The sequence below is a fragment of the Bubalus bubalis genome, chromosome 14, assembly GCF_019923935.1.
Source record: "Bubalus bubalis isolate 160015118507 breed Murrah chromosome 14, NDDB_SH_1, whole genome shotgun sequence".
NCBI classification, from domain to species: Eukaryota; Metazoa; Chordata; class Mammalia; order Artiodactyla; family Bovidae; genus Bubalus; species Bubalus bubalis.
This window is the reverse complement of record NC_059170.1, coordinates 31,602,558-31,709,339: the sequence shown is the minus strand read 5'-3', so window position 1 is coordinate 31,709,339 and position 106,782 is coordinate 31,602,558. Positions and strand designations below refer to the sequence as shown.

The window sequence follows — 106,782 nt, the reverse complement described above, 5'->3', positions numbered from 1 at the left end:
AGATATGTGAATACAAAAAATTGTATGAAGAAGTTTGTGTATGTGTGATCTTTAATCAGGATCCTTGGTTGCAAGTGACAGAAATCCTCTTAGGCAACAACAAGACAGAACAGAGACATATTGATTGCTTTACCTAACTGATGATCCAACATATAAAGAAATAGTTTCTTCGTTGTTCTGAACAGAAATGAAAGGGATTGCATTATTCATTCATTAAATAGATTGTTAGGATTAAAATGTGAATTTTTATTTCTTTAGCTAGGATTATGATGGAATAATCTCTTTGGAACTGCACTTCCCTCATTGTGGAGGAAACTAAAATGAAAAAGGACAATTCTTGCCTTCAAAGGAGATTGTCAGATCCTATGAATTCTACCTCTGAAATAGTTCCTTTTATTTATTTTTTTAGTATTTGAATGGTTGCCTGCATGCTTTTTTTTTTTTAACATGTATTTTTATTTGGCTGCACCAGGTCTTAGTTTCAGTTGTGGGATATGGGATCTTTAGTTGCAGGAAGTGGGCACTAGTTCCCTGACCAGGGACTGAACCCTGGCCCCTTGCATTGGAAGTGCCCAGTCTTACCCACTGAGGAAGTCCCTCTGGTATTGTTTACTATTTTGAAAATAGACATTGGTTCAATCCCTAGTCTGGGAACTGAAAATCCCATGAGCTGTGAGCCAAACCAGAAAAAAAAAATCCTAAAACAGAAAGTATACATACACACACACACACACACACACAACTGAGTCAATGTGCTGTGCAGCAGATTGATTAAGAAAAAAAACTAGGGCCTCCATTTAGTGAGGCCAGGGCGGGGCCGAGATGTGGGCGGGGTCTAGATAGGAAATAGGAGGGGCCAGATGGGCGTTGGGCGGAGCCTGGGAGAGCCCGGGTGTCTGGGTGAACGCGCAGGTTCCACCTGGAAGTCAACGTCATGGTGTCCCCCGTGGTGTACTTGGTGGTGGCGGCTCTGCTTGTCGGGCTTATTCTGTTCCTGACTCGCAGCCGGGGCCGGGCGGCAGCAGGTAGGAGATGCCGCCGCGCCAGGGCCGGTGCGGCCACGCGTCCTCTTATCTCAGTTTCTGTAGGCCGTGGAGCCGCGGCTCACGCGCATGCGCGGCTTGCCAGGAGCAGCAGATCTCCGCGCCTTCCACCTCCCGCAGGCCGCACGCTTGAGCATGCGCGCAAAGCGGCGACAAGCAGGGCGCTGCAGTGCAGCTGCCAGCTCGCGGACCGAGTGGCAGGGTCCCTACATCTTTTTCCTGGCCCCCAAAGAGAGCGTGCCCTCATCTCCTCGCCCCTTGGCCCTCCCTGAGGGCCAGGCCCTGGCAGACACTACCATCCTTCAGCCCCCCTGCTGCGTCCGTTGAGCGATCCACAGGGGTTTCCCATCCCTGCCAGGCCGGCTCCAGAGCAGCTGATGAGAAGGGGGCCACTAAGTGTTTTCTACCTACCTGTGAACAGAAAAGAGTATGAGGTGGCTCCAGGAAGCTCTCTCCTTACCCCTCAAGAACACCATGTGTGCATGCATCCTCCTCCCTGTTTTGCACCCCTCCCGGAAGGCCGTGTCAGCTGCCAGGGCACGTAACAGATACACCTGTCATCCTCCACCCTGGCCCCCTCCCCATCATTTCTTTATCGGCATATGAGTTTGGGTATATGTCTCTCCCCTTCCTTGGGCCCACAAGCTATTCGGAGCATCTTTCAGGGGCAGGGGACAGAGAAGCTGAGGTAAGGCAAATAGCCAACAAGTCTTCCTGAGAGGAGAGACTTCGCCTTCAGGTCCGCTCTCTGATTGGAGTTCCAGATAAAACCGTGGCAGGTGGTGTTAGGCAAAAGATTAATACAGTCCTGCTGTGGGCATTCATTCAGATGAGGCCTGGAAAGGTCAAGGTGGGCTTCTGGAAGAGGTAGAACAGCTCCATTTTGCAGGGTGGTAGTCTCCTGACAAGTCAGCTGGAAAGATGGGGCCTTAAGAGGAAAGAAGGGTATCAACAGAGGTGGGAGGAAAGGAGTGCTCTTGCTGCATTGGACCAAGGTCAGGGTTTGGGTTATGAAAGACTCCATAGTCAGGCTGAGAAATTAGGACTTTGTTGTGGGCAGCAGGAGCTTGGAGGAAATTGAGCAGAGGAGAGTGAGGCTTCCAGGATGCTGTTCCCCCTGCCAAGAGGTGAGTTGGGCTGCCAGAGAGAATCATGGTGCTTCTCTTCCCTACAGCTGCCCAAGAGCCTTTGCACAATGAAGAGGTACCCGCAGTAGCAGGCCGAGTGGCTCGGCCTCAGCCCTTAGAGCCCGAGGAGCAGAGAGCTGCAGGCAGGCCCCGGCGCCGGAGAGACCTAGGCAGCCGCTTGCAGGCCCAGCGTCGAGCCCAGAGAGTGGCCTGGGCCGATGAGAATGAGGAGGAGGCCATCATCCAAGGTGAGAGGGGCCCAGCCTGGTGGAGAAGGGGCCTGGGTTAGAGGGTGAGGTGACCCCAAGGCTGGGCAAAAGAATGCGGTGTGAAGCCATAGTGTGGGAGGAATGTCTGGGAATCACTGGATGTGGTTAGGAGACACTTTGTTGTTGTTTAGTAGCTAAGTCGTGTCTGACTCTTTTGTGACTCCATGGAGTCCTCTGTCCTGGGATTTCCCTGGCAAGAATACTGGAGTGGGTTTCCATTTCCTCCTCCAGGGGATCTTCCCGACCCAGAGATCGAACCCATGTCTCTGCATTGGCAGGTGGATTCTTTACCACTGAGCTACCAGGGAAGCCCCTAGGGGAGACTTAGGACCCATCCTTTGTTCCCTGGGGACTAGCAGCTCTGGACCCTGATCCCTATTCCATTGGGCCAACCCCTTCTTCCTTCATTTAGGCTCTCAGTGTCCAAACAGGAGGGCAGGAGTCTTTAGAGTGACCTAGAGAATTCTTCAGTCCACTCCTTCTATCCCAGCACTCTTCCTTGTGGGTGCACACTCATTCTCTGAGGGCTTCACCCAAGGACTCAAGTGCCCTCTTTATGGCTATGTAGCGTCTAATGTCGGAGAAGGCAATGGCACCCCACTCTAGTACTCTTGCCTGGAAAATCCCATGGACGGAGGAGCCTGGTAGGCTGCAGTCCATGGGGTCGCTAGGAGTCGGATATGACTGAGCGACTTCACTTTATTTTTTCACTTTCATGCATTGGAGAAGGAAATGGCAGCCCACTCCAGTGTTCTTGCCTGGAGAATCCCAGGGACGGTGGAGCCCGGTGGGCTGCCGTCTATGGGGTCGCACAGAGTCAGACACGACTGAAGCGACTAAGCAGCAGCAGCATCTAATGTTATCATCTATTTTCTTGCCCCATGGTTCCCTCACCTCTCTCCCAAACCTAACACACACATCCCAGACAAATTTCTGCATGGCAGAGGCTTTAAGAGGAGAGCTGGGCTAGTGGTATTTGCAAGTGAGTGGAAGGAAATCCCCCTCAAGGAGAGCAACAAAAGATAAGGTGAATATCATCCGTCTTCTGTGGCCAGGACCTGACGTGTCTTTCTCTGACCATACTCAGCCCAAGAGGAAGAAGACATAGAGAAGCCAGTGGAAACTCACTTGTCAGGGAAAATTGGAGCCAAGAAACTACGGAAGCTGGAGGAGAAACAAGCACGAAAAGCCCAACGTGAGGCAAGCAGGAGGGATGGGGTGCAGCTCTGAGAGGTGGGAAAGGGCCCTGCCTTCATGTCTCCTATGTAGCAGACCCTCCCCTCATGCTGGGTGGGTGTTTGATGCTTGCCTAACTCCATCTCCTGTAACCATGGTCTTTGGCCTGACCTGGCCTGTTTGGGAGGTGGGCAGGCTCTGGCTGGAAGTGGAGATGTGCCAACTATGAAAGCCTTTCTCCAGGCAGAGGAGGCTGAGCGTGAGGAACGGAAACGCCTTGAGTCACAGCGTGAAGCAGAGTGGAAGAAGGAGGAGGAACGGCTTCGCCTGGAGGAGGAACAGAAGGTGAGCCAGGCCCCAGAAGCTGACTTCTGTCTGCTGCCCAGGCAGCCTTACTTCGTGTGTGTATGTGTGTGCGTGCGTGTGCATGCTCACGCACGCTCAGTGGTGTCCAAGTCTTTGTAACCCCATGTAGGCCATCAGGCTCCTCTGTCCTTGGAATTCTCCGGGAAAGACTGCTGGAGCAGATTGCCGTTTCCTACTCCAAGGAATCTTCCCGATCCAGGGATCAAACCCACGTCTCTTGCATTTCTTGCATTAGCAGGTGAATTCTTTAGCGCTAGCGCCACCTGGGAAGCCCTCTTGCTTCCCATGCCGCTTCCCTACACCTGCAGCCTAGAAGAGGGGCCGTGAGCCAGGTGCAGGCCCTGATTTATTTGGTTTCTGTGTTCTGGACACAGCTTCTATAAAGCTGCTGCTGAAAAATGAACCTGAAACCGAAATTTTGTGCATGTAATTTATTGAACACACCTGAAGCATTTGAAGAACGTTGAGACAGAGTGGCTAGAGCAGGGTAAGGAAGAAGGAAAGGGGTCAGAGAGGTGAGGTGGGGCGGGGGGACTCTGAATCCTGAGGCCCTTTGGGCCACTAAAGAACATTGTAAGAGATGGTGGATCATATCTATAGCAGGTTCTGTTCAGGGCCTGGCATAGAGAAGATGCTTGGAGAATGGAGACCACTGCAGTAAGTGTGGTGAATCAGCCTTTGTTTGCCAGGTGCTTCCTTCCTTTTGAGAATCAGGTGTCCAGGAAGGGCACCACCATAAAGTTGTGGGGTGTATAGAGTAAGAGCCTGGGCTCCCCAGCTGGGAAGACCCCATAGCCTGGTACCTTTGGCCTCTGACTGGCCTTGTTATTCAGGGACACTGGATGTCCGGAAAGCCTGGTTCTGGATGCTGTGACAAATGGGCTGGAACACAGCAGAAGATTTCAGTCACTAAGTCGTGTCCAACTCTTTGCGATCCTGTGGAGTGCAGCATGCCAGGCTCCTCTGTCCTCCACTGTCCACAGTTTGCTCAAATTCATGTCCACTAAGTCAGTGATGCTATCTAACCATCTCATCCTCTGCCGCCACCTTCTCCTTTTGTCTTCCATCTTTCCCAGCCTCAGAGTTCACTTTTCTGAATATTGATTATAATAATGCACCTAAAGTATTCTGGGGCTCTTCTCCCCTACACCCCATTTCCCTTACTATTAACATCATACCTTACGCCTTACTGTGGTATATTTCTTACAACTAATAATAATTTATTATTAAGTGAATTTGACACATTATTGGGATTTCATTAGTTTTGCCCAAATATCCTTTTTCTTTTCCAGGGTCCCATCCAGGATACCATGTTACACTTAGTTGTCATGTCTCCTTAGGTTCCTCTGAGTTGTGATAGTTTCTCAGACTTTCCTTGCTTTTGATGACCTTGACAGTCATCAAACTGTCTGGGAACTGTCTGAGAACTGTTGGGAAAGTGTTTTATAAAATGTCCCTCTATTTGCATTCGGCTTATGTTACTGTCAAGGTTAGAATGGGGGTTATGGATTTCTGGGAGGAAGACCAGAGGTGGAGTGCCATCCTCCACACAACATATCAAGGTTTCATGTTATCGACTTGGCTTATCACTTGTATGTTTACCTTGATCACCTGGCCAAGATTATGTTTGCCAGATTTCTCCACTTCCCATGGTTTCTTGGAAACAAGCTACTGCACAGCCCACACTTAAGAAGTAGGGAGTTATGCTCCATCTACTTAAGAGGAGGGTATTTACATGAAGTATTTGAAATTCATTTGTACAGATTTATCTTTTCTTTATTTATTGAATTGTTTATTTGTATCTACATGGACTTATGAATATCTATTTTGCACTTTGTATTATAATCCAAGTGCTATCTTTTTTTTTGGCCGTGCCACATGGCTTGTGGAATCTTAGTTGCTCAACCAGGGACTGTAGCCAGGCCTTCGGCAGTGAAAATGCAGAGTCCTAACCACCTGACTACCAGTGAAGTCCCATCCAATGCTATCTTATTTACTTTTTTGCTTAGATTGTTCTAGCTTTGGCTACTGAGAGCGCTTTTAGTTGGCCCCTGTTTACCTTTGACATACCCTTACTGTTTTTGTTCTTTGAGTACTTTCTTACTTTTGACACTGAAAAATGCTCCAGGCTCATCCTGTATATTTCATGTCACAGCTTTATCTTCATGTTTAAGATAGATCTTTCTGAGAATTCTGGAAAATGGGTTGGTTTGGGGCAAGACTGTTGCATTAGGTGGTGGTGGATGGATCAAGCAGTTTTCCAGAAGTTAAAGAAAGAAGTGGTAGATGGAGCCTCATTTCTGACCAGGGCAGCTGGCCAGATAGCTGTGAGATTTGCTAAGCCAAGGATTCAGAAGGAGTCCAGATGTGTGGGGGGTAGATCACAGGGTCTTTCTGGGACATCATCAATTTGAGGTGCCTGTGAGACAGCCCAGTGGGTGTGCCACGTGGGCAGTCGTGTGTTTGGGAAGAGAGGTTTGTGGAGGGATACAACAGCAGCGGTCACTGGCACTCAGATACCCTTACCATTAACATCATACCTTACTGTGGTATATTTTTTATAGCTAGTAATAATACGTTATTATTTAGTGAATTTAACACATTGTTGGGATTTCATTCGTTTTTCATTAGGGCATAATTGATGCTGTGGGCATAGTGAGGTGGCCTAGAGAGTGGAGGAGAGAGAAGGGACTGGGCTGAGTGATGGAGGAGGTGGAAAGAATGACCCAAAGAACAGGAGGAGATCCAGGAGAGGGTAGGGTCTGAAAGCCGAGGGATGGAAGAGGGGATGGTAGGCTCTCCCCAAGGCCACTGAGAGGACTGGGGTATGAGGCCTGATGGTTGTCCCTTGGGTTTGGTGGATAGAGGACATGGGTGAGGCCATAGCAGGACTTATTTTGGTGGAGCTGAGTGTGCAGAAGCCAGATGGGAGTGGGCTAGAGGGATAGTTGACTGATGGGAAATGGAACCTGGGTTTTGTTCACAAAGCTTGGACATAACAGGGCAGGATGTGGGAGGGGGTGGCTGGAGGATGTTATAGGGCGTTCATGGTAGGATTTTCAGGGAGAGGGATGCTGAGCAGCATCTGGGAAATGATAGAACTGATTGAGAAGAGGGATCGTGCAGTTTAGCTTAGGGGCCAGAGGGATCAAGGTCTTAAAGGAGCTCTGTCCCTGAGCTCTGTCTCTGGGCTCTGGGAGCAGCAAAGACTAAAACAGAGTAGGGTGGCCACTCTATCTGACTCTTGCCTCCTCTGTGTCCACAGGAAGAGGAGGAGAGGAAGGCCCAGGAAGAGCAGGCCCAGCGGGAGCATGAAGAGTATCTGAAACTGAAGGAGACCTTCGTGGTGGAGGAGGAGGGTGTGGGCGAGACCATGACTGAGGAGCAGGTGGGTCCACCAGCCCTAGGAAATGTTCCCTGAGCCCAGAAAGGCAGCACAGCCCCATCTCAGACACCCTGCGGCTCCTCGCCTGCTTCCCTGGCCATCCAGTGAGAGGCGGGTGGGCATCAGGATGAGCAGGCTCTAGTGGCCGAGACTTTGTCTTTGGGAGAGGTGGTGCCTTGATCCCCTCCCCACAGGAGGCTGTGCTGCTCACCCAGGTCGTTGGACAGGCACTCGGCTGGGTAGGTGGGTAGGCATAGATCCTTGTGGCCCCTGCCAGGGGGACTCTCATCTTGATTTCTCTGCTTCTTTAGTCCCATAGCTTCCTGGCCGAATTCATCAACTACATTAAGGTAAGAAATGCAGAGCAGAACCTGGGTGTCAGCTGCTTGCTTCTTGTATGTGTCTTGGGTTCATCTTCAGGGCCTGGAGGGGGTAGGCCCAAGCGGGATCTGTACACATGTCACTCAAGCTTGTGCAGGAGTGGGCAGGTGGGCCTGCTAGGGTCCTGGCCAGGAAAGCCCCTTCTCCTCTGACCCCAAAGGTGGGGAAGGACCTGATCTGTGTGGGAGGTACAATAGCTTCCTCATGCTTAGGGTTTGACAGTTTCCCTGCTCTTCAGACCCCACGCTTAGTGAGTCATTGTGTTTTCAAGTTTCTTCACACGTGTTTTCTACCAGTTCTGTCATACTGAGGAGAAGCCACATCCCCTGCCACGTGTTCCTGACCAGGAACTTGGGTCTTCCGCGGGATACTGGAGGATGTTCCCTTTGGAATCTAGGGCAGGGTAGCAGGTGTGCCCCCTTCTGTCTGCAGCTGCAGCGCGGGCCTCCTGAATACTGCTCCGGTTGCATAAGCATGTCCTGCTCTGCTTTGCTGCTAAGCAACTTCTCTCCCACAAAGGATGCGATGAGGGGAGAGGTTTTCAAGTGCAGCTTAGGGGTGCAGAGGCGGCTGAGGGAAGGAGTACAGAGGGAGCGGAGGCGGTGGTGGGGGTGGTACTAGGGGTGCCAAGGAGCCAGGGCTTGCATAATCCCCCCCGCCTCTCCCAGAAGAGAGCAGGGTTTAGACACCTAGCTGCAAGGGGCTAGGCTCACAGCCTAGGGGCTGGGGGTTCCTGAGAGGGAGAAGGCTCCCTCAGACTGTGACCATTCCTTTCTCATAGAGTCCATTTTCCACCCTGGCACACTTGATTGAGGGCTGCAACCCTGGGCAGGATATGTCACACTCTCCTGCTATTTGGAGCTCACTGTCCCCACCCACTCAGCGGGCAGCAGCATAGCCCTGAGTCTCTCCTCCAGGAAGCCCTCCTGCATCAGCTTCAGTCCCTGCCCCCACAAGGCAGAGACCTGAGAACCCCCAGGGAAGTTCCTATCCTTGCTCTCAGCAGCTCTCTGGAGGGGCCATTTTCTGGTGTTTTCCAAGCTCTTTTGGAGTTTAGTAGAAGTTTCTCCAGCTTATTTTAGCTGATTGTCCCAGAGCTCCTATTGTAGGGAAAAGGAGAACTTCCAAAACTCAGCCTACCCACCTTCCTCTTGGCTTAAGGGGATGGGCCCTTTCATCCTAGGGTTTCAGAACTAGAGGGACATTTCTGTGCGTAGCAGTTACATGAGGCTTGGCTGTAGTTTGATATTGTTGGTTCACTCTCCCTTCTGATTGGGTTGGGTTGGTTGATTGATTGGTTTTTTCAGACATACTTTTAGTGCCAACAACCCCTCAGACCAGGTTTTCAGGGACCACCTGGGGTGACTCCATAATCCCACTCTGAGCTGTTGCTGGGAGCCCAGCACCCACTCCCTGCTTTGTAGGTAGAGGCCGGCTGGCCAGGTCACCTCATACTTGCCCATGCCCTGGCCCAACTGCCATTCACTTGCCTCCCTGCTTACATATTCAGTCTGGCATTTCGAACAGTCTCACGCCATATGCAGCTGGGGAGGTGTCACCGTGTCAGTCCTCCCCCAGCTCATTTGCTGTGGAAGATTCACAGAAATGCAGACGATCGCCTTCTCACAAGTCATGTGCTCTTTGTTTTGAGGGAGACGGGGCAGATGCAGGTAGAGCCAACCAGTGGACCCTCAGCTGCACCCCCTGGGAACTAAAGTTTCTTCTGAGGGTGTGAGGGAAGCTTGTGGGCACATGGCTGTGTGTGAAAAGTGCTGGCTGGTGTTACTGACAGATATCTTGAGGGCTCATACAGTGTGAAGAGGATGGTGACAGGAAGTATGGGCATGTCAGCGTTGTTGTGATCTTCGGGCTAGGGAGCAGTGAGCAAAGGTGAGGCAAGACTGAGCTGCCTAGGTCCTGGCTTACTGGGGCTGTTTATCTGCTCTGTTCTCCCCATTCTCACCTTCTCCTTGGCGGGGCTGTGGGCCGTGTCCTGTTCAACATTGCTTCTCCCACACCTTCTCAGTGCCTGGTCCTGGCAAGTTCTCAGCAAACGCAAGTCCCAGAAAAGGTTTTTTAAAATAGCTTTTGGTGATTGTCATTCCTCCCCTTCATCTCTGTGGCGTTTCCCCTTCCAGCCTGTCCAATATATTAGAAAGACACCTCTGGTTGCAGAGGAGAAGCCAGCAGCTGTGCTTGGTTCTGCAGGTGTGTTTCTGTCTCAGGGTGGTCCTCAGTCCAAGGGCCTGGCGGGCAGATCGCTACCCACAAGCAGGGGAACAGGAGAGTTTATGAACGTGTATGTCCTCTGTATGGGTGATTGGGAGAGTGTGTGAGTAGTGTGTGAGGGGAACAAGGCTGTCCCGTAGGATCTACACTGTGTGTGTCTAGCCACCCAGAGCAGATCAGATCAGAACACCAACTTCAGAGGGTTCCAGTACGGAAAAGGATTTGCCCAAGCTCAGCCTTGCACCTTCTCCTCCCTTTGTAGCAGTCCAAGGTCGTGCTCTTGGAAGACCTGGCTTCCCAGGTGGGCCTACGTACTCAGGTAAGCCCTGCAAGGTGGCCTGTATGTAGAGTGCAGCCATGGAATGTGTGTGGCTGTCAGAACGGGCCTGCCCTAAAGATGGAGAGTCTCAATGCCCCTTCCCCCCTACCCCCAACCAAGAGTGAGTATACTGTAGGAATCTCTAGTCACCCCAGGCATCCTTCCTTTATAACTAGTTGGAAAGCAGTCAGGAAGAAAAAAAAGAAAAAGGTCTGAACCCCATCACTCCAGCAGCCCAAATCCAATTACCTAGACAGCTGTCCTGCAACAGGCCACATCAGCCTCCTCAGCCAAATGTCACCACTTCTCTTTTGGTTGGAAGGGAGTCTCTCTTGGGGTGGGGGTGGGGGGTCCTGCCAGACCCCAGGACCAGAGCCCCTTCCCTCTAGGACCCTCCAAAGGAGACACGTGGAGTCACATTTCAGGGTGGCCATGAGAAGGAGAGGAGAGGTTTGGTTGTGGTGGGAGGAAGGTTGTAGGCGCTTCTTCTGGGGGCGGCAGTGCCTGTCCCTACTCTGAGAACTGTTCTCCTCACAGGACACCATAAACCGCATCCAGGACCTGCTGGCTGAGGGGACTCTTACAGGTGAGAGGAGGACAGTGTCACTGCGGGCCCTGGTCTTGGGGAGCGTCTAGCTGTGTAGGGCTGCATGGCCAGGATGAGCACCCTGGGTAGGGGAGCAGGGTACAAAGAGGGGCCCTGAGAAGGGGGATGCAGTTCAATGAGGAGGATGCCAAGGCCTGGTGATGGCTTTGGGTGACAGGACAGGCAAGGAAGCCTGATGTGACTCACCAAAGTTGGATACGGCTGGGAAAGGCCAAGCAGGCAGGCAGGAGGAGTGGGTGGGTCGCTGGGCATGTGGGGAGGGCTCAGCACCACAACCTGCATGTCCCCACAGGTGTGATTGACGACCGGGGCAAGTTCATCTACATAACCCCGGAGGAACTGGCTGCGGTGGCTAACTTCATCCGACAGCGGGGCCGGGTATCCATCACTGAGCTTGCCCAGGCCAGCAACTCCCTCATCGCCTGGGGCCGAGAGACCCCTGCTCAGGCCCCAGCCTGACCTAGGCCTTCCCTCTTGGACTGAGAGCTGGCATGGCCTACCTGGCCATACATCTTTGTTCCTTTTCACCATCTTGGGGCAGATGGAGTGTGGCCAGGCAGTTACAGATTAAAGGCCCAATCAGTACTCGTGAGCTTGGTGTGGCTTGGTGTGGCAGAAGGCCTGGCCTGGGGTGCCAGATGAGCTGGTGAAAATCGCATTTTGGAATTTATCTTGGGGATTGGGGTGGGGTCCTTTGGAAACAGATGCAAGTTCCATTGTTATGAATGCATGCATTCAAAAAACACTGATCATTTACTCTGTTCCTTTGTGCCCTGCAAGCCCAGTCCCCAAAGCCTGGATGAGGTCTTACTCCCACCCCTCCCACCTTACCAGAGCCATAGAGGGAATCCTCTTGGGCCACATCTCCCCGAATTGAGGAAGGAGTTCTCACCATAAGAGCTCTTATGAAGAAAAGTTAATGAGAGGTGCCACAGATAAAGAGTCCTAGAAAACATCAGCCTTAAGAGGGAGGGGAGGGAGGGAAGGGAGGTCAGGGAGGAGAAAGGCTGAGCCAGCTGCTTGTGGGACAGGGAGAAAGAAGGGGAAGACCTGCTTGAGCTGGATGGAATTTTGCGGAGGAGGGACCTTGCTTCATATAGGACTTCACATGAATTCAGTTTTACATCCTTGACAAAAGTTTAAATGGTGTGGGCGATTCCACCCACTGGGGGATGTAAGGACCATATGTTCAGGAGTAGGTGTGAGATGGGAGATGTGTGTCTCTCATAGGGTCAGTCAGTGGTTCCTGTGGGCTGTTCAAGGCATGAGCTTCCTGCTGTGCTGAAGGTGAGGCATGTGTTTAAATGTGTATTTTTTATGCAACATGGCCCCTAAACACAACCACCTACTTAACTCTGGTGCCTGGTGGAGGAAGAGGCAGCTTTCTATTCCAGTTCAGGAGGAAACTACCTACGTAGATGGTGATGGGGAGATAGGGCATCAGGCTCCCAAAACAGACCCTTCCTGAGGGATTATCAAGGGTGATTTTGACTCCTTTGATTCTGTAAGCAAAAACTATAGAACCTATATTCCAAGTACGGCGGGACTCTGGTACTTCAGTCAGCAATGGGCTGAAAAGTGCTACCTGCGTTGTTTGGAAGGCCAGTGGGAGCTCAGTCTAGGAAGAAGGAAGAACTAGACATAGATAACCACAGTGTGAGGGAGATAAAATCCAAAGGGAAAAGAGGAGCTGGCTTACAGTTAGAGCAGTGGTTCTCAGCCCTGGTTGCTCATTAAAATCACCTGGGGAGCATACCCCACTCTCATGCCAGGCTGTACCCTGGACCAGTTCAATCAGAATCCCTCAGGGTGGGTCCAGGGAGAATCAGTAAGAGATTCCAATGAGTAACCAAGGTTGAGAGCTGGTGCTGGAGGTGGAGGTGGGGTGGAAAGGCAGGCCGAAAAGTTGCAAGTAATTAAAATCCATAGTGGAGAGGGCTTCCATGCTTTCCCTCAGCCACTGCCATCCACATAATAAGACAGCTAGGGCAGCCCCAGCCACTACATTCTATCCTCAGGACACTGCCCACAGGGTAGAAGTGTGAAAAAGGCATAACCCTCCCTCCTATCCCAGAAGCGTTCTAAGATTCTTTATGTTCCAACAACTTAGTGTGGAGAAGAACCTGTAATCCTTTGTGCATTATTTAGTAATCAGTCTACTAGTCTAACAAATTTATTAAATGAATATTCTTCCAGACAGTAAGTGATTAGTGTTTCAACAACTAATATATGAAAACTTTCAGGTTTAACCACTTAGACAAATTTTCATGCAAATGTTAATTATTACTTAAATACTTCTAGGAATTTAAACTCCCTAAGTGAGTACAGTTGACCAGCAACAGGGCGTTGGGTGTACTGGCCCTCAACACAGGCAAATATCTTCCTGTGTAACTTAGGGCCAGTCCTCTATCCAGAGTTCCTCCATATCTGTGGTTCTGCATCTGCAGGTTCAATCAACCACAGATTGTGCTGTACCATAGTATTTATGCTGAAAAAAGTCACCTCATAAGTGGATTCAAACAGTTCAAACCCATTTTGTTCAAGGGCCAGCTGTATATGAAATTATTTTTAAATACTTTTATACCTTAAAAAGTTGACCAGACACACATGGTTACATTACTGATCGGTATCTACATTGCTAAAACTGATTATAAACATTTCAGTTCAGTGGATTTACATTTGCTTATTCACTAGCTCTGTTTGTACTTAACATTTTTTCCTGAGGGTACAGTTTTCACTTATCCTGAAGCACAAAGGTGATTATTTCAACTGGCGGAGGGTATAAATAACTGGCGGAGGATGGTGATTCAGAACCAGAGACCCATCTGAGTCTTCAACATGTTTTGTGGCTCCTCTTTCATAGATTTTTCCTCTTCTGTCAGGAACTCTAGACTGATGGCTTCAATCAAACCGATGTTTTGGGTTTTGTAACCCCTAAATTACACAGTGCTTGTTGTGCTTATAGGTGCCTCATCTTCACAGTCCAGCCCAACAGGTCTATTTTGAAAGCACTTTGCTCCCAGTAGTTTGGTTCTTTCACAGCTTTTCTTTCTGGGGCCTCAGCATGCAGTAGATAGGTTCTTAGATCCCTGACCAGGGATGGACCCTGCATCCCCTGCAGTGAAAGTGCAGATTCTTAACCACTGGACCAGCAGGGAAGTTCCATAACATTTCTTTTTTAATGCACCTTCAAGGTGTATTGAAAAGCAGTGGTTGGACAACCATGTAGTAAACTCATCTTTTCAAAGGAGTTGTTTACAAAATTGATCAAAAGTTAAAAAACTATTAAATACTGAGTATGAATGAGGTAGGTTCCCCAGCTGCTGTTGCTGCTGCTAAGTCGCTTCAGTCGTGTCCGACTCTGCGACCCCATAGACGGCAGCTCACTAGGCTCCTCTATCCCTGGGATTCTCCAGGCAAGAATACTGGAGTGGGTTGCCATTTCCTTCTCCAATGCATGAAAGTGAAAAGTGAAAGTGAAGTCGCTCAGTTGTGTCCGACTCTAGTGACCCCATGGACTGTAGCCCACCAGGCTCCTCCGTCCATGGGATTTTCTAGGCAAGAGTACTGGAGTGGGGTGCCATTGCCTTCTCCAAGGTTCCCCATCGAACCACAGTAAATAAAACATGGCCTCATCCACAGGTGGGGGCAGGGCAGTGCTATTAATATAACAGGGAGACGGTCAGTTATCCAGCCAACAGGTGCGTGGGCTATACTCACAAGGGGAGGCCTGGGCTGAGGGGAAGCCAGGTGTACAGAATGTAAAGATTTATGGTTCACTGAGGGACATGGAGCGTTGGGTGGAAAAAAGGGAATGTTGGGGGCAAAGATGAGAGAAGGTGCAAAGGGAGCTTGGGTCCCAGTAGGGAAGAGCTGAGCCCAGAGATTTGGGCTATATTTTAATTAGTGTTTTAAATCACTAACTCATTTCTTAAGCCTTCTTTGCAATCTGTGTATCCCACAAATCTTTATTACTCTGTCACCTCCTCCCTCCATACCCCCATTGTACTGCTGGGGGTACTGCAGCAAGCCTTCACGAGTGTGTGCTCCAGGCACCTCCAGTCCTAAGTCCTGGCCCCAAGATTGGAGATGACTATTCTACCACAGCTGTGTTTTTCAAACTTTTTTGACAGTATCTCTTACTAAGAAAACCATTTTACATTCAGGACTTGGTACATGTGTGTGTGCATATGTACAGATGATGAGCAAGCTGAAGTTTCACAGTAATCCTTTGCTTATCATGGTTTGATGTATGTTGATATTTGTTTCTCTGTTCTCTTTTTTTTTTTGGCCACCCCGCACCTGTTCTGGCCCATAGCAGAGAAATCCCGGAATCCCAACCCCTAGACCACCAGGGAACTCCCTATTTCTCTGTTCTATTTCACTGCTGATGGTGACTACATTGATTGTATAGTTCATTCACAGATCTCGACCTACAGTTTGAAAAACAGGGTTCTAATGAGCCTGTTCCTTATGTATTGACAGGGCCAAGGAGCGGTATCTGAGTGAAGAGTAGTACATCATATAACTTAAAGTAGTCACAGAGTTGTAACAAAAACAGTGTAAACTACAGTGGGGACATTGAAAAAAAATTATTTTCCTTGGTTTAGCCTGACATAATTTGTGATTAGTCATACATAATTAGTCATACATAATTTTTGACTGGTTAATGCAGTATTTTACTACTCATTAAAGGTGAATGTGAAAGGGAACCTCATAATAGAACCTACCAAATACTGATACCATAACGCTAAGCTTGTTTAAATATAACCCTTTGCATATAACCTACTAGATTTACTTTGACCGAGTAGTCATTTGAACTTTCTTGTATGATTTTACAATTTGACTTAAATTTCTAAAATGATAAAAAAACAAATCCATCATCATCATCATACCAAAACTAAAACCAGTAGTGTTCCAACTGTATCATAATTGAGTAACTGAGATAAATACTTCTGTTGTTCTATTTTTCTTTATTTCTCATCAGTGAAGTAAATCAAGTCACTTTTTGCTGCGCTAAACCCTATAGTAGGTGTGTGGATACACACTTGATATCTAGCTTGACAATTGTCTTGATACCTTTTTAGTTTGTGCATATTGGATATATGAGAAATGTGGACCCCGAAGGCAGGTAATAAAAATTTTTTTTAACCACCCCTGTACCTATCTGCAATGTTAATGTACAGAGTTTACAGAGAAGACTTTCTGCTGGACAAATTTACCCCAGATTTTACAAAAATTTATTCTGGTAACATTTTTGGAGTTTGCAGGTTTCCATAAAAACTGATTAGAAGTTTGGACATGACCATAATTTCCATGATGCAATAATCATTTAAAATACTATTTTGCTTGGGGCTTTAAGAAGGACCAACATGCTTCACAAATAGATGTGAGTACATAAAACTCACTTGAGATAGTGGGTGGGGTGGTGACTTGTATTCCTTTTTACCTATTTCTAAATAACTTGCAACGAGGTTTATATCATATAGGTACAGATAAGTCTCTGTCAGTATAAACAAAACATCAATTATGTAAAAACAGAAAAGAAAAATACTACCAAAAAAAATTCCTGGAGAACATAAAAGCACAAGCCATCTTCTATCTTTGGTAAAATGTGCAATTAGTAAAGAATAGTAGTAAAAAGGAGAATACAGTCTAATAATGTTTTTTTATTTTTCCTTTCGCTTTCCATTTTCACAGGCCCAGAGTGTGTGTGTGTGTGTGTAAACATCATCAGGTTGTAAAAAAAGCCATCATACTTGGGTCATCAACATTTCAGTTATAGTTTTATATTGGTCTAGATAACCCCCAAGACTTTTACTGGTCATTCCTAGGAATTTTTGGCACAAATTCAGAGGTTTTTATTTCTTTTATGAAGCAAGCACAGCTAGAAAAAGCTTTATGCAAACATCCAAACTTTAGCATGGATTTGATTGTCTGCTCCCCAGTTTGGCATCTAGAGATACTGCCCAGTCATTCCAGAGAAGAAGCCGTAGTTCCCTTCTGGATAACTTGGTGGGTAGTGATCCGAAAGGATCACAACCGTCTGCTAATTTGGTAGGTTTTTATTTACATATCTTCAATATCAGCTGAAGATGTTTACAACTGCTTATTGGCCATTTGTATTCTGTGAATGATGTGTGTGTGTGTGTAATATATATAAATATTTAAAATATATGCTGGGTTTTTGTTGTGTCATGAAAGATCTTATTTCCTGACCAAGGACTGAAGCTGGGCCCCCTCCTTTGGGAGCGCGGCGTCTTAACCACTAGATCACCAGGGAAGTTCCAATGATATATTTCTATCTTTACCCATTTTTCTAGAGATCCAGGGATTTTGTGGCTTCATTCATCATTTAAAAATGAATGTTGAATGTCTGTTACATGCTTGCATTAGTTTTCTAGTGATGCGATAACAAATTACCACAAACTTAGTGTTGTAAAATAATACAAATACAGGTCTTACTGAGCTAAAATCAAGGTAGGGCTATGTTTCTTTCTGGAGGCTCTTTTCCATCTTTAAGAGGCCACTCACATTCCCAGGGCCTCCGTCCTCTATCTGCAAAGCAAGCTATGTTGTATCCCTCAAACCATACTTCCATAGTCACATCTCCCCCACCATCACCCACCTACTACTTCTACTTTTAAGGACCCTTGTGATTACATACAACTCACCTGGATAATCTCCTGATTTTAAAGTTATTAGAAAACTTTATTCTATCTGCAACCTAAATTCTCTTTTGTCATGTAACCTAAGTTAGTCACAGGTCCTCGGAATTAGGACTTGGACATCTTTACTTACTAGAGTGTTAAGATGAGAATGCTGTGCTGTGTGATGGGAATGTCTGACTCTGTGACCCCATGGACTGTAGCCCTCGAGGCTCCTCTGTCCATGGGGATTCTCCAGGCCAGAGTACTGAAGTGGGTTGCCATGCCCTCTTCCAGGGGATCTTCCCAACCCAGGGATTGAACCCTGGCCTCCCACATTGCAGGAGGATTCTTTACTATCTAAGACACCAGGGAAGCCCAAGAATACTGGAGTGGGTAGCCTAGCCCTTTTCCAGGGGATCTTCCTCACCCAGAATTGAACCAGGGTCTCCTGCATTGCAGGTGTATTCTTTACCAGCTGAACTACTAGGGAAACCCAAGATGGGAATATGGAATTTTAAATAAAGGATCCTGTCTACATAGATGCTATTAATACAGACTAGTGGAGAAGACAAGTGGTTTATCAATCACATAATTTTCTTCTTTTATCTCATTTGTCAGATTTTGGCATTAAGACTATTCTACCTTTATAAAATAGCTTTTTTTTTTTTATTATAGTTGACTTACAATGTTGTGTAAATTTCTGCTGTACAGCAAAGTGACTCAGCTGTATATAGATATGTATATTCTTTTTCAAACTTTAAACTTTTTATTTTGTATTGGGTATAGCCTTAACAATGGTGTGGTAGTGTCAGGTGAACAGTGAAGGGACTCAGCCACACATATACATGAATCCATTCTCCCCCAAACCCCTCTCCCATCCAGGCTGACAAATAATGTTGAGTAGAGTTCCATGTGCTGTACAGTAGTTCCTTGTTATCCATTTTGAATATAGCAGTGTGTACATGACCTTCCCTAACTATTCCTTCTCCCTGGCAACCATAAGTTTGTTTTTTAAGTGTGTGAGTCTCTTTCTGTTTTGTAAGTAAGCTCATCTGTATCATTTGTTTTTAGATTCTACATATAAGGGATGTCATATGATACGTCTCCTCTGTCTGACTTACTTCTCTCAGTATGACACTCTCTAGGTCTATCCATGTTGCCGTAAATGGCATTACTTCTTTCTTTTTTAATGGCTGAGTAATATGTACCACATCTTTATCCATTGCTCTGTTGATGGTCATTTAGGTTGCATGCATGTCTTGACTATTATATATAAACAGTGCTGCAGTGGACACTTGGGTGTATGTATCCTTTTGGATCATGTTTTTCTCCAGATATATTCCCTGGAGTGGGATTGCTGGACCATTACGGTTTATCACAAGATATTGAATATAGTTCCCTCTGATGTACAGTAGGACCTTGTTGTTTATTCATCCTGTATTTAATACTTGCATCTGCTAATCCCAAACTCTCAGTCCTTCCCTCCTTCACCTCCCCCTCTCCTTGGCAACCACAGATCTGTTCTCTATGAGTCTGTTTCTGTTGCGTAGAAATATCCATGCATGTCGCATTTTAGATTTCATATATAAATGTCTCTCTGACTTACTGCGCTTAGTGTGATAATCTCTGGGTCCACAAAGACCTTTCCTTCTTTTCCTGTGATTTAGAATGACCTGTTATATAGGTTGGTAGAACTCAGTCTAGAGCTGCTGCTGCTGCTGCTAAGTCGCTTCAGTCGTGTCCGACCCTGTGCGACCCCATAGACGGCAGCCTACCAGGCTTCCCCTGTCCCTGGGATTCTCCAGGCAAGAACACTAGAGTGGGTTGCCATTTCCTTCTCCAATGCATGAAAGTGAAAAGTGAAAGTGAAGTTGCTCAGTCGTGTCCGACTCTTAGCAACTTCATGGACTGCAGCCTACCAGGCTCCTCCGTCCATGGGATTTTCCAGGCAAGAGTACTGGAGTGGGGTGCCATTGCCTTCTCCGCAGTCTAGAGCTAGTGCCATTTAAAAGAGTAGATCTTTGGGACTTTCCTGGTGGTCCAGTGGTTCTGCACTTCCACTGCAGAAGGAATGGGTTTGATCCCTGGTCAAGGAACTAAGTTCCTACATGACACTTGGCATGGACCCTCCCAAAAAAGGTAGATCTGTAACAATGCAGTTCTTTTTGTAGTTATTGATCTTATTAAAAACTACAATCAAAATAATATTTAAATAACCATTTTTCTATCTGGAAGCTTTAGTTAGTACATTAAAAAAAAGCTTGAAAAGAAAAAGAAAAACATTGAAAAAGAAAAGCTCATTTTATTACAGATAAAATGATTTCATCCTAGAAATCTCTTTTTTTACTTCAGGCTTGCTCCCGACCCTCCAGGTCTGTATCTTGAGTGCACCTCTTCAGCAAGGCCTTCTACCTTATTCTGAATTGGGATCCCCTGCAATCTCAACTTCTCTTTAGTACTTACCACTTTCTAATTCACTGTGTATTTTACTTATTGTCTCTTCCTACTTGAGTGCAAACTCCATTAGGACAGGGATTTTTGAGCAAATGTGTAATATTTTAATAGTTTTTCTAAATTTTCAGAGTTTACTCACCTGTTTATTCTTCCAAGCAAACCTCTTTACCTTAAAATAAAGGTTTTTTTTCTTTAAACAAAAGTAACACATGCTTGTTGTAAAAATGCAAACATTACCAAAGTGCCTAGAGTCCTCTCTTCTGCTATGCTCCCAGAAATCCCACCATCTCGAGGTAGCCACTGTTATTAGTTTGGTGTGTATCTGTTCAGGCTTTTCTATGCATGTACGTATATACTCTTAAAAATAATAGAAAAATTAAGAGTATAGTGTGTATACATGGTATTCTGCCACTTGCTTTTTTGGACTTGCATTGCATTGTTGCATTGTTATTCACTTGATCAATCTTCTACTAATAGAAAAACTTATTTTTTTTTTACTATTACAACCGTTATGTCAATGACGGGCTTCTTACATCTGTCATATTATTTGTGATGGTATGGTATTTCTTCCAGAAATGGAATTGTTGGGTTCAAGGATATAATGCATTTCTCATTTTAATAAATCACCCAATTGTCCTCCCAAAAGACTGTACCAGTTTATACTCTCAAAAATATTTTATGAGTTCCTATTTTCCTACAGCCTCACCAACATGGAGTTTTAATTTTTGTTAGTCTGATACACGCTTTTTTTTTGGCCTTCCTCATGGTCTGCAGGATTCCCCAACCAGGAATTGAACCCAGGTCCTTGGCAGTGAAAATGGAGTCCTAATCACTGGACCGCCAGGGAATTTTCCAGCTAGTCTGATATACTCTTGTTTTGATCACTTGCTCTTCACCCTATTGGTGAGGCAGAGATTCTCACTTTAGGATTACGGGGATAGCCAAACACAGTACCTGGGACTGAGCAGGTGAGATTGACAACACATATACTCACAGCTCAGGAGAGAACACCACAAGCTACACAGGGCCACAGAGGTGTTGCACTAAGGAACAGAGTGAACAGCCAGAGACTATGGGAGGCCAGCTTTGTAGCAGCAAGAGGGTGAGTGCCCCTGGTTCCTGCAGGGGATATGCTTGGCTTTTTTAAATAAATCTGAGGGCTGATAGAGAACTGAGACCCACTACAGTACTCAGAAATAATCTGTATCTCATCCATTTGAAAAGGAGGATTGTTTGACTAGGGCCACTTTTGGTTTAGGCCATTGGAGGCCCTCTGGATTTTACCAGATGTCAAGGTAGCACAAAATATTGAATCTTAATGTCAACCTCTCCTAGTTAATTATGAGAGTTCTTATTTTACTTTTGAATGACTTTTTGGCATCTATTTTGATGATTGTTTTTTCTCATTTAAGATAGTCATGGATTAAGTTCTTATACAATAATATCTAATTTTATTTACTTGATTTGTATTTAGGATCCCCCCACTCCAAACTGATCAGTATGACTGGTTCTTTTTCTGTCCTTCTTCCTTTATTGGGAATTGGTATAAAGGGAATGGTGGCTTCATAAGATGAAATACCAATTTTATTTTTCTGGGCTCTGATAGAAATTTCCAAGGTGAGGATTATCTGATCACTGAAAGTTTGAAAGAATTCTTCCATTAAACCATCTGGGCCTCGAACCCGCTTCGGACATCTTCCTTGGATAGTATTTTCAACATCTTTCTTGTTTTTGTAATTTTATTTCCCATAAAAGGGTCTACATTATTAAATATCAAGGTTTCCATATGCATTAGAACAGAGTCAGATATGGTATTCTCTTACTTTTCTGGTGTTCCTAAGATGCAAAACCACATTCTTAATAATATAAGAACAGAGAACTATCAAAAGATACTAAGTTGAGATCAAGACAGAGGTAGATGGAAAAACAAAAGGAAACTAAAATGAACAGAATTAAATGTTTTATTAGAGAAAATAGAATACCCTTAACTGTGAAAATTAAATCAGTGATGGTGAAAACCAAAAACTTGAGATACTGTCCCCAGGATTTAGAGAAAAGGGACAAAGAGATTTAATTGACAGTGGTAATCCAATGTGATAATTTTAGAGGAGAAAAAAAGTCCAAAACAATCTGTTCATAGAATGGACAAGAACATAATAGAAGAGACCTTTTCTCAGTTGAAAGGAAGACTTTCTGAAAATTTAATAGAAAAATGCCTATACTAAGATTTATACTGGCAAAATGTTTGACTTTTGAGAGTAGAGAAAAGTCCCAACAAGCACCAGGCAATTTGCTCGCCTAAAAGAGACCAATCGAGGTTTGCTACCTTTTTTTGGAGCTACAATATAATTGACATATAATATTAGTTTCAGATGTACTTGCTACTATTTTAAGAGCCAAAGACAATGGGATATGGACAAGAGAATTTTGAGGGGGAAAGTTTGAGATTCAAGAATTCTATAACTAGTTAAGCCACCCTGTGTGTGAGGACAGCAGAAAGGCATTCTCACCTAGGGCTGCTGCTGCTGCTGCTAAGTCACTTCAGTCGTGTCTGACTCTGTGCGACCCCATCCCTGGGATTCTCCAGGCAAGAACACTGGAGTGGGTTGCCATTTCCTTCTCCAATGCATGAAAGTGAAAAAGTTAAAGTGAAGTCGCTCAGTTGTGTCCGACTCTTAGGACTGCAGCCTACCAGGCTCCTCCATCCATGGGATTTTCGAGGCAAGAGTACTGGAGTGGGGTGCCATGGCCTTCTCCGTCACCTAGGGCAAAGACTTAGAAAAATGTAACATCCTGGAGTTCACTTTGAAATCACTAGTCAAGTTGGGAGATGGGTCTGAAGGAGGAATAGAAAAATTAGTGCATAAGAAACTGTCGGTAATGTTACCAATTAAATCATTGGCAAAAGCCAAAACGATTGAAAAAGAGGATATTGTGACTTAAAAGTGTAAATAAAAACTGAGTCTGTCATCCTGGATTAAGTGGACAAATATAAGTAGTGTGAGGGCAGCAGGCCAAGAGATGGAAATTTCTCATTACACAGGAGGAACATAAAAATGAATGAACTGTCATTGACTTTAATAATTTGTGAAAATAAGCTGCATTTTTATTTGATAAACTTAATGGCAACAACCAGAAGAATTAAAAACAGGCTTTCTGCATTACAAATCACTATGGGAGATAAAAGCAAATATGGAAAAATTCAGAAAACAGGAAATAGCCAGAAATAAAAATATTTAAATAGAATGACAGCTGACCAAACAAATCCTCTGTAACAGTAGAGGTACTATGGATTAAATGCCAACAGAGTGGAGAAACTGCAGTTTTTAGGTCAGATCCTTTGTGCCTCAAAGATTTTGCTAATGCTGAACCCTAGGCCTGGCTTGCTTGTCTATCCTATTCAAGGTGAAGGCCTCCGTTCCGGACGGACTTCTTCCCGGCAATCCTCCTGGGCCACCTGGGGCAGAATGAGCCCCTCTCTCACAGACCTGGCAACTGTGTGCGAAGCTGGTATTCCATATCAGACACAACCGCCTTTTTCCCTCTCACTATGAAGGGCCAAAGCATCTTGCCAGGTTCGGGCCACAGGATGAAGCAGTCAAACCCTGCTCAGTTGTAATGTACGTCTTTTACCTGGTCACCCTCCCTTCCCCCTACGACGGTGATCCTCCGTGAGAATCAAGTTTCAAACCGGCTCCGATTGCTGATGGAAGGAGTCAAGGACCCTCAAAACCTTACAAATGCCCGCCCACTTCTCCCCGCGCCTGGGCCGGTCTTCCAAGGGCGGTGTCGTATCCACCCCTGATGGCTCGCCCCGCCCCCACCTTGCAGACTAGTAGTAAGGTCTCTAGGTGTCCGCTGGGAAGCCGCGACCCGAAGAGCCGGAGCGAGAGAGGAATAGGGCGCGGAGCTCGGCGTCTAGAGCCCCTTTCCCAAGTCAGAGGAGTTGCTCCTTGTCGCCAAAGATGTGGGGTTCAATAAGGGTCTGTCCTATTGGATTTAAGAGGAGAGACGGGGGCTGAGCCCAAGAGTATAGAGGGTTAACACGGAGTGTGCAGAGGGCTCGGGGCCGGCTCAGAGCGCCCGAAGGCGGGTGGGTGAACTAGAGGTGTCCCACGCGAGGGCCTGGGCGCAGCGATAAAGGGGTTAAGGCACTGGGCCCCGCCTCCGCCCAGAGATTGGCGAGCTTGGGGGGCGTGGCTGGAGGGCGGACCTGCGTTTGCCGCAGCCGCGGGTGGGCGGGGCCCGGGCGGGGAGCGGGAGGGGCGCGGAGCGCAGCCGGGCCCGCGCCTCGCGCCCCGCCGGGCGGGCTTCTGGCCGCGCCAGCGAGCCGGGCCGGCGGCGCCAGCACCGAAGACCCCGCGCCGGACCCTGAGGCAGCGAGTAAGTGAGGCAGACCCACCGCGGCGCCCCTCTCGACTCCGACCTTTCGCCTTGCCCGCTACACCGCGAGGCTCGTTCGATCGGACCCGGAGCTGGGGAGGGGGAGCGTCCCACTGCTGGGATCCCAGGGATGAAGGGAGTGGAGATGAGGCCGATGATGTCATGGATGCTTCGCAGGGCCTGGGGGAAGGTGGCGGCCGGAGGGGGTGCGGCCCGGATTATGTCACCTCTTCCCTCTGCGCCCCGCCCCCCCGGGCCACACGCGTTGGTGAGGAGCTCCAGGAGGTGCAGGGGGGATTTCTCCCACCGCAGAGATCCCCCCGGACACCTCCTTGGGATGGCCTGTGACTGGGGTCTCTATCTTTTGGCGCTGCGGGCCGTGGGGGCGAACACCCGCCCCCTGCCACCACCCCCCACTCCCGTGTGGGAGGCTCGTGTGTGCGCGCGTGTGTGATTGGGGTGTGTGTGTGGGGGGGCGCTGTCAGCCCCCTCAGTCCTGAAACACGGGATTTATCAGAGCCAGGATCTAGGGGATCGGCCCCTTACCCCTTTGTCGCCAAGAGAAGATGAATCTCCCCTCACACATCCCAACCAAGAAGTTCTGGAGACCTCTGCACCCCCTCCCCCAAAGCCCCATAGTGCCCCTGATACCTTTTCTCCTTCAGTCCTTCCTGGAAGCCCATCCTGATTTTCCTATCGGGATTCATTGCCTCTTTGCATTGCTTATAACTAGCATTCTCCCACATGCGTTCTCTCTGCATCGCCTCTGAATCAGAGCACAGAGACCCCAAGATTCTGTGGTCTGTTCCCCTCCTGGGGGCACCCACAGGCCAGCCCCAGAATGAAATCTCCCTGAAGTGGCCTGAACCAAGTGCTCCAAGAGCCCTCCCCCTGGGTAGAGCAGGGATGCTGTCCTGGGAGGCAGTATTTGGGTTGGTTCTTAAAGGGTGCAGAATGGGCACAGAGAGCTGCGAAGAGATTTTATGTAGTGTGGAGAGGGACTCAGGTCAAGGGAAATAGGATGAACAGCAGGAGAGTCCTTGGGGGCCCTGCTGCAAGCTGTGGTTCTGAGGGCTGAGAGGAATGCCAGGCATCTACCCATAATACATTCACTTCTTAAGATTCCTGTAAGGTAGGTGTGAGAACTCAAAGTGGAATAACCTGCATGCAATTCCACCCCTAATCACTTGAACTGGGATTTCCACTTGGAGCTGATACCTCCATAAGTGTCTATATTGCACCTGGTGCAAAAGAATTTGGGCAAAGCATGGACAAGATCGTCTTTGTCCTTTAGAAAGAGTCTCTTAATAGCTGCACAGGGGAGGGAGTGCAGAACAAGAAAGAGCAGTGAGAAGCCCCCAGCAAGGATGCTGGCAGGAGGGGCTGTTAAGATCTTTAGGGGGTGAATGGGCTGAGCTTGGGGCTCTGAGACCCCAAGGGAAAGGTATAGTTTACTAGCTTTGGGAGGGACACACATGTGGAGGGGCTGGGTGGTCACTATAGGATGGAAGGACCTGCCCATCTAACTCCCAGGTATAGTCTATTTGCCCCCTTCGTGACCGCTAATTCTTTGTGTAATGTCCCAGGCACTGAGGGTGGATAGGACAGAAATAGAGGCAGACTCAGGCAACAGGCTGTCATCCTAGGTTGTTGAGCTAATGCCATGAGGTTGTCTTTGCAGACCATACTCAGCTACCTGGGCTAGTGCAGGACCCTGACCCACAAATGAAACTCACACCCTTCCTCTGGACTCAGTTTCTGCCTATCAGGGAGATATATGCCCTTCCTTGTCTTGCCAGTCCCTGCTGGAGGTTTGTAGAAAGAAGTTGCAGCAGTCTGAGCTTGGGAGAGGCAAGGGGCAGAGAACACTTGCATGGGGTTGACAGTAATAGGTTAGAATTATAATAAGCTCTTCAAGGAGTGAGGCTCCAAGGAGGGTTGCAGTGGGTTGGTAGTCAATGATTCCCAGAGAAAGACCACAAGGATAGGAGGCTCAGGAAACAGTTTTGGGACCTCATTTCCATCCATCCAGGACTCTGGGCACCCAGGCCTTCAGGGGACCACACACAATCCAGGGAAACCGTAGGGCAGGGTGGCATATGATCAGCCCCAATCTATGGTCAGAGTCTCCTTTCCTGGATCTCAGGGAAGGTAGTATTGCATATTTGTACTGCACCTTACAGTTTGCAAAGCACCTTCCTAAACATTATCCTCTCACTTTCATGACCTGAGGTTTGCTCCTGCCCACACCCAGGCTTCTGGTGGAACCCCCTTGCCTAGTTTTCTCATCTCACTATCGACACCTTCTTTTAGCATATAACCACACTCAGGTTTCTACCATGTTAAATTCTAAAATTAGAAAAGAGCCTTTGGATTCCAAACCACCTTAAATTACTGCCTTCTCAAAAGAGAAGGGAACTCTTTCCCTCCAGACCCCCACCTCCCCCCACTCCTGCAGTCTGGTTCTGCTTTGCACCACTTTCCCAAAATCATTCTCTCATAGGCACCAGTGATGTTTCCACCTGCCAAATTCAGGGCACCCTCTCCAATCCCAATTTTACGAATAAGCCCCTTTGTTAACTCCAGGAGTGCCCTTACCTTCTTGAAGTGTACTCCATCTTGGTCTTCAGGGCCTGCCTTCCCCTGGTCTTCTTCCTGCTATCACTTCTGCACCCAGGCTTCGGGGGCTCTGCCACTGGAGCTCCACGCTGGACCCCACCCACATCATGCTTGAACGCTCATGATCTAAGTTTCTCTTTCTATCTGATACCTGAGAGATATCTTTCTCTGGTCTTCCTCAAAGCACCCATTTTCAAAAACAAAAAAGCACCCCTTTCCCCACACATTCTCCTGTCATGTTAAGGGTGTCATACCCATCCTGGTGTCCCAGTCCAGACACCTCCCTTGCCCCACCCCCGGACCCCATCTGTATGACATTTAGTCAGTTCTTCCTCCCTGACCAGATCGTCCCACTGTTTCTAAGCCTCAGAACACCACCACCCCCCAAAAAAAGAACACCCAGCCTTCACCCTTTTGACTCCCCAGCTGCTCCTTCCAGAGATGGCAAGAGAAGGGAGTCATGTTTAGGCTGGGAGGGGATATTATATCTCCATATTTCTGTTCATTATCGGTGAGCAGAGCGTCAAGATTTTGGCAGCAGCACCTAGGGCACCAGATGAAAGTAGGCACTCACTTTCACCTGCACTTGCACTTCAATTGGACCCTCTCTTGCCTTACTCTATGTTTCAGCTTTGTGGGACGTGTGAACCGGTTAGCTTAAGGAAAGAAGGTGGTAAATGCCTGTTCGCCACACCTGGTGGGGGTGGGGGCGGGGGCGGGGGGGGGGTGGGGAGATGCTGATAGAATGGAATTTTACAAAAGTGGTGCGGACTGGTTTGTGGGAGTTTTCCAACCACCTCGGGCTGTAATTCCAGGTGTGGCCAGAAGACACCTGAAAGGCAAGAGTTTTGTTTGGTTCCCCTGGTCTGGGACCTGATAGCCTCAACACAGCATTAGAAGTGGGCATCTGGGTAGAAGACAGTTTGAAACAGCACTCAAGGGGCCCAGGACTGCCACCTGTACCCCTTCATCTTAGCAGACAAGGAAGACAGGGTTTAAAGGACTGAAGGGCGCCCCCTGCCATTTTTGGCACTTGTATGAGCGTCTGCTCGCGGCCGGCACTGCCTGCAGCCCCTGTCCGGCTGAATATGAGGCTCTCTGGGGCAGGTGTTCCTTTGGTACGGACTTGAGACAAAGGAACCAGGAAGCAGGGCCTTCCAGAGCACAGGTAACCCGAGGCCCTGCTGTGGGCCAGCCTTGGGGGAGGGGGACGCACGCCCACTGAAGGGCTCCGAGGAATTCTCGGTGAACTGAGCAGGGTCAAGGTCCACAAGGAGCGGGGGAGGGGAGTAATCCAGGAAGTCTTCCCGAAGGCAGTGGATTCTTGGAGGGGTTCTGCAGGCACGGAATCCTGGGCGCCGCTGGGCGCCGAGGCTCCGCCCCTGCCCCCGCCCACCTGTGGGAACCGCAGGCCTGGAGGGAGGTACGGCAGGCGTCCTCCGCAGCCAGCGCTGCGTCCTCTGCCCCGGCTTCAACCGGCCCCGGGGCCTCTGCCGAGGTACTGACCATGGGGAGGGGACCCTCTCGTGCCAGACCCCCATGCGTGCAAGTTGGGAAGACCTCTGGGAGGGCCCCCTGCTACACGCTGCAACCGCGGTCCCCGGCCGTCCGCGAGGGGTGGCGCGTGTCCTAGGTGGCCCAGATGCGCGCCGCCCAGGCAGCTACCGCCCACCCTACCCCCAATACCTCCGTCCTGTCCCGCTCCCGCTGCCCTGGGGTTCCTGGCACGCGGCAGCTCTGCGAGGTAGGTCCTCCATTCCTCCCATTTCGCAGAGGAGAAAACTGCAGTCCGGGATGGCTCAGTCGGCCGGTCCAAAGTCGCGTAGCTGGTTCGTGCCGAGCTGCGAGAGTGAGGCACATGGCCCCTGCAGACCGGGCCTCGGAGGGTCCCAGGCTTGAGGCCCCATCGGCCCCCCACCCCCTTGGAGAGGCAAGGAGAGGATCCTGCGCCGGTAGTGAGCCTCCACTTCTGTCCTTGACTGCAACACCCTAGGTTAGGGGACCGGGAAGGACTCCCATCCACAATTTTTGGATAGGGGTGGGTTTCCCTCCTTTAAGTTCTAAGGTCCCCTATTGAATTCAGGTACTGCTGTCCCCTTCCAAACCCATATTCCCAGCCCATGAGATTGGGATATAGGAGTCCAGACCCAGAGTAAAGGATAGCTGAGTTCTGAGGTTGCAGTGAAGAATTGGGGGTGGGTGGGTCACTGAGTCTAGGGGGCAGACCCATGATGAAGCTGGGTCTGAGGTGGGAGTTGAAGAGTGGAATACTGAGTATAGATAGCAAAGGGAGGAGGGTAGGTGTATGGTCCCTAGGGATTGGGCTTTGTCAGGTGTACAACGGGCAGCCCCTATTACCAAGTTGTCCTTATTTCCCCAGCCCCATTCCTTTACCTTGACTGTTTGGGGACTCCTGGGCCCACTATAAGGAAGGAGACACTGAAAGGCAGGTTCAGCTGGTGCTGGGTCAGGCTTGGATGGGGTGGTGGGAGTGGGGGTGGGACTGATCTCTCTCTGCTTTCCTACTTGTGCCCACAGTGCCCCCCTGGCTTAGTCATGGCGAAGCTGGAGACACTGCCTGTGCGTGCTGACCCAGGGCGAGATCCCCTCCTGGCCTTCGCCCCTCGGCCCTCTGAGCTCGGACCCCCAGACCCTCGCCTGGCCATGGGCAGTGTGGGCAGTGGAGTGGCCCACACCCAGGAGTTTGCCATGAAAAGTGTGGGCACCCGCACGGGGGGTGGGGGCAACCAGGGCAGTTTCCCTGGTCCCCGTAGCAGTGGGGTTAGCAGGGAGAGGCCAGGCCGCTACCCCTCAGAGGACAAGGCTCTCGCCAATTCACTCTACCTCAATGGCGAGCTACGGGGCAGCGACCACACGGATGTCTGCGGCAATGTGGTGGGCAGCAGCGGCGGCAGCAGCAGCAGTGGCGGCAGTGATAAGGCCCCACCACAGTATCGTGAACCCAGCCACCCGCCCAAGCTCCTGGCCGCCTCTGGCAAGCTAGACCAGGTCAGTCCTCACAGCCTTTTTCTGGGGATAGGTGGCAACACAGAGAAGAGGGTGAAGCGGGCCTTCTTGGATATTTTTGAGCTTTAGGGACTGAGATAGAAGCTGGATTGGGGAGCCTTGGGGGTCAAGTCCAGCTGGTGGGCCTTGGGTGGAGAATTGGCTGTGAGGAGGGCAGGTGGTGGACATAAGGTAAGACTTCAGCCAGGAGAGACTCCCAGGATGGAGGTCCAATGGGGGTGGAGGTGGGGTTGGACAAGTCTAGATCAGAGGGAAAGACTGGGGCCAAGGCTAAGGCCCCATCCTGATGCCTACTTCCTCTTCCTTGCTTTTGTGCAGTGCTCAGAGCCGCTAGTTCGGCCTTCGGCCTTCAAGCCTGTTGTACCCAAGAACTTCCACTCCATGCAGAACTTGTGTCCCCCACAGACCAACGGGACCCCTGAGGGACGACAGGGCCCTGGTGGCCTCAAGGGTGGACTGGACAAGTCTCGGACCATGACCCCCGCGGGTGGGGGTGGGAGCGGCCTCTCAGACTCAGGCCGGAACTCACTCACAAGCCTGCCCACCTACAGTTCCAGCTATAGCCAGCACCTGGCGCCCCTCAGTGCTTCCACCAGCCACATCAACCGCATTGGCACTGCCAGCTATGGTAGTGGCAGTGGTGGTGGCAGCAGTGGTGGTGGGTCGGGCTACCAGGACCTGGCAACGTCCGACAGTGGGCGGGCCTCCAGCAAGAGTGGGTCATCCTCATCCATGGGGCGACCAGGTCACCTGGGATCAGGGGAGGGTGGAGGAGGAGGCCTGCCATTTGCGGCCTGCTCACCACCTTCGCCCAGTGCTCTGATCCAGGAGCTAGAGGAGCGGCTGTGGGAGAAGGAGCAGGAGGTGGCAGCTCTGCGGCGTAGCCTGGAGCAGAGTGAGGCGGCGGTGGCCCAGGTGCTGGAGGAGCGTCAGAAGGCCTGGGAGCGTGAGCTGGCTGAGCTGCGGCAGGGCTGCAGTGGCAAGCTGCAGCAGGTGGCCCGGCGAGCCCAGCGCGCCCAGCAAGGCCTGCAGCTACAGGTGCTGCGGCTGCAGCAGGACAAAAAGCAGCTACAGGAGGAGGCAGCCCGGCTGATGCGGCAGCGGGAAGAGCTTGAGGACAAGGTTGCCGCCTGCCAGAAGGAACAGGCCGACTTCCTGCCCCGGATGGAGGAAACTAAGTGGGAGGTGCAGACTGGGGCGTGGGCATCTCCCTGTGTCCCCTTCTTCTGTCTCTCTGGAGAAAACCAGAGTAGCAGCCCACAATTATCACAAGGGGAGTGAAGATTGTGGCTGCATCAGTTGGCAGTGTCTGTGAGGACCAGAGCAGTCCCAGGCCTTGTGAGATTAGCCATGTTGTCCCGAGTCTGAGGAGGGGACCCTGCATTGTCATTTCTGCCGTGATGAGCTGACCCTGAGCCCTGGGGCAGCTTAATGCCCTGGGGCTGGATATGGGGGCTAGAGTAGGGGTAAGCAGAGTTCTGCTTTCTCCCTGACTTCTCTTCTCATCTGCCCCTGCCAGGTATGCCAGAAGGCTGGGGAGATTTCCCTTCTGAAGCAGCAGCTGAAGGACTCGCAGGCGGATGTGTCCCAGAAGCTGAGTGAGATTGTTGGGTTGCGCTCACAGCTGCGGGAGGGCCGGGCCTCCCTGCGGGAGAAGGAGGAGCAGCTGCTCAGCCTGAGGGACTCCTTCAGCAGCAAACAGGCCAGCCTGGAGCTGGGTGAGGGAGAGCTGCCCTCTGCCTGCCTCAAGCCGGCGCTGACCCCAGTGGACCCGGCTGAGCCACAGGATGCACTGGCCACCTGCGAGAGCGATGAGGCTAAGATGCGCCGTCAGGCTGGGGTGGCTGCTGCCGCCTCCTTGGTTTCCTTGGATGGGGAGGCGGATGCTGGTGGGGAGAGTGGGACGCGGGCCCTGCGGCGGGAGGTGGGGCGGCTGCAGGCTGAGCTGGCAGCTGAGCGGCGAGCCCGGGAGCGCCAGGGTGCCAGCTTTGCAGAGGAGCGCCGAGTGTGGCTGGAGGAGAAGGAGAAGGTCATCGAGTACCAGAAGCAGCTGCAGCTGAGTTATGTGGAGATGTACCAGCGCAACCAGCAGCTGGAGCGCCGGCTGCGAGAGCGAGGGGCTGCGGGAGGTGCCAGCACACCTACACCCCAACATGGGGAGGAGAAGAAAGCCTGGACCCCCTCCCGCCTTGAGCGCATCGAGTCCACAGAAATATAATCTCCTACCTGGGCATGTGGCCTTTTGACAAATACCCAGTCAAAGGCCAGAGTCCCCAGTATCCTCTTCCCTGCCATCTCTTTTCCCCATGTCCCCTGAATCCCCAGACCAAAGAGGTTCTCAAAGCAGCTGTGACCAGGCCCCTCCCCTCCCCTCACTGGGTGCCTCCCAGCTCTACCACTGCCCCACTAGGCAGCCCACTCAACCCTCCTCCCAAGGAGGAAATAGGGGGAGGGCAGAGTGACTGGGGCTGAGGGTCCAGGCAGCAGGGGAACTTGGGCTCCTTTTCTTGGAACTCCCTTGTTGGAGAGGTGGCAGGCCTTGCAGAGCCATGAGGTGCCCAGCCCCTTGGTGGGTCTGGGCTGCTACTGTCGGCCACCCTGTGTCCAGAGATGCTCTCTGTACCAATCTCCTAGGCCGTGTAGCCTGAGGGGGACTGTGTGGGGTCTGCCAAAGCTGACACTGGGCTCCTGGCCTCCCTCTTTCCTGCACTCTTCTCCCTCCCTGGGCAGATTGGCAGGACACGTGGGAGCAGATGGCCTGCCTGCTGTTGAGAGGGCTACCTGCCTAGCCCCTCCCTGCCAAGGTCTACAGCCTGGGCTAGTCCTGAGTGTGTGTCTATATGTGTATGTTGGAGGAGGTAAGGGCTGAGGCTGGAGGCTTGGTACCCAGGGAAGATCTGCTGTCCTGTTCTTGGAAAGGGTCACCTGGAGGCTTCTTAGCTCTACCCTCACCCCTCTGACCAGGATCCTGTAGGACAACAGCCCCGTTTGCTTGGCTGACCCCACACCCAGGGCCACTATCCAGCTCTAACTACAGTTATTAAGTGCCACCTGCCTCTCAGGCACTCCCCTCATCGAGTTTCTGAGGTCCTATGAGTGTCTGTGATGTCTTCCTATGTCTTCCCACTTGATTCCCTCAGCCACCTTCTGCTTTCGTGCTCAGCCTACTGCTTTCATGCTCAGAACATCATTGTCCTAGGCCACCTCTTCCCCTAAACCTCACCTTTTCTTCCAGTAGAAAACTCTGCTTGATCTTTGGTGCACTGCCCACTTCCTAGCTCCTTTGGGCCCAAGCCTGAGCCCAAGGCCCTTGTTTTGGGGGGTGGGGGGGTAACTATGATTGCTCTTGAAGAGCAAGGCTGAACTGAGAGAATCACTGACCCCTGGGTCCAAGAGGCCTGAGGTAGCCCAGTGTTTGCCCAGGGTAGTCCTGGCATGGCCATTAGTGGGGGTTGGGGCAGCCAGTCACTTCCTCCTCTGGGGGCCCTCTTAGAGTCCATCTCCCAAAATAAGAAGGGAAAGGCAAATTTCTAACACACCAGCAATAAAAATCGGAGGAGGTTTGGCCCTCGGCCCTTGTATTTTTCTTTTAACTCTCTCCTTCCCACCCCCAAGACTGGGTTTGTGGGGCAGGCTGGAGGGAGCTGGCAACTACTGTGAGCAATCCCCCGACCCCTGACCAGCCTCCTCTCATGACTGGTGACTGTTTAACGAGCTGTGCACCCCACACACAAACAGGAGTGCCCTTGTGGCCTCTGTTCTGCACAGCCCCTTCTGGTGCCCCTTGCCAGTTCTCTGAGCTGGGTGGGGGGCTGTCCTGGCAATCACTGCCCATTCCACTCACTCTTCATTGCACTGGCCCCAGAACCTGGGCCTGGGCCAGAGGGGCAGGAGGAAGAGGAGGCATTAGTATGAAAAAAAAAAAAGTAGAAAAAAATATGAACAGACTCAGCTTTGGGAATTCCAACCACAAAAGAAATTATATATAAATATATATAAATATATATCTCTACCATATGTGATGGAAAGACTTCGTTTTCTTTTCCCAAAGAAATAAAATGGAGAAAGCCTCTTGAGTGGCACTCTTTTGGCATGCTTGTGTCTGCAGGTGTGGGAGGTGAGGCTGGGTGAGGGGAGTGTGGAGGGCAAAGCTGGAATAAACACTCCAGAGGAGACATGAGACCGGAGGTGCTCACTGGGCCATGCCAGGAGGTTGGATCAAAGACCAATCTCCTCCATGTTGTCCAGGAAGAGTACTGCTCCCACTTTTCTGCCTGAAGTGGCTTTCTCTTCAGTTCAGACTGTTGCCAAAAGGGTTTCAAGCTAGTTCAGCTCAGAACTTGGATACTAGACTGTTGGTCAGAAGGAAGCTGATGCAGGACAATCTGTAGCATCCTGATTAGCCCAAGTGTGAGGGCAGAACATATAGATATGAAGGCTAAAAATCAGTTTGTAATTAGTGGTGTGTTTCCAAAGACAGAAGGGACCCACGTGTGCTTCACGTGCTTCAAGCATGTTTATAATTCCTTTGGTTAGGCTCACAAAGCTCCTCAATTAAGAATGTACTCTGCCACAAGAAACAACCTGATTTACAAGACCCCAAAGAGTGGTTTATTTTTCTTCACCTGACACAGTCTGGACATAAGTATGCTCTAAGTGTCAGAGATGATGGTTCATCAAGGACCTAGACTTTTCATCCTCCTCCCATCCTTTGCATGGTGGTCTCTCCGTGCCACAAGGCAGCGGTCACAGTTCTGTGAATTGACTGAGGCAGCAGCACTTTATCAAAAAAGTAAATGCTTTCCCAGAAATTTCCCACCATCCTTCCCTTAAAATTTTTTTTTCTCCCCCCCCCCCTTTTTTTCTTCCCTTTAAATTTTGTGGGCTGGAACTGAGTTGGATGCTCGTCCCACTTCAACGGAGGCTGAGAAGTTGAGTATTTGGCAAAGAGGAACGGGTTGTCACAGCTGCTGAGGAGCAATTACGGTTTATTTCATCTCCTAGGCTCGTTCTCGGTTCTGCTGGCAAGGATGGTCATAATCAGCAACTCAGTGATCTGGCTTCAGTGAGAGAACATTCTCTGAGAAGGGGTGTCAGTGGTCTAGGGCCTCAAATGCACACCCTGAGGCAAATAGTGCGCTCCACAGAGCTCAGGAGTTGGGATGCCAGGCTTGCCACTCGCAGTGAAGTGTCCTCCTTACACTGATTTTGTTTACCTGTCAAGATGGTGCCCTGGAGGGAGCACCATTTCTCAGGTCCCCCTCACAGCCCTTTAAGGCACCAGACGAGGTGTGACCACCCTGATCAGCAGTCTCCAGTGCCTCCAAGTAAGGGCCATCTGCTGCCAAGTCCTCCTGGAAGTCTCGAGAGTCTCTTCCCTGCCTAATTGCCCATACTCACTCAGGTGGGAGCCCCGCTACTTGAGGTGGAAGATCACCCTGGCTCATCTGCCAAAGCTCTGGCCGCCTCAACCAGCTCTTCAAATCCATTTCTCCTAACAGGTTCGTCTATCCATCACTAACTCTCCTCCTGAGAGCACTCTGTGCAGACGAGAAATCTGGCTTAGAGAATTTACAAGACTTCGCCAAGGCCATAGAACCCTGAGTAGCGGTTTGAGATTCGAACCTGTATCTTGGCTATTCAGTGACTTCCACGGCGATCCGTCCACTGCGGGGTTTTCCCTCCGCAGGTCCTGACTCCGCAGTGACGTCTTCCTGTGGAAAAACGTCCTTGGAAAACGCTGACAGAGTCTTTTGAGCCTCCGCCGCACCCGTCACTCGATCAGCAACCGGAAGTAGCGGGCAGCTCACCGGAAGTGGGGGCTGTGAGGCCAGGGTGAAGCCGGAGGAGTCTTCGTGGTTCCGCAGCCGGCGAGAGTGGCGAGTGCTGTTGCGTCGCCCGCACTCGCCAAGCTCAGGTGAGTGACGGCGGCCGGGGAGGAGGCCGTGGCGGCGCTCTCTGCCGAGTTGGGCCGCGCTTCCAGGCCTGAGCTGCGGGCAGCTGTGCCAGGCCCAGCTCTAGGGAGAACCTCGGATACCTGGAGTCCTGTGGCCTTTGGTAAGCGGCTTATGGCTCAGATGGTAAAGAATCTGCCTGCAATGTAGGAGACCCGGGTTCAATCCCTGGGTCTGGAAATCCCCTGGAGAAGAGATTGACAACCCACTTCAGTATTTTTGCCTAGAGAATTACATAGACAGAGGAGCCTAGCAGGCTGCACACAGTCCATGGGGTCGCAAAGAGTCGGACAGATCTAAACGACTACCACTACCACTTCTTACTTATACCATGATTTTTCCTCTGTGAGACGAATAACAGTACTTGTTTCACAGGGCTTTTGTGAGAACGTAATGAAATATTTTGCCGCTCCTCTTATCCCACTTCAATGTATGCGATTCACCTGGAAATTTGGAGATTCGGAGTCTGTAAGTCTGGGGTGAGACCCGAGATTCTGCGTTTCTCACCATTTTCCAGGTGAGGTTGATGCTGCTCCTCCGCAGGCTGCACTTTGAGTAGCAAGGCCCTACGGTATTTGCTTAGTACCTGGCACAGGTTGAGTCTTCAGTAAATAACAATACGAGATATATACCCTCCCCCCGCCTTTTTTTTTTAAACAGATAGTTTCTGGTTACACAAGCCTAAGGATATTATGGGTATCTCCCTCCGTTTTTTTATGTCTGGGGATAAGAAAAATAATTGCCATTTTTCTTTCTGTACAAACCATGACACAGCTCTTCTCAGCTAACTCAGGGAGCTTTGGGGCCTCTCCATACCAGTTATATTCATGGGCCTCCTCAGGTGATGCTTCATTGCCCACTTAGAGCAGACTCCTGGAGGTTCTTCATCCTGTGGAGTTGGAGCCAAGTGCTTTAGCACCAACATGCCTAACCTCTGTGCTTTAGTCATTTGTTGCTGCTGGAATCTGAATTTATGTTTTCTGTGCTTTACTCACATTTTGTGAGTCGCCTAGATTTTGTGACTCAGTGCTCTGAATGGCCTTAGGCAAGCTCTGGGATGAATTTGCTACTGCCTGGTAGACCAGAATAAAATTGAAAAACTCCATGCTACATAATACAACTGAAAAAGCAAGGCATTTGGCTGTTATACAGGCCTAATTTAATTTGTCAGTATGGTTTTCTTCCCCATTCATCAGTTTATATTTTCAGGTCCCCAGTAAGGCCTTATCATTCACCATGCAAATAAGTCACCTTTGATACCAAAGAATTCTGATGTTTCCCCTTCACTTTTCTGAAATACCATATGCAGTCTTGCAAATATAGGAAAACCGATAAAATCAAATATTTGGTTGTGCTAAAAGTGATAGGTACTTGAACTGTTTATTTGGAAATGTTTTCACGTGATTGTGGATGCAGATACTTTACCTGTCAGGATTTTGTCAATCCTCTCATAGACTCCAGCGCCGAGAGAAAATCAGTTTTTTGTTTTTTTTAATTCTCAGGGCTACTCAACACATTATTTGATAAGACGAAAGTGGAGTTTGAAGTATCCATTTATTTGTGGTAATTTTAGAATTTTATCAGGACATAAGTGGGTTAAGTTTTTCTAGCAAAAGAATCAAATCAGAATTGAGATCTGGTATCTGGTAAATTGAATATGCTGAGGGTGTCATATACTTAATCTACAGTTAGCATGGCTGCCTTCCTCCGCCTGGCTCCCCTCCTCTAACTTCTGGACTGTAGTTTAAAACGAAGCTATTCGGCCTTGCTCAGACCTGTACCTGGAAGGTGGAAAGGTAAGATTTCTCGCTCTTGTGAAATCACATCATTCAGGGTGGTTTGGGCAGTGTCTTTCAGAACAGCCGTGGTTGGTCCAGTGGTGTCTGAGGCTCCACTCTGGTTCTTTAGGACCCCTAAAGAGGAGATGGGGAGGGGAGTATCCTTGGGGCATTTACACTAGGAAAGGGACTTTGTGAAATGATGTCACATAAATTTGAACCTTTAGAGGAGACATAAGGAGTTAACCAATTGGGCATCTCTTAGTGTTCTCTTTCCAGCTTTCTTATGGATTCTTTGGGAACCCTTAAATAAGGAGGAACTAAGTCTCCTCTGTGTTTGTCTCTAGGCAAAACATCCTGGCCTCTTTTTCTTTGTAGTGCCTTTTCTCCCCACTCTTCTGCTTTATTGATTCTATATCTTCCTTGTGTTTCTTCCCTTTCCTTCTCTACACTACTTAATACTCATCTTCTAAAGTGATTGTATTTCACATCTGTATACGCAGATATAGTGTAGGAGAAGGCGATAGGACCCCACTCCAGTACTCTTGCCTGGAAAATCCCATGGACGGAGGAGCCTGGTAGGCTGTAGTCCATGGGGTCGCTAAGAGTTGGACACAACTGAGCGACTTCACTTTCACTTTTCACTTTCATGCATTGGAGAAGGAAATGGCAACCCACTCCAGTATTCTTGTCTGGAGAATCCCAGGACGGGGGTGCCTCGTGAGCTGCCATCAATGGGGTCGCACAGAGTCGGACATGACTGAAGCGACACAGCAGCAGCAGATATAGTGTCTCTGCTAAAAGTTTCATGGCAGAAAAGTGAGTAGCTAACTGTTTGCCATTTGCAGTTTGTGTCTGCATGGCTCTAAGATTAGTTTGTCATCGTTCATTACTGGGCATCCATAGACAAGTTCTACAGACAGTAGGAAGTGCTTGTACTGGAAATAACTTTTCAACCTTTTTCTTGAGTATTTAGGTTACTTTATCTATTCATTGGTTGTCTTCTTGAAGAACAATTTCTTGTTAGAACATCCTTTTTGTAAATTTAATTTTTTCAAAGTTATATGTGTGCATGGCTTATATAGTTAAATTCCATGGTGGCACTGTGGTTAGGACTTGGAGCTTTCACTGCCCACACTGCAGGTTCAATCCCTGGTTCAGGAACTAAGATTCCATAAGCCGCATGGTGTGGCAAAAAAAAAAGCAAATAGTTTGACAGATCTTATAATACTAAGTATTAACTCCATTTTTGTTCTCCAGAGACACTTTTCAACTATTTGTTTGTTTCTTTTGGTATTCATTGGTGTACTGTAAATAAATAATATTTGTATTTCTATTTCTTGATTTCTAGAACATCTCTATGTCCATAAAATCTTTTGACTTCTTTGTTATGGACTTGGATGCTCTAGGTCTCTTGTATTACTGTTCAGTTTCCCTCTTTTTCCCCTCCTTTTAACCTCCCAGTATAGTTTGCTCAAAATTTTTGATTAAACGGATATTCAAGGTTTATGTTAGTAAGATTATGTAAATATTATTTACAGCTGAGCAAGGAGTATAATATAGCAATTCTTGTACAACTTTTTTGTATTGTTTGGAGTTAATAATTTTTGTTGCTGTTATTGCCTTGGTTTTCCATCTACCTATTACTTATTGGCTCAGCAGTAAAGAAGTCATCTGCCAATGTAGGAGCCATGGGTTCAATCCCTGGGTTGGGAAGATTCCCTGGAGAAGGAAATGGCAACCCACTCCCATGTTCTTAGCTGGGAAATCCCATGGACAGAGGAGTCTGGCTGGCTACAGTCCATGGGGTTGCAAAAGAGTCGGACACAACAACTTAGTGACTAAACAAATTACTTGTTTATCCTCAGATTATCCATCAGAAATGTCAGTCTCCTCTCCTGTGTAATATTCGTCTCTTCAAGCATAAACTAGTTGCTCTTTGCGTCTGTTCACAGCTGTAGTCCTGGAATCTTTATCATTATTCCTGGGGTTTCTCTTTACTTCCCTTCTATGTTGAACTGTAAATTCTGGATCCCATATCTCTCTTGCCAACTTTCACATCTTCAATTATGATAGTTCTCTTTACCTTGATACTGGGGCATCTTGTAAACTCATTCCTTCATGTAGATTTTTGTCTTTGATGTCTTCTTTTTGTTCTTTTTATAAGTAGTAATTACTAGTGATAGCTAGGATCTTAGACTGTTAAAGGTATGAGGGGCTTTTGAGCTTACCTAACCCTCCAGTTCTAACACTCCAGCTTCTTGGCACCTGGAAACCCTATACATTATTTGCTACCCGCCCCCCCCCCCCCCCCCCCCCGTCTGAAATCTGACTTCCCATTTTGTCTCTCCAATACACTAACAATGTGGGATTTGGAATCAGATAATCTTTGATGTCAAACCCCATTTTGTCCCTTAGCTGTGTAATCTTCATCAGGTTTCTTAATCTTGTGAAGACTCTTTTTCCTTATCAACAATATGGAGATAATAAAACCTACCTTGCAAAAAGGTAAGAATTGGAACTGATGCAGATGAAACTGCTTATTCAGGGCTTTGCACAGTGGAGACCCTAAGACAGTTGTGGCTCTTGTTCTTGTGGGACCCTAGTTCCCAGACCAGGGATCCAACATGCAACTCCTGCATTGGAAGCATGGGGTCTTAATCATTGGACCACCAGGAAAGTCCCTTAACCTGTATTTTTGCAAATCAGAAAGAGCCACATAATTCAAAACACTGAATCTATACCAGTCAAGCATTGATGATGCAAGAAACGGTTCTTCATTTCAGGACCACATACACTAATCTCATTAAGTAATCTTAGATAATATTAATTGAAGTAACTTAAATAATATGCTTTTAAAGTTGTATTAGTTATAAAAGTATTTGTTAAATTAATCTATGTATTCTTCTATTTAACAGTTTTAATCCTACTAAAAAGGAGAAAAAGTTAATTTGTCAAAGGTGTAGCAGAAAGTCTCCTAACAGCTATATACTTTCCTTTTATATAGGTGTATTTTAAGTGATGTCACTTGTTCTGTTTGTTCCACCAACTATTTGTATAAATCTTTCCATGTGTTGATGCCTGACACACGCTTATTCTGTAAACCAAGTTACTCCTTCTGAAAAGACATGGATTTTCAGTTTTTTTGTTATTATAAAAAAAAAATTTGTCTTTTTATTAAAGTTATTTCTTCAGATCTAGTTCTCAAGATGAGAAGGAGGACTTTGAACAATTGCTTTGGTTGGACGTTGTGCTGACCTAAATTTAGATTCAGTTCAGTTCACTTCAGTTCAGTCGCTCAGTCGTGTCCGCAACAGGTTCCAAAACAGGTACTCTTAAAAGCCTTGTTCTGTCAACTAAAGAGTTCCATTACTTGCTTTCTCCTTTGTTCCCACCATACCTGAGGTGCAGTATTAATTGAGATTCCGTTTTGAGGCATAAATCTTTAAGTATCATCTGTTAAAGAGAAAAAGTATCATCCTTAAGTATCAAATGTTAAAGAAAAAATAATCACTTCAGTACTATTTTCCTGATGTCTTCTAATTTTTAAAAAGTTGGCCATTTGCATTCATAGGAGTAAGCTAATAGTCTATAGCAAACTTTTTCTGTAAAGGGCCAGATAGTAAATATTTAATGCTTTGCAAGACATATATTCTCTGCTAGAATTACTCAACTCTGCTCTTGTAGTGAGAATGCCTCCATAGACAGCATTTAAAGCATTTAACAAATAGCCTGGCAATGTTAAAACTTTACTTACAAAAACAGATGAGGGCTGGATTTGGGCTCTGGGCCATAGTTTGCTAACACTGGATCTATAGCATCTGGACCCACAGATTGAAACTTGGTGGGAGAATGGTCCACAGGCCACAGTATGGAACTAAGTGTATAAAGATTTGGTGTGAAAGAATTCTGTTTTGGTTCACAAAGAAATTAGGAGCATACCTTCCTGCCATCCAGAGAAGCCTATGTGGCTGGGCTACTTGAAAAAAGCCTCTAACCTGCCCTGCAGTCCTCTGTTTCTTATGCTATGGGCTCCGGAAGGAAGGGACTGACGGGAGTTGCTTAAGCATTTCAGAAAATCATTCTGGCACCTTTAGAACCTTCATGGGATTTTCTGCATCATGAGCCGTGTCTGGTCCATATCTTGGCATCTTAGGGCTCCCTGAGTTTTGCTTGTGAGGCTTTGGCATTTCTCAAGCAGAAGGAGAGACAGTAAGCATTGAAAGCAAGAGTATGGCAGAGTCATTTTCATAGCATGTCGTGGTTTCTGCTGTAGAAGAAAAGTAGAACTTGTGCTGCTCTCAGGCAGAATAATCAACACCTGACTCACTGGAAGCATTGCTAATATGCCTCCTCCAGAGGAAAGCTCTGCTGCTCCCCTTGTTGTCAGCAGGGCAGTTGCATGAATTGGTGTTCCCTGAGCCCAGCTTGGAAATGCTCTTTGTGTCTCACCCATGAATTGACAGTGAGCAGGGCCTAGGCCCTCTACCCTCCCCCACCAAAGTGCTTGAGTTTTTCGGGGTTGGTTTTTTTGGGGGTGAGGGGGTATTTGGAGTAGCTGAATTTTTCTTTTTGATTTTTATTGGAGTACAGTTGCTTTACAATGTTGTGTTAGTTTCTGTTATACAGCAAAGTGAATCAGTGTACATATATCCCCTCTTTGTTAGTTTTCCTTCCTATTTAGGTCACCACAGAGCATTGAGTAGAGTTCCCTGTGCTATACAGTAGATTTTCATTAGTTATCTATTTTATACATAATGTTGAATATATTTCACTCCCAGTCCCCCAATTCTTTCCATCTCCCACTCCCCCCACCTTGGTATCCATAAATTTTTCTACATCTGTATCTCTGTTTTTTCTTTGCAAATAAGCCCATCTGTATGTACCATTTTTCTGGATTCCACATATAAGTGATATTATATGACATTTGTTTTTCTGTTTCTGACTTCACCTGAATGACTGTCTCTAGGTCTATCCACATCTCTATAAATGGTACTATTTCATTCCTTGTGAGTGAGTTTTCAAGTTTACTTCCCAAGTCAGTGACTGCTCTGTGATAGTGATTCAGACTCTTGTAGGCCTTGAGAGGAGAATAGGCATCTTCTACAAGGTACAGAAGTAGCATTAAAACAACTGAATTCTGTAATCAATAGGAGGAATGGGGTGGGGGGTTATTGTGGGTATAATTGTGCTGATATCAAAGAGGTGGAATAGATTGCTTATTTCTGTTCTTAGCTTTCTTTTTGGAAATCTGCTTTCCTCATTCCTGTTGGATTTTAGTGCAACAGCTGTCTCTAACTGTAAAGAAAGTCTGGCCAGAGGACAGAGGAAATTTAAACTGAGGAGCAGTCCAAAGAACTACTCAATGGTACCCTAGGTTTGGGGTTTTCCTGTGCCTTTATGCAGGGTACATGGGGTTTTTCCTTGATGTATGCTGTCTTGTGGTTTGGGCATTCACTAACATTGAACTTACTTGAGTGGACAGTGGTATAGTTTTAATCCATGTCTTATAGTCTGTAAATTTTAGTATTAAGATAGGTGGAAGCCACTTATTCTTCATCTACCCTTTTTTCAGTATCTGGCACCAATTCTGGCCCAGTCATTTGTGATCCATGGCTCTTGTGATATGCCGAAGATTTCCAGGCACTTTATGTGGAACACCTTCCCAACCAGCTCTAATCAAGAACCATATAAACAAGAAATGGCTTGGTCAGACATGTGAGGACTGTGCTCTGACTGCTAGAATGATCAGTACTGACACCAGAATGGCAGCCATTCTCCAGCTGTTAAAACCTATAAGATATTGGACATTTTGCAGTCCTTTGACCTACAGTGCAACCCAAAGTGTGGTATGGTGGAATATGAGAAGCTACATGTGGCACAAAGGACAGGACTCTCCAGAAAACAGCCTCTGCTGTCTTGCCAGAAAAGTTAACATTTGTAACACCTCTGCTTCTTGGAGGCTTCTGACAACCGGCAGTACCCTCCCAGGTTTGGAATTCAGCAGGGCTTCTGCCTCTAAGGCCAGCACGTTGAACCTGCACTCACCCAGGGCCATGAAAATTGATGAAGAGGATATAGAAACTTTTGATTCCCTTGAAGACCCTCGAGTTTTCCTCCAGCTAAGACCAGAATATCAGCTTCACAGCTATGACAGATCTGAGACTTGTCAACCTCTGTCAATTTCAGAAGGTGAACTAATTTTGCACAAAGTCACCGTTTATCAAGATAATCTCCAGCCTCAAATTATTGTTGACTATTTCTGTAAGCTGAGTTCTTTGCCTGCAGAGCAACATCCTGTTTTGCTGTCCAGTACCAGCTTTGCTCTGCTTTGCCAGTTGAGTGTGAAAAACATACATCTCTTTGATGCCCCAGATCTGATCAGTATTTTGAAAGCTTTTGTCAGTTTAGGAATTCCTCATTCCCATTCAATGCTAGATGTGTTTGAAACAAACTTTTGCCATAAGGTATGGGAAATGAGTCTGGATCAACTTCTCTTGGTGGCTGACCTCTGGCGGTACTTGGGACACAGAGTACCTCGGTTTTTAAAGATCTTTTTTAGTTATCTTAATTTGCACTGGAAAGATCTATCCTTGTCCCAGCTGATTCACTTAATTTATATTATAGGTGAAAGTCGTCAGGCACCCCAGGATCTAATGCAAAAACTAGAATCATTGATCCTCAAGTATATAGATTTGATCAATTTAGAAGAGATTGGTACAATCTGTTTGGGGTTTTTTAAGTCGAGTAGTAATCTCTCTGAATTTGTCATGCGGAAATTTGGAGATCTGGCTTGTGCTGACATGCAGCATCTGAGTAGTTATGCCTTAGTGAATATTCTTAAAATGTTCCGTTTTACTCATGTGGATCACGTAAATTTCATGAAGCAATTTGGACAGATTGCTCCTCAGCGAATTCCTTCCCTGGGAGTTCAGGGTGTCATGCACCTGACTCTTGCCTGCTCGGCATTACGCTTCCTGGATGAAAGGGTAATGAATGCTGTGGCTGCTTCTTTGCCTCCTAGGGTAGCATACTGTCGAAGTAAAGATGTTGCCAAGATTCTGTGGTCATTTGGAACTCTGAATTATAAGCCACCCAATGCAGAAGAGTTTTATTCTAGCCTGATAAATGAGATTCACAGAAAGATGCTTGAGTTCAATCGATACCCAGAACACCTGCTCACGTGCTTGCTGGGCCTGGCATTTTCTGAGTACTTTCCAGTAGAGCTCATAGATTTCGCTTTGAGTCCAGGGTTTGTCAGGTTAGCTCAGGAGAGAAGTAAATTTGAGGTCACCAAGGAGCTGTATACTCTTGATGGTACAGTTGGCATTGAATGTCCAGATTACAGAGGCAATCGTCTTAGTTCTCAGCTTCAGCAAGAGGGGTCAGAAATGCTATGGAATCTAGCAAGGAAGGATATGAACTCAAAACCTGAATTCATAGAAGCTCTCTTTTTACTTGAGACCATGTTGGGTGGGCCGCAGTATGTCAAACACCATATGATTTTGCCTCATACCCGATCTTCTGATTTAGAGGTTCAGCTTGATGTTAACCTGAAGCCATTACCATTTAACAGAGAAGCCATACCAATTGAAGATGTAGCCAAGTTAAGGCTTAAGCATGTGGGAGTCAGCCTTACCGATGATTTGATGAATCAGCTACTAAAAGGGAAATCAAAAGGGCATTCCCAGGGGGAAATTGAGTCAGACAATGGGCAGCAGCCCTTGAAATTAGAAGAGACGGCTAAACCTGTGGGAAGTTCCCTTTGCAATAAGGTAGACAGACTGGGGGCCATGGAGATGGCTGGCCTATCCCCCGCGACCTGCTTGCAGGCCCCACAAGTGAAGCTGGCTATTCAGTTGACAAACAGGAACCAGTATTGCTATGGTTCCAGGGATCTGCTCGGACTGCATAATATGAAGAGGCGGCAGCTGAATCAACTTGGGTACCGAGTGGTGGAGTTATCTCACTGGGAATGGCTCCCACTACTGAAACGAACTCGCTTAGAAAAACTGGCATTTCTCCATGAGAAGGTGTTCACCTCTGCTCTCTGAGGGCCTTCAGGGTCATTTCTACTCATTAATGCTGTAGACATGCACTGTACCAGGTATTGTGAAACAGTTGCAAAAGCCAGAATGTAGATTTGGTAATAAAATTATCTGTTAAGATTAAGTTGTACCCTGTCTGTGGCAGACAGAAGCTAGTGTACATTACTGTGAATGAATTATAACTTGGTCCAGTTGTGTAAGTTGCTGCTAATTTGTACAAGTAAATAATAAACATCTTAAAATCAAAAAACTCCTTATTTTCCTTTCTGTTTACTAGCCTTATCTCATGATTTGCTTTGAATTTTTAGGATAAAAGTATAGTCAGGCATTGTCTAAATCTAATTTTTAAAAAATGGTTTTCTTATATTTTGTTTTAAAGTAATAATCTTCTACAGCTTATCTTGTACATCATCGTTTTTCCCCCATGCATGTTTTCTTCACACCCCCTAGAATTAAAGTCCTTTTCATTTTCCTTTAGATTTGGTTGGTTCCTGTTTTAAAGAGCCATTTCAGAATTAGCTTAATATCTTCCCCTTAGCTCCCTCTTCTGCATTTCTACTTCTCTTGCATAATTCTCCCTAACCCCTTTCCAAGGGATATTTTCTTCCTAAAATTGGACCTAGGAGAGTAGAATTATATGAGTGCCTTTTGGGTCAGTGGTTCCCAAATCTGATGACCAGGTAGAAGAATGTTTTTCATGGCAAGCAGCTCCAACAAGAAGGAAATGTATTACTCCCATAATAGGAAGTCTAGGGAGATTGAGGTTTGTATTAGAGCCACAAACATAAGAAGAATGGATATATGTGAGAAACTTAATACAAATAACTTTTATAAATGCGGTCTATGAAAACTTTTAAAGTGGACTCCTCCCACTGTTACTTAGGTTTCCCCTCAAAGGTCACTTCCCCATCCATGCTAGCTAAAACTACCCCATTGGCCTTTGATCATGCCTTGTCACCTTCAGGTGTTTTCCCCATTGCATTCAGCATTAACAAATTTTTCTTTCTATCTTTGTTGATTTCCCTGTTGGAAAGTAGGCCCTTGAGTTAACTTTGTCTAGAATTTATCTCCAGTGCCTAGGACAGTGGGTCCTGGTACATAATGTTCAGTGAGTGATCAGGGAATTAAGAATGGTTGGGCATTGCTGGAGAGTTGGGTGTAGAAGGAAGGGAGAGGGTGGGGCTAGAGGGAGAAAAAGAATATCTGGGTAACAAAAGCCTATGACCTTGCTAAAGAGCCTGGGTTTACAGGGGCTGGAGTTCCTCTGAAGGGTCCTAAGTCAGGGAGTATTTGGACAGATTCATGTTTTAGAAATGTTAGGGGAAAAGCAGGACAGAACTAGATTGAGGGGTGAGGATGTGTGAGATAAGGAGAATATTTCACAAATGTGTGCAAGAGCTCATATGAGAAATGATGAAGGCCAAAATTATGAGAATGGAAAGTTTAAATTTCAGAGATGTTTGGGAGGGGAAAAAGACCACAACTTGCTAATTAATTGGTTTGGGGAATGAAAATGAAGATTTTAGTGCCTAGACTGATAGAGAGTTGTCAACTAAAATTGAGACAAAAGCAGGACACATGTTTGGGTAAAGAGTTAATGCTGAGACTGTCTTGGTCATGCTGAGGTGGGCCTCTGGGCAGAAGGGTTTAGGCTGGAGTTTCAACTGGGCATGAGGTCAGATGGCAAAAACCATGAGTAAAATTGCCTAGGACAGGTGGAAAGTAGGTTATTGCAGGTAGGGAGGGAAAAGATGACCAAGAGTAGAATACCAGGACTTAAAGGAAGGTCAAAGCAAAGAGATCCAGTGATAAAGACAGATAATCAGGAAAAAGTAGGGGCATAGAAGTAAGTCTGGTCTCTCCAAGACCACTCACTAGAGAAAAAACTTACAGTTTATTATAGTGAAAGGATGCAGATTAAAAATGGTGAAAGAAAAAGGGACATAGTATAGTATCTAGGAGAGACACGTCACAAGTTTTTAGTTGTCTTTTTCCATTAGAGACATACAGACAGCCCTTAGTTAATCCCAGCAATGATGTTTGCCAACACGTACAGATATTGCCAGTCAGGGAAGCTCCGGTCTTGTTGTGCAGGTCAATCATGTAGACGTGAAGTGAGTGCCCACACAGTTTACCTTAGTTACTCAGTCCCCAGCCCCTGGAGACATTCACCTTATTACAGCAAAAGACAAAAGGCATTTTCAGCTTATTCCACCATAAGTTACATTGTTAGTGTAAACTACCTGGTGTTTACCTTGGGTGTGGCCCAAGGTCTTAAGTGAAAGTGAAGTGCGACCCCATGGATTGTAGCCTACCAGGATCCTCCGTCCATGGGATTTTCCAGGCCAGAGTACTGGAGTGGGTTGCCATTTCCTTCTCCAGGGGATATTCCCTACCCAGGGATCAAACCCAGGTCTCCCACATTGTAGGTAGACACTTCACCGCCTGAGCCACCAGGGCCCTCAAGGCCCAAGGTCTTAGGTGTATATAAGACAGTCTTATCAGGCACTGTATTCCAAAGGCATAGAGATTATCTCTCAGGACATTTCTTTGCAAAGTGAAAGACTTGAATACTCCAAACCTACTGAGTTAACCTTTCACTGCACAGAAACCAAGGGTAAAGCGTACTTCAGAAAGGAAAGAGTATGTATCCTCAGTTCCTCGGAAGAGAAAATGAAGGCAAGAACTAGAAAATCTTCAGTTTAGCAAATTGGCCATCAGTGATGACCTTAACTTTAGCAATTTGTTTTTATTTATTTATTTTGACTGTGCTAGGTCTTCGTTGTGCTCAGGCTTTTCTCTAGTTGTGGCAGTCGGGGGCTACTCTCTAGTTGCGGTGCTCAGGCTTCTCACTGCCGTGGCTTCTCTTATTGCTCAGCACAGGCTCTGGAGCTCTCAGGCTTCAGTAGTTGTGGCCCCCAGGCTCTAGAGCACAGGCTCAATAGTTGTGATGCACGGGCTTAGTTGCTCCGCAGCAAGTGTGATCTTCCCAGATTAGAGATTGAACCCTTGTCTCCTGAGCCACTAGGGAAGCCCAACTATAGCAATTTGAGTTACATAGTCATGGAAAAAGCCAGATTGCACACCTGTTGAAGGAATGGATTACAAATATGAGGCAATACCTTGAGAACCTTGAAGGGATGGGGAAACTTGAGCGGGATTTACAATGGGACTAGAATTGCCAGATAAATTACAGTATGCCCAGTTAAATTTGAATTTCAGATAAACAATGAATAACATTTTCTAAAATGCACATAAAGTTGGCCATTTTAAACAGTGTACAGTTCAGTGATATTTAGTACCTTGATAGTATTGTGTAGCCTATCATCACTATCTAATTCCAGAGCATTTTCTTCACCCCCAAAGGAAACGCTGTACCCTTTTATCAATCGCTTCACATTTCCCCCTTTCTCAGACCCTGACAGCCACTAATCTTTGCCTCTGGATTTGCATACATGGTGGGTATTTTGTATAAATGGAATATGCAGCTTTCTGCGTCTGACTTCTACTTAGCATAATATTTTCAGGGTTCATTGATACTATAGCATGTTGTTGTTGTTTAGTCGTTAAGCTATGCTTGACTCTTTGCAACCGCATGGACTGTAGCCCATCAGGCTCCTCTGTCAATGGGATTTCCCAAGCAAGAATACTGGAGTGGGTTGCCATTTCCTCTACAAGGGATCTTCCTGACCCAGGTATCGAACCTGTGTCTCCTGCATTGACTTGAATTCATTACCACTGAGCCACCTGGGAAGCTTATTATAGCATGTACTAGTACTTCATTCCTTTTTATGGCTGAATAGTATTTTGTTGCATGGATATACAATATCTGATTTGTCTCTTCATCAGTTGATGGATTGGGTTTTTTACCCCTTTTAGCTGTTGTGAGTAGTGCTGCTGTAAATTAGTTCAGTTCAGTTCAGTTCACTTCAGTCGCTCAGGCGTGTCCAAAGCTTCACAGCCCCATGGACTGCATCATACCAGGCTTCCCTGTCTATCACCAACTCCCGGGGCTTGCTCAAACGCATGTCCAATGAGTCAGTGATGCCGTCCAACCATCTCCTCCTCTGTCATCCCCTTCTCCTCCTGTCTTTCATCTTTCCCAGCGTCAGGTTTTTAATGAGTCAGCTTTTCGCATAAGGTGGCCAAAGTATCGGAGTGTCAGTTTCAGCATCAGTCCTTCCAGTGAATATTCAGGACTGATTTCTTTTAGGATGGACTGGTTTAATCTCCTTCCTGTCCAAGGGATTCTCAAGAGTCTTCTCAAACACCACAGTTCAAAAGCATCAGTTGTTTGGCGCTCAACCTTCTTTATGGTCCAACTCTTAACATCTGTACATGACTACTGGAAAAACCATAGCTTTGACTATATGGACCTTTTTTGGCAAAGTAATATCTCTGCTTTTTAATATGCTGTCTAGTTTGGTCATAGCTTTTCTTCCAAGGAGCAAGTGTCTTTTAATTTCATGGCTGTAATCACCATCTGCAGTGATTTTGGAGCCCAAGAAAATAAAATCTCTCACTGTTTCCATTGTTTCCCCATCTATTTGCCATGAAGTGATGGGACTGTTTGCCAAGGTCTTAGTTTTTCACATGTTGAGTTTTAAGCCAACTTTTTCACTCCCCTCTTTCACTTTCATCAAGAGCCTCTTTAGCTCCTCTTCACTTTCTGCCATAAGGGCGGTGTCATCTGCATATCTGAGGTTTATTGCTATTTCTCTCAGCAATCTTGATTTCAACTTGTGCTTCACCCAGCCTGGCATTTTACGTGATGTACTCTGTATATAAGTTAAATAAGCAGAGTGACAATATACAGCCTTGACGTACTCCTTTCCCAATTTGGAACCAATCCATTGTTCCATGTCCGGTTCTAACTGTTGCTTCTTGACCTGCATACAGATTTCTCAAGAGGCAGGTCAAGTGGTATTCCCATCTCTTTAAGAATTTTCCACAGTTTGTTGTGATCCACACAGTCAAAGGCTTTGGCATAGTCCATAAAGCTGAAGTTAGATGTTTTTCTGGAACTCTCTTGCCTTTTCTACGATCCAGTGGATGTTGGTAATTTGATCTCTGGTTCCTCTGCCTTTTCTAAATCCAGCTTGAACATCCAGAAGTTCTTGGTTCACGTACAAGCCTTGCTTGGAGAAATTTTGAGCATTACTTTGCTAACATGTGAAATGAGTGCACCTGTGTAATTGTTTGAACATTCTTTGGCATTGCCTTTCTTTGGGATTGGAATGAAAACTGATCTTTTCCAATCTTGTGGCCACGGCTGAGTTTTCCAAATTTGCTGGCATATTTGAGTGCAGAACTTTCACAACATCATCTTTTAGAATTTGAAATAGCTCAGCTGGAATTCTGTCACCTCCAACTAGCTTTGTTCATAGGATGCCTCCTAAGGCCCACTTGACTTCACATATCAGGATGTCTGGGTCTAGGTGAGTAATCACACCATCATGGTTATCTGGGTCATTAAGATCTTTTTTATATAGTTCTGTGCATTGGGCTTCCCTGATAGATCAGTTGATAAAGAATCCACCTGCAGTGGAGGAGACTCTGGTTAGATTCCTGAGTCAGGAAGATCTGCTGGAGAAGGGATAGGCTACCCACTCCAGTATTCTTGGACTTCCCTTGTGGCTCAGCTGGTAAAGAATCTGCCTGCAATGTGGGAGACCTGGGTTCAATCCCTGGGTTGGGAAGATTCCCTGGAGAAGGAAAAGGCTATCCACTCCAGTATTCTGGCCTGGAGAATTCCACAGACTGTATAGTCCATGGGGTCACAGAGAGTCGGACATGATGAGCAACTTTCACTTTCTGTGTATTCTTGCCACCTCTTAATATCTTCTGCTTCTGTTAGGTCCATACCGTTTCTGTCCTTTATTGTGCCCATTGGCTCAGCTGGTAAAGAATCTGCCTGCAATGTAGGAGACCTGGGTTCAATCCCTGGGTTGGGAAGATCCCCTGGAGAAGGGAAAGGCTACGCAGTCCAGTATTCTGGCTTAGAGAATTCCATGGACCATGTAGTCCATGGGGTCACAAAGAGTCAGACACGACTGAACGACTTTCACTTTTCACTTTGCATGAAATGTATCCTTGGTATTCTGGTTTTCTTGAAGAGATCTCTAGTCTTTCCCATTCTGTTGTTTTCCTCTATTTCTTTGCATTGATCACTGGAGAAGGCTTACTTCCTTCTCCTTGCTGTTGTTTGGAACTCTGCATTCAGATGTGTATACCTTTCCTTTTCTCCTTTGCCTTTCTCTTCTCTTCTTTTCTCAGCTATTTGTAAGGCCTCCTCAGGCAACCATTTTGCCTTTTTGCATTTCTTTTTCTTGAGGATGGTTTTGATCAATGCCTCCTGTACAATGGCCATAGTTCTTCAGGCACTTTGTCTATCACATATGCTGATAGACAGCTCTATCAGCTGTTGTGAATATTCACATATAAATTTTTGTTTGAATACCTGTTTTCAGTGTTTTTAAGTATATAGAAATGAATTGCTGAGTCATATATTAATTCTGTGTGTAACTTATGGAGGAACCTCCAGATTTCCATGGTGGCTATACCATTTTACATTCCTAGTACCTCAGAATTTACTAGGGTTCCGGTTTCTCCGCATCCTTGCTATATGAAAAAATAGCCATCCTAGTGGATGTGAAGTGATATCTTATTGTGGTTTTGATTTGCATTTCCCTAGGGAGTTGGTGATGGACAGGGAGGCCTGGCATGCTGTGATTCATGGGGTCGCAAAGAGTCGGACACGACTGAGCGACTGATCTGATCTGATCTGAGGGACTCATAATGTTTAGTATCTTTTCAATCATAATGTCAAATCGTCTAGCCCATGAACACAGGATGTCTTTCTGTTTACTTGGGTCTTTAATTTGTTTCAACAACACTTTATATTAATAGTTTTCAGTGTACAAGTTTTGTACCTTCTCAGTTAAATTTATCCCCAAGTATTATTTTTGATGCTATACTGAATGGAATTTTCTTATGTTCCTATATGAATTGCTGATTGCTAGTGTATAGAAATACAACTGACTTACCCTGCGTCTTTACTTAATTCTTTTATTAACTCTTTTAAGTGGGTGTATGTATATTCTCTATGATTTTCTATATATGGGATCTTGTCATCTGTGTATTTAGTTTTACTTGTTCCTTTCTACTTTGGATACCTTTTAATTTCATTTTCTCCCTAATTGCTCTAATTAGAACTTCTAGTACAAAATTAAATTGTAGTGGTGAAAGCAGGCATCCTTGTTTTATTCCAGATCTTAGAGGGGATGCTTTCAGTCTTTCACCATAGAGTATAATATTAGACCCCTTGGATTTTTCATAAATGACCTTTACTGTATTGAGGAAATTCTATTCATAGTTTGCTGAATGTGCAATAAATAATTTTTTAATGTAAGTATGTCTCAAGTAGTACATGGAACATTCTTATACTAAACAAATTATCAACCAAAAAAATCCATTTTTATCTAAATTTATCCAGATTTCATATTTAAGTCGACATGTAAATTTTTTATTTGCTAAATTGATAACCTTAAGGACAAGGCTGGATTCTTTTGAGGTGGTTGATGGAGGCAGAAGAGACTTCAATGTTATTTGCATATTGAGGAAAGGATCCAACAGTTAGAGATAAGTTTAAGATTCAAGAGAGAGGCAAGAACAGATGGAATAAGGCCGTGGAGGGGAGGGACAGAGTTAGGGTCAGATTTGTACAAGAAGAGCTTGGCTGCCTTACCTGGGTTCCCACATAAGTTTCCTGACACTGCTATTAAGGTGCTAAGTAAATGGTATTAGAACCCTTTGCCCATCTGTGCCTTGTTTTGATCCTACAAATTTTTTAAGAGTAAAAACTGTGTCCGCTTGTGCCTGGCAGTGTACCTTGTGCACATATTAAGCTCTTGAAGATTGCTCCAAGTATATAACATTGCAAGCTTCTTTTGGACTTAGACCTGTGTTCTGGCCTTCCTGTGCCTGAGACAGCTGTCTTTTATTTTAACTAGCTGTTAAAGAAATGAACACAAGTCAGATTTTTTACTTAGATGGACGGGTAACTCAATTTAGAAATTATAACAAGTAAGATTGCTCCAAGTATATAACATTTCAAGCTTCTTTTGGACTTACACCTGTGTTCTGGCCTTCCTGTGTCTGAGGCAGCTGTCTTTTATTTTAACTAGCTAGAAGAGAAATGAACACAAGTCAGATTTTTTACTTAGATGGACAACTCAATTTAGAAATTGTAACAAGTATTATACTTCTTTAAAGGCTGAAGTGCCCAATTTATAAAATTGCTCAGTGCATTGGTATTCCACCCACTCTTTGAGGCTAAATGCTTTTCTCTTATTTGACAGGTAGTCTTTTCTTTTTTTAAATTCTGTAACCTGTTTGAGCCTAGTCTTTAAAATATGTGTATCTGCCAGAATTACTTTCCATTACATTTTCATGAAACTCAAAAATCAGTTTGTATAACTCAGTTATGGCAACTTCTTTGTAAGCCAAAGGAAGATGGATGTACAGGTGTTCAGAAAGTGTCATGGTCACCTTATTCTCTTCTAAAGTATCCCTCCACACTTCCCTATTGCTAGGTTCTGAGTCTTCAGCAACAAAAAGATTTGCTTGACTGCTTTAAGGAAACACAGACAGAAACCTTTGAGATAAGATGACCAGTTTGTCCCAGTTTGCTTGGGACTTTCCTGTTTTTAGCACTGAAAATTCCACTTTCTGAATAGACCATGTGGTTGGTCACCCTCCCTCTGGATCTCTTTTCAGTACTGTTCTTGTACATTCCCTTCCTCACCCTGAGTATAGGGAGGCAGAGAAGAAATGTCTCGCACCATTTGGACATCCAGTTCTGTATCAGCTATTAGCTGCGAGAAATACTCTGAGCGTGTATCTGTAGCCTTATTCTTACTTATATCATCCTGTGACCCCAGGAACCCAGTCCCATTATTTTATCAACTTAAAACTCTAAACATACAAAAGGAAAACTTTTCTGCTTAGTCATAGTTATCATTTAAGTGACAGGTACTCCAAGAATAAGCATGTTGGTTTGTTTCAAGTTTGTTTCTTACAGTGTGGGTTGTTGTTGTTGTTCAGTCGCTCAGTCGTGTCCAACTCTTCGCGACCTCATGGACTGCAGCACACCAGACTTCCCCTGTTCTTCACTGTCTCCTGGAGTTTACTCAAACTCATGTCCATTGAGTTGGTGATGCCATTCAACCATCCCATCCTCTGTCGTCCCCTTCTCTTCCTGCCTTTAATCTTTCCCAGCATCAGGGTCTTTTCTAATGAGTCAACTTTTTGCATCAGGTGGCCCAAGTATTGAAGCTTCACTTTCAGCATCAGTCCTTTCAGTGAATATTCAGGACTGATTTCCTTTAGGACTGACTGGTTTGATCTCCTTTCTGTCCAAGGGATTCTCAAGAGTCTTCTCCAACACCACAGTTCAAAAGCATCAGTTGTTTGGCGCTCAACTTTCTTTATGGTCCAACTCTCACATCTATACATGACTACTGGAAAAACCATAGCTTTGACTATTTGGACCTTTTTGGCAAGGTAATATCTCTGCTTTTTAATATGCTGTCTAGGTTAGTCATAGCTTTTCTTCCAAGGAGCAAGCGTCTTTTAATTTCATGGCTGTAATCACCATCTGCAGTGATTTTGGAGCCCAAGAAAATAAAGTCTCTCACTGTTTTCCTTGTTCCCCATCTATTTGCCGTGAAGTGATGGGACCACATGCCATGATCTTAGTTTTTTGCATGTTGAGTTTTAAGCCAGCTTTTTCACTGTTCTCTTTCACCTTCATCAAGAGCCTCTTTAGCTCCTCTTTACTTTCTGCCATAAGGGTGGTGTCATCTTCGTAAATGAGGTTATTGCTGTTTCTCCCAGCAATCTTGATTTCAGCTTGTGCTTCACCCAGCCTGGCATTTTACATGATGTACTCTGCATATAAGTTAAATAAGCCGAGTGACAATAGCGTGGATAGTGGAATTAAACTGGAATCTTCAGTTAAAGGGCTTATATCTGGGTGAGGAACTTTAAGACTTCTGTGGTAATAGTGTGTTTGGATTTATAAAATAAAAAGACAGTACATGGAATCCTTGTGATAAAATGATCCCGTATCTTGACTTTGGTACACAAAAAGTGATTACATAGATCTGTGCAAAGAATAAACTTGCATAGAACTTAATCTACAGACAAACACAAATGAGTCGTTGTAAAACTGGTGAAATCTGAGTAAAATCAGTGGATTGTATCATTGTTCATTTCCTGGTAGTAATGTTGTACTATAACTATGTAAGATGTTATCATTGAGGAAACTGGTTAAAGTTATGAGAGATCTCTTTGTATTGTTTCTTAACCATGCACATGGATTTATAATGACATTAAAAAGTTTAATTAAAATTTTAAAAAAGAATATTTCTTAGAAGGTAGCTTTGAAATCCTTGTGAGATATTTATTCAGTAATATCTTATACATAGTTCATTTTTCTCCTTCATGCTCTTAAAGAATCCTTTCTTTTTAGAAAAAGCAAAATGTCAAGGGAAAAACTGAGACAGCTAGTTTATTTCTGAGTTTGTCCTTTGATATTCTTTGATATCTTCAGAAAGCCATTTGCGAAGATAGGCCCTCATGTAGTACAAAAAGGATAGTGCAAACACATCAACCAGAAGCAAGGGAAGTCCCGTGAAGGGTCAATTGCCTCTAAGTGGTTCGAAATTGCTAGTGTCATCTAGGAGGTTAATGGATGACTTTTCATTCAGTGTCATTTCTCTCCCTAGTTATAAGGTTTCTATGACTTTCATCTGAACAGTAGCTTTCAAATCCTTTTACTACACCACTTAGTAAGAAGTACATTTTTCATCAAAACCCAGAATAGATATAATTTCATATGTACATATATCTGAAACTAAAGTTTCATGAAACACTGATCACCCTCATATATGATATATTCTGACTTCTTTCTTTTTACTTAATTTTTTAAAATGCTGATTATAGCTCAGTAATTTGAGTTCTTGATTCTCGATCTACAGTTTGGAAAAATATTGCCTCATCCCTCCATGTAAAGTAGTCTAAAGCCCGTTGGCATGACATTCGGGGCCCTTCCCAGCCCTTCCTCCCCCAGCTAAGTGGCATATTCAGCATTTCCTGGCTGGCCTCACACTGTCCCGTTCCTGTGCCTTAACTTTTACTCTCCTTCTCCTAGTGCCCTTCCCATTTTGTTCCTATTCTTATCTCTTGGCTTCTATGGTCGAGCATATATTGCATTTTTAATATTTATCACTAGTAGATGGTGTCTGTCTTTCAAAGTTGCCCATGAGTTTAGCCACATGCCTTAGTTGTCTCTAGTTCAGACGTTACTCCTGTGAGTTCTTCCCTGATTGTTGGCAGGTGTTTTCAGTCTTTTTCATCAAAAGCCACAGGATGTTTTATATTGAACATAGTATATATTTGTTACAGTTATTTGTATAAAACTGAAACAAGTCTCATGACATAATGCACTATGTGCACTTTTGTATTACCTGCTCTTTTAGTTCATATTTCTTTTCTTCAGCCTATAACTTGATTTTAAAACAAATTGACAAACATTGATTAGACCATCCTTCCCTACTTTGAATGTCATCTGTGAAAAACCTTTGTATTACCAGCTGTTACAAATCTTGGTATTCCATAATCACTGTTGGGAGGAATTTTGTAATGCTTCAAGACTTGAGAACAGGACCCTTTTATCTTTCTTTCCCTCACAAAAAGACTTATAGAGAATATTTATTGCAGATTTTTTTTTCATAGTTAAAAAAATTTAAATATAAGTAGTAGGTCAGTGGAGAAATAAACTCTGTTTTTAGTCGTAAAATTGAATACTATGAAGAAGTTAAAATGAACAGACTAGATATACACATTTTAACATGGAAAAACTTAAAATAATAACATTTAATAGAAAAGCAAGTTGCAAGGTAATACACTGTAAATTATCAGTAATGTACATTCAGTTCAGTTCAGTTGCTAAGTCGTGTCCAACTCTTTGCAACCTCATGGACTGCAACATGCCAGGCTTCCCTGTCCTTCACCATCTCCAGGAGTTTACTCAAACTCATGCCATTGAGTCAGTGATGCCTAACCATCTGATCCTCTGTCACCCTCTTCTTCTCCTGCCTGCAGTCTTTCCCAGCACCAGGTTCTTCTCTTCAGGTGGCCAAAGTATTGGAGCTTCATCTTCAGCAGCAGTCCTTCCAATGATTATTCAGGGTTGATTTCCTTTAATGTTTACTGGTTTGATCTCCTTGCTGTCAAGGGGATTCTCAAGAGTCTACCAGCACCAGAGTTTGAAAACATCAGTTCTTCAGCACTCAGCCTTCTTATGCTCCAACTCTCACACCTGTACATGACTACTGGAAAACCATAGCTTTGACTCTATGAACCTTTGTTGGCAAAATGATGTCTCTGCTTTTTAATATGACGTCTAGGTTTGTCATAGCTTATCTTCCAAGGAACATAATTTCATGGCTGCAGCCACCATCCACAGTGATTTTGGATCCCAAGAAAATGAAGTCTGTCTCCGTTTCCATTTTATCCCTGTCTATTTGCCATGAAGTGATGGGACTGGATGCCATGATCTTAGTTTTTTGAATGTTGAGTTTTTTATTTTTAAATTATTTATTTAGTGTCTGTGCCATGCAGCATGTGGGATCTTAGTTCTCTGACCAGAATCGAACCCGTACCCCTGGCATTGGAAGCACAGAGTCTTAACCATTGGACACCAGGGAAGTCCCAAATGTTGAGTTTTAAGCCAGCATTTTCACTCTCCTCTTTCATCCTCATGAGGAGACTCTTTTTCTCTTCACTTTCTGCCATTGGGCTTCCCTGGTAGCACAGCTGGTAAACAATCTGCCTGCAATGCAGGAGACCCCGGTTCAATTACTGGGTTGGGAAGATCCTCTGGAGAAAATACAGGCCCAGTATTCTTGGGCTTCTCTGGCAGCTCAATTGATAAAAAAAAAAAAAAATCCCCCTACAATGCGGAAGACTTGGGTTCAATCCCTGGGTTGGGAAGATCCCCTGGAGAAGCTACCCACTCCAGCCTTTGCCCTGCTTCATTCTGTACTTCAAAGCCAAACTTGCCGGTTATCCCAGGTATCTTTCGACTTCCTGCTTTTGCATTTCAGTTCCCTATGATGATGCTGGAGAAGAAAATGACAACCCACTCTAGTATTCTTGCCTGGAGAATACCATGGACAGAGGACCCTGGCAGGTTGCAGTCCATGGGATTGCAAAGACTTAGACACGACTGAGCGATTTTCACTCACTTCACTCCCTATGATGAAAATAGGATCTTTTCTTGGTGTTAGTTCTAAAGATGTTACTTCTAACATCTTTTTTTGGTGTTAGTTCTAAGAGGTCTTGTAGATCTTCATAGATCTGTTTGACTTCAGCTTCTTCAGCCTTAGTGATTGGGGCATAGACTTGGATTACTTTAATGTTGAATAGTTTGCCCTGGAAGTGAACTGATATCATTCTGTCAGGTTTTTTTTTTTCTTTATATTGCACCCAGGTACTGCATTTTGGACTCTTTTGTTGACTGTGAGGGCTGTTCCATTCTTCCTAAGGGATTCTTGCCCACAGTAGTAGACATAATGGTCATCTGAATTAAATCCTCCCATTCCTGTCCATTTTAGTTCACTGATTCCTAAAATGTCGATGTTCACTCTTGCATCTCCTGTTTGGCCATATCCAATTTACCTTGATTCATGGACCTAACATTCCAGGTTCCTATGTAATATTGTTCTTTGCAGCATTGGACTTGACTTTCACCACCAGGCACATCCCCAACTGGGCATTGTTTCCGCTTTGGCTCAGCCTCTTCATTCTTTCTGCAGCTCTTTCACCACTCTTCCCCAGTAGCATATTGGACATCTGCCAAGCCAAGATTGGGGGGTGGGTCTCATCCTCCAGTCTTTATATCTTTTTGCCTTTCATACTATTCTGGGGGTTCTCAAGGCAAGAATCAGTTCATTTCAGTTGCTCAGTCGTGTCTGACTCTTTGTGACCCCATGGACGGCAGCACGCCAGGCTTCCCTGTCCATCACCAACTCCCGGAGCTTACTCCAACTCATGTCCATACAGTCGGTGATGCCATTCAACCATCCCATCCTCTGTCATCCCCTTCTCCTCCCGCTTTCAATCTTTCCCAGCATCAGGGTCTTTTCCAGTGAGTCAGTTCTTTGCATGAAGTGGCCAAAGTATTGGAGTTTCAGCTTCAGCATCACTCCTGCCAATGAATATTCAGCACTGATTTCCTTTAGGATTGACTGGTTGGATCTCCTTGCAGTCCATGGGACTCTTAGAAGGGACTCAAGGGAGTCTTCTCCAACACCACAGTTCAAAAGCATCAGTTTTTCAGCGCTCAACTTTCTTTATAGTCCAACTCTCATATCCATATATGACTGCTGGAAAAACCATAGCTTTGACTATATGGACCTTTGTTGGCAAAGTAATGTCTCTGCTTTTTAATATGCTGTCTAGGTTGGTCATAGCTTTTCTTCCAAGGAGCAAGCGTCTTTTAATTTCATGGCTGCAGTCACCATCTGCAGTGATTTTGGAGCCCCCCAAAAAATAAAACCTCTCAGTGTTTCCAGTGTTTCCCCATCTATTTGCCATGAAGTGATGCGACCAGATGCCATGATCTTAGTTTTCTGAATGTTGTTTTAAGCCAGCTTTTTCACTCTGCTCTTTCACTTTCATCAAGAGGGTCTTTAGTTTTTCTTCGCTTTCTGCCATAACAGTGGTGTCATCTGCATATTTGAGGTTACTAATATTTCTCCCGACAATCTTGATTCCAGCTTGTGCTTCATCCAGCCCATCATTTCTCATGATGTACTCTGCATATAAGTTAAATAAGCAGGGTGACAGTATACAGCCTTGATGTACTCCTTTCCCGATTTGGAACCAGTCTGTTGTTCCATATCCAGTTCTAACTGTTGCTTCTTGACCTGCATATTGATTTCTCAGGAGGCAGGTCAGGTGGTTTGGTATTCCCATCTCTTTAAGAATTTTCCACAGTTTGTTGTGGAAAACTAACTGTGTGTAGAAAAGGCAGAGGAACTAGAGGTTAAATTGCCAGTATCTGTTGGGTCATCGGAAAAGCAAGAGAGTTCCAAAAAAACATCTACTTCTGCTTTATTGAGTACGCCAAAGCCTTTGCCTCTGTGGATCACGAGGCAAGAACACTGAAGTGGTTTGCCATTCCCCTTCTCTAGCGGACCGTGTTTTGTCAGGTACACTAATGAGACACAAACATGGCAAAATGTTAGATTTGCTAAATCTACGGGGTGGATATAAGAGTGTCTACTACATTATTTCTTTATCCTTTTATCTAAAATATTTTGTAATGAAAATCTTTGTAATAAAAATTGATATGTCATCTGCTTATAAATCTTTATTATCTTGCTATCTTATAATACTATATTGTCTGGCTCCAAGCTGCTTGCCTGAACTGTAGGTCACTTTAGCCATGATCTGTTTTGCCTGATTTATACTTAGATCTGATCTCTCTTAGAAGCCAAATTTGGATAAGGAACTTGTAGTTTGTAAGTATTGTATATCCTGGACAGTGTTTGCAGTGAGTTCAGGTAGTATAGCTATTTCCTAGGCAGAGCTGAAGAGACAGTCTTCCTGGATGAGACCATTTGCATTTTCATGTGGTAAGTCATTGTTTTTTTCTGTATTAAGTATTAAGGCAGGAAATACTTGTCTTAAAAAATCAGGAGTGTTGAAACCAGAGAGAGGAAAGATCATACAAAGATGTCAGTGGCAACCAGAGTCCTGTAGAAGCTTGAGGTGTTTGGGCATCACTGTTTCCCCCCAAAATATTATAATTTGTAAGTTTTTTTTTTTTTTTTAAAGGATCTGCCACTCTGTTTCAATTTGATCTCCAGTCCTAATGTGTTTTCAGTCACTTTTTCCTCAGTCATTATTTGCTTTCTTTTTTTTTGGTCTTCGCTGCTGCACACAACTTTCTTTAGTTGCGGCAACAGGGGCCACTCTCTGGTTGTGGTATGAGGGCTTCTCATTGTGGTGGCTTCTTGTGTTGTGGCTCACAGGCTCTAGAGTACTCAGTAGTTGCCCTAAGTCATGAGGGATCTTCCTGGACCAGGGATTGAACCCGTGTGCCCTGCATTGGCAGGCCGATTCTTAAGCACTGGACCACCAGGAAAGTCCCCCAATCATTCTTTATTTATTATTATTACCACTTTTATTATTGTTATTGGACTATTTTTTAAGAGCAAGTTGAGGCTTACAGAAAAATTGATCAAATAATTTTTGATGGGAAATGGAAATCAGAGAATTCCCATGTACATCCTCTCCCTTCCGTATAGTTTTCCTATTATTAACATCTTGCACAAGTGTGGTTTATGTATTATAATTGATAAACCAATATTGACGTATTATTATTAACTGAAGTCCATAGTTTACATTAAGGTTTACTCTTTGTGCAATTCTGTGGATTTTGACAAATGTGTAATGCCATTTATTACAGTATCATACAGAATAGTTTCACCACTTAACCATTTCACTTTTATCTCTATTCCAGTGCTTAGCATAGGGCATGTAAATATTACATGCATGTGCAATGATATTTCATCTAAAATTAATATGACCAATCAAATTTAGTAGAGTTTAAAAAACATTTAAAGAATAATTTTCTACCACCAAATAGAGCCTATATTAGGAATAAAAAGATGGCTTAAAATTGTAAAATGTGTTATATCTCATTAATCTGTCAAATAAGAAAAATAAAACTCAATATATAGAGACAGTCAGAATTCAAAGCATATAATGTACGTGTTAAGTCACTTCAGTCATGTCCGACTCTTTGTGACCCTGTGGACTATAGCTTGCCAGGCTTCTCTGTCCATGGGATTCTCCAGGCAAGAATACTGGAGTAGATAGCCATACCCTTCTCCAGGGGATCTTCCCCACCTAGGGATTGAACTTGTGTCTCTTATGTCTCCTGCATTGGCAGGTGGGTTCCTTACCACTAGTGCCACCTGGGAAGCCCCAAAGCATATAATATTTCAGTCTAACAATCAGCATCATGTTCAAAGATGAAAAACTAGAGGCATTTTCTAATGGGAACAGAAGCTTGACAACTCTAATATTGTTTCATGTAATTCTGGCAGTTCTAGCTAATATAGGAAGATGAGAGAAATAAGAGTTACCATTTTAAGAAAGAGGCTCTCATTGAGATTATAGAACCCCCCCCAAATTCCTAAAAATGTGTTAAAATCAATGAGTTCAGTAAAATAGCTAAATACATAATAAGGATACAAAAATGAAAAGCTTTCCTAATATAGCAATAACTGGTTAGAAAAATTAACCGTATAAAAGGTAAAAATCTGGAGAAGGAAATGGCAACCCACTGCAGTATTCTTGCCTGGAAAATTCCATGGACAGAGGAGGGCTATAGTCCATGGGGTCGCAAAAGAGTTGAACACGACTTAGCCACTAAACAACAACAACTATCCATCCATATTCCTACCTGTTAGAGGTAATTCATGTACTCTTTTGGAGTGATGCTAAATAACTTGTCTGTTAACATGTGAATTCAGAGCACTAACTGGTTTGCTCTTGGAACATCTGAAGCTTCCAGTTTGAGGAATTCTCAGGTTTCTCTAGGAAGAGGCATGATCCATGAATCGGGAATGACAACAGCCAAGTCAAGAGGTCCCCCGAGGGGCAAGGTCAGAGAGGTCAGAACCACAAGAGGGTGGTCCTTGAGCAGGGTGGAGACAGAGCCAACGGGTAGACACCACCCCTTTCCCAGCTGTGGCCACTGCAGGAAAGTTCCTGAGAGTCACAGGTCCATTAACCTCCTCGCCATCCAAGTGACTGCTCTTCTACTGCTTTCTGTGAGATCAGTCTTAAAGAAACAGAGTCTCTGTTTCACAAACGATGGACCTCTGTAAATATAAAAAATAAATAAATAAAAGGTAAAATCTGCTTAATTTTTATTTTAGTAGTGTAGTAGTAAAAAGTTGCAAACAACTGAAATGTCCGCCTAAAAGAGGGTGGTTTATTATTTATACCCCATCCTTTTCCAAAATGATTTTAAGGTAGCTTTCACAACATACCTTATTATATAAAAATAAGTGAAGAATTCAAGCAGAGAGAAATCTGAGGGTTGGGCCACAGATTTCATTCTGAGCTTTCTAGTGCCAAAGTAAAGATCATAATCAATTATATGATTCATATTCATACTTATAATACTGAGTTGATTGGAAGAAGCAACTGTTCTAATACTAAGACCAAAAAGAGATTTTTCTCGTGAGTCCTAGAGGATACCATGCAGAATAGAGAATGATCATTTTGACAACTGTAGAGAGCTGTTTGATATAAAATTCCTTGCTAATAACCACACAGAACCAATGAAATATTTGGTAAAGAGTATATGAGCTTCCCAGGTGGCATAGTGGTAAAGAATCTGCCTGCCAATACAGGAAACACAGGAGACACAGGTTCAGTCCTTGGGTATGGAAGATCCTTTGGAGGAGAAATTGGAACCCACTCAAGTATTCTTGCCTGGAAAACTCCATGGACCGAGGTGCCTGGTAGGCTACAGAACATGACTGAGCACACACACATAGATATGCAATGGGGCGAGGAATGCAGTGATGGTTATGGCTAGGATGAACATGGGATGGTTCAGTACACTGCTCTATGGAGCAGCTCAATGGAGTAATACATTTTAGAGACTAAAATTATGGCTCTAAGTTGATGTGTGGTGCCACCGTGGTGTCCTGTGAATCTTCACAGATCTACCGCTGAGTTTTTCTAAATGTGTTACATTTATTTTTGCTACAGATGAGGATCCACATTGCTAAGAAGTCTGTCAGATGGTGGTGTAGGATATGAATGCAGCAGCCATCAGGGAAGCCAGGCAGGAGGCAAGAGGTACTACTTAGGCCAGCACTAAAAAGAATTCATTGTGGATGGACTGAACAGTCTATAAATATTCTCTCAAATTAGATTTTGGTAAGTGCTATGGAGAGCAGATAGGCTGTGTCTGGTCAGATACAGGTCCATATGCTTTAATAGTTGACTTAGAAATTAACCTCTCCCAGGTGGAGCTAGTGGTAAAGAACCCACCTGCCAGTGCAGGAGACACAAGAGACTCGGGTTCCATTCCTGGGTCAGGAAGATCCCCTGGAGAAGGGCACCGTCCATAGGGTCACAAAGAGTTGGAAACAACTGAAGCGACTTAGCATGCATGTATGAAGGTTGAGAAGCCTCATGAGGTGAGATGCTTCAACAGATGTTGCAAAGAGTAGTCAAAGTTTCTAAATTCCTGCATTGTAGAGCATAGCCGCAGGGTTTTCCTGATGGCTCAGTGATAAAGAATCCGCCTGCCAATGCAGGAGATGTGGGTTCCATCCCTGAGTTGGAAAGATCTGGAGATTAAAATGGCAGCCCTCTCCAGTATTCTTGCCTGGGAAGTCCCATGGACAGAGGAGCCTGGTAGACTACAGTCCCTGGGGTCACAAAAGAGTCAGACATGACTTAGCAACTAAACAACAACAAAAGAGCATAGCCACATTAATTGTAAGTTTGGAAGAATTGATTTTTTTTTTTAGGTTTTGATACCAAACCTGGATGTAAGTAACAGGAGGGAGAAAGGTTGTAAGTTATCTGTAGAACATCTGGCTTTAAGCCATATAGCTTCCTGATTAATCCTTCAAGGTAAATTGTGTCCAAGTAGACAATAACCAGAGTGGTTTAGAAAGATTTAGAATCTGAGTCCTACCTTCATCTTTCTTTGAGTCTCAGTTTGTTCATCTGCAAAATAAGGATATTAGTACCCATTTTAGAGCTAATCAGTTCGTAAGATTTAAATTGAATAAAACCCCCTGTGGCCTCTCCTGGCCACCATCACCCCAATACCAAAACCAGACAAGGATACCACAAAAGGAAGAAATTACAGGCCAGTATCACTGATGAACATATATGCAGAAATCCTCAACAAAATACTAGCCATCTGTATCCAACAATACATTAAAAAGATCATACACCATGATCAAGTGGGATCCATCCCACAGATGCAAGGATGTTTCAGCATCAAAGAATCAGTGTGATACGCCATATCAACAAATTGAAAAATAAAAGCCATATGATCATCTCAATAGATGCAGGAAAAGGTTTTGACAAAATTCAGTGCCCATGTATGATAAAACCTCTCCAGAAAGTGGGTATAGAGGGTACATACCTCAACATAATAAAGGCCATATGTGACAAACATACAGCTAGTTTCATAATCGGTGGTGAAAAGCTGAAAGCATTCCCTCTAAGATTAGGAACAAGACAAGAATGTCCGCTCTCAGCACTTTTATTTAACATAGTTTTGGAAGTCCTAGCTATAGCAATCAGAGAAGAAAAAGAAGTAAAGGGAATCCAAATTGGAAAAGAAGTTAAACTGTCACTGTTTGCAAATGACATGATACTATACTTAGAAGATCCTAAAAATGCTACCAGAAAACTACTAGAACTCATCAATGAATTTGGTAAAGTTTAAGGTTACAAAATTAATACACAGAAATCAGTTGCATTTCTATACACTAACAATGAAAGATCAGAAAGAGAAATTCAAGCAGTTCCGTTTACCATTGCATCAAAAAGAAAAATACTTAGGAATAAACCTATCTAAGGAGACAAAAGACCTATACTCTGAAAACTATAAGATGATGAAAGAAATCGAAGAGGACATAAACAGATGGAAAGATATACCATGTTCATGGATTGGAAGAATGAGTATTGTCTAAATGACTATACTACCTAAGGCAATCTACAGATTCAGTGCAATCCCTATCAAATGACCAATGGCATTTTTCATAGAGAACAAAAAAAATCTAAGAATTTGTATGGAGACACAAAAGACCCCGAATAGCCAAAGCAAGTCTTGAAAAATAGAGCTGGAGGAATCAGGCTCTTTGACTTCAGGCTATACTACAAAGTTACAGTCATCAAAACAGTATGGTACTGGCACAAAAATAGAAATATAGATCAATGGAACAGGATAGAAAACCCATAAATAAGCCTGTGCACCTATGGTCAATTAATCTCTGACAAAGTAGGCAAGACTACACAATGTTGGAAAGATAGTCTCTTCAACAAATGGTGCTGGGTAAACTAGACAGCCCCATTAAAAATGAAGTTTTTTTAACAGTAAAAAAATGAAGTTAGATCAGTCCCTAACTCCATGCACAAAAATAAGTTCAAAATGGATTAAGAACCTAAATGTGAGATTGGACAGTTTAATCCTAGAGGAAAACATAAGGCAGACCACTCTCTGACATAAATCACAGCAACATCATTTTTGATCCATCTCCCCGAATAATGGAAATAAAAGCAAAAATAAACATATGGGACCTACTTAAGCTCAAAAGTTTTTGCACAGCAAAGGAAATAATAAAATGTGTAGACAACCCACAGATTGGGAGAAAATATTTGCAAATGATGTTCCCAGTAAGGGATTAGTCTCTAAAATTTATGAACAGCTTATGATGCTTAATAGCATCAAAACAAAATAACCCACTTAAAAAATGGGCAGAAGACATGAATAGATTTTCTCCGAAGAGGACATAGAGATGGCCAATAGGCACATGAACAGATGTTCAACATCGCTAGTTATTAGAGAAATGCAAATTAAAACTACAATGAAACTCCTCACTCCAGTCAGAATGGCTATCATCAAAAAGTCCACAAGCAACAAATGCTGGAGAGGGTGTGGTGAGAAGGGGACCCTACTGCACTGTTGGTGGGAATATAAATTGGTGCAGCCACTTGGAGGTTCCTTAAAAAACTAAAAATGGAGCTATCACATGACCCTGCAATCCCACTCCTGGGCATATATCCAGAGAAAAACATGGCCCGTTCATTGCAGCACTCTTTACAATAGCTAAGACATGGAAGCAACCTAAATGTCAATCAACAGAGGAATGGATAAAGAAGATGTGGTACATATATACAATGGAATATTACTCAGCCATTAAAAAGAATGAAATAAGGCCATTTGTAGCAACATGGATGGACCTAGAGAGTGTCATACTGAGTGAAGTAATCAGACAGAGAAGGAGAAATATCATATGATACCCCTTGTGTGTGGAATCTAAAAAGAAATGATACAAATGAACTTACTTACAAAACAGACTCACAGACTTAGAAAACGAACTTATGGTTGCTGTGGGGGAAGGGATAGCTAGGGACTTTGGGATGGTCATATACACACTGTTGTATTTAAAATGGATAACCAACAAAGACCTATTGTATAGCATATGGAGCTTAGCTCAATGTTACGTGGCAGCCTGCAGGGGAGAGGGTTTTGGAGGAGAATGGATAGATGCCTATGTATGGCTTTTTACCTGGAACTACCACACTATTGTTAATCAGCTGTACCCCAATACAAAATACTTTTGGTGTTAAAAAATACTTAAACAAACCCTAGTGGCCTCTTCTAAGTCATTTTGTGTATGTGCTTCCCTAGCCAGAGTTGTGTTTTTGCTACTAGAGGTTCTTGGTCTAATGACTCATGAAAAGAGTGAGCCTTGTGTTTGCTGAGATACAGTTCAGATAACTCTCTTAAATTACTGCACTGCTTGGAAGGGCCATCACATTCTCTACTTTCAGGTATCTGAAGTGAAATTTTTTTAAGTTATGAGATAGCAAAAGTTTGAAAGCCCTTGTCCTTTTCATCCTGGTCATCTCTCAAGTCCAGTCACAAGAACAGGTATCTGGTGATAGCCAAGCCACAGGTTAAAGGCAAAGGGCAGTTGTCCTGAGGGTAGTCAAATCTGAGCAACTCCATCTCATGCTGCCATTTACTACATTGGGTACTCAGATAAGTTTTGAAGACTTTTCCATTTATCTTCACATTCACAGGAAAGCTCTTCATCATGACTCCAAGAAGACCCCTACCCAGCTTCTTCTGATTCTGACATTTACATTTCAGATAAATAAATATCATGATAGGAAAAATAAAGTTGAAAGACCACAGTGTGAAATGTCTAAGAAGGTAACAAGAGATAGGAGGAATGTATATCTTAGTGGAATCAGTGCCTTCCACTAAGGAATCAAATCAGTACCTCAATGGGTTAACATTGTTACCTCTGCCAGAGTTTGTTTTTTTCTCTGAACACACACAGAATTCACTCAGTCGTGTCCAACTCTTTGCGACCCCATGGAGTGTAGCCCACCAGGCTCCTCGGTCCATGGGATTTTCCAGGCATGAATACTGGAGTGGGTTGCCGTTTCCTTCTCCATTTTTCTCTGAAAGGCAGAGGAAAGACCTAACATGTGAACTGTGGGGATAGAGATGATTGCATTTGTCTTACTAATAGGAAACTCTTCTCAGTATTTTAGTATTATAACACAGTTTCTATCTCTATTTTTTCTTACCAAAGCCGTCTTCTATCAGGGCAAAGAAGGGAGGAGACAAGTGCTTGTGGCAGTGAAAAGAAAACCCTCACAAATGCTGGAGATGGCTAACTTCACCAATTTACCTAGGACCAGCTTAGTTCTGCACTTGCAAATTGGTCCTCTCACCATCTCTTGATATCATATTATCTGTTTTCCTTTGGCAAATCTTAGGCTTGCTTTCTTAGGAGAAATGTTTTGTTTCCTTGGTCTGGACTATATAATCATTTATAATTGTATATAATCACGTTTCAGTCATATTCGACTGTCCGACCCTATGGACTGCAGCCTGCCAGGCTTCTCTGTCCATGGGATTCTCCAGCCAAGAATACTGGAGAGGATTGCCATGCCCTCCAAGGGGATTTTCCTGACCGCGAGATCAAACCCAAGTCTCTTACATCTAACTTGCATTGGCAGATGGGTTCTTTACCACTAATGTCACCTGGGAAGCCCTACATAATCATTTTAATACTATATTAAACTAAACTCAGTGGCTTAATTTTTCATTTAAAACAAAACAAAAAGTTAACAAGAAGCCCCTGCCCTACTTGGGTGGGAGGATTTAAGGAAATGCTGCTTGAAATGAGTTCTAGTTTCCTGTCTAAAAGGAGGTACATACAAGGGCCTTGAGAATATTTGGAGATGTAATTCCTTAGATACTAATTTTTGAGTTATTATGGAGAACAAAGAGATGGGAATACCAGACCACCTGACCTGCCTCTTGAGAAACCTATATGCAGGTCAGGAAGCAACAGTTAGAACTGGACATGGAACAACAGACTGGTTCCAAATAGGAAAAGGAGTATGTCAAGGCTGTATATTGTTACCCTGCTTATTTAACTTCTATGCAGAGTACATCATGAGAAACTCTGGGCTGAAAGAAGCACAAGCTGGAATCAAGATTGCTGGGAGAAATATCAATAACTTCAGATATGCAGATGACACCACCGTTATGGCAGAAAGTGAAGAGGAACTCAAAAGCCTCTTGATGAAAGTGAAAGTGGAGAGTGAAAAAGTTGGCTTAAAGCTCAACATTCAGAAAACTAAGATCATGGCATCCAATCCCATCACTTCATGGGAAATAGATGGGGAAACAGTGGAAACAGTGTCAGACTTTATTTTTCTGGGCTCCAAAATCACTGCAGATGGTGACTACAGCCATGAAATTAAAAGACGCTTATTCCTTGGAAGGAAAGTTATGACCAACCTAGATAGCATATTGAAAAGCAGAGACATTACTTCGCCAACAAAGTTCCGTCTAGTCAAGGCTATGGTTTTTCCTGTGGTCATGTATGGATGTGAGAGTTGGACTGTGAAGAAGGCTGAGTGCTGAAGAATTGATGCTTTTGAATTGTGGTGTTGGAGAAGACTCTTGAGAGTCCCTTGGACTGCAAGGAGATCCAACCAGTCCATTCTAAAGGAGATCAGCCCTGGGATTTCTTTGGAAGGAATGATGCTAAAACTGAAGCTCCAGTACTTTGGCCACCTCATGCGAAGAGTTGACTCATTGGAAGAGACTGATGCTGGGAGGGATTGAGGGCAGGAGGAGAAGGGGACGACAGAGGATGAGATGGCTGGATGGCATCACTGAGTCGATGGATGTGAGTCAGTGAATTCCGGGAATTGGTGATGAACAGGGAGGCCTGGCGTGCTGCTATTCATAGGGTTGCAAAGAGTCGGACACGACTGAGCAACTGAACAGAACTGACTGATGGGGAACAAGGACATTAAGAGCCTGGAAACATTAAAACAATCTTCCAAAAAAGGAGTTTTGTCAACTGTCCATGTTGATTCCAGGACAGATTCTAGAAGGCTGGCAAAGAGATGGCATGTATGCCTCCAAAAATGAGAAGAACAAGGAGTTTTCAGCACAGGTTCTGAACAAAGACTGGGAGACTTTAGGCCAAGGATTTTCTACTGCATCAGATTCATCTCTCTCTTTTAATAATACATATTTTGTAATGTACTGTCCTGAATTTAAAGTCAAAGTAATATAACCTTACTATGTAGTTGTAAAACAAACACATATGTGTGCACACAAAAGACTTAATAGTAATTTAAAGTAGACATTTTAAAGTGTGAAAATTTATTCTCATGTGTGAATGTTTGGATATGACCATACTGGAAGGCATAAAGGAGTAATCAAGGGAATTCCCTTGTGGCTCAGTGGTTAGGACTTGACTGTTTCACTGCCTGGGCACAGGTTCTATCCCTGGTTGGGGAACTAATATCCCACAAGCCTCGTGGCATGGCCAAAAAAAAAGTAATCAAAAGCTTTTACCAACATATAGAATCATCTAGAATGCAGACTGCTACAAATGTGGACTGTCAGATATATTAGCATTTCTCTCAGTGATGTGGTTTTCAGAAGTGAACTCCTCTTGGTAAAAACCTGAAGTAAATGAAGTATGATCTTCCTATAATTTACATGGAAGTTCCCTTCTTAGAAAATTCTGCATGTATTAAAACCATGTTAAAAAATATTTTGTGTTCATATGTAGAACAGACATAGGGGCTAGGCTGAGCTAACAAACCTTCAAAAGTCTCATGGCACAACTTCATTGTGCAGAAGCTGCTCACTAAAATGTTGCAGAATGCCCGACGTGCCTGGCCTCTGCAAGCAGCACCTACTGAGCACGGCAACACAAAGACCGCAGAGTGTGGCCCTGTCCCTACTGGGGGTTTCTCATGGCCTTGTGTGTTAGATGGGAAAGCATGGAATGGCTGGCCTTTCCAAGGAGTTCAGATCCGTCGGAGAGGCTTGCCACTGGGAGGGATGTTTCTAATGGCTTCACTGCTTCTCTATAGAGAATATAACAAAGGCTGTTGGACATTAGTATATTAGTCATTTTCTTCCTTTCAGTTTTATTGAGCTATAAATGACATGTAACAGTGTATAGTTCAAGGTGTATAAGTTTAAGGTGTACAACATAATGATTTTATATATATATATATAGTGAAGTGGTTACCATAACAAGCTTAGCTAATGTCTATCGCCTCATGTAGTTACACTTGTGTGTGTGTGTTGAGAACTTTTAAGACCTACTCTCTTGGGAGCTTTCATATATGCAGTGCAGTATTGTTAACTGTAGTCACCATGTTGTGTGTTACATCCCCAGATCTTACTTCTCTTTTAAGTAGAAGTTTGTACTTTTTGACCTCCTTCATCCATTTCCTTTTCACTGGATATTGGTCATCAAAATGACTACAGATGACCCTTGAACAGCACAGGCTTGACCTGTGCACGTCCACTTATATGTGGATTTTCTTCACTAAATACATACCATAGTATCGCACGATTTGAGGTTGGTTGAATTCACTTATGTGGAACCATCAATACAGAGGGCAGACTATAAAGTTATATGTGGATTTTCAACAGTTGTGTGGAAGGTCAATCCCTTAATCCCTGCCTTGTTCAAGGATGAATTGGATTTGAACTAGATGTTCTTTTAAGATGTTTTCAACTCTAAGATTTTCCATTTCCCAATAATAATACTTTTTACTCTTCTAATTGTTTTCACTTTAATAAAACATAAGTGCATTAACAAGTGTTAAATGAAAGATGCATTAGCACCACTATGATTATTTTCTGTGACCATTTTCATTCTAAACCTTCTGGCTAAGTAGTCCTCTTTTTACTTTGAGCTCATCTACTTTTGGGAGAAGGCAATGGCACCCTACTCCAGTACTCTTGCCTGGAAAATCCCATGGACGGAGGAGCCTGGTAGGCTGTAGTCCATGAGGTAGCTAAGAGTCAGATACGACTGAGCGACTTCACTTTCACTTTTCATTTTTATGCATTGGAGAAGGAAATGGCAACCCACTCCAGTGTTCTTGCCTGGAGAATCCCAGGCACGGGGGAGCCTGGTGGGCTGCCGTCAGTGGGGTTGCCCAGAGTCGGACACGACTGAAGCAACTTAGCAGCAGCAGCAGCATCTACTTTTTACCCTCCCTTTCCTGTTGGGAGCTCCTTGCAGAGCTGATAGGCCCTTGCCTCCACTGGGGCTTTAGAACAACTGTCAGCTAGAGAACCAAACCACACAATCTGCAAAAGAAATCTCCCTTGTAATCATCGCGTGTTGTATAGAAAGAGAATAAATATAGACCATGAGAGTGTATGTTTGTTAAATTTTTGTTGTTGTTCTGTTTAACTCTCATCTCTTAGGAATCAACTCCTAAGAGTTTAGATTTGAATTTTAACTTGTCTAATACTAAGTTTTATTTTTTCATTTAAGGCTATTTCTGATGCTTGGAAGCTATCCTTTCAGCCATAAAGATGGTAATAAATCTTTGCCTCCCACAGTTCAGACCAAGAATTTACTGCAACAAGGTAAACAGAGCAAGTATATACACATAAATAAATAAATGACATCTGTTTTTCATGTTTTCCCCATTTCCTGCCTTGTATATTAAGACAGTTCAGGCTTAATGTGCTTTCACCCTCATTGTTTTAGAGTCTACCAGATGATATTCAGGTAAGCACGGGTCAGGCTGCGCCTCTGAAGTCAGACAGCGCTGTTACAAGCTGAGTTGTGACTCATTTTGTGGAGGGTTCTCTCCTCTCCAGTTTTCATCAATTTATCATTTATGATAAATTTTAATTTCACTCAAGGTCATAGTGAAGATAGAAATTCTCTCACTGCTGTTCTTGCTAACTTCTCATGGTAGAAATAATGGCTTATATTTGTTGTATGGATTCCTTGTGCTTTATTATTTGAATTAAGCTGCCTCCCCTTTTGTGCAAAGGAGGGTATGTTTCCACAGTCCAGAGCAGGGAGTAAGGAAACTCCAAGGGGAGAATTGAACTTCTCCCCAGTTTGGAATTTCTGCATGCAGCACATTATTTCACCCCAGATTATTAAGCTGACTCCTTCAGGCAATGGTACCTTAAAATTTCCATTGGTTATGACAAGTATTGGAAATATTAAGAGGGAGAAAAAGCTACTCATAGTCTCACCCTTAGCACATTCACTGTTTTAAATTTCCCATAGTCTTTTGTGGTCCTTGTTCCTATGCAAACTTTTTTTCCCCAAGTTTCACCATTCAAAGATTTACAAGAAGCTCCTTTGTTGTGCCTTCCTGGGGAAACTGTTATAATTGATAGAGTCCAAATACAAAATTGGAAACTTCAATGAACATCTTCATTTCCCCCTAAATCTGTACATTTTCATCCTCTGAAATTTAAAAATAAGATTAAAAAAGCTTGTTTATCTGCTGCTTTTTCATAGAGATGTTATTTTGAAGGGATTTTGGTTGGCTAGGCAGAGTTTTGTTGCTCATTTTTTAAGGATGGGCAGTATTTAGGGGCACAGTTGCCCTCAGCCTTTTGTCTGATCTTGGATGCATGCCAAAAAAAGAAAAGGAAAACCTAGGAAAATTTGATATGATAGAGGAAATTTCAAATGAGGACCTTCAGATTTTCTTTAGAGTTTTACTAAAAGTGACAAGTTCTTGAAAACTCGCCTTGATTTAGAGCTCATCAAATCAATTCGTCTCATTTTTGTCATTAAATCTAGATATCAGCTGATGGCTATGAAGTGGAAAATCTCATCTCTGAAGACCTCACAAAGAGAAGTCATGGTTTCAGGACAGAGTATTTCATTAAGCCACCGGTCTATGTGACAGTTTCCTTTCCCTTCAGTGTGGAAATCTGTAGGATTAACATAGATCTCTCAGCTGGGGGAGGCCAGAATGTCACTGGCCTGGAAATGTACACATCTGCCTTATCCAGCGGAGCATCTTGGAATACCCCTGCGTGCCGGACCCCAGACCCAGATGAGCCATCCATTCCGGACAAGGAAGCATTCACTTTGGTGGGCAAAGTCCTGTTGAAAAACCAGAGCCAAGTGGTATTTAGCCACAGGGGCTTCAAGGCCAGGCCACCTTTTGGCCCAGTGGAAGCCACACTCCCCTCCCCTGCTGTTGTGGCCCAAGAGCTCTGGAATAAAGGGGCTCTTTCTCTTAGTCATGTGGCCCATCTCAAGATCTGTATCACCCATGTGACAGGTGGTGGTGTCCCTTGTATCAAGCGGTTGGAGGTATGGGGTCAGCCAGCCAAAACCTGCTCTCAGGAAGTGATAGACAGCGTCCTGCTGGTTGCCTCAGAGAGCCTCCCTCAGGACTTATCTTTACAGGCCCCAGCGTTGCCCATGGAGAGTGACTGTGATTCTGGGGGCCAGTCTGAGGGCCAGCAGGCCCCCTCTAGCCTACAGGAGCTGGCTGAGGTAATTCGGGATATACCTGAAGAGTTCTTAGATCCCATCACCCTGGAGATCATGCCTTTCCCCATGCTACTGCCCTCAGGCAAGGTCATTGACCAGAGCACGCTAGAGAAGTGTAACCGCAGTGAAGCCACATGGGGCCGAGTGCCCAGTGACCCTTTCACAGGAGTAGCCTTTACTCCACACTCCCAGCCCCTGCCTCACCCCTCCTTGAAGGCGCGGATCGACCATTTCCTGCTCCAGCACTCCATCCCTGGTTGCCACCTGCTCGGGAGAGCACAGACTGCACTGGCAGTGACCCCTTCTTCCATTGCTCTGCCCTCTCGGAAAAGGAAGATGGAGCAGGCCGAGCATGGCCCAGACAGTAGCCTTGGCTTAAATGCTTCCTGTTTTTCTACCACAAGCCTTCTGGTCTCACCCTCTACCTCAGAGCACACTGCTAAGAAAATGAAAGCTGCCAATGAGCTCATGGATTGCTCAACAGGTAATCCCCTGTCCTGTGTCCAAGCCCGTTGTCTCTACTCCTCCTGGGTGACCCTTGGCACTGGCACTGTGTTTTGTGCTTTGCCAGCTTAAATTAAACCAAAATTTACTAGCTTAAAGAATCACACATTGATTATCACTTCTCTCTCAGGGATCCAGGCATCGCTTAGCTGGATTGTCTGCTTTAGGGTCTCTCAAGGCTGCTACCAAAGTGTTGGCAGGGCTGCAGCCATCTCACGGGAAGGATTAAGTTCCTTGCTGAACTGTTGCACTGCGGGCTTCACTTCCTTTTTGTCTGGTGGCTGGATTCTGCCCTCAATTCTGTGCCACGTGGGCTTCTCAAGGGCAGCAAACATGGTAGCTATATAAACCAGCCTGTGCAAATTAGTGGGAGTCAGTCTTGTAGAAGCTAATCACAGAGTGACATCACTTTTATTGTACTCTGTAGGAAGCAGGTTACTGAATCCAGTTCACACTCAAAGGACATGCGTATCAAGAGGTGGGGTTCACTGGGGGCTTCAGACACTTTCCCACACCAATGATTCCTATTTTATTCATTGTTTTTACCCAAGATTGAATTTTGTCTGATGCCTTTTCAATATCAATAGAGATGATATTATGATTTTTCATCATTAGATCTTTTAATACAGTAAAGTGATTGATTTTGTGCCACATTCTTACTCACATCCTTGTACCTGCTCAGTCAAGTCTGATTCTTTGCAACCCCATGGACTGTAGCCCACCAGGCTCCGCTGTCCATGAAATTTTCCAGGCAAGAATACTGGAGTAGGTTGTGATTTCCTATTCCAAAGGATCTTCCTGACCCAGGGGTCAAACCCACGTCTCCTAAGTCTCCTGCATTGGCCTACGAATTCTTTTCCACTGCGTCACCTAGCTGGAATCAAGATTGCCAGGAGAAATCTTCAACTTCAGATAGGCAAATGATATCACTCTAATGGCAGAAAGTGAAGAACTAAAGAGCCTCTTGATGAGGGTAAAAGAAGAGAGTGAAAAGCTGGCTTAAAACTCAACATTCAAAAAACTAATTTCATGGCATCTGGTTCCATCATTTCATGGCATATTTGTATATCTGTTGAGGGGGAAAAAGTGGAAACATGGCAGATTTTATCTTCTTGGGCTCCAGAATCACTGTGGATGGTGACTGCAGTCACAAAATTAAAAGATGCTTGCTCCTTGGAAGAAAAGCTATGACAAACCTTGACAGCATATTAAAAAGCAGAGACATCACTTTGCTAACAAAGATCCATATAGTCACAGCTATAGTTTTTTCAGTAGTCATGTATGGATGTGAGGGTTGGACCATAAAGAAAGCTGAGTGCCGAGGAATTGATGCTTTCAAATTGTAATGCTGGAGAAGACTTTTTCGAATCCCTTGGACAGCAAGGAGATTAAAGCAGTCAATCCTAAAGGAAATCAACCCTGAATATTCACTGGAAGGACTGAGGCTGAAGCTGAAACTCCAATCCTTTGGCCTGATGCAAAGAGCCAACTCATTGGAAAAGACCCTGATGTTGGGAAAGATTGAGGGCAGGAGAAGAGGGCAACAGAGGATGAGATGGTTGGATGGCATCACCAACTCAATGGACTTAAGTTTGAGCAAACTCTGGGAGATAACGAAGGACAGGGAAACCTGGCGTGCTGCAGTCCATGGGGTCACAAAGAGTTGGACACAATTTAGCGACTGAACAACAACGATAATGCAGTAAAGTATACTAGTAGGCTTCTTAATATTGAACTATTATTATATTCCTGTAAGAAATTTCATTTGTTCATGCTTCTTTTAGTGTACTTCTTGGTTCTATTTGCTAGTGTTTTTATTTAGGCTTTTTGCATTCATGAATGAAATTGAACTGCAGTTGGGTGTGTGTGTGCACAAGTGCACACCATCTTTGGTCAGGTTTTGGTTTCGATGATTTGTTCCATAAGAATTAGGAAATTCTCCTTTTCTAAACTCTGGAACAACTTAATAGTTTTAGAATCATTTACACTTTGCATGTTGGTAAAATTCCCCTATGATTGTCAGTGCTTGGTGCTTTTGGAGAAAGCTCTAACTTTTTTTTTTCCTTAGGAAAACTAGTCTGTTTAGATTTTACCATTCTTTAAAGTTCCTCTCTCAGTCTAAAAGGGTTATGCAGATAGTAACTTAAAGATTACATCTGTGTCTTCTCTGACTTTGAGTGTAAATTTTAGTTAACAAGACCCCCAGAAACTCCTGGAAGCATCTGAGGTGCAGTGGGGCAAGATTGAAAGGTGCTTAGACCTTGATGTTTGTGGAAGTCTCCATTGGTGTTAGCCTCAAGAGATCTGTTGTTGACACAGGAGCACGCTGACTAGTACTCCTTCAAGGCTGCAGGCTGATATCCTATATCTTACATACTATAGAACAAACATTCCACTCCCTACTTTGGGGTACTTTTAGCGTACCACTTTGGGGAATCCTGCTATCTGGCAAATCTCTGGGTTCTTTTTTGGGCAGCTGTCCCCATCCCCTGCTACCTTCACCCTTAGCCCATATCCAGAGAAGGCCCTCTTGATAGTGAAATGGGTAGAGAGGTCTTCATTATTCCACTCGGTAATAACTGCTTTGCTTTACCTAAGGAGGCGAGAAGATTGGAACACCGAGAGACTGCAGGCCAGTGGCCCTGCCCTGCAGAGCTGAGGAAGTAGCAGATGGGAACAAGTAAACTAAGGCTGTTGAGGAGGGAGTGGGGGCAAGGAGCAGAGTTACAGGGCTGGGCATTTGCTTACCCCAGTTATTCCTTGGCAGGTAGGGACGCTTCAGAAAGTAGGGTGCAGTTCTGCAGAGGAGCCACTAGGTGGCCCAGGCCTGCCCAGTAATTTGTACAGGAGGAGGAAAGCTGGCAGAGAGCCCAGGAATCCTGAAAGCAATGTGAGATGGGTAAGAACTGCCAGAAACACCAGGGCTTTACCTCCTGGTATCCTGTTATCACAGTCTATTAGTGGAAACTAGGGAGGACTTTATGTTTGTGTCTATTTGAAGTTAAAAGTACCATTCTGTGGGACTTCGCTGGCAGTCTAATGGTTAGGACTCCACACTTGCACTGCAGGGCTCACATGTTCTATCCCTGGTCGAGGAACTGAGATCCCTCATGCTGTGTGGCTTGGCCAAAGACAAATAAATACATAAATAAATAAAATGAGAATGTTTAAAAAAGAAGAAACACTAATTTGTGGTCTTCAGAGGACTTTGTGTTTTGGTTTTCTCTTTTGCCAGAACTCTTTCTGGATATTATGGTCTGTGTATCTCTTAACAGGCCCAGTGTCCCATGAGCAAAAACTGTCACAAAGCTTGGAAATTGCCTTGACATCAACCCTTGGCTCCATGCCCTCCTTCACAGCCCGGCTGACCAGGGGTCAGCTCCAGCACCTCAGCACAAGAGGGAGCAGTACTTCCTGGAGGCCCAGCACCAGCTCAGGTAAGTGGGGCCCTGTCCATCTCCTCAGACTCTTGAACAGAGTGTTGGGCCATGCCTCTGGGATTCTGTGGACCTCCAAAACCAGGCTCCCCTAGTTCCAACAGCCAGGCCATTCCTTTTCTAGGGGGAATTGAGGGGTTGCCTATGAGTGTAACTCTTCACAGGAAAGGCTTTATTTAATTCTTTAATTCTGTGGTGTTGGGGCTTGGTGATTTTGGTAAGATCTAATGTTAATTACTCTGTCCTGAGGACATTTGTTTGTTTCTCCCTTTTTGCCTTTTTTTTTTTAATGTAATCTGTCTCCCATCTGACATCTGTGGTACTTTATGTAAATGTGGAGAGTGATTTGTAGTTGAGTATGTCGTCTTCATCCCTCCCTATTAACCAGCATCCTAGAACAGTGGTAGCTTACTGATTCAAGTTTTGCCTAAAATGAACTTGGGACCACAATGGACGATAGACTCAGTCAGGATACAAAGCAAGAGAACCTGGGGCATTTTTTACAAGGTGAAATCTGGTGGGGCTAATGATAAGGTGTACACTTTGTTCCTCTTGCCTGTCTAAACTGAGTCTGTTCTCATTGCCTGGATCCCAGGCCAATTTACCTTTTCTGCTTCTTGTCCCCACCTCCCTGTTTCTCTGATTATGTTTCCATCCTGATCATTCCCACAACCTGTCTCATCCAGGTGGCCAGCAGTTACCATGACCACAGATTCGATGGTCACTTACCTTCTTGGCAGCATTTATTGTGGCTAACCTCTCCCTCCTTCCTGAAACACCTCCTGTCTTGGTCTTCCAGATGTTATGCTCTTTTTCTCCAATTTTCAACAGTGTCTCTTCAGTTTCCAATGCTGATTCTTTCTTCTCTTCCAGACTGTGGTCTTGGACTCTCTTCGCTATACTCTCTATCACTCAAGCAAGAGCCCGCTTGGCCAGTGACTGCCCATGTTCACGTATAGCTCCTACCTCTTCTTGGAAATCAGACCCTGACCTCCCTTACAGCTACTTGGCACCCCTATAGGGGAAACTCATGGATATCTTAAGTGAATTTCTAACTCAGAACTGCAGGCGCCTCCAAAGATTGTCCTCCAAAGCACCCCCATCATCCAATCACTGGTAAAGAGCAAGCGTCTTCTACCCCGTGGTCAAGCCCATAACATGGGAGGTCATCCTTGGTTTCCGTCAACATTCCTGACATTCTGTTCACCATCAAGTCCTTTTTACACTCCTCCAAAGTAGATCTCGGGGAGGTCCTCTCTGCTCCATCACTCTTGCTGCCACCTTGGCCCTGGCTCCTGTACTGCTCCCCTAGATTCCTGTAGCAGCCTCTGCTGCTCCTCCTCAGTCACCCTTACTCTGCCCGTCCTCTTCACAGGAGCCTTCAGGATCTTCTTATAATGTCAGCCAGGTCATGGTATTCCACTTCTTAGAATTCTTCCAAGATATCCTGTTGAACTTGGAATAAAGTAGAAATTGCTGCCTGTGAGGTCTTGCATGTTCTTCTGCCATACTCTCGAAGCCGCACGCTTTCGCATCACACCTCTGTCTTTTCTGGTTCTTTAATGGACCAGCCTCTCTTTGTACATGGTGTCTCTTTCACCTCATGCATGGCTGGCTCCCTTTCATTCTTATGGCTCTTCACCCAAGAGGCCATCCTTGCCCTCTCCAGGTGGGTGTGGATTGATGGAGAGAGAGCAGCAAGCCTAGGCAAGGGCCATGAGAGAAGGAAGAGCGGCAGGTATAGCTTGGGGAGGAGGGGTGGCAGGACCTGCCCACTGTGGCCTTCATTCAGGGAACCTTGTGGGAAGCATGAAGGGAAGAGCCTGAAGCACAAGAAGGGGGTTGACGGACGGGTTGGGAGGGGAGCTGCTGGGCTCCAGGGCTCCAGTGATGCAGGGCCAGGTTCAGCAGGCAGGTCTGCCACAGACAGACCCCAGCCCTGCCCCTCTGGTGACCTCCGTTCCCTCTTGACCTGCTCAGCCTGGGTATATCACACCATATTTTGCTTTTTCCTCTGCTTGTCACATCTCACCTTTCTTGCAGTTTATCAGGGTTGTCAGGGTGAGCATGTGCCTTGCTCTGACCTCGGCAGCCTATCCAGGAGAAAGTCCATCTTGCTGGAGAGCCGCAGGCAGGGCCCAGTGCTGCCCAGCAGCCCTCGAAAGCCAGCTTTTCTTGAGCATTCATTGGAGCACTGATGATTGAGAGGAGGCTCCCCAGATTCTCAGGCTCCCTAGAGCCCTCTCCTCCCTGATCAGTCAGGGGTGACCTAGGGAGGGAGGAGGCCAGGCTGCTGCAGGGTGCAGAGTAGAGAAGCTTCTTCTTCTACTCCAGGCACATGCCCTGCCTCCCAGATGGAGTCTGGACTGGGGACCACTTTCCCTAACCCTGGTCTGTTTTCTTCCCTGATTCACCAGAGCAGTCTGGGAGCAGCCTGGGCCCTGAATGCACATCCTGCAAAAGAGTGTTCTCTCCCTACTTCAAAAGGGAGTCTGCGTACCAGCTTCCTTGTGGTCACCTCCTGTGCCGGCCCTGCCTGACCGAGAAGCAGCGCTCCCCGGCCATGACATGCACAGCCTGCCAGCAGCCATTCGCCAGCCAGGACATTCTGCGGGTTCACTTCTGAGTGACCAGCCTCAACCTGAGAAGACCCATCGCTGGGAGGAGCTGAGGAGGAGTGATTGGGGGGTTCAAAGCTCCTGAGGTCTGGCCTGGTCCCAGGCACAGGGTGGGGGGTTGTTCTGCTTTCTCCAGGGCTTTCCCTTTGTCTCCTCCCACAGTGTAGCACATGGGCCTGCAGAGTGAGGGGTGGGGAACGGGCCCTCCACACTCACTCAAGTGGCGATAGGATAGCAAAGCCATAGTTTGGGCCGGGAGGGATGGGGGAGGTGTCCCTGCCCTCCAGTGCCTCCCTGCCAGCACCCCTGCCAGAGCCCAGGGTCTGCTAGAGCCAGCCCCACGCTCTGAGCCACACTCTCTGCACACACGTCTCATCCTCCAAGGTGGATGTGAGTGTGGCTCCAGATCTCAGAGAGCCTCCACCTTCAGTGTCACCCACAGGTGGAGCGCGGCGAGGATCTGTGGAGTGAATGCCTCAGCCCCTCTGACTGGCAAACCACTCTGAGCCTTAATAAAGCGATGGTTGACGTCTGCCATGGACTGCCTCTCGTCTGTGTCGTCATACTCCTGTCCCCCACTGCACCCACACGGAGCGGGACTGTCCCAGGGCAGCCGTGAGCAGTCACTGCAACCCTGCTGGACTGTAATGCGGGTCAGTGACCTGAAGGGACAGGTGCCTCTGATGCAGGAGGGTCTGTGTGGACATGCACGCCGATGGAGAGGGCTGAGCAGCCCCCTCGGCGGGTCACCCTGGCTTAGCTCCGCATTGGCAGAGCTGCACTGCCCTCTGGGTGGGGGGTACCTTTTCTGTGTGGGGCCTATTTCAGAAAAGATACTTGTTTATAGACTGCATCTCTTTTTTTCCATTCAAAATTTTGTTTTATGGAAAATACACATTCTGACAACTGTTTGCTGTGTGGAGTAGGTCCTAGTCATGGGAGAGTTCAGTGAGGAAATCCAGTGTGCTGTTCTCTGTTCCCTTCTGTGCATGCTGGGGAAGGAGGAGCCGAGAAGCGATGCTTCTTATTTTGTATTTGAGATTTCATCACGAGCACCTGTGGACAGGTGTGGGGGGTCTCAAGCCACTCAGGGTCTTGAACTACTAGATCTCCCCAACTCCCACAGGCCTGCTGCCTCCACTTTGCTCTAGGGGGACCCCCAGGGGAGGAGGCCCGCATTCTCAGTAGCTTCTGTGCTTTGCACACAGGGCAGAGAGAACTATACTTCTTAGACTAATGGGGGAAGGAGGAAGCTTATTAAAAATTCCATTCTTGGACTCCATATCTAAGATTCTAGAGAGGTGAGGTTGAGGTTACAGAGTGTGTTTTTAAGGTGTGTATGTCCACAAAGGTGGCTGCAGAGAGGCAATCCCACCTTCCCCTCTGCCTCCCGGTGACACTTCCCTTGACCCCTCACGTGACTCTATGAGTCTCCAGGGTCTGCACTGGTGGGCTTTTGAGGCTCCTGTGTGTCCTTTGGCTTTAAATGTCTGAAACACTCCAGATTCTTTCCTTATCTTCCTCGAGTGCTTGTATTCTAGGAAAAGCTCCACCATTTGTAGCAAAAGCACAGCCTTGGGGAACTAACAGCCTAGTTCTCCAAAAGCAAGTTCACTGCTGAGAGGCCGTCCCTCTGGGGTTTGTCCTGTCTCTCCCAACCTGGGAGCCTGAGGAGGCTCCAGCATGGGTTAGGATTAGGGTTAATTAGGGTTAGGGTTAGGGTTAGGGTTAGGGTTAAAGCGCAGAGTGCCCAGATGAGGGCAGAATTGCCTCCCCTCCTGCAGGGGGCCTGGTGATCTGCATTTTGAACACACTTCTGCTCCCCAGGGACTCGGGGGGGAAACTGGGCCTGGGAGCCCCTGTGATAGACAGCTAGAGACACATCCATATCCTTGGAGATGCATCCATTTGTATCTCAAGGAGTCCCCCAGAATGAAGTGTTCTTTTCTCCACCCTTGCCAGAAACACACTGAGTTTCTCTTCCCCAGAAAATGAGGATACCTTCTCTTGCTGCCAACTAGACTCAAAGGGTAGTTTGTTTCTCACTAGAGCTGGGGCCAGGCACAAAGCGGCTACCAACAATCTCAGGGAGCTGGACTCTACTGACTGAGACCCAGAACTTCAAAGCCTTGATGTGACCCTTCTGCCCTCTTTCCTGACCACAGGTTCTGTGGGGGAACAGTTCCCCTTTCCAGTAGCATTTTCTCAACACAAAGTTCATTTTGAGGACATACAACTGTAGACCCTTTGAGGGCAGGAAACAGCCCCAGTGGCTGGTCTCCAAATCACCCTCAAAAGTGCAGCGTGAGATCTCGCCCCACATCCTGGCATCCTCCTTGAGGGCCCCAGGCCCCAGTCCTTGGCTAGTCTGCCCTCACTCATGCCCGCTCTGCCATTGTCCTCCAGCCCCAAACAGAAGGGAGGGCCACTCACACTCCTGAAGTAGGAGTAGGAAAACCAAATTGCCGAGAAGATGAGCTCTGTACCCAGGGTACTCCACCTCCAGGTGGCGTCTGGGTCCTGGGGCCAGGCGGGCTTCCCCAGCCCCTCTTCAGTCCTGCTTCCTCCCGTGAGTCTCCAGCCTGAGGCTGCTCAGCTGCCGGGTGCTTTTCCATTCCCTGGGAAACAATGCTCCCTGGGTTGCTGTTAAGTAGGTCTACAGACAAAGAGACTGCCCCTGGAGGAAGCTGGCTGCCCGGCTGCCAGGCTCCTGCTTACCTCCCACCTGCAGTATTGTGATGCTGGGCAGGCTGCTGCTGTGCTGGCCCCTTCTCCAGCCTCTCTCCAGCCTCACCAGCCTGCCTGGCCTCAGTCCACCTACACAGGCAGGCTCTTTCCTTCCAATTCTAGGTTGGGAATTGGCCGAAGAGGCACTGGCCGGTAGAGTGGCTATATAAATTAATTAAAAATAAATTTAAAAAGTCACACCAGCCATATTTGAAGTACTTAATAGTCACATGTGCTAGCAGCACCCTGTTGGACAGCGCAGAAACCAACATTCCACCCACCATCAGAGAAAGTTCTATTGTACATTGCTGGGCCGGAGTAGAAACTTGGTGAGAATGGCCCTTGGTGTTCCCTTAACACTTAGGAATCTGCCTCCTGGTCAATAAGGAACATGGGGTGTAGAGCTTTGAATGGAGAGCAGGACAGTGGGGTGGGGAATCAGGTATGCCTGAACCTTCCCTACCACCCCACCCCCAGATCTGGCAGAGGCCATAACCCCAGGCTCCTCTGGGCTGTAATGTGCTCCCTCCTTTACAAAGAGATGCTGTGGCCCCGACCCGTGACAAGATCTCCAGAGTGACACAGGGAGGAGGTGAGGAGGAAGAAGGATGAGACAGCCACGTGGCAGTTAGCAGAGGTTTTCCATTAAGGTTTGCATCAGTAACAAGATAATGCTACCCATAGCTGTATTACTGAAAGATAACCACTCAAACAAGGCTCTCCTGGCTCTTTCCCTTCCACTATTTTTCTATAAGGAAAAAGATGCACATGTATATACTGTGTGGTTCTGTTGTCTGTTTTCTCCCCTAACGTTGTGTAATGGACATTTGCCCTTGTCATACACACTTTTCTTTTTGTTGTTGTTGTTGCATTGAGTCTTTGTTGCTATGTGTCAGCTTTCTCTAGTTGTGGTTCATGGGCTTCTCACTGCAGTGGTTTCTCCTGTTGCAGAGCACAGGCTCTAAGCACATCGGCTTCGGTAGTTTCAGCACACAGGCTCAGTGCAGCTCTAGGGCCCTAGAGCTCGGGCTCTGTAGTTGTGGCACACATGCCCCGTGGCATGTGGAATCTTCCTGGACCAGGGATCGAACCCATGTCCCCTGCACTGGCAGGCAGATTCCTATCCACTGCACTACTATTCTTATTATAAAGATCATTTTGAAGAACAGGCCAGAATAATGAAAAAAAAAAAAAAACCTTTAAAATGAACAGTTTGAGTTGGGGGTTGGGAAAACTAAAGAATATACAGACAAACCAATGAAACATTAAAAAAAAAAAATCCAGAAACAGGCTCAACTGCATCTGGAAATTGAGGGGGGTGGGTATCTTTCAGTAGGTGGTGCCAGAGTCACTGGAAGAAGGAAATCATCTAAGAATTAGAAGAAAATGGAAAATGAGGAAATTCCTATAAACCTGAAAATGAGAAAAACTCCTGATTTCAGAATCCATATATAGTAAGGGGAAAGACTGATAAATCTGACTACATAAAAAAACAACATATATAGAAAAAGAAATCCACTATTAGAAAAGTAAGAACATAAATTACAAGCTAGACCAATATATAGCTTCTAAATATAAGAAAGACACACAAAGAAATGCAAATGGCCTTTTAAGCATGTCAAAGATGCTCAACCTTGCTCATAATATGATGAAATTTTTAGAAAAGACTGAAATACCTTGTTTGGTAGATTAACACAAATCTCAAAATTTGACCACAATCTGCTATTGAGGCTGTGGGAATGCAAGCAGTAGTCAAGGGAATGTGAGAGGCTGTGATAATGGAGGGAAATATCTAACAAAGCTACAAACACATGATCCCTCTGACCCGCCATCCCACCTATAGGATTCCAGCCCAAAGATTCCTTGGCAAAAAATGAAGAGAGCAATTCCAGCCCCATCCACAGGCAGCCTGAGCAGCCAGGACTGATCCCTGTGGGCTTAGAGCCACATTCCCCCTGTGGGAGGGGACAGCAGTTCCAGAAGGTAGGCCCAGGAACAAGTGGTTTATACACACAGGATTCTGCATGTGTTCTCTAAGAGGTTACAGAGACTGTGAAGCCCACCCACGTATGAAAACAAACAAACAAAAGACCTTTGCCTTCAAAAGTCTTTTAGAAAGTTCTATTATTAAGCACACCTGTTCTGGGCATCATGCTAAGTGCTTCATATGTATTATCTCATTTAATCCTCACAACTCTCCATAGAAGGAGGAAGCTGAGGCCTAGTTCCATGAAGAACTCATCTCATTGACTCTAAGGTCACCAACCCAACCCCTGTGATGTTCTGTAGGTAGTAGAGCCTGGGAAAGAGCAGACTCAGGTGCCCTCTACAGAAGTGGCCTGGATATTGTCAGCACAGAGCCTCTAAGGATCCCTCCATTGAATGGGAACCTGGTGCAAGGCACAGGGGCACCGCCAGCATCGAGCTGGTGGGAGACCATCCAACTCCACAGCCTATAGAAACCTATCCACTTTGGCCCAAGTTCATCACGAGACCCAGAACTAAAGGCATAAAAAAGTATGGAATAACCACTCATGACCAAGCTACAGCACAGCTTTTGAAAATTCAAAAATATTACACCTCTAGGCCCAAAAATAAGAGAATTCCCCTCCCGTCCCCATAAAGTCTTAGCAGCATTAAATTCATGTAAATGGATACATCTCCTGATTGAAATGTTAATGGAAAAGTACAGATACTGAAAGAGGAAGGTGTGGGAAGAAGCAAGGAGACAGATGGGAGAGAGGTTTAGGAATGGTCTCTAGCTTGCTTTGCCAAGCACAGTGGGTGCTAGGATCCTGAGATGGGGCTGCCATGGTATAGACAGCCGCTCCAGTTGTGTGATGTATGTGGCTGGACGAGATCCAGTTTAAAAGAGAAACTGGGTGATTGGGAACCAGTAATCAATGTAACCTACGTGGTCCTGGTGGGTGGGCAGGCATAAGGGATGGACAAACTGGGGGACAGTCCTGGGAAAATAGCAGTAAGCAGAGGTGGGAGCAGGGACACCCTCTGACTGATACCCTCTAAACTGGTAAGAGGAACTGGGTTTGAAAAGAGAGGGGCTAGAGAATCAGCATGGGGGAGGCAGAGACACAGGCTAGCCTTCCCTTCCCATGATTCCTCCGAGTCTCCCCTCGGGCCCAGGCCCAGACATCAACCGTGACTCAGCTGATGAAATGCAACCCCATGGCTCATTAATTAGGAAGTCTGTAATTAGCCTGTCTCAGAGACCAGGATCCCCCAGAGAGAGCCCCTCTCACCTGCCTTCCTCTCCCTCCCACCCCAAGAATGAGATCAGGCTTGAGGGGATCTGGCCCCTGGGAACAAGGAGCAGGAGAGGAAGCATGAACACGGGGGAAAATGAGATGCCGGGGCACGCGTTTCTGTGCCAGGCAGCCTCGGCAGATTGACCTTCTATAATGAGACGACGGAAATGATGGTGTCTCAGCTCCTGAAAGCTTCCTCCACTCAAGAAACCCCTGGGCAGGTTTGGATGGCCTAGCTGGATCTGTTCAAGCTTGGTCTGTTTGAGGCCTGAAAGCCATGGCCCACGAGGCTTGGTCTGGAGCAAAAATATAGATTCAGTTGCCAAAATGCGGTTTCACATGATGTGTGATGCCAGTCAGCAACTCTTCTTCAAATCCCCCTGTTATCCTCCCCTCTCCCTCCTGCAGAACTGTGTGCATGCTCCCACACCTCGTTTCAGTGCTTCCTGGAAAGGTCTATTCCAGTCCGTAGTCTCCAGACTTGCCTCCTGACTTCACACCACTGGATGATTTCAAATGATGGGTTGCCAATTATTCAGCACTCCTCCCACCCAAAGGAGCTCTTTGTTCCTTCTCTTGACGCTGTGGACAGGCTTGTGGCTGCTTCAGCCCATGGAATGTGGCAGCAGTGACCCTACATGATTTCTAAGGCTGTCACTCTGCTTTGTTTGCTGAAACACTCACGCTTGAAGCCTTGAGCCACCAAGCAAAAAGTCCAACTGTCCCAAGGCTACCAGGCATGAGAAGCCACACAGAGAGGCCATAGGCAAGCAGGCATTCCAGTCTGTAGTCCCAACCTAGCCCAGCCTCTGAGTCATCTCAGCCCAGGCATGTCCATGAAGGAGTCTCCAGATGAATCCAGCCCCAAACCATTCATTCTTTCCAGTGGGGACACCACACATTGTGGGCAGAGAAAAGGTGTCCTTGCCGTGCCCTACTGGGACTCCTGACCTTCAGAATCCACAAGCATAATGAAATGGTGGTCATCTGGAGCACTGCGTCATGCATGCAGTTACACAGCAGCAGGAACCGGAACAACCACAACATCCTAGACAATCGCTGCAGAGGGAGCTGGGGAAGAAGGGGGAGAGCCCGGGGGACAAAGCCAGAGTCCTCTTAGCAGAGAGGGGAGGGGAAAGCCTGAAAACGTTCCTGTGCTAATACTTTGTACTTGACCATGGGAACCAGTGCAGACGGAGGACTGTGACACCCCTGGGCTGGCTGGCACACTGGATCGGCCATTTGCTGAAGAGCCAGTGTAGGGCCAGACACAGGGTCCAGGGGACACACCGATGGAAGGAACACTGTCTAGCGGGGAAGAGAGACGGTGAAACTCATGATTAAGGGATGTCTCTGCAGGGCAACACACAGACCTACAAGAAGGTCAAGGGTGGAGCAGATGGGACTCTGGTACCCATTTCAGAAAAATGTCTCAGTGGATTTTGAGGGATGGCCTCCATTGACGTGTCATAATAGCATCCTAATTTTGTGGGTTTTTTTAATATTTATTTAATATTTATTTGGCTGTGGCAGGTCTTAGTTGTGGCACTCAGGAGCTCCGTTGTGGCATACAGTATCTAGTTCCCTGGGACCAGGGATCAAACCCAGGTCCCATGCACTGGGAGGGTGGAGTCTTAGTCCTGGACCACCAGGGAAGTCCTGGTTTTCTTTTAAAACACTACCTTTCTCTGTTGGCTACAGACCAAGGGAGCTTTGTTCAGTCTATAGCCTAAGGAGTGGACATATGACTCTCAAGAACATGAGGGACAGGTAAGAGTGGTCAGGAAGGGGCAGAAGGCAGTGAAATGGGTGTTTATATTCTGGTCTGGACCCTCACGTCCTAAGGCAGGTGAAGAGGAAGCAGCTGAGTCATTGGAGCCATGTGTCTACTGCGGGCAGGGTTCTGGCAACTCAAAGGACCAGTAATGCCTAAGACCCAGACAAGAGAAATCTTTAAAGCCCTTCTCTGGATCTCCTTAGGATAAGACCAGGGGATATGCCCACCCTGAATCTGTGCACTGCAGGCTGTGGCCTGGAATGCCCTGCCTAGCTTTCCTGTGACCATCCGCTACTGGAAGTGTCCTCTTCCCTGGGTCTGCGGCCCAGGTGGACTACACCTCAGCTGCACAAATGTGCCTGCATAGACGAAGGAGGAGGCAATTTGCGAGGCCCACAGGCAGAGCCCAGAATGTCCACGTGTGTGCCTGTCCCTGCGATGAGAAACAGAACAAAGCTATAGGGAGAGACCAGCCCCCCAGGTTGCCAGGTTCTGCTACTTGAAGGTGGGCTTCAGATCATTGTGAACAAATATTTGTCAAGGTAGGAGGACAGAACATGTTTAATTTAACATTTTGTTAGCTTAACTTACAACTTTTATATATTTAGTCATATTTTACCACAGGGCCTGAAATGTGGGGCTGACACTTAAAAAACAAAACCTTTTTATTACAGAAAATTCCACATACATACAAAAATACAGATTAGTATAATCAACTCTCATGCATCTATCACTCAGTTTCTTTCTTTTTTTTTTTTTTTGGTGGTTTCATCTCCTGATTTATTAACTAGTCATAGGCCCCATCAGTGACAGAGGCTGTCTCACTCTTGTAACAGTAGTTTTAAAAGTACGATTTTAACCCAGCTATAGACATTAACATGCTGCTGCTGCTGCTAAGTCGCATCAGTCGTGTCCGACTCTGTGCGACCCCATAGATGGCACCCAACAGGCTCCTCCATCCCTGGGATTCTCCAGGCAAGAATACTGGAGTGGGTTGCCATTTCCTTCTCCATATCACTCAGTTTCAACAACTCTCAATTCATGGTTATTCTTGCTTCTTCTTACTTACTTGTGTGTGCTACATTGCTTCAGTCGTGTCCAACTCTTTGAAACCCTATGGATGGTAGCCCATCAGACTCCTCTGTGCAAGGAGGGATTCTCCAGGCAAGAGTACCAGAGTGGGTTGCAATGCCCAGGGATCAAACCTGCTGCTGCTGCTGCTGCTGCTAAGTCGCTTCAGTCATGTCCAACTCTGTGCGACCCCAGAGACGGCAGCCCACCAGGCTTCCCGTCCCTGGGATTCTCCAGGCAAGAACACTGGAGTGGGTTGCCATTTCCTTCTCCAATGCATGAAAGTGAAAAGTGAAAATGAAGTCACTCAGTCGTGTCCGACTCTAACGACCCCATGGACTGTAGCCCACCAGGCTCCTCCGTCCATGGGATTTTCCAGGCAAAAGTACTGGAGTGGCATGCCATTGCCTTCTCCGGATCAAACCTGACCCAGGGAACAAACCTGAATCTCTTAGTCTCCAGAACTGTCAGGCAGGTTCTTTACCACTAGCGCCACCTGGGAAGTCTTCTTACCCTCACCTAATTCACCCTTCTCATGTTATTTTGAAGCAAGTTAGGACAGCATCAGATTAACACATTTAGGACATGATGTGTAGGAGCTCCTGGAGTTCCCTCTTCCCAACAAAACAGCAAATCACAACCTGGGATAACCCATCAACGCTTTGAAAGGCGCAGGAGTGGGGACCCCTTCCCTCAGGGTGCTCTGGCATTGGGGTCCTGCTCCTCGCTGGCTGTGTCACTTCAGGAAATTGCTCAACCCGTTTGGGCCTCAGTCTCTGCATCAATAAAATGGTGATCCGTGTGTCTCCTGACGTTGTTACACGGCTTACAGTGGTAATGTTGGGAACACAGTCGGCCCGCGGTAACTGTTGGCTGCTCTCCATCACCCCTGTTCAGGCATTTTCCCTGTTTAGTGCAGAAGATGGACAGGTAAGTTTCTCCTCCCTGGGAAAGCAGCGGCTTGGAAGAGGGGACCCATTTTGTGGCTGCCTCCCTGGCCATGAGGAGGGACATCCAGACATAAAGTAGGTGCAAGAAGGGAGTAAGGAATTCCCAGCTGACATTTCCTGAACCCCAGCCAAGCATAGGATCATCAGCCTTCAACCTTGAATCCTAAATAAGTTGTAAATGTCCTGGTGGTTTAGTCACGTTTGTGGGTTTTCAGGCAGTGGAGTGGTGAGGAGCACAGACTCTGGGGACTGTGTCTGCTGTTTATTACCTGGGCCTCCTGGGGCAACTTCTCCTTCCTCTGGTTTCCTGCCTACAAATGGAGATAAAAATGACTTCCTCCTTCCTAGGGTTTTATGGGGATTCAAAGAGGAAAGGTTCGTAAAAGGTTGTGAACAGTGCAGTGAAAGTCGCTGTTGTTGTCTGGGGCTCAACAGGCCTATTTGTCCTGTGTTATGTCTTTACTGCACACGCGTGTGTACTAACACACACACTCACACACAGATCTACTTCCTTCACACCTTTGCACACACAAGCTGTTTATCCGGGCCAGCTGCATCCGCTCTCTCAGAGCTTCCCACTCAGTCTTCACTCCCCAAACTACAGGTATCGAAGGTGTTCGGGGACCTGCCCTGCGTGGTTGCCCGGCTGCTTACACATCTGCTCCGCCGCCCTGCGCGCGTCTCTCCGCCCACTACGCGGGGCGAGACCGGCCGGGATCGCCGAGGGCGCAGCGAGGTACATTCTGGAAGCCCCAGCCAGCCGGCCGTGAGCCCAGGCAGCGCCGCCCGATTTGCGCTCGACCCCATCGGGTCCCCTCGGCCCACAAAGCTTCCTGACTGCGCTTCTGCTCATCTCGGCCCGCAGCATTCCTGGTCACTCGTCTGGCTGCGTCGGGGAAGGGCGTGTGGTCCTCTGGCTCCTCCCCCGCCGACCCAAGGGGGCCACTTTGGTCGCCCCAGAGCAGCAGCCACTGTGCCCAGCGGTGCGCCAGGCCGGCCTCGTGGGCCCTGGGGCTGGAGCCCACAGACCCCAGAAGGGAATCCACTCACTTGACCATTGTACAGGCTTTTAAGATAGAAAAAGTCTGTCAAAAATAATTTGCCGAGGTTATGTTGCTTTTCATTTAGGTTATTTTTGCAAGTAAGCCTTTTTATGATGCCCTCTCATTTCTGATTTCTTTTAAGCTTAATGTAACCCCCTTAGAGATCTGATAAACATTCACATTCAGTTCCCTCCTGTCTGATGAAGAAGTGAATGCCTTTTTTCCAGCTTACTCCTAGTGCAGATCCAAGGCAGTTTCATACCAAGGCCCAGCATTTTCCCTGTTTGTCACTGCTGCTCAGCACACCCTCTTGGAGTCAATTCAGTCCTGGTTCTTGGGCTCCTACAGTGTTTGTGGCTTCCGGTCCTCTGCACAGCTCACAGAGCATTTGAGTGACCACACTGCCAAGGGTCCTTGAGCCAGACTGATAGGAGGAGGTGAGATGCTAGCAGACCGTTGTGCGAATGAGGACACCCCCTTCCGAGGGTGGCAGAGATGTCATTGGAGTACAGCACTAGGTTGACCCTGAGAAAAGAGGAATAAGAAACAAGAGTGGGGGAGTAGTTAATTGTTACTTGTTCTCAGAAAAGATGGTCTCAGGGTAAGGAGGTACTTTAAGAACATTCTGAGATTTCAGGTTTAATCTGGAGGTTTGCAACTCTTTGTTATGTAAAGATTTCAGACAATTCTAACGTCTTACAGCATCTTCAGATCTGAGTCACCTAAGACCTCAGACAGGACTTCCCTGGTAGTTTAGTGGTTAGGAATCCACCTGCCAATGAAAGAGACATGGGTTTCATCCCTGCTCGGGGAAGACTCTACGTGCCGTGGGGCAGCTAAGCCCGTGTGCCACAACTACTGAGCACCCCTGCCCTACAGCCCATGCTTTGCAACAAGAGCAGCCACCTCAGTAAGCCCGCACACCGCAGCTAGAGAGGAGCCCCTGTTCGCCCCAGCTAGAGAAAGCCCATGCACAGCAACAAAGACCCAGCGCAGTCAAAAATAGGTAAAGAAATCGAAAAAGACCTCAGTGAGATAAGACATGGGGTCAGTACATCAAGCAACCTTGAGAACAGGTGTGACTCACTCAAACGCACAGAGTAATTCCCTGGAGAGCCTTTCCTTCTTTCCGTAATTTATTGAAAACCCACTGTGTGGCAAGTACTGTACCAGGAGTGGGCTTTCATTCTAGAGGGGGCACAGCCATATATACAAAAAATAATAAATAATACATAGACGAACATATGAACTGCAAATTGTAGTAGGTGCTATTAAACCCGTCAACATAGACCCAGGTTAGAAAGTAACTGAGGTAGGTGTGAGGGATGCTCCAGGTGGGTGCTCAGGGAAGGCTCCTCTTGGGAGGTGACACTTTAAAGCGACCAGTGAACCCTAGGGATGGGTGACGGTAGGCAAACCGTTTATGACAAGGAAACAGCAAGCTCTGAAATTCCAAAGCAGGGGTAGAAAGAAGCAGATAGTTTGAGATAGATTTTAGAGGTAGGACTAACAAAAAGTGAGGGAGAGCACTGGATCAGGGTGAGTCCCAGGTTCTGGGAGGACCAGTTGGCTGGATGCTGGTATGATTGCAGAGCGGGAGAACCCTGGGAGAGAGCAGGCGAGAAACTAAGACTCAGGAGTTGAGTCTGTCCATGTTAAGTTGGAAAGGCTTATTGAATATCCAAGGGTAGATGTCACTGGGCACTTGGGGGAGAGGCCCAGGATGGAGGTATGGATTTGAGAATCATTAGTTTGTAGGAAGTATTAAAAAACTATGGGGTTAGAAGCAATCACCTAACAAAAGAAGAGAAGAGACATAAGACTGAGTCCTGGGATTCTCCAGTATTTAGAAGTCAAGGTCAAAGAGGTAGAGCCAGAAAAGGAGACAGAAAGAACATCCAGTGTGGTAGATTTTTAAAGCCTATATTTAAAAAGGACAAGTGCAAATTTGAAATCCCTGGCAGTCCAGTGGTTAGGAATCAGCAATTTCACTACTGGGGCCTGGGTTCAATCCCCGGTTGAAGAATTAAGGTTCTGCAAGCCAGGAGGCATGGCCAAAGAAAGGACAACTGCTCAACCATGTTGAATGCTACTAGGGGATAATGTAAAATGAGGACATGGACGTGACACCAAATTTGGTAATACAGAGGTACTTTATGACATTGATAATAGGAGTTTCTGGGGTTGGTTTGGGCAGAAGCCTGAGTGGAGGGAGTTGAAGAGGAAATGTTGACTTCTGAATAAAAATGGCAGCTGGATGACAATGAAAAGCAAAGGTGATCATTAACTCGAAGGAACAAAAAGCTGTCCAGCAATGGAAAGGGTCTCATAAGATACCATACAGTTTAGCCTGGAGATTCAGCTTGCGGTCTAACTCATCATAGTGATCTAACTATTATGACATTATAATATGAAGAAAATGGTGAATGGGAGGGTACCTGTTGTGAGTTGGGGTAGGGAAGGACAGGTGAAAGAGCCAAATTCTCTAAGTGACATTGAATCAAGATCATTAGCTAAGGTGTAGGAGATGTAAGGGTGGCAAATATGTGAAGAAGTACTTTTGGAAAGGGAACATATAAGGAAAGTGAAGAAGGTGTGGGAGTGTCCTGAGGGTCCACAGGACCTGGGAGGTGTTATATTGGTAATGCAACCAGTCCCAACCACTGAGACTTTTCCCAGCTAGTGTGCATTCCAAGAAGGTGGTATTGGGAGAAGCAGGCCCTCTAGTATCTGTTGGAGGTGGGGTTTGGGGTCTTTAAGGGGCCCTAGTGTGGGAGGCAAGTCTTAGAATGATGATCCAGGTAGACATGGCTGGTTAGCACACAACTTGTACCAGAGCCTGAGCCCTTTATTTCCTGTAGCCCCTTCAGTTTTCAGTTGGTAACTCAGACCTAAAGGGCAGAGAGGGTAAGTGCTAGACCAAGGCCACACAGCTGGACTGTCAGGCCTCTGACTTTCTCCCTAGGTTTGCCCCACAGCCCAGAGACTCAGGAGAGCAATGACCAGACCAAGTTTATTTTTTGGCCATGAGTGGAATGAAAAGGTTCATCCTGGGTTAACTCAAGAAGGTACTCTCTCTGGAAAAATCTCTTAAGGTCTTATTAATAGTAATATGGCATTAATCGGAGAAGGCAATGGCACTCCACTCCAGTACTCTTGCCTGGAAAATCCCATGGACAGAGGAGCCTGGTAGGCTGTAGCCCATGGGGTTGCGAACAGTCGGACATGACTGAGCGACTTCACTTTCACTTTTCACTTTCATGCATTGGAGAAGGAAATGGCAACCCACTCCAGTGTTCTTGCCTGGAGAATCCCAGGGACAGGGGAGCCTGGTGGGCTGCCATCTGTGGGGTCGCACAGAGTCGGACACGACTGAAGTGACTTAGCAGCAGCAGCAGCAGCAGCATGGCATTAATAATATTACAATACTACAATTAATTAACTTCACAATGGTACAGGCACTTTTCCAAAGCTCTCATATATTACATTATCTTAGTCCTCATGACAACTTGGTGATGTGGGTGCAAGTATTTTCCCTACTTCACCCTGGAGGAAAATGAGGCTCAGAGAAGTCAAGTGATCCACCCTAGTCATGATGTTTCGAGCAACAGAGGCCAGATTCCAACAGGCTGCTGGGCTCCAACGTCCTCACGGCTCCCCATCCTTGGGACCTGGGACCCTGTACTGCCCTTGGTGGGCAGGAGGCAGCTGGAGCTTCCCGCCGGCACCCTGGAGAGGAGGCCAAGAGTCTGGGGGAGGGGGGTGAGCCAGGGGCTGTGTAGAACCTGAGAGGTACAGGGTGGCTAGCTTAGGTCCAAGGATCAGAGGGCCACTTAGGTGGCCCAGAGAGGGAGACTTCCATCCCTGAAGCCCACCAGCCTGGGGTCATAAACCAAAGGCTGCTTTCTCAGGCTGGGCCCCTTTGGCTGTGGCTTTGCCCCTCCCCCAAATCCCCTTGAGGCCCCAGGCCTGAGCTGGTATCTGCCCTGGTCCCCACAAATCAGGGTACTGGTCAGGGTAGGAATTGGGGTGCTGGCTGTCAGTTTCTCCCCCGACCTTTGAACTTTGCTGGGTCAGGATTTCTTTTCCTGTAGACACTCCCTCTACTGCTGCCTGGAAGGGGAGTGGTGGGATATGCCAAACTGTCCCCAGGTCCCCAGTCCCTCCAGGAAGCTGCCCCACCCACAAAGTGGAAGGGCCCCTGATTCCATGTTGCTCCCTTGACTCCATGACACGGGGCTGCGGGCAGCATTTCCTCTTCTAGGGCAGCTGGTACAATGGCCTCTGTCAGCACCACTGAGGGTGTGTGCCATTCTTGGTCACTTGTCCTCTCATGGGACGAATCCCTCAGATGGGGTCCTGCATAATGACTGTCCCCTGCCCACCACTCCTGGGCTGGGGCCTGACCTACTCCTTACACAGCAGCCCCTGGGGTCCCCTTGCCCCCTTCTCTGGGGTGTGTCAGGAGACAGGGCCTGTTGACCCTCAGCCTCTTCTGGACACCAGAAAGCTTGGAGACAGTCTCCAGGTGACCCCCCTCCCATTCCCTGTCTGTCTACCTCCCCGAGTCCAGAGAGCCGCAATCACAGCCGCAGCAGCTCCTGTCACACCGCAGCCACACCGCTGCCTATGACAGCCTGGAGGCCAGCATCCCTCCGCCAGCATCCCTCCCCCACCGTCCCCTGCACAGGTCCACGTGCGTCCCCAGATGCCTGAATCACTGCTGACGCCTGGGGACCTGGAGGCCACGGGCTCCTGGGGAGCCACTGGGGAGGGGGTGGCGGCCACGTCACTTCAGAGGGAACACCTGCAGACATAAATAGGCAGCCAGCGAAGACATCGCAGCACAGTCCACAGAGCAGCACTGCGCACTGTGCCCACCCGTGCCAGGATGCCCGACGCCACACTGCCCGCCTGCTTCCTCAGCCTGCTGGCCTTCACCTCCGCTTGCTACTTCCAGAACTGCCCAAGGGGCGGCAAGAGGGCCATGTCCGACCTGGAGCTGAGACAGGTATGACCATGGCCGCTCTCAGAGCTGCAGGGAAGGGGCAGAGGCCCAGGGACGGCACCACCGTGCAGGGGCTAGCAAGGGAAGTCGTGGGAGAGGCAGGCTTTAGGGGAAGTGAGCAGCAGAAGAAGGGAGGCTTGGCATGGCCAAAGGGGACCAGGCTGTCAGGCAGGCTAGGACAGGTTGCAGGACTTCCAGAACACTGTCCCCACCAGAGAAGGGATGCTGGCAAGAGGTTTCCCTAGTTCCTGGGCTTGGAGCTGCAGCAGGGAGAATGGGCAGCAAGGCCTTCTCTGTGCCCATGGGGCCTCTCCTCCAGGACCAGCTGGAGCTTCAGAGGCTCTGTCCTCCCAGCACTCTAAGACTTCCCCGATCACCGTCCAGCTTCTCCTAGCCATGGGCCCCAGCATTCACCCCAGCCCCGAAGCTGGCCATTGCCCTGAGCTTGCCTGAGTGACAGGTGCCACTCAAGCATCCTGTAAGGAAGTTCTTCTGGGTACCTAGCCCAATTCTTTCATGCTGCATGTCCAATGAGTCCCTCTTAATCCATCTTCAGCAGCACTAAAGGAAACCCAATCACCGTGCTCAATTCTGCCATGGGCAAAAGTGGCCAGTTTTGAGCTGCTGAACAAACTAGGGTGGGAAGATGGGCAGCCCCCACTGACCACCCCTCCTCTGCTCGGCAGCTTTGGAAGCTGGAGTCACCTAGGTGCCTCATACCCTCCTCTAGGGCTCAGATCCTTGCCACTCAGAGTCAGTCCTTAGATGGACTAGCAGAAGTCAAGGTCCCAGTGAGACCCACTGGCTTGAAGGGCAGGGCAAGGGCAGAGAGGGGACAGGACAGGACAAGGAGGGGTGGGGGAGGGAGGGCAGAAGGAAGGTCTGCTTCAAGGGGAGGGTAGTGGGCAGCTGAGAGAAGGGTGAACACCAGGGGGCCCCAGAGCTGAGCGGGAAAGTCTCCCCCAAATAGCGCATGAGGGTTCCCTTTGACAAAGCGGGAGGACACTGAGGGGTGTGATTGACAGCTGGTCCTCAAACATCTGAAAACCGAGGGAGCGGAGAAGCTTTTTTTTGACTGCTCTCCTTCGACCAATTTTGGGCCCAAAGAGAGCCAGGGAGACTCGCCACCTCCCGCGCTCCTCCGGCCGCCCTCGCCCGCCCGGCTCAGCCCCCCACCCCACAGGGTCTCCCTCCCCGGCCGGTCCCCTCCCGCCCCCGGCTCATCCCAGCCCTCCCGCCAGTGTCTCCCCTGCGGCCCCGGGGGCAAAGGCCGCTGCTTCGGGCCCAGCATCTGCTGCGGGGACGAGCTGGGCTGCTTCGTGGGCACGGCCGAGGCGCTGCGTTGCCAAGAGGAGAACTACCTGCCGTCGCCCTGCCAGTCCGGCCAGAAGCCCTGCGGGAGCGGGGGCCGCTGCGCCGCCGCAGGCATCTGCTGCAACGACGGTGCGCGGCCCGGGCGGTGGGGCGGAGGCCGGGAGGGGGGCGAGGAGAGGGCGGGGAGGGGGGGCGGGGAGGGAACGAGGAGGGGGCGGGGGCGGGGCCGGAGCCCGGCGGCTCTGGGCCAGGGCCGGGGGCGGGGCGGGGGCCAGGTTGATCTGGATCCGGGTCTGGAGGGGGTGGGGAGCGGGGCCCGGTCCCCGGGACGCGGTCGCCAGCTGCGCGCTCAGCCCGTGCTCCCTGCAGAGAGCTGCGTGACCGAGCCCGAGTGCCGGGAAGGTATCGGCTTCCCCCGCCGCGTCCGCGCCAGCGACCGGAGCAACGCGACCCTGCTGGACGGGCCGAGCGGGGCCTTGTTGCTGCGGCTGGTGCAGCTAGCGGGGGCGGCGGAGCCCGCGGAGCCCGCCCAGCCCGGCGTCTACTGAGGCGCGCCCCCCACCCCCACCCCCGCCCTCGCAGCACGAAAAATAAACGGTTTTAAAGGCACTGCTAGTGTGCGTCTCTGCCTCTGGGGATGGAGAGGGGAGAGGAAGGGAGGGCGGGGGATCAGTTCCTGGACCCGAAGTCGCGCGCACATCCACCCCCAGAAAAGGGACAGATGCTGGGGGAAGCGATCTTGGGCCAGCATGAGTCTAGATAGAACAACGGACTGGGAGACCTGGGGAGCGCGGAGAGGGAGGCCGCCGCCTGGGAGTGGCCGTGGAAGGGGCTGGGCTGGGGCTCTGGCAATAGGATGGAAATAAAAACAGAGAGAGGGGAAAGACATTGGTGGGCAAGATAGCAAGAGAGAGCGGGATAGCAGAACGGTGGAGAGAGACGTTGAGAGTCAGAGAAGAATGAGAGAGGGGCAAGGGGATGAGCCAAGGGTGACCAGGAGTTCCTGACTCTTTTTACATCCCAGGAGACTGAGGCAAAAACAGCTCCAGGAATTCCCAGACTTTCTCATCCAAGACTGTGTTTTATGTGCCCGAGTGTGGGGGACATTATCACCCCAGATCCAGCAGAGAGGAGGGCCAGGTACTGTCTGTCCAGGAGGCGCATTCAGTACCCCCATTCAGGCCACTCAGCCAGGGTGAGAGACGGAGCCTACAGAAACCCTGGGTACATTCCCCGCCCCCATACAGCCACACCAACCCCCTGCCTCCTCCAACACACACACACACACACACACACACACACGCAGTCAAGAAAAAAAATCATTAGGGACGTGCCCCATAATCCTTGACCACAGTCATAGATACGGATCTGAGATTCACATTCAGAAGCACAGACACACGCAGAGAAACAGACAGAGCCGACTGGACCACACACAGGCACGTGTACACACACACACACACGCTCACATTAGGACCTTCCAGCCTGGACTATGCAGCTTCTGGGCAGATGTCTGCTAGCATTTGACAGATGCTCTTCTATGTCCCTCAATCCTTTGTCCCCTCTATCCCATTCACCCCTTTATCCCCTTTCCCCTCACTCCTCTCTTTCCCCTGCCCCCACCCCAGCTCTTTGGCCCTCTCCTGCCTCTTGCTTCTCTCCTTTCCCCCCTATATCCCTTCCAAGCCTCTTCTCACCCCTCTTCCCTTTGTTACCTCCCATTCTTCTCTCTTTCTCTGCTCTCTCTTCTTTGCATCCTCATCTTGGAATTTCTTGCTCCATGGCTTGGGACCTCAAGGGGCTGCATCTGCTCTGGAATCTTCTGAGACTTGGAGGCCACCGAGAGAACACAGGCAAAGAGAATTCTCTCTGAGCCCTGACCCCGAGCCCCTGCCTCAGGGCAGAGCCTAGTGACACAGTCCTGTCAGCCCCAGGCTCTCTTCTGCTCTTAGAGCTCTGCTCTGCCGTCGCCCTGACCCACCTCAGGGTCCAGCATGATTAAGTCTGGCTGGGGCAGGGCACACTCCGGCTTCTCTCCCTGCCATGGCCTCAGCCCTCTGCCCTAGTGTGGTGCGCTCAGGGCCAGTACTTAGGTCTTTCCAGACCTGGGCCAGACCTAATAGGAATTTAGTAATTTTTCCAGACAGAGGGAGATGGGAAGAGGCAAGCCGGTGTTTTAAAAATGGATCATATGCTCAACATTGCTAATTATTAGAAAAACACAAATCAAAACTACAGTGAGGTATCACCTCATGCCAATCAGAATGGACATCACCAAAAAGTCTACAGATAATAAATGCTGGAGAGAGTGTGGAGAAAAGGAACCTTCCTACACTGTTGGTGGAAATGTAAATTGGTGTAGCCACTATGGAGAACAGTATGGAAATTCCCTAAAAAAACTAAAAATAGAGTTGCCATGTGATCCAGCAATCCCACTTCTGGGCATGGATCCAGAAAAGACAAAACCTCTAATTTGAAACGATACATGCACCCCAATGTTCATAGCAGTGCTATTCACAGTAGCCAAGATGTGGAAGCAACCTAAGTGTCCATCAACAGATGCATGGATAAAGAAGATGTGATACACACACACATACACACACACACACACGGACTGTTACTCAGCCATAAGAAAGAATGAAATAATTTGCAGCAACATGAATGGAATTAAAGATTATCCTTCTAGATGAAGTAAATCAGACAAATATCATATGGTATTGAATATGTAGAATCTAAAAAACTGATACAAATGAGTTTATTTACAAAAGAGAAACAGACTCACAGACATAGAAAACAAACTTATGGTTACCAAAGGGGAAGGGGGGGATAGACTAGGAGTTTTGGATTAAAATATACACACTACTGTATACAAAACAGATAAACAACAAGGACCTACTGCTGCATAGGGAACTATATTCAATATCTTGTAATAAACCACAGTGAAAAAGAATCTGAAAAATATATATATATTCATATATATGTAAAATTGAACTACTTTGCTGCATACCAGAAATTAACACAACATTGTAAATCAACTATACTTCAATTAAAAAATGGATCGTAGACCTAAATGAATCTAAAATTGTAAAACTTCTTGAAGAAAATATAGGAGAAATTCTTTACGACCTCAAGTTATGTAAAACACTCTTGACACTCTGACTCCACAAGATCCATAGAAGAAGAAATGTGATACGTTTGGAATTCACCAAAATTAAAAACTTCTGCTGTTTATTTTTTGTTCCCGATGCATCACATCATGATTTTTTTTTTAAATTATTTATTTGTTTTTGGCTGTGCTGGGTCTCCACTCCTTTGCTTGGGCTTTCTCTGATTGCGACAAGCGCGGGCTTTCTTCTCTGTGGTGCACCGGCTGCTCATTGTGGTGGCTTCTCTTGTTGTGGAGCACAGGCTCTGGAACTCAGGCTCAGGAGTTGTGGGGCCACATGTGGAATGTCCCCAGACCAGGGGTTGAACCCATGTCCCCTGCACTGGCAGGTGAATTCTTATCCACTGTGCCACCAGGAAAGTCCTTGCATCATCTTTAAGAAAATATATGATGTTTTTATAGCAGAATTACAATTTGAGTACAACTAGAAAAATTTTGCCCACTAAATATATATTTTTTTAATTTCAAAAAATAGACATCTGCTTTAAGAATATTGATGACTGTGTTATTGAATATGTCACTAAAAAATTTGTGTCAGAAATATGCATACCTTATCCATGACCATGTAGCCATATTCCTTTGTAGAAATTCTAAAGTTTTGTCTTTCATACACATAGTAACTGCATCCTTGGAAGACAAGACACGATGAGCATGTGTTACTTCAGTCGCAGGAGTTACGTCAGATCTGGACAATCTACCTTGTAGAATGTCCAGATCTGACTTGAACTTGCCACACCCCCAGAGGAAGTGCTCCTGGACAAGGAAAAAGTGCACTGACACCCCAGCCCCATTTCCGTTCCAATGTCACAATCCTCCAGCCAGACTGGGGGAAGACAGCTAACCATGAAAACATGTCTAAGGGGGTATGAGAGGCAAAGGGACCCTGCCACAGGACTGGGGAGCACGGAGAAGTGCAGCTGCAAGGATGAAACTTTACCCTGATCAAGTACACAGGACCGGAACAGGACAGTATTTTAAACTTTATATGAAAAGCCTGGCGTGCTGCAGTCCATGGGGCTGCAAAGAGTCAGACACGACTGAGCGACTGAACTGAACTTATATGAAAATAGAACATTCTGAAGTTCTTTTCATACTTTGTTAAAGTGAGAACTGCCCTAAAGTTATCGTAAGTCTACTTTCAGCTCATGAAATGCTATTACATGGGAAAAGATTCTGTGCATGTGGAAATGAAGTTAGTTAAGATGACTGGATTATCCATGTGGTTGGTCCCTCCCTGTCATCTCAGTGTTTCTATGACAGAGAAAGTGGCAGAGGGAGATTGGACTATAGACAGCAGGTGACAACTTCTCTTTAAAGGACACGGTTAAGAGAATGAAAAGGCAAGCCACAGACTGGAAGAAATGATTTACAAGTAACATAGCTTATAAAAGACTTATACCCAGAATATATAAAGACCTCTTTCTCAAAACTCAATAATAAGAAAATGAATAAGAAAATGATTCAATTTTTAAAATGGGTGAAAGATTTAAAGAGATACTTCACCACATAAGATATACAGATGACAAACACATGTAAAATCATTAGTGAAATGCAAATTAGAGCCCTAGTGATATATCCATTTCAATGGTTAAAAAAAGAGGGGGCTGCCAATATCAGGTGTTGACAAGGATATGGAACAATGGTAACCCTCACGTATTGTTTATTGATGTGGATGCAAAATCGTTCACCTACTCCTGAAAACTGTTCTATGGTTTCTCATAAAGTTATTATTACCACTAACCCAGCTGTCCCATTAACAGGCAGTGGTCCAAGTGAAATAAATATCTATATTCACACAAAAGCTGTATGTGAATATTTATAGTGCCTCTCCTATAATCATCCAAACTTTATAAGTTTTAAACAGATTAGAATTTTAACTATGGTCCATTTGGAGTTAATTTTTATATAGGGTGCAAGTCATGAATTGAAGTTCATTTTTTGCATCTGGATATTCACTTGTTCCAGCTCTATTTGTTTAATTTTTTTTTTGGCCACATGGTTTGCAGGATCTTCGTTCCTCCACCAGGAATTGAACTCTGGCAGTGAAAGTGTGGAGTCTTTATCACTGGTGTGTATGTCCTAAGTCATTCAGTTGTGTCTGACTCTTTGTGACCCCATGGACTGTAGCCGGCCAGGCTCCTCTGTCCATGAGATTCTCCAGGCAAGAATACTGGAGTGGGTTGCCATTTCCTCCTCCAGGGGATCTTCCTGACCCAGGGATCAAACCGGCATCTCTTATGTCTCCTGCACTGGCAGACAGGCTCTTCACCACTAGTGCCACCGGGGAAGCCCTTGTCAATAAAGCATGACTAAAAAGAATAGTGAACTTGGGGGTCATAAGACAGTGTGAGCCTGCTCCACACTCCTTTCCCTTCCCACCCAGCAGAATCCACAGGATACTGGTCTCAGACATGCAGACAAAGACGAGGCCTGGGGATGACAGAACTATATGACAGAAGAAACCCAAGTCCCTAAATGATGAAGTGGAACAGAGCCAGGAATGCTCACTGAGGACCGATATGACAGATGTAATTAAACAGCGACCTTCTCTAAGTCCCTAACGTCTCCTTACCCCTTTGGTGTCTTTACTATAACAGCCTAGCTTTACCTTAACGCCTGAATTCTGAAACAATTAAAAAATGAAACAAAAGAATGTGACATTTGGAGCCCTGAAGACTACCTTTATTATTGATAGAACTGATCCTAGAGAATGCAACTTCCATCTGCCGGCAAGGAGGCTTCACAGAACTGAATAACAGTGCTGTTTACCACCCAGGACACAAGGAGCTGGGCCTTCACAACCCTTTCCTCCCACTCCAAGAGTTCCTGCGCTTGCACTGTGACAGCCTGCTTCCTGGCAGGGCACCCTCATCCCAAGAGGGACTGGAGAGGAAGGGGTGGGATTTTGCCTGCTCCTATCCTCTTGCCCACCCCCTCCCCAGATCAGCTGCTCTCTGGGAGGAGTGTTACCTCAGGGAGAGCTCTCTATATGGAAGAAAATATCCGGAAAGGGAGAAAATATTTCTGACCTTTGCCCCATGGATAATCATCTTTTATGATGCTGGAAAAACTTATGGTATAATTTCAAACCATTCCAGATTTAAAAACTCAGTTCAGTCAGTTCAGTTGCTCAGTCATATCTGACTCTTTGTGACCCCATGGACTGCAACATGCCAGGCTTCCCAGTCCATCACCAACTCCCAGAACTCGCTCAAACTCATGTCCATCGAGTCGGTGATGCGATCCAACCATCTCATTCTCTGTCATCCCCTTCTCCCGCCTTCAATCTTTCCCAGCATCAGGTTTTTTTCCGATGAGTCAGTTCTTCACATTAGGTGCCCAAAATATTGGAGTTTCAGCTTCAGCATCAGTCCTTCCAATGAATATTCAGGGCTAATTTCCTTTAGGATGGACTGGTTGGATCTCTTTGCAGTCCAAGGGACTCTCAAGAGTCTTCTCCAACACCACAGTTCAAAAACATCAATTCTTCGGCCCTCAGCTTTCTTTATAGTCCAACTCTCACAACTATAGGCTTCCCTGGTAGCTCAGAGGTTAAAGCGTCTGTCTGCAATGAGGGAGACCTGGGTTTGATCCCTGGGTCGGGGAGATTCCCCTGCAGAAGGAAATGGTAACCCACTCCAGAATTCTTGCCTGGAGAATCCAATGGACAGAGGAGCATGGTGGGGCTACAGTCCACGGGGTCGCAAAGAGTTGGAAACAACTGAGCAACTTCACTTCACTTCTTACAGCTATACATGACTACTGGAAAAACCATAGCTCTGACTAGATGGACCTTTGTCAGCAAAGTAATGTCTCTGCTTTTTAATATGTTGTCTAGGTTGGTCATAGCTTTTCTTTCAAGGAGCAACTATCTTTTAATTTCATGGCTGTAATCACCATCTGCAGTGATTTGGGAGCCCAAGAAAATAGTCTGTCACTGTTTCCATTGTTTCCCCATCTATTTGCTATGAAGTGATGGGACCAGATGCCATGGTCTTAGTTTTTTGAATGTTGGGTTTTAAGCCACCTTTTTCACTATCCTCTTTCACTTTCATCAAGAGGCTCTTTAGTTCTTTGTTTTTTGCCATAAGGGTGGTGTTATCTGCGTATCTGAGGTTATTGATATTTTTCCCGGCAGTCTTGATTCCAGCTTGTACTTCATCCTCCCCAGCATTTTGCATGATGTATTCTACATATAAGTTAAATAAACAGGGTGGCAATATAGAGCCTTGATGTACTCCTTTCCCAACTTGGAACCAGTCTGTTGTTCCATGTCTGGTTCTAACTCTTGTTTCTTGACCTGCATATAGATTTTTCAGGAGGCAGGTAAGGTGGTCTGGTATTCTTATCTCTTGAAGAATTTTCCACAGTTTGTTGTGATCCACACAGTAAAAGTTTA

At 46.3% G+C, this 106,782-nt stretch overlaps 5 protein-coding genes and 1 long non-coding RNA gene across 18 annotated transcripts; 5 read left to right on the top strand and 1 right to left on the bottom strand.

Annotated features, from left to right (window-relative positions):
- Window positions 1-864: 864 nt before the first annotated feature.
- DDRGK1 (DDRGK domain containing 1) lies at window positions 865-11,487 on the top strand. Of its 2 annotated transcripts, none has more exons than XM_006042742.3 (9): window positions 865-1,025; window positions 2,218-2,418; window positions 3,527-3,639; window positions 3,859-3,960; window positions 7,247-7,369; window positions 7,678-7,716; window positions 10,239-10,295; window positions 10,833-10,881; window positions 11,195-11,487. In XM_006042742.3, exons 1-9 carry the CDS (start codon window positions 935-937, stop codon window positions 11,359-11,361), a joined length of 942 nt encoding a protein of 313 aa, XP_006042804.1. In that variant the 5' UTR covers window positions 865-934; the 3' UTR covers window positions 11,362-11,487. The 2 variants fall into 2 exon arrangements, with proteins under 2 accessions (XP_006042804.1, XP_044783816.2); XM_044927881.2 differs by lacking the exon at window positions 865-1,025 and adding an exon at window positions 1,265-1,580.
- A 12,747-nt stretch (window positions 11,488-24,234) lies between these two features.
- LZTS3 (leucine zipper tumor suppressor family member 3) lies at window positions 24,235-34,117 on the top strand. Of its 7 annotated transcripts, none has more exons than XM_006042737.4 (5): window positions 24,235-24,389; window positions 28,782-28,938; window positions 29,547-30,017; window positions 30,354-31,220; window positions 31,555-34,117. In XM_006042737.4, exons 2-5 carry the CDS (start codon window positions 28,867-28,869, stop codon window positions 32,251-32,253), a joined length of 2,109 nt encoding a protein of 702 aa, XP_006042799.1. In that variant the 5' UTR covers window positions 24,235-24,389; window positions 28,782-28,866; the 3' UTR covers window positions 32,254-34,117. The 7 variants fall into 7 exon arrangements, with proteins under 7 accessions (XP_006042799.1, XP_006042803.1, XP_006042801.1 ...); XM_006042739.4 differs by lacking the exon at window positions 24,235-24,389 and adding an exon at window positions 27,762-28,176; XM_006042738.4 differs by lacking the exon at window positions 24,235-24,389 and adding an exon at window positions 28,234-28,506.
- Window positions 34,118-35,821: 1,704 nt separating this feature from the next.
- Window positions 35,822-82,601, top strand: UBOX5 (U-box domain containing 5). 6 transcript variants are annotated; one of them, XM_025263967.3, is made up of 6 exons: window positions 37,675-37,785; window positions 64,683-64,772; window positions 73,520-73,614; window positions 74,801-75,989; window positions 79,285-79,446; window positions 81,864-82,601. In XM_025263967.3, exons 3-6 carry the CDS (start codon window positions 73,561-73,563, stop codon window positions 82,070-82,072), a joined length of 1,614 nt encoding a protein of 537 aa, XP_025119752.1. In that variant the 5' UTR covers window positions 37,675-37,785; window positions 64,683-64,772; window positions 73,520-73,560; the 3' UTR covers window positions 82,073-82,601. The 6 variants fall into 6 exon arrangements, with proteins under 6 accessions (XP_025119753.1, XP_044783815.1, XP_025119752.1 ...); XM_025263966.3 differs by having other exon boundaries at window positions 64,683-64,853; XM_025263968.3 differs by lacking the exons at window positions 37,675-37,785; window positions 64,683-64,772 and adding an exon at window positions 35,822-35,952.
- Window positions 37,673-46,065, top strand: FASTKD5 (FAST kinase domains 5). The gene is made up of 2 exons (XM_025263961.3): window positions 37,673-37,785; window positions 43,343-46,065. Exon 2 carries the CDS (start codon window positions 43,380-43,382, stop codon window positions 45,819-45,821), a length of 2,442 nt encoding a protein of 813 aa, XP_025119746.1. The 5' UTR covers window positions 37,673-37,785; window positions 43,343-43,379; the 3' UTR covers window positions 45,822-46,065.
- Window positions 82,602-91,290: 8,689 nt separating the features above from the next.
- Window positions 91,291-99,403, bottom strand: LOC123329199. Its single transcript, XR_006544517.2, has 3 exons — window positions 99,268-99,403; window positions 93,161-93,423; window positions 91,291-91,811 (listed from the first exon to the last, which is right to left on the bottom strand). It is a non-coding gene; the product is annotated as an uncharacterized LOC123329199 (long non-coding RNA).
- On the top strand, window positions 97,732-99,823 carry LOC102411187 (arginine vasopressin). The gene is made up of 3 exons (XM_025263960.2): window positions 97,732-97,909; window positions 99,148-99,349; window positions 99,590-99,823. The coding sequence occupies exons 1-3, from the start codon at window positions 97,790-97,792 to the stop codon at window positions 99,766-99,768; spliced, it is 501 nt and encodes a 166-aa protein (XP_025119745.1). The 5' UTR covers window positions 97,732-97,789; the 3' UTR covers window positions 99,769-99,823.
- Window positions 99,824-106,782: the final 6,959 nt, after the last annotated feature.

Coding starts and splice junctions, on each gene's coding strand:
- DDRGK1 (XM_044927881.2), top strand. CDS start 1,421: ATGAGAAGGGGGCCACTAAGTGTTTTCTACCTACCTGTGAACAGAAAA. Junction 2,419..3,526: donor GGAGGAGGCCATCATCCAAG/GTGAGAGGGGCC, acceptor GACCATACTCAG/CCCAAGAGGAAGAAGACATA. Junction 7,717..10,238: donor AATTCATCAACTACATTAAG/GTAAGAAATGCA, acceptor CTCCCTTTGTAG/CAGTCCAAGGTCGTGCTCTT.
- LZTS3 (XM_006042737.4), top strand. CDS start 28,867: ATGGCCCCTGCAGACCGGGCCTCGGAGGGTCCCAGGCTTGAGGCCCCA. Junction 30,018..30,353: donor CCTCTGGCAAGCTAGACCAG/GTCAGTCCTCAC, acceptor GCTTTTGTGCAG/TGCTCAGAGCCGCTAGTTCG. Junction 31,221..31,554: donor TGGAGGAAACTAAGTGGGAG/GTGCAGACTGGG, acceptor TGCCCCTGCCAG/GTATGCCAGAAGGCTGGGGA.
- FASTKD5 (XM_025263961.3), top strand. CDS start 43,380: ATGGCTCTTGTGATATGCCGAAGATTTCCAGGCACTTTATGTGGAACA.
- UBOX5 (XM_025263968.3), top strand. CDS start 73,561: ATGGTAATAAATCTTTGCCTCCCACAGTTCAGACCAAGAATTTACTGC. Junction 73,615..74,800: donor CAAGAATTTACTGCAACAAG/GTAAACAGAGCA, acceptor CATTAAATCTAG/ATATCAGCTGATGGCTATGA. Junction 75,990..79,284: donor GCTCATGGATTGCTCAACAG/GTAATCCCCTGT, acceptor ATCTCTTAACAG/GCCCAGTGTCCCATGAGCAA.
- LOC102411187 (XM_025263960.2), top strand. CDS start 97,790: ATGCCCGACGCCACACTGCCCGCCTGCTTCCTCAGCCTGCTGGCCTTC. Junction 97,910..99,147: donor CCGACCTGGAGCTGAGACAG/GTATGACCATGG, acceptor CCCTCCCGCCAG/TGTCTCCCCTGCGGCCCCGG. Junction 99,350..99,589: donor AGGCATCTGCTGCAACGACG/GTGCGCGGCCCG, acceptor TGCTCCCTGCAG/AGAGCTGCGTGACCGAGCCC.